The sequence below is a fragment of the Felis catus genome, unplaced genomic scaffold, assembly GCF_018350175.1.
Source record: "Felis catus isolate Fca126 unplaced genomic scaffold, F.catus_Fca126_mat1.0 Un_scaffold_52, whole genome shotgun sequence".
Lineage (NCBI taxonomy): Eukaryota > Metazoa > Chordata > Mammalia > Carnivora > Felidae > Felis > Felis catus.
The window spans coordinates 83,710-221,074 of record NW_025408539.1 but is presented as its reverse complement, the minus strand read 5'-3'; the positions used below and the strand labels follow the sequence as shown (position 1 = coordinate 221,074).

The window sequence follows — 137,365 nt, the reverse complement described above, 5'->3', positions numbered from 1 at the left end:
CTGGTTCGGGGTAGGTTTAAGGTTAGGTTTAGGTCACAGGAGGTTCCAGGCCGAACCCACAGCAGGGTACTGGTCTCCCCGAAGGGCTGAGTTGAGGGAACAAGGGACGGTGCCGGTCAGGATCCCTCTTTGGCTGCCACGGCCACACTAATGTTGTCCCTCCCGCGGTCGAGGAGGCCTCCGCAATCCTCTCGGGAGCTGCAGCCGGGCCTGGGAAACGACATGGTGAGCTTCCAGGTGCCTTGCCGAGTCAGCCTGCACCGCTTCTGGACCCCAGGCGCGTGATGCTGTCAGACGTTGGAATTGGGTCCCCATGAGGGGAGAGCCTTAGCTAGGGTTAGGGTTCGGGCCAGGGACGTCGGCCAGGGCCGAAGCGACTCCGGTCTCGTGATCTCCCTCGAGGGCTGAAGTGAGGGCCCATGCCAGAAGGCGGCTCAAATGCAGGATTAGGGATCGAGGCAGGCTTAGGTTTCGGGGGAGGGTCCCGGTTCGGGGTAGGGTTAGGGTTAGGGTTAGGTCCCAGGAGGTTCCAGGCGCCGAAACCCACAGCAGGGCAGTGGTCTCCCCGAAGGGCTGAGTTGAGGGCACAAGGGACGGTGCCGGTCAGGATCCCTCTTTGGCTGCCACGGCCACACATGTTGTTCCTCCCGCGGTCGAGGAGGCCTCCGCAATCCTCTCGGGAGCTGCAGCCGGGCCTGGGAAACGACATGGTGAGCTTCCAGGTGCCTTGCCGAGTCAGCCTGCACCGCTTCTGGACCCCAGGCGCGTGATGCTGTCAGACGTTGGAATTGGGTCCCCATGAGGGGAGAGCCTTAGCTAGGGTTAGGGTTCGGGCCAGGGACGTCGCCAGGGCCGAAGCGACTCCGGTCTCGTGATCTCCCTCGAGGGCTGAAGTGAGGGCCCATGCCAGAAGGCGGCTCAAATGCAGGATTAGGGATCGAGGCAGGCTTAGGTTTCGGGGGAGGGTCCCGGTTCGGGGTAGGGTTAGGGTTAGGGTTAGGTCCCAGGAGGTTCCAGGCGCCGAACCCACAGCAGGGCAGTGGTCTCCCCGAAGGGCTGAGTTGAGGGCACAAGGGACGGTGCCGGTCAGGATCCCTCTTTGGCTGCCACGGCCACACATGTTGTTCCTCCCGCGGTCGAGGAGGCCTCCGCAATCCTCTCGGGAGCTGCAGCCGGGCCTGGGAAACGACATGGTGAGCTTCCAGGTGCCTTGCCGAGTCAGCCTGCACCGCTTCTGGACCCCAGGCGCGTGATGCTGTCAGACGTTGGAATTGGGTCCCCATGAGGGGAGAGCCTTAGCTAGGGTTAGGGTTCGGGCCAGGGACGTCGCCAGGGCCGAAGCGACTCCGGTCTCGTGATCTCCCTCGAGGGCTGAAGTGAGGGCCCATGCCAGAAGGCGGCTCAAATGCAGGATTAGGGATCGAGGCAGGCTTAGGTTTCGGGGGAGGGTCCCGGTTCGGGGTAGGGTTAGGGTTAGGGTTAGGTCCCAGGAGGTTCCAGGCGCCGAACCCACAGCAGGGCAGTGGTCTCCCCGAAGGGCTGAGTTGAGGGCACAAGGGACGGTGCCGGTCAGGATCCCTCTTTGGCTGCCACGGCCACACATGTTTGTTCCTCCCGCGGTCGAGGAGGCCTCCGCAATCCTTTCGGGAGCTGCAGCCGGGCCTGGGAAACGACATGGTGAGCTTCCAGGTTCCTTGCCGAGTCAGCCTGCACCGCTTCTGGACCCCAGGCGCGTGATGCTGTCAGACGTTGGAATTGGGTCCCCATGAGGGGAGAGCCTTAGCTAGGGTTAGGGTTCGGGCCAGGGACGTCGCCAGGGCCGAAGCGACTCCGGTCTCGTGATCTCCCTCGAGGGCTGAAGTGAGGGCCCATGCCAGAAGGCGGCTCAAATGCAGGATTAGGGATCGAGGCAGGCTTAGGTTTCGGGGGAGGGTCCCGGTTCGGGGTAGGGTTAGGGTTAGGGTTAGGTCCCAGGAGGTTCCAGGCGCCGAACCCACAGCAGGGCAGTGGTCTCCCCGAAGGGCTGAGTTGAGGGCACAAGGGACGGTGCCGGGTCAGGATCCCTCTTTGGCTGCCACGGCCACACATGTTGTTCCTCCCGCGGTCGAGGAGGCCTCCGCAATCCTCTCGGGAGCTGCAGCCGGGCCTGGGAAACGACATGGTGAGCTTCCAGGTGCCTTGCCGAGTCAGCCTGCACCGCTTCTGGACCCCAGGCGCGTGATGCTGTCAGACGTTGGAATTGGGTCCCCATGAGGGGAGAGCCTTAGCTAGGGTTAGGGTTCGGGCCAGGGACGTCGCCAGGGCCGAAGCGACTCCGGTCTCGTGATCTCCCTCGAGGGCTGAAGTGAGGGCCCATGCCAGAAGGCGGCTCAAATGCAGGATTAGGGATCGAGGCAGGCTTAGGTTTCGGGGGAGGGTCCCGGTTCGGGGTAGGGTTAGGGTTAGGGTTAGGTCCCCGGAGGTTCCAGGCGCCGAACCCACAGCAGGGCAGTGGTCTCCCCGAAGGGCTGAGTTGAGGGCACAAGGGACGGTGCCGGTCAGGATCCCTCTTTGGCTGCCACGGCCACACATGTTGTTCCTCCCGCGGTCGAGGAGGCCTCCGCAATCCTCTCGGGAGCTGCAGCCGGGCCTGGGAAACGACATGGTGAGCTTCCAGGTGCCTTGCCGAGTCAGCCTGCACCGCTTCTGGACCCCAGGCGCGTGATGCTGTCAGAGGTTGGAATTGGGTCCCCATGAGGGGAGAGCCTTTAGCTAGGGGTTAGGGTTCGGGCCAGGGACGTCGCCAGGGCCGAAGCGACTCCGGTCTCGTGATCTCCCTCGAGAGGCTGAAGTGAGGGCCCATGCCAGAAGGCGGCTCAAATGCAGGATTAGGGATCGAGGCAGGCTTAGGTTTCGGGGGAGGGTCCCGGTTCGGGGTAGGGTTAGGGTTAGGGTTAGGTCCTCGGAGGTTCCAGGCGCCGAACCCACAGCAGGGCAGTGGTCTCCCCGAAGGGCTGAGTTGAGGGCACAAGGGACGGTGCCGGTCAGGATCCCTGTTTGGCTGCCACGGCCACACATGATGTTCCTCCCGCGGTCGAGGAGGCCTCCGGAATCCTCTCGGGAGCTGCACCCGGGCCTGGGAAACGACATGGTGAGCTTCCAGGTGCCTTGCCGAGTCAGCCTGCACCGCTTCTGGACCCCAGGCTCGTGATGCTGTCAGACGTTGGAATTGGGTCCCCATGAGGGGAGAGCCTTAGATAGGGTTAGGGTTCGGTCCAGGGACATCGCCCGGGCTGAAGCGACTCCGGTCTCGTGATGTCCCTCGAGGGCTGAAGCGAGGGCCCATGGAAGAAGGCGGCTCAAATGCAGGATTAGGGATCGAGGCAGGCTTAGGTTTCGGGGGAGGGTCCCGGTTCGGGGTAGGGTTAGGGTTAGGGTTAGGTTCCAGGAGGTTCCAGGCGCCGAACCCACAACAGGGCAGTGGTCTCCCCGAAGGGCTGAGTTGAGGGCACAAGGGAGGGTGCCGGTCAGGATCCCTCTTTGGCTGCCACGGCCACACATGTTGTTCCTCCCGCGGTCGAGGAGGCCTCCGGGATCCTCTCGGGAGCTGCAGCCGGGCCTGGGAAATGACATGGTGAGCTTCCATGTTCCTTGCCGAGTCAGCCTGCACCGCTTCTGGACCCCAGGCGCGTGATGCTGTCAGACGTTGGAATTGGGTCCCCATGAGGGGAGAGCCTTAGCTAGGGTTAGGGTGTGGACCAGGGACGTCGCCAGGGCCGAACAACTCCGGTCTCGTGATCTCCCTCGAGGGCTGAAGCGAGGGCCCATGCCAGTAGGCGGCTCAAATGCATGATTAGGGATCGAGGCAGGCCTAGGTTTCGGGGGAGGGTACCGGTTAGGGGTAGGGTTAGGGTTAAGGTTAGGTCCCAGGAGGTTCCAGGCGCCGAACCCACAGCAGGGCAGTGGTCTCTCCGAAAGGCTGAGTTGAAGGCACAAGGGACGGTGCCGGTCAGGATCCCTCTTTGGCTGCCACGGCCACACATGTTGTTCCTCCCGCGGTCGAGGAGGCCTCCAGAATCCTCTCGGGAGTTGCAGCCGGGCCTGGGAAACGACATGGTGAGCTTCCAGGTTCCTTGCCGAGTCAGCCTGCACCGCTTCTGGACCCCAGGCGCGTGATGTTTTCAGACGTTGGAATTGGGTCCCCCTGAGGGGAGAGCCTTAGGTAGGGTTACGGTTTGGTCCAGGGACGTCGCCAGGGCCGAAGCGACTCCGGTCTCGTGATCTCCCTCGAGGGCTGAAGTGAGGGCCCATGCCAGAAGGCGGCTCAAATGCAGGATTAGGGATCGAGGCAGGCTAAGGTTTCGGGGGAGGGTCCCGAGTCGGGGTAGGGTTAGGGTTAGGGTTAGGTCCCCGGAGGGTAAGGGTTAGGGTTAGGTCCCAGGAGGTTCCAGGCGCCGAACCCACAGCAGGGCAGTGGTCTCCCCGAAAGGCTGAGTTGAGGGCACAAGGGACGGTGCCGGTCAGGATCCCTCTTTGGCTGCCACGGCCACACATGTTGTTCCTCCCGCGGTCGAGGAGGCCTCCGAAATCCTCTCCCGAGCTGCAGCCGGGCCAAGGAAACGACATGGTGAGTTTCCAGGTTTCTTGCCGAGTCAGCCTGCACCGCTTCTGGACGCCAGGCGCGTGATGCTGTCAGACGTTGGAATTGGGTCCCCATGAGGGTAGTGCCTTAGCTAAGGTTGGGGTTCGGCCCAGGCACGTCGCCAGGGTCGAAGCGACTCTGGTCTCGTGATCTCCCTCGAGGGCTGAAGTGAGGGCCCATGCCAGAAGGCGGCTCAAATGCAGGATTAGGGATCGAGACAGGCTTAGGTTTCGGGGTGGGTCCGGTTCAAGGTAGGGTTAGGGTTAGGGTTAGGTCCCAGGAGGTTCCAGGCGCCGAACTCACAGCAGGGCAGTGGTGTCCCCGAAGGGCTGAGTTGACGGCATAAGGGACGGTGACGGCCAGGATCCCTCTTTGGCTGCCACGGCCACACATGTTGTTCCTCCCGCGGTCGAGGAGGCCTCCGGAATCCTCTCGGGAGCTGCAGCCGGGCCTGGGAAACGATAAGGTGAGCTTCCAGGTTCCTTGCCGAGTCAGCCTGCACCGTTTCTGGACCCCAGGCGCGTGATGTTTTCAGACGTTGGAATTGGGTCCCCATGAGGGGAGAGCCTTAGCTAGGGTTACGGTTTGGTCCAGGGACGTCGCCAGGGCCAGAGCGACTCCGGTCTCGTGATCTCCCTCGAGGGCTGAAGTGAGGGCCCATGCCAGAAGGCGGCTCAAATGCAGGATTAGGGATCGAGGCAGGCTAAGGTTTCGGGGGAGGGTCCCGGGTCGGGGTAGGGTTAGGGTTAGGGTTAGGTCCCCGGAGGTTCCAGGCGCCGAACTCACACCAGGGTTAGGGTTAGGGTTAGGGTTAGGGTTAGGTCCCAGGAGGTTCCAGGCGCCGAACCCACAGCAGGGCAGTGGTCTCCCCGAAGGGCTGAGTTGAGGGCACAAGCGACGGTGCCGGTCAGGATCCCTCTTTGGCTGCCACGGCCACACATGTTGTTCCTCCCGCGGTCGAGGAGGCCTCCGCAATCCTCTCGGGAGCTGCAGCCGGGCCTGGGAAACGACATGGTGAGCTTCCAGGTTCGTTGGCGAGTCACCCTGCCACGCTTCTGGACCCCAGGCTCGTGATGCTGGCAGAGGTTGGAATTGGGTCCCCATGAGGGGAGAGCCTTAGCTAGGGTTAGGGTTGGGGCCAGGGACGTCGCCAGGGCCGAAGCGACTCCGGTCTCGTGATGTCCCTCGAGGGCTGAAGTGAGGGCCCATGACAGAAGGCGGCACAAATGCAGGATTAGGGATCGAGGCAGGCTTAGGTTTTGGTGGAGGTTCCCGGATCGGGTAGGGTTAGGGTTAGGGTTAGGTCCCAGGAGGTTCCAGGTGCCGAACCCACAGCAGGGCAGTGGTCTCCCCGAAGGGCTGAGTTGAGGGCACAAGGGACGGTGCCGGTCAGGATCCCTCTTTGGCTGCCACGGCCACACATGTTGTTCCTCCCGCGGTTGAGGAGGCCTCCGGAATCCTCTCCCGAGCTGCAGCCGGCCAAGGAAACGACATGGTGAGCTTCCAGGTTTCTTGCTGAGTCAGCCTGCACCGCTTCTGGACCCCAGGCGCGTGATGTTTTCAGACGTTGGAATTGGGTCCCCATGAGGGGAGTGCCTTAGCTAGGGTTAGGGTGTGGACCAGGGACGTCGCCAGGGCCGAAGCGACTCTGGTCTCGTGATCTCCCTCGAGGGCTGAAGTGAGGGCCTAGGCCAGAAGGCGGCTCAAATGCAGGATTAGTGATCGAGGCAGGCTAGGGTTTCGGGGGAGGGTCCCGGTTCGGGGTAAGGTTAGGGTTAGGGTTAGGTCCCAGGAGGTTCCAGGCGCCGAACCCACAGCAGGGCAGTGGTCTCCCCGAAGGGCTGAGTTGAGGGCACAAGGGACGGTGCCGGTCAGGATCCCTCTTTGGCTGCCACGGCCACACATGTTGTTCCTCCCGCTGTCGAGGAGGCCTCCGGAATCCTCTCGGGAGCTGCAGCCGGGCCTGGGAAACGACATGGTGAAATTCCAGGTTCCTTGCCGAGTCTGCCTGCACCGGTTCTGGACCCCAGGCGCGTGATGCTGTCAGACGTTGGAAATGGGTCCCCATGAGGGGAGAACCTTAGCTAAGCTTAGGGTTCAGTCCAGGGATGTCGCCAGGGCCGAAGCGACTCCGGTCTCGTGATCTCCCTCGAGGGCTGAAGTGAGGGCCCATGCAGAAGGCGGCTCAAATGCAGGATTAGGGATCGAGGCAGGCTTAGGTTTCGGGGGAGGGTCCCGGTTCGGGGTAGGGTTAGGGTTATGGTTAGGTCCCAGGAGGTTCCAGGCGCCAAACCCACAGCAGGGCAGTGGTCTCCCCGAAGGGCTGAGTTGAGGGCACAAGGGACGGTGCCGGTCAGGATCCCTCTTTGGCTGCCACGGCCACACATGTTGTTCCTCCCACGGTCGAGGAGGCCTCCGGTAATCCTCTCGGGAGCTGCAGTCGGGCCTGGGAAACGACATGGTGAGCTTCCAGGTTCCTTGCCGAGTCAGCCTGCACCTCTTCTGGATCCCAGGCGCATGATGCTGGCAGAGGTTGGAATTAGGTCCCCATGATGGAGAGCCTTAGCTAGGGTTAGGGTTGGGGCCAGGGACGTCGCCAGGGCCGAATCGAATCCGGTCTCGTCATCTCCCTCGAGGACTTAAGTGAGGGCCCATGCCAGAAGGCAGCTCAAATGCAGGATTAGGGATCGAGGCAGGCTTAGGTTTTGGGGGAGGGTCCCGGATCGGGGTAGGGTTAGGGTTAGGGTTAGGTCCCAGGAGGTTCCAGGCGCCGAACCCACAGCAGGGCAGTGGTCTCCCCGAAGGGCTGAGTTGAGGGCTGAAGCCCCGGGAGAGGAGCCCCCGACGAGGAGGCGCCATGCGAGCAGCCCCTTGCAAGGTGGCCCCGGGTGAGCAGGCTTGGGCGAGGAGGCCACAGGCAAGCATCCCCGGGAGAGGAGGCCTGGGGCGAGCTGCTCCGGGTGAGGAGGCCCTTGGCGAGCAGCCCTGGGCGAGGAGGACCTGGGCGAGCCTCCCCGGGCTAGGAGGCATGGCACGAACAGTCTCAGGTCTGTAGGCCCCGGGCGAGCAGCCCCGTGCTAGGTGGCTCGGGTCGCGGTGCCCCGGGCGAGGAGGCCCGTGGAGAGCAGCCCTGGGTGAGGAGGCCCCGGGAGAGCAGTCACGGCTATGGAAGTCCCGGGAGAGGAGGACCCGGGCGAGCAGCCCTGGTCGAGGAGGCCCTGGGCGAGCAGCCCTGGGCCTGGAGGCCCAGAACGAGCAGCCCTGGGCGAAGAGGCCCTGGCGAGCAGCCCCGGGCCAGGAGGCCCCGGGCGAGCAGCCCCGGGCTAGCAGCCCCGCATCTGGAGGCCTCTGGCGAGCAGCCCCGGCGAGCAGCCCTGGGCCTGGAGGCCCCAGGAGAGCAGCCCCGGGCGAAGAGGCCCTGGCGAGCAGCCCCGGGCCAGGAGGCCCAGGGCGAGCAGCCCCGGGCTAGCAGCCCCGCATCTGGAGGCCTCTGGCGAGCAGCCCCGGGGGAGCAGCCTCGGGCCTGGAGGCCCCGGGCGAGCAGCCCCGGGCAAATAGGCCCCGGGCGAGCAGCCCCGGGACTGGAGGCCCCGGGCGAGCAGCCCCGAGCGAAGAGGCCCTTGCGAGCAGCTCCGGGCCTGGAAGCCCCGGGCGAATAGCCCCGGGCCAGGAGGCCCCGGGCAAGCAGCCCAGGGCCAGAAGGCCCCGGGCGAGCAGCCCCATGGCTGGAGGCCCCGGGCGAGCAGCCCCAGGCGAGGAGGCCCCGGGTGAGCAGTCACGGCCCTGGAACCCCCGGGCGAGGAGGACACGGGCGAGCAGCCCCAGTTGAGGAGGCCCCGGGCGAGCAGCCCTGGGCCTGGAGGCCCAGAGTGAGCAGCCCCGGGACTGGAGGCCCCAGCGTGCAGCCCCGCGCCTGGAGGCCCCGGGCTAGCAACCCCGGGTGAGGAGGCCCCGGGCGAGCAGGCCCCGGGCGAGGAGGCCCAGGTCGAGCTGCCCCAGGCCTGGAGGCCCCGGGCGATCACCCTCGGGCGAGAACGCCCCGGGCTAGCAACCCCGGGCCTGGAAGCCCAGGGCGAGCTGCCCCGGGCCTAGAGGCCCCGGGCGTGCAGCCCCGCGCCTGGAGGCCACGCGCGAGCAACCCCGGGCGAGGAGGCCCCGGGTGAGCAGGCCCCAGGCGAGGAGGCCCCGGGCAAGGGGGGCATTTCCCATTCTGTGTCTCCAAACCATCGGACCTTTCTAGGGAATCGCTCAGCTGAGACCCGGGTGTCTGGAGGCTGTTTCGGTTTCTGTGACCCCTTTCTCTAGGTACAGGGAGGGGCTTCAACTATGGTGAGCCATGGTAATGACACAGAACCTAGAGGCCGGGGGTTGTAGCAGGTGTTTTGTATTCTGGGTCTAGCATCCCTCTGTCCTAACCTGGAAATTTCAGAGCTGAGAGGAAGGGTTTGTTGGCTTTTTAGGATTCAGGCATATAATTCCTTGAGATTTTGTGCTCACTGCATAGCCCCTGGAGGGGCTGCTTGGCATTCTGTGTCTCCCACTTGTGCAACCTTCCCCGTACGTTTCACAGCTGAGACCCCATGGTATGGAGGCTGTGTGGGATACTCTGACCCGTTTCTCACAGGTAGAGGGAGAGGCTTCAGGCATGATGAGCCATTGTAAGAGACAGCCCCGTGCGAGGAGGCCCAGGGTGAGCAGCCCTGGGCCTAGAGGCCCCGGGTGAACAGCCCCGGGCGAGCAGCCCGGGGCCTGGAGGCCCCAGGCGAGCAGCCCCGGGCCTGGAGGCCCCGGTCGAGCAGCCCCGGGCCTGGAGGCCCCGGTCAAGCAGCCCCGGGCCTGGAGGCCTCTGGAGAGCAGCTCCGGGCAAGGAGGCCCCGGGCGAGCAGCCCCGGGCCAGGAGGCCCCGGACGAGCAGTCCCGGGCCTAGAGGCCCCGGACGAGCAGCCCCAGGCGAGGAGGCCCCGGTCGAGCAGCCCCAGGCGAGGAGGCCCCAGGTGAGCAGTCACGGCCCTGTAAGCCCCGGGCCAGGAGGACCCGGGCGAGCAGCCCCGGTTGAGGAGGCCCCGGGCCAGCTGTCCTGGGCCTGGGGGCCCTGGGCGATCAGCCTCAGGCGAGGAGGCCCCGGGCGAGCAGCCCCAGGCGAGGAGGCTTCGGGCGAGCAGCCCCGGTCCTGGAGGCCCTGGGCGAAAAACCCGGTCCTGGAGGCCCCAGGCGAGCAGCCCTGGGCGAGGAGGCCCGGGGCTAGCAGCCCCGGGCGAGGAGGCCCCGGGCGAGCGGGGCACTTCCCATTCTGTGTCTCCAAACCATCGGACCTTTCCAGGGTGTTTCTCTGCTGAGACCCTAGTGTCTGGAGGCTGTTTCGGGTTCTTTGACCCCTTTCTCTAGGTACAGGGAGGGGCTTCAACCATGGTGAGCCATGGTAATGACTCAGAACCTAGAGGCCGGGGGTCGTAGCAGGTGTTTGGGATTCTGTGTCCCCATCCCTCGGTCCTATCCCGGGAGTTTCTGAGCTGAGAGTAAGGGTTTGTTGGCTTCTTAGGATTCAGCCATATAATTCCGTGGGATTTTGTGCTCGCTGCATAGCCGCTGGAGGGGCTGCTTGGGATTCTGTGTCTCCCACTTCTCTAACCTTCCGCGTATGTTTCTCAGCTCATACCCCATGGTCTGGAGCCTGTGTGGGATACTCTGACCCGTTTCTCTCAGGTACAGGAAAAGGCTTCAGGCATGATGAGCCAATGTAAGGGACAGCCCCGGGTGAGGAGGCCCGGGGCGATCAGCCCCGGGCGAGGGGGCCCCGGGACGAGCAGCCCCGGGCGAGGAGGCCCCGGGGCGAGCAGCTCCGGGGGAGGTGGCCCGGGGCGAGCAGGCCCCGGCGAGGAGGCCCGGGGCGAGCAGCCCTGGGGTGAGGAGTCCCGGGGCGAGCCTGGGGGCCCGGGGCGAGCAGGGGCACTACCCATTCCAATCCCTCGGTACTTGCCCGGGAGTTTCTGAGCAGGGACCCCAGGGTCTGCCGGTGTTTGTGATTGTGTGACCCCATTCTCTCAGGTACAGGGAGCGGCCTCAGCCATGGAAAGGCATGGTAATTGACTCCTTGCCTCGAAGCCGGGTCTCACAGTAGCTGATTGGGATTGTGTGTCTGGCATCCATCTGACCTATCTCGGGAATTTCTGAGCTGAGACCACAGGGTTTTTTGTGTCTAGCTTATGTCTCCCTTGGGATTTTGTGCTCGCTGCACATCCCTGGATGGGCTGCTTGCGTTTCTGTGTCTCCCTGATTTCTGGGACCATTTCCGGGAGATTCTAAGCTGAGACCCCAGGTTCTGGAGGCTGTTTGGTATTCTGTGACACCTTTCTCTCAGGTACAGGGAGCGGCTTCAGCCATGGTGAGCCATGGTAATTGACTCAGGGCCTGGAGGCCGCAGCTCATAGCAGGTGTTTGGGATTCTGTGTCTGGCATTCCTCGGTCCTATCCCGGGAGTTTCGGACCTGAGACCACAAGGTTTGTTGGCTTTTAGGATTCAGGCATATGTCTCGCTTGGGATTTTGTGCTCACTGCACAGCCGCTGGAGGGTCTGCTTGGGATTCTGTGTCTCCCACTACTCGAACCTTTCCCGGAAGTTTCCTAGCTGAGACCCCATGGTCTGGAGGCTGCATTCAGGTACAGGGAGAGGCTTCAGGCATGATGAGCCATGGTAAGTGACAGCCCCGGACGAGGAGGCCCGAGGCGAGCAGCCCCTGGCGAGGAGGCCCGGAGAGGATCAGCCATGATGAGCCACGGTAAGTGACAGCCCCGGGGAGGAGGATGCTCAATTGCAGGGTTAGGGATCGAGGCAGGCTTAACTTTCGGTGGAGGGTCCTGGTTCGGGGTACGGTTAGTGTTAGGGTTAGGTCCCATGAGGCCCCCGGCACCGAACACACACCAGGGCAGTGGTCTCCCTGAAGGTCTGAGTTGAGGGCACAAGGGATGGTGCCGGCCAGGATCCGTCTTTGGCTGCCACGGCCACAAACTTCGATCGGCCCCTGGTCGAGGAGACCTCCGGAATCCTCTCGGGCAGGTGCAGCCGGGCGTGGGAAACGACATGGTGAGCTTCCAGTTTCCATGCCGAGTCAGCCTCCACCACTTCTGGACCCCAGGCGCGTGATGCTGTCAGGCCTTGGAATTGGGTCCCCATGGGGAGAGAGCCTTAGCTAGGGTTAGGTTCGGTCCAGGGACGTCGCCAGGGCTGTAGCGACTCCCGTCTTGTGATCTCTCTCGAGGGGTGAAGTGAGGGCCCATGCCAGAAGGCGGCTCAATTGCAGGGTTAGGGTTCGGGGCAGGCTTAGGTTTTGGTGGAGGGTCCCGGTTCGGGGTAGGGTTAGGGTTAGGGTTAGGTCCCAGGAGGTTCCAGGCACCGAACCCACAGCAGAGCAGTGGTCTCCCCGAAAGGCTGAGTTGAGGGCACAAGGGACGGTGCCGGTTAGGATCCGTCTTTGGCTGCCAAGGCCACAAACTTCAATCGGCCCCTGGTCGAGGAGTACTCCGCAATCCTCTCGGGCAGCTGAAGCCAGGAATGTGAAACATGATGGTGCGCTTCCATGTTCCATGCCGAGTCAGCCTGCAACGTTTCTGGATTCCATGCGTGTGGTGTTGTCAGACGTTGGAATTGGGTCCCCATGGGGAGAGAGCCTTAACTAGGGTTAGGAGTCAGTCCAGGGACGTCGCCAAGGAGGTGGCATAGAGGGATGGTTAAAATGGGTGATGGCGTATGGAGGGCACGAGTGTTGAGGATCCCTGGGTGTTGTATGTAAGTGAATGATGACTACATTCTTTACCTGAAGCTAACATTACACTGTATGTTAACCAACTGGAATTTAATTAAAAACTTTGAAAAATGAATACTAAAGAAATACATAAATACATTTAAACTAAACTAAATAAATACATGTTAAAAAGGAAAAAGGAAACTCATGTGATGATGTTAATAGACACAGAAAAAGCATTCTGAGAAAATTTGGTGTCCATTTGTGGTAAAAATCTCTAAAATTCTGTGCAGAAAGGTCAAATCTCAACATAACAAAGGCCACGTATGTGAAGCCCACAGCTAATGTCATACTCAGCAGTGAAATTGTGAAAGATTTTCCACTAAGATCAGGCACAAGACAAGGGTGCCCTAGATATGTGAAGGGGATTGGGTGATGCAGGCTTCTGGTTATGCAGTGAATGAATCACAGATAGAAGATATAGCATAGGGGACGTAGAGAATGGTACTGGAGTAGGGATGCATGGTGACAGATGATAGCTACACTTGTGTTAGCGTACCAGAATGTATACATTTGTGCAATGACTATGTTGTTCATCTGAAACTAATATAACGTAGTGTGTCAATATTCCCAAATAACATGTTTTTTTTTATTATTTTTTTCAACGTTTTTTATTTATTTTTGGGACAGAGAGAGACAAAGCATGAACGGGGGAGGGGCAGAGAGAGAGGAAGACACAGAATCGGACCAGGCTCCAGGCTCTGAGCCATCAGCCCAGAGCCCGACGCGGGGCTCGAACTCACGGACCGCGAGATCGTGACCTGGCTGAAGTCGGACGCTTAACCAACTGCGCCACCCAGGCGCCCCTAACATGTTTTTTTTTTAAACTAGATAAAGGGCTAAAATAAAAAGTTTAATGTACAAGAACCTGTTAATATCTAACCAAGAAATACAGTGAAGTTTTAAACTAGAAAGTCACCATATCAAATTCTGTATCATTCCGATACACTAACCCAATTATCTAAGAAGAAGTAAAGAAAACAGTCCCATTTACAATAGCATCAAAAACAATAAAAATTATAGCAATACTGTTAGCCAAGGAAATGAAAATCTCTCTACAGAAAACTATAAAACCTGTGTGCAGAAATGGAAGAAATTCAATTTGGGTGAAAGAAAGGGGAGAACACACAAGTCAGTGAAAAGCCATCCCATGTCCAACTTTCGGAGGAATTAATACAGATACAATGTCCATATTACCCAAAGCCATCTAGAGATTCAGTGCAATCTCTATCAAGACTCCGATGCAATATTTATGCAATTAGAAAATCATATCCTAAAATTTATTTGGAACCATAAAAAGACCCCATGTAGCCAACGCAAGAAAGAACAAAACAGGAGGCATCCCCCTTCTTGATTTCAAGCATCATTCTAACACAAAGAAATCAATTATGTCACTGGCATAAGCACACACACAAGACAATGGAACAGAAATTGAGAGCCCAAACTAAACCCATGCATCACAGTCACCTAGTATTCGACAAGGGAGTCAATCATACACAGTGGAGAAGAGTAGTCTTTTGAATAACTGGTACTGGGAACATTGGATATTCCCATGTATAAGAACAAAGTTTAGCACCGTATAATACACCACTCCCTAGAGAGTGAAAGGAAGAAATAGAGAGAAATGTGGTTAGAGAGAAACAGAGACAAAGAGGAAGTACAAGAAGGAAAGTAGAGACCTGGTCCGGGTATGTGGACACGGTTAGATGGGCCAGGGGAGAGGGGATGTAGGAAGTGGCTCTGAGTGCTGGGGCAGAAAGGGCTTCTATCATGGGCATCAGAGTTCCATGGCCCCAAGACTCCAACATCTCTGGGTCCAAGTTCTGCAGAGGCGATTGGAATTGAAAAGATGGGTAGCCCTCATTTCTTCTGGAATTGTGAGGTTCAGCCTCACGTTCTGTCATGGAGAGGGATGTCTTGAGGGAGAGTGTGCTGCTCTTTGGCAGGTAAACTCCATAGCCTGCTCTGTGGGGAGGTGTCCCAGGGCCATCTCCCTGACTGCCCCAGGCTCTGTTGGATTTCCCCCCTCCCCCATCAGCTGGCCTTCCTCAAGTTCTGAACCCAGGCATCAGGCATTGTGTTGCCCCCAGGTCATGCAGTCTGGACCTGGCAGAGGTGGACTAGTAATATTGGTAAAAAAAAAAAAAAAAAAAAAAAAAAATATATATATATATATATATATATATATATATATATATATATATTTGACAATAAGGTACACATCCTCCCTCTGGGACTAGCGGTGTGCATCCAAATCATAGGTTGCTATCCTCCTCTCCACAACCAATCTGAGGAATCCAGAAGGTAAGTGGACCCTTTCAAACACCGTAGTCTTCTCTTACATGAAATTCAAAAACATTTTCTTGACCCAGCTTTCTTTTAATTCTGAAGAGATGGCAATTAGTAATTGAAGGCATAATAGTCCTATAGGAAATTGACCTATATGACGGATGGACATTATTTCATCCATCCATATCCCTAAAGCACATTTCAGTGTAAATATTAGCCAAGGATACACACTGTAAATTCACAACTGATGTGTAGCTCCCTGTAAGTTGCATTCTGACGTTGTCACATATGTGTCATCAAAGATATTATTCGTGACTTTTCAGATAAGCTTTCAACACCAGGAAGGTGATGTTAGAGAATCTGGTATGAATGGAAATTCGCAGATTCTCAATGAGCAATGATTTTTCGTTTTTAATGTTTCTTTTTTTGAGAGAACCCGAGCTGGGGAGGGGGATAGAGTGGGAGACACCGAATATGAGGCAGGCTCGAGGCTCTGAGCTCTCAGGACAGAGCCTGATGTGGGGCTCAAACTCATGGACTGCCAAATCCTGACTTGACTCAAAGTCGGACGCTTAACCGACTAAGCCACCCAAACTCCCCAGGAAAGATAGTTTAGTGGCAAAGAAGAAGAAATTAAAGATAGTGTAAAGGATGTCTATTTTTAATTGAAATATTGTTCACACATTTGTTGTGTTAGTTTTAGGCATACATTGTAGTCATTCCATATGTCTCTACATGATGTACTCAACCACATGTGTAGCTATCCTGTGAAAGCATGCAACAATATTGTTACAGGATTGACTCCATTCCATTGGCTGTCCCTTGTATCCCTAGGACTCATTCACTCCATAGCTGGACGCCGGTAACTCTCTCTCTCAAAGGTGTCCATTCTTTATCTAACCTAAGTATTTTGGTGGTAAACAAAATAACGTCTTGTTCAGCATGTGTACATCGGTGGTCTATTTTTCTGTGAATATTGCTTAAAACATTACAAATGATGTCGTTACGTTAATAAATTCGGTTTCATTCTTCACTCACAAGAAAGAGAAGGAAAAGATTTTGTGTCCCAGGCCCTGTCACTAAAACTTTCCCAACGAGGAGAACAGGCTTAGTTGCCCAGAGCACCTTTGGTCTCTCAGCTGAGCAACCAGGGCCTTCAACATTGAAAGAATTCCCATGGTGGCCAGCAGAGAGAGCTCAAGCACCACAGACCCCCGAGGGGCGGGTTCCTCTGCTGGGCAGTGATAGCCAGCAGAGGGCGCACCATCTGCTTTTCTGACCCAGGGCACCTCAGAGCAGGAAGGGCTTTGCTTGCTCTCAGAGGACTCAGGCCTCTGCTGGTGCCTGAGTACAGAGAGCAGAGCTGCATTTCCAGCAGGTTCTGCCACCCGCCCCAGGGGAGACCTTGGGAGCTTAGCAGCAACTTGACATCTCCCGAGTCGCCAGAGAGAAGCTGCCTTGTTGTACTGAGTGCTGAGGAGGGGGCGCCGGGTGGCTTCCCTGGTCAAGCTGGTCGCTGAGCTGCACAGGCCTTTGCATTTTCTGGGCTGTTCCCGTGTGTCATTCCACCCCTTACCGGACAGTGTTTGATCAAGACGTATTTTACTAAAGGACTTGTGGATTGCGGGGTCCCACGACATCACCTCATAGATGCAGCCGATGGTTTGTTCCAGATCCAGGCTTGTTTCCGGGAAGTAACCCTAACAGAAATTCAGAAGCACGGGAGCTGCATTCAATTAGGACGTGGATCCATGAAATGTTCGTCTCACGACCTTCTAGAAGAAGGAGCTGGGACCCATGTTCCGAGTTCTGCTGGACCCAGAGACCAAGGTAAGGGCACAAACTGTCCCACACATCATACATGCTTTTTAAAAAATTCATGGTTATTTTTCCAACCTAGTAAAGTGATTGAACACTACCGAAAACCTGGTAGGTCAGTCTCAGTAACCTTATGTTATCTGTTAATTTAAATTCCACTGAGTGAAGACACAGTGTAATATTAGTTTCAGGTGTCCAATATAGAGCAACACTTCCACACGTCACCCGGTGCTCATCCCAGGTGCACTTCTTAATCCCCATCCGCTGTTTCACCCATTCCCTCACCTCGCTGTGGAACTCCTCAGTTTGTTTCCTAGTTAAGAGTCCGTTTGTCTCCTCCCCCCGCCCCTTTGTTTTGTTTTCTTGCCATGTGTTAGTGACATCATTGGGTATTTGTCTTTCTCCGACAGGCTTATTTCACCCAGCATAACATTCTCTCTCTCCATCCACCTCGTGGCAAATGGCAAGATTTCACGTTTTTACGGCTAAATCATATTACATTCCATAGACCACATCTCAATTTATTCATCAGTTGATGGGTGCTTGGATAGTTTCTGTCATTTGGCTTTTGTAGAAAATGCTGCTGTAAACATCACGGTGCATGTATCCCTTTGAAGATTTTGTATTCTTTGTGGAAACACCTTGTAGTGAAGTTGCTGGATTGTAAGGTACTTCTATTTCCAGTTTTGTTTTGTTTTTGACATCTCCATGTGGTTTTCCAGAGTGGCTGCACCAGTTTGCATTCCTACCCACAGTGCAAGAGGGTTATTCTTTCCCCACATCCTTGGCAACACCTGCTGTGTCATCCTTCATTGATTTTAGTCATTGTGACAGATGTGATGTGTTCTCTCATTGTACTTTCGAATTGTATGTCCCTGAAGATCAGTATTGTTGAGCATTTTTTCATGTGTCTCTTGGCCATGTATATGTCTTCCTTTGGGAAATGTCCACTCGTGTCTTCTGCCCATTTTTAATCAGACTTCTCATTTTTTGCGTGCTGTATAACTGTATATATTTTGGACACTAACCCTTTATCCGATGTCGTTTGCAAATATCATTCTGTTGATGTTTTCGTTTTGTTGATTATTTCCTTGGTGACGGAAGGTTTTAATTTTTATAAAGTCTCATTATTTTTGCTTGCGTTTCCCTTACCTCTAGAGATATATCTACAAAGACGTTTGCACAGGCAATGTCAAGTAAGATACTACCCGTGTTATCCTCTGGGATTTTTATGGTTTCAGGTTTCACATATAGTTCTTTGTCCATGTTGGATTTATTTTTGTGTATGTTGTAAGACAGTGGTCCGTTGTTTTTGTTTTGTTTTGCAGATTGCTGTCCAGTTTTTCCAAAACCATATGTTGAGGAGCCTTTTTTTAAATTTATGTATTTATTTTTGAGAGAGAGAGAGAGAGAGAGAGAGAGAGCGAGCATACAGAAGAGGGGCAGAGAGATATGGAGAGAGAGAATCCCATGCATGCTCTGCACTGCCCTGAGATCATGACCTGAGCTGAACCCACCATCACACGCTTTCTTGACTGGGCCACCCATGTGTCCCAAGACTATCTTTTTTTCCACTGGATGTTCTTTCCTGCTTGGTTGAGAATTAATTGACCATAGAGGTGTGAGTTTATTTCTGGGTGTCCATGCTATTGATCTATGCGTATGAGTTTGTTGTTGTTGTTATGTTTTGTTGTTGTTTTGTCAGTACTGTTCAGTACGGACATACTGATCATACTGTTCTGATCAGTATAGCTTTGTAATATAACCTAAAGTCTGGAATTGTGATGTCTCCAGCTTTGCTTTTCTTCTACAAGTTTGTGTTGGCTGTTTGGGGACTTTTGTCATTCCATACACATGTTGAGATTATTTGTTCTTGTTCTGTGACAAATGCTTTTGTGAGTGTGATATCCCTATCACACTTCATTTCATTATATGTGTAGATTGCTTTGAGGAGTGTAGACATTTTAACAGTATTTTGTGCTTCCCATCCATGAACATGAAATGTATGTCCATTTCTTTGTGTCCTCTTCCATTTATTTCATCAGTGTTTCATAGCGTTTAGAGTACAGGTCTTTCACCTCTTTGGTTAGGTTTATTCCTGGTTTCTTGTGGTATTTGTGAGCCTGTCAATGGGATTGATCCCTTACTTTCTCTCTGTCTTAATTCATGATTTGTGTTAGAAATTCAATACATCTATGTTCCTTGATTTCTGTAGAATGTGACCTGTCGAATTGATATATATCGATTCTAGCAATTTTTAAGGGAGCCTTTCAGTTTTTAATAGAACCTATCATGTCAGTTCCAAACAGCGAAAGTGCTACTTCTTCCTTGCCGATTTGGATGCCTCTTATTTCTTTTTGTTGTCTGAGTGCTGTGGTTAGGGTTTCCCGTACTATGTGGGATAACAGTGGTGAGAGGGGTCATTCCTAGTTTGTCCCTGACTTTGGAAGAAAAACTCTCAATTTTTACCCATTGAGGATGAGATAAGCTGTGGGTTTTTCATAGACGACCTTTATTATGTGCAGGTAGGTTGAGTCCCAATGTACTTTGCTGAGTGTTTTTATCATGAATGGATGTGACATTTTATCAAATAGTTTTCCTACTTCTGTTGAAAGCATCCTATTGTTCTTATCCTTTCTTCCATTACTGTGGTGCATCATGTTGATTGATATGTGAATGTGGAGCCACGCTTGCAGCCCAGGAATATATCCCACTTGATTATGGGAAATGATTCTATCAATGTATTGTGGACTTTAATTTGAAGGTATTTTAATGAGAATTTCGGCATACATAGTCATCAGGCTATTGCTCTGCAGTTTTATTTAAAATGTTTTAAACATCTTTTTAAATGCTTATTTCTTTCCTTAGATAGTGTACATAAAAGTGAGGGAGGGGCAGAGAGACAGGGAGAGAGAGAGTCCTGGCCACGCCCCACACTGTCATGGCAGGGCCCAACGTGGGACTCGAACCCACGTACCGCAAGATAATGTCCTAATCCAAAATTAAGAGTTGGACAGTAAACCGACCGACCCACACAGGCGCCGCTGCAGTTTTCGGTTTTAGTGGAGGCTTCATCTCGTTTTGGTATCAGGGTAATGATGGCCTCATACGATGAATTTGTAAGTTTTCCTTCTTTTTTAATTTTGTAATAATTCGAGGAGAATACATATTACCTCTTCCTTGAATGGATGGTAGAATTCATCAATGAAGCCATCTGGCCATGACCTCTTGTGTTGGGAGGAGATTTTTTTAATTACTAATGGGGTATCTTTCTGTTTTCAGATTTTAGGTATCTTCCTGTTTCAGTTTCGGTAGTGGGTGTGTTTCTAGGAATTTGTCCATTTTTCTCAGAGTGTCCAATTTGTTGCATGTAGTTGTTCATAATATTATCTTCTAATTGTATTTTTGTGGTGTTGACTGTCATTTCTCCTTTCTTATTTGTGATTTCATTTATTTGAGTCCTTTCTGTCTTCTTTGTGAAGAGTCTGCCTAGGAGGTTTTCAAGTTGATTACTGCTTTCAATGAACCAGCCCCTGGTTTCATTGATTTGGTCTAGTGTCTTTTTGGTTTCTATTTTCCTTGTTTCTGCCCTAAACTCTATTATTTCCTTCCTTCTGCTGCTCTTTTACTCATTCCCTTAGGTGTAAGTTAGGATTGTTTGAGATTTTTCTTGCTCTTTAAGGTAGGCTTGTATTGCTATATACTTCCATCATAGACTGCTTTTGCCGCATTCCAAAGGGTTTTACCAGTGTATTTTCATTTTCATTTGTTTCAGTGTATTTTCTCATTGATTTCCTGTTTGACCCATTCATTTAGTAGCATGTTACTTAACCTCCCTTTATTTGTGGCCTTCCCTCCCCCCCTCCGCCCTCTTTTTGTGGTTGACTTCAAGTTTCCTAGCTTTGTGGTTAGAAAAGATGCTTGGTCTGATCTCTGTCGTTGGGTACCTCTTGAGGCCTGATTTGTGACCTAGAATGTGATCAATTCTGGAGAACGCCCCAGGTATGCTTGAAAAGAATGTGTACTCTGTCATTTTAGTATGGAGTGTTCTGAATATACCTATTAAACCCTTCTGGTCCAGTGTGTCATTCAAAGCCATTGTTTCCTTGTTGACTTTCTGTTTATAGGTTCTGTCCATTGATGTGAGTGATGTGTTAAAGTCCTCTACTATCATCCTATTATTATAAATGAGTTCCTTTACGGTGTTGCTAAATGTTTTGTATACTTGGTGATCGCATGTTGGGTGCATCAAAATTTACAATCATTGGATCTTCTTGTTTGGCTGTCCCCTTTAGTATGAGATCGTGTCTGTCTTCATCTCTTGTTATAGCTGTATGTATGTATGTATGTATGTATGTATGTATGTATTTTAATTTAAGTCTTAGTTGACATACAGTGCATTCTCAGGTTTAGGAGTAGAATTCGGTGATTCATCCTTTACATACAACACCCAGTGCTCATCACAACAAGTGCTCTCCTTAACACTCGTCCTCCATCTAGCCCAGCGCTAACCCATCTCCCTCCATGAACTTTCACTTTTTTTTTCTCTAAATTAAGAGACTCATGTGGTTTGTTACCATGCTTCTCTTTTCCTGGCTCCTTCCTTAGTTTTCATGTGTTTTGTTTCTTAACTTCCACATGAGTGAAATCATATATGTGTCTTTCTCTGATTGACATATTTCACGTAGCATAATACATTCAATCGCCACCCACATCGTTGCAAATGGCAAGATTTCATTCTTCTTGAAGCTGAGTTATATTTCATTGTATATACGTATGTATGTATATATGAACATACACATATGTCCATATGCATATACATCGTATACATACACACACCACAAATTCTTTACACCTTCATCAGTTGATGGATACTTGGGCTTTCCCCATAGTTGGGCTACTGTTGATAATTCTGCTATAAATGTTGGGTGCATGCAATTTCACTGTTAGGTATTTACCCAAAGGGTACCAAAATAGAGTCTCGGTTTTAAAGTTTATTTTACCTGATATAAGTATGGCTACTGGCTTTCTTTTGACATTATTGGCATGATAAATATTTCTTCATTCCCTCACTTCAAATCTGCAGGAGACTTGGGGCGCCTGGGTGGCTCAGTCGGTTAAGGGGCCGACTTTGGCTCAGGTCATGATCTCGCAGTCCCTGAGGTCGAGCCCCGCGTCGGGCACTGTGCTGACAGCTCAGAGCCTGGAGCCTGTTTCAGATTCTGTGTCTCCCTCTCTCTGACCCTCCCCCGTTCATGCTTGGTCTCTCTCTGTCTCAAAAATAAATCAACATTAAAAAAATTTAAAAAAATAACAAATCTGCAGGAGACTTAAGTCCGAATAAGGCTTTGTAGGCAGCATCTAGATAGACATTGTTTTTTGTTTGCTTGTTTGTTTGTCTGTTCTGTCCATTCTGACGCCCTTTCCAATGTCTTTGGATTGGAGCATATAGTCCATTTATAGTCAGAGTGATTATTGATAGGTATATATTTAGTCCCATTCTACAAGTTGTTTTGTCATTGTTTCTTGATGTTTTCTCTGATCCTTTCATGTCTGTGACACTTTTAGTCTTTCCTTTCCACTCAAGAGCCCGATTTAAATATTCTTTTCTTTTGACTGGTGGTACATTTCTTTACTTATTTTTAATATTTCTTCCTTTTAAAATTGAAGCCCAAGTTAGTTACCTTATAGAGGAATACAGTTTCAGCAGTAGAATTTAGTGATCCATCAAGTACAAAATATACCCAATACTCATCCCAAGGTCCACCCCTAATGCCCATCACCCATTTAGCCCATACTCCTCTTCAGTAACCCTCCAGGAACCCTGAGATTCTTCCCTCTACTTAACAGCCTCTTATCATTTGACTCTGTCTCTGTGTGTATCTTATTTTGCTTTCCTTGCACTATGTTCATCAGTTTCATTAAATTCGACAGATGAGAGGATGTGTGTCGTTCTCTGACATATTTTGCTTAGCTTAAGAAAGTCCGGTTCCATCCCCGTTGTTGCAAAGAGCGAGATTTCATTCTTTTTGATCGCCAAGTAATAGTCCATTGTATGAATATACCATATCTTCTTTGTCCATTCATCTGTCAGTGGTCATTTGGGCTCTTTGCATAACTTAGCTATTGTTGAGAATGCTGCTATAAATATTGGAGTACACGTGCCACTTCGAGTCAGCGTTAGTGTATCTTTTGGATAAATACCTAGTAGTGCAATTGCTGGGTCCTAGTGTAGTTCTATTTTTTGTTTTTGTGACGAATCTCCATACTATTGTCCAGAATGGCTACACCACTTTGCATTCGCACCAGCATTGCAAAAGGGTTCCCTTTCCCTGCATCCTTGCCAACATCTGTCGTTTCCGGAGATGTTAATTTTAGCCATTCTGATAGGTGTGAGGGGATAGCTCATTGTGGGTTTGATTTGTATTTCAGTGATGACCAGTGAGATTGAGCATCTTTTCATGTGTGACCGATCTGGATGTCATCTTTCTTAAAGTGTCTCTTCATGTCTTTTGCCCATTTCTTCACTGGATTATTTGGTTTCTGGATATTGAGGGTGATCAGTTTTTTATAGAAGTTGGATACTAACCCCTTATCTGATATGTCACCTGCAAATATCTTCTCCCATTTCATTCAGTTGCCTTTTAGTTTGGCTGATTTTGTCCCCTGCTGTGCAGAAGCTTTTTATCTTTGGGACCCAATAGTTCATTGTGGTTTTTATTGCCCTTGCTTCTGGAGACATGACAAGCGAGAAGTTGCTGCGGCCAGGATCAAGGAGGTACATTGCCTGTTATCTCCTCTAGGATTTTGATTGTTCCTGACTTACATTTAGATAATTCATCCATTATGAGGTGTGTGTGTGTGTGTGTGTGTGTGTGTGTGTGTGTGGTTTAAGAACAGTGTCCAGGTTCATCATTCTCACTGTCCAGTATTCCGAGTACCATTTGCTGAAGAGACTCTGATTCCATTGGATATTCTTTCTGTGTTAACAAAGATTACTCACCATATGTTTGAGGGTATATTTCTGGGTTCCATATTCTGTTCCATTGACGTCTGTCATCGTTTCTCTGCCTGTACATACTATCTTGATGAATGCAGCTTTCTAATACACCATACATCCAAAATAGTCATGTTTCCACCTTTGTTTTCTTTTTCAACATGACCTTGGCATTTGGTATCTTTTCTGGATCCTTACACATTTTAGGGTTGTTTGTTCTAGCTCTGTGGAGAAAGCTCGTGTTATTGTGATAGGGATTGCATTGAGTGTGTCGACTGCTTTGGTAGTATTGACATCTTAACAATGTTTGTTCTTCTAATACGTGAGCATGGAATGTTTTCCATTTCTTTGGGTTTCTTCAATTTTTCTCATAGACGATTTATAGTTTGTTGCTTACATCCCCATTGGGAGAGAGTCTGAGCTAGGGTTAGGGTTCGGTCCAGGGACGTCGCTAGGGCCAAAGCGACTCCATTCTCGTGATCTCCCTCGAGGGCTGAAGTGAGGGCCCATGCCAGAAGGCGGCTCAAATGCAGGATTAGGGATCGAGATCGGCTTAGGTTTCGGTTGAGGTTTCCGGTTAGGGGTAGGGTTTGGGTTAGGACCCAGGAGGTTCCAGGCGCCGAACCCACAGCAGGGCAGTGGTCACCCGAAGGGCTGAGTTGAGGGCACAGGGGACGGTGCTGGTCAGGATCCCTCTTTGGCTGCCACGGCCACGCAAATGTTGGGCCACTGGTCGAGGAGGCCTCCGCAATCCTCTCAGACAACTGCAGCCGGGCCTGGGAAACGACATGGTGAGCTTCCAGGTGCCTTGCCGAGTCAGCCTGCACCGCTTCTGGACCCCAGGCGCGTGATGCTGTCAGACGTTGGAATTGGGTCCCCATGAGGAGAGAGCCTTAGCTAGGGTTAGGGTTCGGGCCAGGGACGTCGCCAGGGCCGAAGCGACTCCGGTCTCGTGATCTCCCTCGAGGGCTGAAGTGAGGGCCCATGCCAGAAGGCGGCTCAAATGCAGGATTAGGGATCGAGGCAGGCTTAGGTTTCGGGGGAGGGTCCCGGTTAAGGGTTAGGGTTAGGGTTAGGTCCCAGGAGGTTCCAGGCGCCGAACCCACAGCAGGGCAGTGGTCTCCCCGAAGGGCTGAGTTGAGGGCACAAGGGACGGTGCCGGTCAGGATCCCTCTTTGGCTGCCACGGCCACACATGTTGAGCGCCTCGGTCGAGGAGGCCTCCGCAATCCTCTCGGGAGCTGCAGCCGGGCCTGGGAAACGACATGGTGAGCTTCCAGGTGCCTTGCCGAGTCAGCCTGCACCGCTTCTGGACCCCAGGCGCGTGATGCTGTCAGACGTTGGAATTGGGTCCCCATGAGGGGAGAGCCTTAGCTAGGGTTAGGGTTCGGGCCAGGGACGTCGCCAGGGCCGAAGCGACTCCGGTCTCGTGATCTCCCTCGAGGGCTGAAGTGAGGGCCCATGCCAGAAGGCGGCTCAAATGCAGGATTAGGGATCGAGGCAGGCTTAGGTTTCGGGGGAGGGTCCCGGTTCGGGTAAGGGTTAGGGTTAGGGTTAGGTCCCAGGAGGTTCCAGGCGCCGAACCCACAGCAGGGCAGTGGTCTCCCCGAAGGGCTGAGTTGAGGGCACAAGGGACGGTGCCGGTCAGGATCCCTCTTTGGCTGCCACGGCCACACATGTTGTTCCTCCCGCGGTCGAGGAGGCCTCCGCAATCCTCTCGGGAGCTGCAGCCGGGCCTGGGAAACGACATGGTGAGCTTCCAGGTGCCTTGCCGAGTCAGCCTGCACCGCTTCTGGACCCCAGGCGCGTGATGCTGTCAGACGTTGGAATTGGGTCCCCATGAGGGGAGAGCCTTAGCTAGGGTTAGGGTTCGGGCCAGGGACGTCGCCAGGGCCGAAGCGACTCCGGTCTCGTGATCTCCCTCGAGGGCTGAAGTGAGGGCCCATGCCAGAAGGCGGCTCAAATGCAGGATTAGGGATCGAGGCAGGCTTAGGTTTCGGGGGAGGGTCCCGGTTCGGGGTAGGGTTAGGGTTAGGGTTAGGTCCCAGGAGGTTCCAGGCGCCGAACCCACAGCAGGGCAGTGGTCTCCCCGAAGGGCTGAGTTGAGGGCACAAGGGACGGTGCCGGTCAGGATCCCTCTTTGGCTGCCACGGCCACACATGTTGTTCCTCCCGCGGTCGAGGAGGCCTCCGCAATCCTCTCGGGAGCTGCAGCCGGGCCTGGGAAACGACATGGTGAGCTTCCAGGTGCCTTGCCGAGTCAGCCTGCACCGCTTCTGGACCCCAGGCGCGTGATGCTGTCAGACGTTGGAATTGGGTCCCCATGAGGGGAGAGCCTTAGCTAGGGTTAGGGTTCGGGCCAGGGACGTCGCCAGGGCCGAAGCGACTCCGGTCTCGTGATCTCCCTCGAGGGCTGAAGTGAGGGCCCATGCCAGAAGGCGGCTCAAATGCAGGATTAGGGATCGAGGCAGGCTTAGGTTTCGGGGGAGGGTCCCGGTTCGGGGTAGGGTTAGGGTTAGGGTTAGGTCCCAGGAGGTTCCAGGCGCCGAACCCACAGCAGGGCAGTGGTCTCCCCGAAGGGCTGAGTTGAGGGCACAAGGGACGGTGCCGGTCAGGATCCCTCTTTGGCTGCCACGGCCACACATGTTGTTCCTCCCGCGGTCGAGGAGGCCTCCGCAATCCTCTCGGGAGCTGCAGCCGGGCCTGGGAAACGACATGGTGAGCTTCCAGGTGCCTTGCCGAGTCAGCCTGCACCGCTTCTGGACCCCAGGCGCGTGATGCTGTCAGACGTTGGAATTGGGTCCCCATGAGGGGAGAGCCTTAGCTAGGGTTAGGGTTCGGGCCAGGGACGTCGCCAGGGCCGAAGCGACTCCGGTCTCGTGATCTCCCTCGAGGGCTGAAGTGAGGGCCCATGCCAGAAGGCGGCTCAAATGCAGGATTAGGGATCGAGGCAGGCTTAGGTTTCGGGGGAGGGTCCCGGTTCGGGGTAGGGTTAGGGTTAGGGTTAGGTCCCAGGAGGTTCCAGGCGCCGAACCCACAGCAGGGCAGTGGTCTCCCCGAAGGGCTGAGTTGAGGGCACAAGGGACGGTGCCGGTCAGGATCCCTCTTTGGCTGCCACGGCCACACATGTTGTTCCTCCCGCGGTCGAGGAGGCCTCCGCAATCCTCTCGGGAGCTGCAGCCGGGCCTGGGAAACGACATGGTGAGCTTCCAGGTGCCTTGCCGAGTCAGCCTGCACCGCTTCTGGACCCCAGGCGCGTGATGCTGTCAGACGTTGGAATTGGGTCCCCATGAGGGGAGAGCCTTAGCTAGGGTTAGGGTTCGGGCCAGGGACGTCGCCAGGGCCGAAGCGACTCCGGTCTCGTGATCTCCCTCGAGGGCTGAAGTGAGGGCCCATGCCAGAAGGCGGCTCAAATGCAGGATTAGGGATCGAGGCAGGCTTAGGTTTCGGGGGAGGGTCCCGGTTCGGGGTAGGGTTAGGGTTAGGGTTAGGTCCCAGGAGGTTCCAGGCGCCGAACCCACAGCAGGGCAGTGGTCTCCCCGAAGGGCTGAGTTGAGGGCACAAGGGACGGTGCCGGTCAGGATCCCTCTTTGGCTGCCACGGCCACACATGTTGTTCCTCCCGCGGTCGAGGAGGCCTCCGCAATCCTCTCGGGAGCTGCAGCCGGGCCTGGGAAACGACATGGTGAGCTTCCAGGTGCCTTGCCGAGTCAGCCTGCACCGCTTCTGGACCCCAGGCGCGTGATGCTGTCAGACGTTGGAATTGGGTCCCCATGAGGGGAGAGCCTTAGCTAGGGTTAGGGTTCGGGCCAGGGACGTCGCCAGGGCCGAAGCGACTCCGGTCTCGTGATCTCCCTCGAGGGCTGAAGTGAGGGCCCATGCCAGAAGGCGGCTCAAATGCAGGATTAGGGATCGAGGCAGGCTTAGGTTTCGGGGGAGGGTCCCGGTTCGGGGTAGGGTTAGGGTTAGGGTTAGGTCCCAGGAGGTTCCAGGCGCCGAACCCACAGCAGGGCAGTGGTCTCCCCGAAGGGCTGAGTTGAGGGCACAAGGGACGGTGCCGGTCAGGATCCCTCTTTGGCTGCCACGGCCACACATGTTGTTCCTCCCGCGGTCGAGGAGGCCTCCGCAATCCTCTCGGGAGCTGCAGCCGGGCCTGGGAAACGACATGGTGAGCTTCCAGGTGCCTTGCCGAGTCAGCCTGCACCGCTTCTGGACCCCAGGCGCGTGATGCTGTCAGACGTTGGAATTGGGTCCCCATGAGGGGAGAGCCTTAGCTAGGGTTAGGGTTCGGGCCAGGGACGTCGCCAGGGCCGAAGCGACTCCGGTCTCGTGATCTCCCTCGAGGGCTGAAGTGAGGGCCCATGCCAGAAGGCGGCTCAAATGCAGGATTAGGGATCGAGGCAGGCTTAGGTTTCGGGGGAGGGTCCCGGTTCGGGGTAGGGTTAGGGTTAGGGTTAGGTCCCAGGAGGTTCCAGGCGCCGAACCCACAGCAGGGCAGTGGTCTCCCCGAAGGGCTGAGTTGAGGGCACAAGGGACGGTGCCGGTCAGGATCCCTCTTTGGCTGCCACGGCCACACATGTTGTTCCTCCCGCGGTCGAGGAGGCCTCCGCAATCCTCTCGGGAGCTGCAGCCGGGCCTGGGAAACGACATGGTGAGCTTCCAGGTGCCTTGCCGAGTCAGCCTGCACCGCTTCTGGACCCCAGGCGCGTGATGCTGTCAGACGTTGGAATTGGGTCCCCATGAGGGGAGAGCCTTAGCTAGGGTTAGGGTTCGGGCCAGGGACGTCGCCAGGGCCGAAGCGACTCCGGTCTCGTGATCTCCCTCGAGGGCTGAAGTGAGGGCCCATGCCAGAAGGCGGCTCAAATGCAGGATTAGGGATCGAGGCAGGCTTAGGTTTCGGGGGAGGGTCCCGGTTCGGGGTAGGGTTAGGGTTAGGGTTAGGTCCCAGGAGGTTCCAGGCGCCGAACCCACAGCAGGGCAGTGGTCTCCCCGAAGGGCTGAGTTGAGGGCACAAGGGACGGTGCCGGTCAGGATCCCTCTTTGGCTGCCACGGCCACACATGTTGTTCCTCCCGCGGTCGAGGAGGCCTCCGCAATCCTCTCGGGAGCTGCAGCCGGGCCTGGGAAACGACATGGTGAGCTTCCAGGTGCCTTGCCGAGTCAGCCTGCACCGCTTCTGGACCCCAGGCGCGTGATGCTGTCAGACGTTGGAATTGGGTCCCCATGAGGGGAGAGCCTTAGCTAGGGTTAGGGTTCGGGCCAGGGACGTCGCCAGGGCCGAAGCGACTCCGGTCTCGTGATCTCCCTCGAGGGCTGAAGTGAGGGCCCATGCCAGAAGGCGGCTCAAATGCAGGATTAGGGATCGAGGCAGGCTTAGGTTTCGGGGGAGGGTCCCGGTTCGGGGTAGGGTTAGGGTTAGGGTTAGGTCCCAGGAGGTTCCAGGCGCCGAACCCACAGCAGGGCAGTGGTCTCCCCGAAGGGCTGAGTTGAGGGCACAAGGGACGGTGCCGGTCAGGATCCCTCTTTGGCTGCCACGGCCACACATGTTGTTCCTCCCGCGGTCGAGGAGGCCTCCGCAATCCTCTCGGGAGCTGCAGCCGGGCCTGGGAAACGACATGGTGAGCTTCCAGGTGCCTTGCCGAGTCAGCCTGCACCGCTTCTGGACCCCAGGCGCGTGATGCTGTCAGACGTTGGAATTGGGTCCCCATGAGGGGAGAGCCTTAGCTAGGGTTAGGGTTCGGGCCAGGGACGTCGCCAGGGCCGAAGCGACTCCGGTCTCGTGATCTCCCTCGAGGGCTGAAGTGAGGGCCCATGCCAGAAGGCGGCTCAAATGCAGGATTAGGGATCGAGGCAGGCTTAGGTTTCGGGGGAGGGTCCCGGTTCGGGGTAGGGTTAGGGTTAGGGTTAGGTCCCAGGAGGTTCCAGGCGCCGAACCCACAGCAGGGCAGTGGTCTCCCCGAAGGGCTGAGTTGAGGGCACAAGGGACGGTGCCGGTCAGGATCCCTCTTTGGCTGCCACGGCCACACATGTTGTTCCTCCCGCGGTCGAGGAGGCCTCCGCAATCCTCTCGGGAGCTGCAGCCGGGCCTGGGAAACGACATGGTGAGCTTCCAGGTGCCTTGCCGAGTCAGCCTGCACCGCTTCTGGACCCCAGGCGCGTGATGCTGTCAGACGTTGGAATTGGGTCCCCATGAGGGGAGAGCCTTAGCTAGGGTTAGGGTTCGGGCCAGGGACGTCGCCAGGGCCGAAGCGACTCCGGTCTCGTGATCTCCCTCGAGGGCTGAAGTGAGGGCCCATGCCAGAAGGCGGCTCAAATGCAGGATTAGGGATCGAGGCAGGCTTAGGTTTCGGGGGAGGGTCCCGGTTCGGGGTAGGGTTAGGGTTAGGGTTAGGTCCCAGGAGGTTCCAGGCGCCGAACCCACAGCAGGGCAGTGGTCTCCCCGAAGGGCTGAGTTGAGGGCACAAGGGACGGTGCCGGTCAGGATCCCTCTTTGGCTGCCACGGCCACACATGTTGTTCCTCCCGCGGTCGAGGAGGCCTCCGCAATCCTCTCGGGAGCTGCAGCCGGGCCTGGGAAACGACATGGTGAGCTTCCAGGTGCCTTGCCGAGTCAGCCTGCACCGCTTCTGGACCCCAGGCGCGTGATGCTGTCAGACGTTGGAATTGGGTCCCCATGAGGGGAGAGCCTTAGCTAGGGTTAGGGTTCGGGCCAGGGACGTCGCCAGGGCCGAAGCGACTCCGGTCTCGTGATCTCCCTCGAGGGCTGAAGTGAGGGCCCATGCCAGAAGGCGGCTCAAATGCAGGATTAGGGATCGAGGCAGGCTTAGGTTTCGGGGGAGGGTCCCGGTTCGGGGTAGGGTTAGGGTTAGGGTTAGGTCCCAGGAGGTTCCAGGCGCCGAACCCACAGCAGGGCAGTGGTCTCCCCGAAGGGCTGAGTTGAGGGCACAAGGGACGGTGCCGGTCAGGATCCCTCTTTGGCTGCCACGGCCACACATGTTGTTCCTCCCGCGGTCGAGGAGGCCTCCGCAATCCTCTCGGGAGCTGCAGCCGGGCCTGGGAAACGACATGGTGAGCTTCCAGGTGCCTTGCCGAGTCAGCCTGCACCGCTTCTGGACCCCAGGCGCGTGATGCTGTCAGACGTTGGAATTGGGTCCCCATGAGGGGAGAGCCTTAGCTAGGGTTAGGGTTCGGGCCAGGGACGTCGCCAGGGCCGAAGCGACTCCGGTCTCGTGATCTCCCTCGAGGGCTGAAGTGAGGGCCCATGCCAGAAGGCGGCTCAAATGCAGGATTAGGGATCGAGGCAGGCTTAGGTTTCGGGGGAGGGTCCCGGTTCGGGGTAGGGTTAGGGTTAGGGTTAGGTCCCAGGAGGTTCCAGGCGCCGAACCCACAGCAGGGCAGTGGTCTCCCCGAAGGGCTGAGTTGAGGGCACAAGGGACGGTGCCGGTCAGGATCCCTCTTTGGCTGCCACGGCCACACATGTTGTTCCTCCCGCGGTCGAGGAGGCCTCCGCAATCCTCTCGGGAGCTGCAGCCGGGCCTGGGAAACGACATGGTGAGCTTCCAGGTGCCTTGCCGAGTCAGCCTGCACCGCTTCTGGACCCCAGGCGCGTGATGCTGTCAGACGTTGGAATTGGGTCCCCATGAGGGGAGAGCCTTAGCTAGGGTTAGGGTTCGGGCCAGGGACGTCGCCAGGGCCGAAGCGACTCCGGTCTCGTGATCTCCCTCGAGGGCTGAAGTGAGGGCCCATGCCAGAAGGCGGCTCAAATGCAGGATTAGGGATCGAGGCAGGCTTAGGTTTCGGGGGAGGGTCCCGGTTCGGGGTAGGGTTAGGGTTAGGGTTAGGTCCCAGGAGGTTCCAGGCGCCGAACCCACAGCAGGGCAGTGGTCTCCCCGAAGGGCTGAGTTGAGGGCACAAGGGACGGTGCCGGTCAGGATCCCTCTTTGGCTGCCACGGCCACACATGTTGTTCCTCCCGCGGTCGAGGAGGCCTCCGCAATCCTCTCGGGAGCTGCAGCCGGGCCTGGGAAACGACATGGTGAGCTTCCAGGTGCCTTGCCGAGTCAGCCTGCACCGCTTCTGGACCCCAGGCGCGTGATGCTGTCAGACGTTGGAATTGGGTCCCCATGAGGGGAGAGCCTTAGCTAGGGTTAGGGTTCGGGCCAGGGACGTCGCCAGGGCCGAAGCGACTCCGGTCTCGTGATCTCCCTCGAGGGCTGAAGTGAGGGCCCATGCCAGAAGGCGGCTCAAATGCAGGATTAGGGATCGAGGCAGGCTTAGGTTTCGGGGGAGGGTCCCGGTTCGGGGTAGGGTTAGGGTTAGGGTTAGGTCCCAGGAGGTTCCAGGCGCCGAACCCACAGCAGGGCAGTGGTCTCCCCGAAGGGCTGAGTTGAGGGCACAAGGGACGGTGCCGGTCAGGATCCCTCTTTGGCTGCCACGGCCACACATGTTGTTCCTCCCGCGGTCGAGGAGGCCTCCGCAATCCTCTCGGGAGCTGCAGCCGGGCCTGGGAAACGACATGGTGAGCTTCCAGGTGCCTTGCCGAGTCAGCCTGCACCGCTTCTGGACCCCAGGCGCGTGATGCTGTCAGACGTTGGAATTGGGTCCCCATGAGGGGAGAGCCTTAGCTAGGGTTAGGGTTCGGGCCAGGGACGTCGCCAGGGCCGAAGCGACTCCGGTCTCGTGATCTCCCTCGAGGGCTGAAGTGAGGGCCCATGCCAGAAGGCGGCTCAAATGCAGGATTAGGGATCGAGGCAGGCTTAGGTTTCGGGGGAGGGTCCCGGTTCGGGGTAGGGTTAGGGTTAGGGTTAGGTCCCAGGAGGTTCCAGGCGCCGAACCCACAGCAGGGCAGTGGTCTCCCCGAAGGGCTGAGTTGAGGGCACAAGGGACGGTGCCGGTCAGGATCCCTCTTTGGCTGCCACGGCCACACATGTTGTTCCTCCCGCGGTCGAGGAGGCCTCCGCAATCCTCTCGGGAGCTGCAGCCGGGCCTGGGAAACGACATGGTGAGCTTCCAGGTGCCTTGCCGAGTCAGCCTGCACCGCTTCTGGACCCCAGGCGCGTGATGCTGTCAGACGTTGGAATTGGGTCCCCATGAGGGGAGAGCCTTAGCTAGGGTTAGGGTTCGGGCCAGGGACGTCGCCAGGGCCGAAGCGACTCCGGTCTCGTGATCTCCCTCGAGGGCTGAAGTGAGGGCCCATGCCAGAAGGCGGCTCAAATGCAGGATTAGGGATCGAGGCAGGCTTAGGTTTCGGGGGAGGGTCCCGGTTCGGGGTAGGGTTAGGGTTAGGGTTAGGTCCCAGGAGGTTCCAGGCGCCGAACCCACAGCAGGGCAGTGGTCTCCCCGAAGGGCTGAGTTGAGGGCACAAGGGACGGTGCCGGTCAGGATCCCTCTTTGGCTGCCACGGCCACACATGTTGTTCCTCCCGCGGTCGAGGAGGCCTCCGCAATCCTCTCGGGAGCTGCAGCCGGGCCTGGGAAACGACATGGTGAGCTTCCAGGTGCCTTGCCGAGTCAGCCTGCACCGCTTCTGGACCCCAGGCGCGTGATGCTGTCAGACGTTGGAATTGGGTCCCCATGAGGGGAGAGCCTTAGCTAGGGTTAGGGTTCGGGCCAGGGACGTCGCCAGGGCCGAAGCGACTCCGGTCTCGTGATCTCCCTCGAGGGCTGAAGTGAGGGCCCATGCCAGAAGGCGGCTCAAATGCAGGATTAGGGATCGAGGCAGGCTTAGGTTTCGGGGGAGGGTCCCGGTTCGGGGTAGGGTTAGGGTTAGGGTTAGGTCCCAGGAGGTTCCAGGCGCCGAACCCACAGCAGGGCAGTGGTCTCCCCGAAGGGCTGAGTTGAGGGCACAAGGGACGGTGCCGGTCAGGATCCCTCTTTGGCTGCCACGGCCACACATGTTGTTCCTCCCGCGGTCGAGGAGGCCTCCGCAATCCTCTCGGGAGCTGCAGCCGGGCCTGGGAAACGACATGGTGAGCTTCCAGGTGCCTTGCCGAGTCAGCCTGCACCGCTTCTGGACCCCAGGCGCGTGATGCTGTCAGACGTTGGAATTGGGTCCCCATGAGGGGAGAGCCTTAGCTAGGGTTAGGGTTCGGGCCAGGGACGTCGCCAGGGCCGAAGCGACTCCGGTCTCGTGATCTCCCTCGAGGGCTGAAGTGAGGGCCCATGCCAGAAGGCGGCTCAAATGCAGGATTAGGGATCGAGGCAGGCTTAGGTTTCGGGGGAGGGTCCCGGTTCGGGGTAGGGTTAGGGTTAGGGTTAGGTCCCAGGAGGTTCCAGGCGCCGAACCCACAGCAGGGCAGTGGTCTCCCCGAAGGGCTGAGTTGAGGGCACAAGGGACGGTGCCGGTCAGGATCCCTCTTTGGCTGCCACGGCCACACATGTTGTTCCTCCCGCGGTCGAGGAGGCCTCCGCAATCCTCTCGGGAGCTGCAGCCGGGCCTGGGAAACGACATGGTGAGCTTCCAGGTGCCTTGCCGAGTCAGCCTGCACCGCTTCTGGACCCCAGGCGCGTGATGCTGTCAGACGTTGGAATTGGGTCCCCATGAGGGGAGAGCCTTAGCTAGGGTTAGGGTTCGGGCCAGGGACGTCGCCAGGGCCGAAGCGACTCCGGTCTCGTGATCTCCCTCGAGGGCTGAAGTGAGGGCCCATGCCAGAAGGCGGCTCAAATGCAGGATTAGGGATCGAGGCAGGCTTAGGTTTCGGGGGAGGGTCCCGGTTCGGGGTAGGGTTAGGGTTAGGGTTAGGTCCCAGGAGGTTCCAGGCGCCGAACCCACAGCAGGGCAGTGGTCTCCCCGAAGGGCTGAGTTGAGGGCACAAGGGACGGTGCCGGTCAGGATCCCTCTTTGGCTGCCACGGCCACACATGTTGTTCCTCCCGCGGTCGAGGAGGCCTCCGCAATCCTCTCGGGAGCTGCAGCCGGGCCTGGGAAACGACATGGTGAGCTTCCAGGTGCCTTGCCGAGTCAGCCTGCACCGCTTCTGGACCCCAGGCGCGTGATGCTGTCAGACGTTGGAATTGGGTCCCCATGAGGGGAGAGCCTTAGCTAGGGTTAGGGTTCGGGCCAGGGACGTCGCCAGGGCCGAAGCGACTCCGGTCTCGTGATCTCCCTCGAGGGCTGAAGTGAGGGCCCATGCCAGAAGGCGGCTCAAATGCAGGATTAGGGATCGAGGCAGGCTTAGGTTTCGGGGGAGGGTCCCGGTTCGGGGTAGGGTTAGGGTTAGGGTTAGGTCCCAGGAGGTTCCAGGCGCCGAACCCACAGCAGGGCAGTGGTCTCCCCGAAGGGCTGAGTTGAGGGCACAAGGGACGGTGCCGGTCAGGATCCCTCTTTGGCTGCCACGGCCACACATGTTGTTCCTCCCGCGGTCGAGGAGGCCTCCGCAATCCTCTCGGGAGCTGCAGCCGGGCCTGGGAAACGACATGGTGAGCTTCCAGGTGCCTTGCCGAGTCAGCCTGCACCGCTTCTGGACCCCAGGCGCGTGATGCTGTCAGACGTTGGAATTGGGTCCCCATGAGGGGAGAGCCTTAGCTAGGGTTAGGGTTCGGGCCAGGGACGTCGCCAGGGCCGAAGCGACTCCGGTCTCGTGATCTCCCTCGAGGGCTGAAGTGAGGGCCCATGCCAGAAGGCGGCTCAAATGCAGGATTAGGGATCGAGGCAGGCTTAGGTTTCGGGGGAGGGTCCCGGTTCGGGGTAGGGTTAGGGTTAGGGTTAGGTCCCAGGAGGTTCCAGGCGCCGAACCCACAGCAGGGCAGTGGTCTCCCCGAAGGGCTGAGTTGAGGGCACAAGGGACGGTGCCGGTCAGGATCCCTCTTTGGCTGCCACGGCCACACATGTTGTTCCTCCCGCGGTCGAGGAGGCCTCCGCAATCCTCTCGGGAGCTGCAGCCGGGCCTGGGAAACGACATGGTGAGCTTCCAGGTGCCTTGCCGAGTCAGCCTGCACCGCTTCTGGACCCCAGGCGCGTGATGCTGTCAGACGTTGGAATTGGGTCCCCATGAGGGGAGAGCCTTAGCTAGGGTTAGGGTTCGGGCCAGGGACGTCGCCAGGGCCGAAGCGACTCCGGTCTCGTGATCTCCCTCGAGGGCTGAAGTGAGGGCCCATGCCAGAAGGCGGCTCAAATGCAGGATTAGGGATCGAGGCAGGCTTAGGTTTCGGGGGAGGGTCCCGGTTCGGGGTAGGGTTAGGGTTAGGGTTAGGTCCCCGGAGGGTAAGGGTTAGGGTTAGGTCCCAGGAGGTTCCAGGCGCCGAACCCACAGCAGGGCAGTGGTCTCCCCGAAGGGCTGAGTTGAGGGCACAAGGGACGGTGCCGGTCAGGATCCCTCTTTGGCTGCCACGGCCACACATGTTGTTCCTCCCGCGGTCGAGGAGGCCTCCGCAATCCTCTCGGGAGCTGCAGCCGGGCCTGGGAAACGACATGGTGAGCTTCCAGGTGCCTTGCCGAGTCAGCCTGCACCGCTTCTGGACCCCAGGCGCGTGATGCTGTCAGACGTTGGAATTGGGTCCCCATGAGGGGAGAGCCTTAGCTAGGGTTAGGGTTCGGGCCAGGGACGTCGCCAGGGCCGAAGCGACTCCGGTCTCGTGATCTCCCTCGAGGGCTGAAGTGAGGGCCCATGCCAGAAGGCGGCTCAAATGCAGGATTAGGGATCGAGGCAGGCTTAGGTTTCGGGGGAGGGTCCCGGTTCGGGGTAGGGTTAGGGTTAGGGTTAGGTCCCAGGAGGTTCCAGGCGCCGAACCCACAGCAGGGCAGTGGTCTCCCCGAAGGGCTGAGTTGAGGGCACAAGGGACGGTGCCGGTCAGGATCCCTCTTTGGCTGCCACGGCCACACATGTTGTTCCTCCCGCGGTCGAGGAGGCCTCCGCAATCCTCTCGGGAGCTGCAGCCGGGCCTGGGAAACGACATGGTGAGCTTCCAGGTGCCTTGCCGAGTCAGCCTGCACCGCTTCTGGACCCCAGGCGCGTGATGCTGTCAGACGTTGGAATTGGGTCCCCATGAGGGGAGAGCCTTAGCTAGGGTTAGGGTTCGGGCCAGGGACGTCGCCAGGGCCGAAGCGACTCCGGTCTCGTGATCTCCCTCGAGGGCTGAAGTGAGGGCCCATGCCAGAAGGCGGCTCAAATGCAGGATTAGGGATCGAGGCAGGCTTAGGTTTCGGGGGAGGGTCCCGGTTCGGGGTAGGGTTAGGGTTAGGGTTAGGTAGGGTTAGGGTTAGGTCCCAGGAGGTTCCAGGCGCCGAACCCACAGCAGGGCAGTGGTCTCCCCGAAGGGCTGAGTTGAGGGCACAAGGGACGGTGCCGGTCAGGATCCCTCTTTGGCTGCCACGGCCACACATGTTGTTCCTCCCGCGGTCGAGGAGGCCTCCGCAATCCTCTCGGGAGCTGCAGCCGGGCCTGGGAAACGACATGGTGAGCTTCCAGGTGCCTTGCCGAGTCAGCCTGCACCGCTTCTGGACCCCAGGCGCGTGATGCTGTCAGACGTTGGAATTGGGTCCCCATGAGGGGAGAGCCTTAGCTAGGGTTAGGGTTCGGGCCAGGGACGTCGCCAGGGCCGAAGCGACTCCGGTCTCGTGATCTCCCTCGAGGGCTGAAGTGAGGGCCCATGCCAGAAGGCGGCTCAAATGCAGGATTAGGGATCGAGGCAGGCTTAGGTTTCGGGGGAGGGTCCCGGTTCGGGGTAGGGTTAGGGTTAGGGTTAGGTCCCAGGAGGTTCCAGGCGCCGAACCCACAGCAGGGCAGTGGTCTCCCCGAAGGGCTGAGTTGAGGGCACAAGGGACGGTGCCGGTCAGGATCCCTCTTTGGCTGCCACGGCCACACATGTTGTTCCTCCCGCGGTCGAGGAGGCCTCCGCAATCCTCTCGGGAGCTGCAGCCGGGCCTGGGAAACGACATGGTGAGCTTCCAGGTGCCTTGCCGAGTCAGCCTGCACCGCTTCTGGACCCCAGGCGCGTGATGCTGTCAGACGTTGGAATTGGGTCCCCATGAGGGGAGAGCCTTAGCTAGGGTTAGGGTTCGGGCCAGGGACGTCGCCAGGGCCGAAGCGACTCCGGTCTCGTGATCTCCCTCGAGGGCTGAAGTGAGGGCCCATGCCAGAAGGCGGCTCAAATGCAGGATTAGGGATCGAGGCAGGCTTAGGTTTCGGGGGAGGGTCCCGGTTCGGGGTAGGGTTAGGGTTAGGGTTAGGTCCCAGGAGGTTCCAGGCGCCGAACCCACAGCAGGGCAGTGGTCTCCCCGAAGGGCTGAGTTGAGGGCACAAGGGACGGTGCCGGTCAGGATCCCTCTTTGGCTGCCACGGCCACACATGTTGTTCCTCCCGCGGTCGAGGAGGCCTCCGCAATCCTCTCGGGAGCTGCAGCCGGGCCTGGGAAACGACATGGTGAGCTTCCAGGTGCCTTGCCGAGTCAGCCTGCACCGCTTCTGGACCCCAGGCGCGTGATGCTGTCAGACGTTGGAATTGGGTCCCCATGAGGGGAGAGCCTTAGCTAGGGTTAGGGTTCGGGCCAGGGACGTCGCCAGGGCCGAAGCGACTCCGGTCTCGTGATCTCCCTCGAGGGCTGAAGTGAGGGCCCATGCCAGAAGGCGGCTCAAATGCAGGATTAGGGATCGAGGCAGGCTTAGGTTTCGGGGGAGGGTCCCGGTTCGGGGTAGGGTTAGGGTTAGGGTTAGGTCCCAGGAGGTTCCAGGCGCCGAACCCACAGCAGGGCAGTGGTCTCCCCGAAGGGCTGAGTTGAGGGCACAAGGGACGGTGCCGGTCAGGATCCCTCTTTGGCTGCCACGGCCACACATGTTGTTCCTCCCGCGGTCGAGGAGGCCTCCGCAATCCTCTCGGGAGCTGCAGCCGGGCCTGGGAAACGACATGGTGAGCTTCCAGGTGCCTTGCCGAGTCAGCCTGCACCGCTTCTGGACCCCAGGCGCGTGATGCTGTCAGACGTTGGAATTGGGTCCCCATGAGGGGAGAGCCTTAGCTAGGGTTAGGGTTCGGGCCAGGGACGTCGCCAGGGCCGAAGCGACTCCGGTCTCGTGATCTCCCTCGAGGGCTGAAGTGAGGGCCCATGCCAGAAGGCGGCTCAAATGCAGGATTAGGGATCGAGGCAGGCTTAGGTTTTGGGGGAGGGTCCCGGTTCGGGGTAGGGTTAGGGTTAGGGTTAGGTCCCAGGAGGTTCCAGGCGCCGAACCCACAGCAGGGCAGTGGTCTCCCCGAAGGGCTGAGTTGAGGGCTGAAGCCCCGGGAGAGGAGCCCCCGACGAGGAGGCGCCATGCGAGCAGCCCCTTGCAAGGTGGCCCCGGGTGAGCAGGCTTGGGCGAGGAGGCCACAGGCAAGCATCCCCGGGAGAGGAGGCCTGGGGCGAGCTGCTCCGGGTGAGGAGGCCCTTGGCGAGCAGCCCTGGGCGAGGAGGACCTGGGCGAGCCTCCCCGGGCTAGGAGGCATGGCACGAACAGTCTCAGGTCTGTAGGCCCCGGGCGAGCAGCCCCGTGCTAGGTGGCTCGGGTCGCGGTGCCCCGGGCGAGGAGGCCCGTGGAGAGCAGCCCTGGGTGAGGAGGCCCCGGGAGAGCAGTCACGGCTATGGAAGTCCCGGGAGAGGAGGACCCGGGCGAGCAGCCCTGGTCGAGGAGGCCCTGGGCGAGCAGCCCTGGGCCTGGAGGCCCAGAACGAGCAGCCCTGGGCGAAGAGGCCCTGGCGAGCAGCCCCGGGCCAGGAGGCCCCGGGCGAGCAGCCCCGGGCTAGCAGCCCCGCATCTGGAGGCCTCTGGCGAGCAGCCCCGGCGAGCAGCCCTGGGCCTGGAGGCCCCAGGAGAGCAGCCCCGGGCGAAGAGGCCCTGGCGAGCAGCCCCGGGCCAGGAGGCCCAGGGCGAGCAGCCCCGGGCTAGCAGCCCCGCATCTGGAGGCCTCTGGCGAGCAGCCCCGGGGGAGCAGCCTCGGGCCTGGAGGCCCCGGGCGAGCAGCCCCGGGCAAATAGGCCCCGGGCGAGCAGCCCCGGGACTGGAGGCCCCGGGCGAGCAGCCCCGAGCGAAGAGGCCCTTGCGAGCAGCTCCGGGCCTGGAAGCCCCGGGCGAATAGCCCCGGGCCAGGAGGCCCCGGGCAAGCAGCCCAGGGCCAGAAGGCCCCGGGCGAGCAGCCCCATGGCTGGAGGCCCCGGGCGAGCAGCCCCAGGCGAGGAGGCCCCGGGTGAGCAGTCACGGCCCTGGAACCCCCGGGCGAGGAGGACACGGGCGAGCAGCCCCAGTTGAGGAGGCCCCGGGCGAGCAGCCCTGGGCCTGGAGGCCCAGAGTGAGCAGCCCCGGGACTGGAGGCCCCAGCGTGCAGCCCCGCGCCTGGAGGCCCCGGGCTAGCAACCCCGGGTGAGGAGGCCCCGGGCGAGCAGGCCCCGGGCGAGGAGGCCCAGGTCGAGCTGCCCCAGGCCTGGAGGCCCCGGGCGATCACCCTCGGGCGAGAACGCCCCGGGCTAGCAACCCCGGGCCTGGAAGCCCAGGGCGAGCTGCCCCGGGCCTAGAGGCCCCGGGCGTGCAGCCCCGCGCCTGGAGGCCACGCGCGAGCAACCCCGGGCGAGGAGGCCCCGGGTGAGCAGGCCCCAGGCGAGGAGGCCCCGGGCAAGGGGGGCATTTCCCATTCTGTGTCTCCAAACCATCGGACCTTTCTAGGGAATCGCTCAGCTGAGACCCGGGTGTCTGGAGGCTGTTTCGGTTTCTGTGACCCCTTTCTCTAGGTACAGGGAGGGGCTTCAACTATGGTGAGCCATGGTAATGACACAGAACCTAGAGGCCGGGGGTTGTAGCAGGTGTTTTGTATTCTGGGTCTAGCATCCCTCTGTCCTAACCTGGAAATTTCAGAGCTGAGAGGAAGGGTTTGTTGGCTTTTTAGGATTCAGGCATATAATTCCTTGAGATTTTGTGCTCACTGCATAGCCCCTGGAGGGGCTGCTTGGCATTCTGTGTCTCCCACTTGTGCAACCTTCCCCGTACGTTTCACAGCTGAGACCCCATGGTATGGAGGCTGTGTGGGATACTCTGACCCGTTTCTCACAGGTAGAGGGAGAGGCTTCAGGCATGATGAGCCATTGTAAGAGACAGCCCCGTGCGAGGAGGCCCAGGGTGAGCAGCCCTGGGCCTAGAGGCCCCGGGTGAACAGCCCCGGGCGAGCAGCCCGGGGCCTGGAGGCCCCAGGCGAGCAGCCCCGGGCCTGGAGGCCCCGGTCGAGCAGCCCCGGGCCTGGAGGCCCCGGTCAAGCAGCCCCGGGCCTGGAGGCCTCTGGAGAGCAGCTCCGGGCAAGGAGGCCCCGGGCGAGCAGCCCCGGGCCAGGAGGCCCCGGACGAGCAGTCCCGGGCCTAGAGGCCCCGGACGAGCAGCCCCAGGCGAGGAGGCCCCGGTCGAGCAGCCCCAGGCGAGGAGGCCCCAGGTGAGCAGTCACGGCCCTGTAAGCCCCGGGCCAGGAGGACCCGGGCGAGCAGCCCCGGTTGAGGAGGCCCCGGGCCAGCTGTCCTGGGCCTGGGGGCCCTGGGCGATCAGCCTCAGGCGAGGAGGCCCCGGGCGAGCAGCCCCAGGCGAGGAGGCTTCGGGCGAGCAGCCCCGGTCCTGGAGGCCCTGGGCGAAAAACCCCGGTCCTGGAGGCCCCAGGCGAGCAGCCCTGGGCGAGGAGGCCCGGGGCTAGCAGCCCCGGGCGAGGAGGCCCCGGGCGAGCGGGGCACTTCCCATTCTGTGTCTCCAAACCATCGGACCTTTCCAGGGTGTTTCTCTGCTGAGACCCTAGTGTCTGGAGGCTGTTTCGGGTTCTTTGACCCCTTTCTCTAGGTACAGGGAGGGGCTTCAACCATGGTGAGCCATGGTAATGACTCAGAACCTAGAGGCCGGGGGTCGTAGCAGGTGTTTGGGATTCTGTGTCCCCATCCCTCGGTCCTATCCCGGGAGTTTCTGAGCTGAGAGTAAGGGTTTGTTGGCTTCTTAGGATTCAGCCATATAATTCCGTGGGATTTTGTGCTCGCTGCATAGCCGCTGGAGGGGCTGCTTGGGATTCTGTGTCTCCCACTTCTCTAACCTTCCGCGTATGTTTCTCAGCTCATACCCCATGGTCTGGAGCCTGTGTGGGATACTCTGACCCGTTTCTCTCAGGTACAGGAAAAGGCTTCAGGCATGATGAGCCAATGTAAGGGACAGCCCCGGGTGAGGAGGCCCGGGGCGATCAGCCCCGGGCGAGGGGGCCCCGGGACGAGCAGCCCCGGGCGAGGAGGCCCCGGGGCGAGCAGCTCCGGGGGAGGTGGCCCGGGGCGAGCAGGCCCCGGCGAGGAGGCCCGGGGCGAGCAGCCCTGGGGTGAGGAGTCCCGGGGCGAGCCTGGGGGCCCGGGGCGAGCAGGGGCACTACCCATTCCAATCCCTCGGTACTTGCCCGGGAGTTTCTGAGCAGGGACCCCAGGGTCTGCCGGTGTTTGTGATTGTGTGACCCCATTCTCTCAGGTACAGGGAGCGGCCTCAGCCATGGAAAGGCATGGTAATTGACTCCTTGCCTCGAAGCCGGGTCTCACAGTAGCTGATTGGGATTGTGTGTCTGGCATCCATCTGACCTATCTCGGGAATTTCTGAGCTGAGACCACAGGGTTTTTTGTGTCTAGCTTATGTCTCCCTTGGGATTTTGTGCTCGCTGCACATCCCTGGATGGGCTGCTTGCGTTTCTGTGTCTCCCTGATTTCTGGGACCATTTCCGGGAGATTCTAAGCTGAGACCCCAGGTTCTGGAGGCTGTTTGGTATTCTGTGACACCTTTCTCTCAGGTACAGGGAGCGGCTTCAGCCATGGTGAGCCATGGTAATTGACTCAGGGCCTGGAGGCCGCAGCTCATAGCAGGTGTTTGGGATTCTGTGTCTGGCATTCCTCGGTCCTATCCCGGGAGTTTCGGACCTGAGACCACAAGGTTTGTTGGCTTTTAGGATTCAGGCATATGTCTCGCTTGGGATTTTGTGCTCACTGCACAGCCGCTGGAGGGTCTGCTTGGGATTCTGTGTCTCCCACTACTCGAACCTTTCCCGGAAGTTTCCTAGCTGAGACCCCATGGTCTGGAGGCTGCATTCAGGTACAGGGAGAGGCTTCAGGCATGATGAGCCATGGTAAGTGACAGCCCCGGACGAGGAGGCCCGAGGCGAGCAGCCCCTGGCGAGGAGGCCCGGAGAGGATCAGCCATGATGAGCCACGGTAAGTGACAGCCCCGGGGAGGAGGATGCTCAATTGCAGGGTTAGGGATCGAGGCAGGCTTAACTTTCGGTGGAGGGTCCTGGTTCGGGGTACGGTTAGTGTTAGGGTTAGGTCCCATGAGGCCCCCGGCACCGAACACACACCAGGGCAGTGGTCTCCCTGAAGGTCTGAGTTGAGGGCACAAGGGATGGTGCCGGCCAGGATCCGTCTTTGGCTGCCACGGCCACAAACTTCGATCGGCCCCTGGTCGAGGAGACCTCCGGAATCCTCTCGGGCAGGTGCAGCCGGGCGTGGGAAACGACATGGTGAGCTTCCAGTTTCCATGCCGAGTCAGCCTCCACCACTTCTGGACCCCAGGCGCGTGATGCTGTCAGGCCTTGGAATTGGGTCCCCATGGGGAGAGAGCCTTAGCTAGGGTTAGGTTCGGTCCAGGGACGTCGCCAGGGCTGTAGCGACTCCCGTCTTGTGATCTCTCTCGAGGGGTGAAGTGAGGGCCCATGCCAGAAGGCGGCTCAATTGCAGGGTTAGGGTTCGGGGCAGGCTTAGGTTTTGGTGGAGGGTCCCGGTTCGGGGTAGGGTTAGGGTTAGGGTTAGGTCCCAGGAGGTTCCAGGCACCGAACCCACAGCAGAGCAGTGGTCTCCCCGAAAGGCTGAGTTGAGGGCACAAGGGACGGTGCCGGTTAGGATCCGTCTTTGGCTGCCAAGGCCACAAACTTCAATCGGCCCCTGGTCGAGGAGTACTCCGCAATCCTCTCGGGCAGCTGAAGCCAGGAATGTGAAACATGATGGTGCGCTTCCATGTTCCATGCCGAGTCAGCCTGCAACGTTTCTGGATTCCATGCGTGTGGTGTTGTCAGACGTTGGAATTGGGTCCCCATGGGGAGAGAGCCTTAACTAGGGTTAGGAGTCAGTCCAGGGACGTCGCCAAGGAGGTGGCATAGAGGGATGGTTAAAATGGGTGATGGCGTATGGAGGGCACGAGTGTTGAGGATCCCTGGGTGTTGTATGTAAGTGAATGATGACTACATTCTTTACCTGAAGCTAACATTACACTGTATGTTAACCAACTGGAATTTAATTAAAAACTTTGAAAAATGAATACTAAAGAAATACATAAATACATTTAAACTAAACTAAATAAATACATGTTAAAAAGGAAAAAGGAAACTCATGTGATGATGTTAATAGACACAGAAAAAGCATTCTGAGAAAATTTGGTGTCCATTTGTGGTAAAAATCTCTAAAATTCTGTGCAGAAAGGTCAAATCTCAACATAACAAAGGCCACGTATGTGAAGCCCACAGCTAATGTCATACTCAGCAGTGAAATTGTGAAAGATTTTCCACTAAGATCAGGCACAAGACAAGGGTGCCCTAGATATGTGAAGGGGATTGGGTGATGCAGGCTTCTGGTTATGCAGTGAATGAATCACAGATAGAAGATATAGCATAGGGGACGTAGAGAATGGTACTGGAGTAGGGATGCATGGTGACAGATGATAGCTACACTTGTGTTAGCGTACCAGAATGTATACATTTGTGCAATGACTATGTTGTTCATCTGAAACTAATATAACGTAGTGTGTCAATATTCCCAAATAACATGTTTTTTTTTATTATTTTTTTCAACGTTTTTTATTTATTTTTGGGACAGAGAGAGACAAAGCATGAACGGGGGAGGGGCAGAGAGAGAGGAAGACACAGAATCGGACCAGGCTCCAGGCTCTGAGCCATCAGCCCAGAGCCCGACGCGGGGCTCGAACTCACGGACCGCGAGATCGTGACCTGGCTGAAGTCGGACGCTTAACCAACTGCGCCACCCAGGCGCCCCTAACATGTTTTTTTTTTAAACTAGATAAAGGGCTAAAATAAAAAGTTTAATGTACAAGAACCTGTTAATATCTAACCAAGAAATACAGTGAAGTTTTAAACTAGAAAGTCACCATATCAAATTCTGTATCATTCCGATACACTAACCCAATTATCTAAGAAGAAGTAAAGAAAACAGTCCCATTTACAATAGCATCAAAAACAATAAAAATTATAGCAATACTGTTAGCCAAGGAAATGAAAATCTCTCTACAGAAAACTATAAAACCTGTGTGCAGAAATGGAAGAAATTCAATTTGGGTGAAAGAAAGGGGAGAACACACAAGTCAGTGAAAAGCCATCCCATGTCCAACTTTCGGAGGAATTAATACAGATACAATGTCCATATTACCCAAAGCCATCTAGAGATTCAGTGCAATCTCTATCAAGACTCCGATGCAATATTTATGCAATTAGAAAATCATATCCTAAAATTTATTTGGAACCATAAAAAGACCCCATGTAGCCAACGCAAGAAAGAACAAAACAGGAGGCATCCCCCTTCTTGATTTCAAGCATCATTCTAACACAAAGAAATCAATTATGTCACTGGCATAAGCACACACACAAGACAATGGAACAGAAATTGAGAGCCCAAACTAAACCCATGCATCACAGTCACCTAGTATTCGACAAGGGAGTCAATCATACACAGTGGAGAAGAGTAGTCTTTTGAATAACTGGTACTGGGAACATTGGATATTCCCATGTATAAGAACAAAGTTTAGCACCGTATAATACACCACTCCCTAGAGAGTGAAAGGAAGAAATAGAGAGAAATGTGGTTAGAGAGAAACAGAGACAAAGAGGAAGTACAAGAAGGAAAGTAGAGACCTGGTCCGGGTATGTGGACACGGTTAGATGGGCCAGGGGAGAGGGGATGTAGGAAGTGGCTCTGAGTGCTGGGGCAGAAAGGGCTTCTATCATGGGCATCAGAGTTCCATGGCCCCAAGACTCCAACATCTCTGGGTCCAAGTTCTGCAGAGGCGATTGGAATTGAAAAGATGGGTAGCCCTCATTTCTTCTGGAATTGTGAGGTTCAGCCTCACGTTCTGTCATGGAGAGGGATGTCTTGAGGGAGAGTGTGCTGCTCTTTGGCAGGTAAACTCCATAGCCTGCTCTGTGGGGAGGTGTCCCAGGGCCATCTCCCTGACTGCCCCAGGCTCTGTTGGATTTCCCCCCTCCCCCATCAGCTGGCCTTCCTCAAGTTCTGAACCCAGGCATCAGGCATTGTGTTGCCCCCAGGTCATGCAGTCTGGACCTGGCAGAGGTGGACTAGTAATATTGGTAAAAAAAAAAAAAAAAAAAAAAAAAAAATATATATATATATATATATATATATATATATATATATATATTTGACAATAAGGTACACATCCTCCCTCTGGGACTAGCGGTGTGCATCCAAATCATAGGTTGCTATCCTCCTCTCCACAACCAATCTGAGGAATCCAGAAGGTAAGTGGACCCTTTCAAACACCGTAGTCTTCTCTTACATGAAATTCAAAAACATTTTCTTGACCCAGCTTTCTTTTAATTCTGAAGAGATGGCAATTAGTAATTGAAGGCATAATAGTCCTATAGGAAATTGACCTATATGACGGATGGACATTATTTCATCCATCCATATCCCTAAAGCACATTTCAGTGTAAATATTAGCCAAGGATACACACTGTAAATTCACAACTGATGTGTAGCTCCCTGTAAGTTGCATTCTGACGTTGTCACATATGTGTCATCAAAGATATTATTCGTGACTTTTCAGATAAGCTTTCAACACCAGGAAGGTGATGTTAGAGAATCTGGTATGAATGGAAATTCGCAGATTCTCAATGAGCAATGATTTTTCGTTTTTAATGTTTCTTTTTTTGAGAGAACCCGAGCTGGGGAGGGGGATAGAGTGGGAGACACCGAATATGAGGCAGGCTCGAGGCTCTGAGCTCTCAGGACAGAGCCTGATGTGGGGCTCAAACTCATGGACTGCCAAATCCTGACTTGACTCAAAGTCGGACGCTTAACCGACTAAGCCACCCAAACTCCCCAGGAAAGATAGTTTAGTGGCAAAGAAGAAGAAATTAAAGATAGTGTAAAGGATGTCTATTTTTAATTGAAATATTGTTCACACATTTGTTGTGTTAGTTTTAGGCATACATTGTAGTCATTCCATATGTCTCTACATGATGTACTCAACCACATGTGTAGCTATCCTGTGAAAGCATGCAACAATATTGTTACAGGATTGACTCCATTCCATTGGCTGTCCCTTGTATCCCTAGGACTCATTCACTCCATAGCTGGACGCCGGTAACTCTCTCTCTCAAAGGTGTCCATTCTTTATCTAACCTAAGTATTTTGGTGGTAAACAAAATAACGTCTTGTTCAGCATGTGTACATCGGTGGTCTATTTTTCTGTGAATATTGCTTAAAACATTACAAATGATGTCGTTACGTTAATAAATTCGGTTTCATTCTTCACTCACAAGAAAGAGAAGGAAAAGATTTTGTGTCCCAGGCCCTGTCACTAAAACTTTCCCAACGAGGAGAACAGGCTTAGTTGCCCAGAGCACCTTTGGTCTCTCAGCTGAGCAACCAGGGCCTTCAACATTGAAAGAATTCCCATGGTGGCCAGCAGAGAGAGCTCAAGCACCACAGACCCCCGAGGGGCGGGTTCCTCTGCTGGGCAGTGATAGCCAGCAGAGGGCGCACCATCTGCTTTTCTGACCCAGGGCACCTCAGAGCAGGAAGGGCTTTGCTTGCTCTCAGAGGACTCAGGCCTCTGCTGGTGCCTGAGTACAGAGAGCAGAGCTGCATTTCCAGCAGGTTCTGCCACCCGCCCCAGGGGAGACCTTGGGAGCTTAGCAGCAACTTGACATCTCCCGAGTCGCCAGAGAGAAGCTGCCTTGTTGTACTGAGTGCTGAGGAGGGGGCGCCGGGTGGCTTCCCTGGTCAAGCTGGTCGCTGAGCTGCACAGGCCTTTGCATTTTCTGGGCTGTTCCCGTGTGTCATTCCACCCCTTACCGGACAGTGTTTGATCAAGACGTATTTTACTAAAGGACTTGTGGATTGCGGGGTCCCACGACATCACCTCATAGATGCAGCCGATGGTTTGTTCCAGATCCAGGCTTGTTTCCGGGAAGTAACCCTAACAGAAATTCAGAAGCACGGGAGCTGCATTCAATTAGGACGTGGATCCATGAAATGTTCGTCTCACGACCTTCTAGAAGAAGGAGCTGGGACCCATGTTCCGAGTTCTGCTGGACCCAGAGACCAAGGTAAGGGCACAAACTGTCCCACACATCATACATGCTTTTTAAAAAATTCATGGTTATTTTTCCAACCTAGTAAAGTGATTGAACACTACCGAAAACCTGGTAGGTCAGTCTCAGTAACCTTATGTTATCTGTTAATTTAAATTCCACTGAGTGAAGACACAGTGTAATATTAGTTTCAGGTGTCCAATATAGAGCAACACTTCCACACGTCACCCGGTGCTCATCCCAGGTGCACTTCTTAATCCCCATCCGCTGTTTCACCCATTCCCTCACCTCGCTGTGGAACTCCTCAGTTTGTTTCCTAGTTAAGAGTCCGTTTGTCTCCTCCCCCCGCCCCTTTGTTTTGTTTTCTTGCCATGTGTTAGTGACATCATTGGGTATTTGTCTTTCTCCGACAGGCTTATTTCACCCAGCATAACATTCTCTCTCTCCATCCACCTCGTGGCAAATGGCAAGATTTCACGTTTTTACGGCTAAATCATATTACATTCCATAGACCACATCTCAATTTATTCATCAGTTGATGGGTGCTTGGATAGTTTCTGTCATTTGGCTTTTGTAGAAAATGCTGCTGTAAACATCACGGTGCATGTATCCCTTTGAAGATTTTGTATTCTTTGTGGAAACACCTTGTAGTGAAGTTGCTGGATTGTAAGGTACTTCTATTTCCAGTTTTGTTTTGTTTTTGACATCTCCATGTGGTTTTCCAGAGTGGCTGCACCAGTTTGCATTCCTACCCACAGTGCAAGAGGGTTATTCTTTCCCCACATCCTTGGCAACACCTGCTGTGTCATCCTTCATTGATTTTAGTCATTGTGACAGATGTGATGTGTTCTCTCATTGTACTTTCGAATTGTATGTCCCTGAAGATCAGTATTGTTGAGCATTTTTTCATGTGTCTCTTGGCCATGTATATGTCTTCCTTTGGGAAATGTCCACTCGTGTCTTCTGCCCATTTTTAATCAGACTTCTCATTTTTTGCGTGCTGTATAACTGTATATATTTTGGACACTAACCCTTTATCCGATGTCGTTTGCAAATATCATTCTGTTGATGTTTTCGTTTTGTTGATTATTTCCTTGGTGACGGAAGGTTTTAATTTTTATAAAGTCTCATTATTTTTGCTTGCGTTTCCCTTACCTCTAGAGATATATCTACAAAGACGTTTGCACAGGCAATGTCAAGTAAGATACTACCCGTGTTATCCTCTGGGATTTTTATGGTTTCAGGTTTCACATATAGTTCTTTGTCCATGTTGGATTTATTTTTGTGTATGTTGTAAGACAGTGGTCCGTTGTTTTTGTTTTGTTTTGCAGATTGCTGTCCAGTTTTTCCAAAACCATATGTTGAGGAGCCTTTTTTTAAATTTATGTATTTATTTTTGAGAGAGAGAGAGAGAGAGAGAGAGAGAGCGAGCATACAGAAGAGGGGCAGAGAGATATGGAGAGAGAGAATCCCATGCATGCTCTGCACTGCCCTGAGATCATGACCTGAGCTGAACCCACCATCACACGCTTTCTTGACTGGGCCACCCATGTGTCCCAAGACTATCTTTTTTTCCACTGGATGTTCTTTCCTGCTTGGTTGAGAATTAATTGACCATAGAGGTGTGAGTTTATTTCTGGGTGTCCATGCTATTGATCTATGCGTATGAGTTTGTTGTTGTTGTTATGTTTTGTTGTTGTTTTGTCAGTACTGTTCAGTACGGACATACTGATCATACTGTTCTGATCAGTATAGCTTTGTAATATAACCTAAAGTCTGGAATTGTGATGTCTCCAGCTTTGCTTTTCTTCTACAAGTTTGTGTTGGCTGTTTGGGGACTTTTGTCATTCCATACACATGTTGAGATTATTTGTTCTTGTTCTGTGACAAATGCTTTTGTGAGTGTGATATCCCTATCACACTTCATTTCATTATATGTGTAGATTGCTTTGAGGAGTGTAGACATTTTAACAGTATTTTGTGCTTCCCATCCATGAACATGAAATGTATGTCCATTTCTTTGTGTCCTCTTCCATTTATTTCATCAGTGTTTCATAGCGTTTAGAGTACAGGTCTTTCACCTCTTTGGTTAGGTTTATTCCTGGTTTCTTGTGGTATTTGTGAGCCTGTCAATGGGATTGATCCCTTACTTTCTCTCTGTCTTAATTCATGATTTGTGTTAGAAATTCAATACATCTATGTTCCTTGATTTCTGTAGAATGTGACCTGTCGAATTGATATATATCGATTCTAGCAATTTTTAAGGGAGCCTTTCAGTTTTTAATAGAACCTATCATGTCAGTTCCAAACAGCGAAAGTGCTACTTCTTCCTTGCCGATTTGGATGCCTCTTATTTCTTTTTGTTGTCTGAGTGCTGTGGTTAGGGTTTCCCGTACTATGTGGGATAACAGTGGTGAGAGGGGTCATTCCTAGTTTGTCCCTGACTTTGGAAGAAAAACTCTCAATTTTTACCCATTGAGGATGAGATAAGCTGTGGGTTTTTCATAGACGACCTTTATTATGTGCAGGTAGGTTGAGTCCCAATGTACTTTGCTGAGTGTTTTTATCATGAATGGATGTGACATTTTATCAAATAGTTTTCCTACTTCTGTTGAAAGCATCCTATTGTTCTTATCCTTTCTTCCATTACTGTGGTGCATCATGTTGATTGATATGTGAATGTGGAGCCACGCTTGCAGCCCAGGAATATATCCCACTTGATTATGGGAAATGATTCTATCAATGTATTGTGGACTTTAATTTGAAGGTATTTTAATGAGAATTTCGGCATACATAGTCATCAGGCTATTGCTCTGCAGTTTTATTTAAAATGTTTTAAACATCTTTTTAAATGCTTATTTCTTTCCTTAGATAGTGTACATAAAAGTGAGGGAGGGGCAGAGAGACAGGGAGAGAGAGAGTCCTGGCCACGCCCCACACTGTCATGGCAGGGCCCAACGTGGGACTCGAACCCACGTACCGCAAGATAATGTCCTAATCCAAAATTAAGAGTTGGACAGTAAACCGACCGACCCACACAGGCGCCGCTGCAGTTTTCGGTTTTAGTGGAGGCTTCATCTCGTTTTGGTATCAGGGTAATGATGGCCTCATACGATGAATTTGTAAGTTTTCCTTCTTTTTTAATTTTGTAATAATTCGAGGAGAATACATATTACCTCTTCCTTGAATGGATGGTAGAATTCATCAATGAAGCCATCTGGCCATGACCTCTTGTGTTGGGAGGAGATTTTTTTAATTACTAATGGGGTATCTTTCTGTTTTCAGATTTTAGGTATCTTCCTGTTTCAGTTTCGGTAGTGGGTGTGTTTCTAGGAATTTGTCCATTTTTCTCAGAGTGTCCAATTTGTTGCATGTAGTTGTTCATAATATTATCTTCTAATTGTATTTTTGTGGTGTTGACTGTCATTTCTCCTTTCTTATTTGTGATTTCATTTATTTGAGTCCTTTCTGTCTTCTTTGTGAAGAGTCTGCCTAGGAGGTTTTCAAGTTGATTACTGCTTTCAATGAACCAGCCCCTGGTTTCATTGATTTGGTCTAGTGTCTTTTTGGTTTCTATTTTCCTTGTTTCTGCCCTAAACTCTATTATTTCCTTCCTTCTGCTGCTCTTTTACTCATTCCCTTAGGTGTAAGTTAGGATTGTTTGAGATTTTTCTTGCTCTTTAAGGTAGGCTTGTATTGCTATATACTTCCATCATAGACTGCTTTTGCCGCATTCCAAAGGGTTTTACCAGTGTATTTTCATTTTCATTTGTTTCAGTGTATTTTCTCATTGATTTCCTGTTTGACCCATTCATTTAGTAGCATGTTACTTAACCTCCCTTTATTTGTGGCCTTCCCTCCCCCCCTCCGCCCTCTTTTTGTGGTTGACTTCAAGTTTCCTAGCTTTGTGGTTAGAAAAGATGCTTGGTCTGATCTCTGTCGTTGGGTACCTCTTGAGGCCTGATTTGTGACCTAGAATGTGATCAATTCTGGAGAACGCCCCAGGTATGCTTGAAAAGAATGTGTACTCTGTCATTTTAGTATGGAGTGTTCTGAATATACCTATTAAACCCTTCTGGTCCAGTGTGTCATTCAAAGCCATTGTTTCCTTGTTGACTTTCTGTTTATAGGTTCTGTCCATTGATGTGAGTGATGTGTTAAAGTCCTCTACTATCATCCTATTATTATAAATGAGTTCCTTTACGGTGTTGCTAAATGTTTTGTATACTTGGTGATCGCATGTTGGGTGCATCAAAATTTACAATCATTGGATCTTCTTGTTTGGCTGTCCCCTTTAGTATGAGATCGTGTCTGTCTTCATCTCTTGTTATAGCTGTATGTATGTATGTATGTATGTATGTATGTATGTATTTTAATTTAAGTCTTAGTTGACATACAGTGCATTCTCAGGTTTAGGAGTAGAATTCGGTGATTCATCCTTTACATACAACACCCAGTGCTCATCACAACAAGTGCTCTCCTTAACACTCGTCCTCCATCTAGCCCAGCGCTAACCCATCTCCCTCCATGAACTTTCACTTTTTTTTTCTCTAAATTAAGAGACTCATGTGGTTTGTTACCATGCTTCTCTTTTCCTGGCTCCTTCCTTAGTTTTCATGTGTTTTGTTTCTTAACTTCCACATGAGTGAAATCATATATGTGTCTTTCTCTGATTGACATATTTCACGTAGCATAATACATTCAATCGCCACCCACATCGTTGCAAATGGCAAGATTTCATTCTTCTTGAAGCTGAGTTATATTTCATTGTATATACGTATGTATGTATATATGAACATACACATATGTCCATATGCATATACATCGTATACATACACACACCACAAATTCTTTACACCTTCATCAGTTGATGGATACTTGGGCTTTCCCCATAGTTGGGCTACTGTTGATAATTCTGCTATAAATGTTGGGTGCATGCAATTTCACTGTTAGGTATTTACCCAAAGGGTACCAAAATAGAGTCTCGGTTTTAAAGTTTATTTTACCTGATATAAGTATGGCTACTGGCTTTCTTTTGACATTATTGGCATGATAAATATTTCTTCATTCCCTCACTTCAAATCTGCAGGAGACTTGGGGCGCCTGGGTGGCTCAGTCGGTTAAGGGGCCGACTTTGGCTCAGGTCATGATCTCGCAGTCCCTGAGGTCGAGCCCCGCGTCGGGCACTGTGCTGACAGCTCAGAGCCTGGAGCCTGTTTCAGATTCTGTGTCTCCCTCTCTCTGACCCTCCCCCGTTCATGCTTGGTCTCTCTCTGTCTCAAAAATAAATCAACATTAAAAAAATTTAAAAAAATAACAAATCTGCAGGAGACTTAAGTCCGAATAAGGCTTTGTAGGCAGCATCTAGATAGACATTGTTTTTTGTTTGCTTGTTTGTTTGTCTGTTCTGTCCATTCTGACGCCCTTTCCAATGTCTTTGGATTGGAGCATATAGTCCATTTATAGTCAGAGTGATTATTGATAGGTATATATTTAGTCCCATTCTACAAGTTGTTTTGTCATTGTTTCTTGATGTTTTCTCTGATCCTTTCATGTCTGTGACACTTTTAGTCTTTCCTTTCCACTCAAGAGCCCGATTTAAATATTCTTTTCTTTTGACTGGTGGTACATTTCTTTACTTATTTTTAATATTTCTTCCTTTTAAAATTGAAGCCCAAGTTAGTTACCTTATAGAGGAATACAGTTTCAGCAGTAGAATTTAGTGATCCATCAAGTACAAAATATACCCAATACTCATCCCAAGGTCCACCCCTAATGCCCATCACCCATTTAGCCCATACTCCTCTTCAGTAACCCTCCAGGAACCCTGAGATTCTTCCCTCTACTTAACAGCCTCTTATCATTTGACTCTGTCTCTGTGTGTATCTTATTTTGCTTTCCTTGCACTATGTTCATCAGTTTCATTAAATTCGACAGATGAGAGGATGTGTGTCGTTCTCTGACATATTTTGCTTAGCTTAAGAAAGTCCGGTTCCATCCCCGTTGTTGCAAAGAGCGAGATTTCATTCTTTTTGATCGCCAAGTAATAGTCCATTGTATGAATATACCATATCTTCTTTGTCCATTCATCTGTCAGTGGTCATTTGGGCTCTTTGCATAACTTAGCTATTGTTGAGAATGCTGCTATAAATATTGGAGTACACGTGCCACTTCGAGTCAGCGTTAGTGTATCTTTTGGATAAATACCTAGTAGTGCAATTGCTGGGTCCTAGTGTAGTTCTATTTTTTGTTTTTGTGACGAATCTCCATACTATTGTCCAGAATGGCTACACCACTTTGCATTCGCACCAGCATTGCAAAAGGGTTCCCTTTCCCTGCATCCTTGCCAACATCTGTCGTTTCCGGAGATGTTAATTTTAGCCATTCTGATAGGTGTGAGGGGATAGCTCATTGTGGGTTTGATTTGTATTTCAGTGATGACCAGTGAGATTGAGCATCTTTTCATGTGTGACCGATCTGGATGTCATCTTTCTTAAAGTGTCTCTTCATGTCTTTTGCCCATTTCTTCACTGGATTATTTGGTTTCTGGATATTGAGGGTGATCAGTTTTTTATAGAAGTTGGATACTAACCCCTTATCTGATATGTCACCTGCAAATATCTTCTCCCATTTCATTCAGTTGCCTTTTAGTTTGGCTGATTTTGTCCCCTGCTGTGCAGAAGCTTTTTATCTTTGGGACCCAATAGTTCATTGTGGTTTTTATTGCCCTTGCTTCTGGAGACATGACAAGCGAGAAGTTGCTGCGGCCAGGATCAAGGAGGTACATTGCCTGTTATCTCCTCTAGGATTTTGATTGTTCCTGACTTACATTTAGATAATTCATCCATTATGAGGTGTGTGTGTGTGTGTGTGTGTGTGTGTGTGTGTGTGGTTTAAGAACAGTGTCCAGGTTCATCATTCTCACTGTCCAGTATTCCGAGTACCATTTGCTGAAGAGACTCTGATTCCATTGGATATTCTTTCTGTGTTAACAAAGATTACTCACCATATGTTTGAGGGTATATTTCTGGGTTCCATATTCTGTTCCATTGACGTCTGTCATCGTTTCTCTGCCTGTACATACTATCTTGATGAATGCAGCTTTCTAATACACCATACATCCAAAATAGTCATGTTTCCACCTTTGTTTTCTTTTTCAACATGACCTTGGCATTTGGTATCTTTTCTGGATCCTTACACATTTTAGGGTTGTTTGTTCTAGCTCTGTGGAGAAAGCTCGTGTTATTGTGATAGGGATTGCATTGAGTGTGTCGACTGCTTTGGTAGTATTGACATCTTAACAATGTTTGTTCTTCTAATACGTGAGCATGGAATGTTTTCCATTTCTTTGGGTTTCTTCAATTTTTCTCATAGACGATTTATAGTTTGTTGCTTACATCCCCATTGGGAGAGAGTCTGAGCTAGGGTTAGGGTTCGGTCCAGGACGTTGCTAGGGCCAAAGCAACTCCATTCTCGTGACCTCCTAGAGGAATGAAGTAAGGGACCAGGAGACAGCGGGGGTCAATTGTTTGATTAGGTTTCAAGATCGGGTTAGGATTCGGTTGAGGTTTCCGGTTAGGGGTAGGGTTTGGGTTAGGACCCAAGAGGCTCCAGGTACTGAACCCACAGCAGGGCAGTGGTCACCCGAATGGGCTAAGTTGAGGGCACAGGGGACAGGGCTGGTAAGGTTCAGTCTTTGGCTTCCTGGCCACGCAAATCTATGGGCCACTGGTCAGGTAGGCCTCGGGAATTCTCTCAGACAACTGCAGCCGGGCCTGCAGAATGACATTGTGAGGTTCCAGGCACCATGCCGAGGGACACTGCGCCACTTCTGAAACCCCAGGCGCGTGGTGTTGCCAGACTTTGGGATTGGGTCCACAAGGGGAGAGAGACTTAGCTACGGTTAGTGTTTGGACCAGATATGTAGCCAGGATCGAAGTGACTCCAGTCTCGAGATCTCCCTCGAGAGATGAAGTGAGGGCTCATGTGAAGGTGAGGTTAAAATGAAGCGATAGGGTTCAAGGCCGGCTTAGGATTCGGAGGAGGGTCCGGTTAAGGGTAGGGTTGGGGTTACGTCCCAGGAGGCCCCAAGTGCTGAAGCCAGAACACTTCAGTGGTATCCCGAAGGACTGAGTTCAGGGCACAAGGGAGAGTGCCGGGCAGGGTCAGACTCTGTTCTTCCAAGGCCACACAACTATATGAGCGCCTGGTCGGGGAAGACTCAGGAATCCTCTCTGGCAGCTGCAACAGGCATGGGAAACGATATGGTGAGCTTCCAGATACCATACCAAGTGACCATGCAACCCTTCAGGTCCCAAGGCGTATGGTGTTGTCAGACATAGGGATTGGGTCCCCACGGGGAGAGAGCCTTAGCTAGGATTAGGGTTTGGAACAGAGATGTCGCCAGGGCTGAAGTGACTCCAGTCTTGTGATCTCCCTCGAGGGATGAAGTGAGGGCCCATGCCAGAAGGCGGCTCAATAGCAGGGTTAGGCATCGAGGCAGGCTTAGGTGTCGGTGGAGGGTCTCGGATCAGGTAAGGGTTAGGGTTAGAGTAAGCTCCAAGGAGGTTCCAGGCGCCGAACACACAGGAAGGTCATGGTCTCCGTGAAAGGCTAAGTTGAGGGCACAAGGGACGATGCCGGTCAGGATCCCTCTTTGGCTGCCAAGGCCACACATGTCGATCTGACCCTGGTCGAAGAGGCCTCTGGAATCCTCTCGGGACTGCAGACGGGCCTGGAAAACGACAGGGTGAGCTTCCACGTTCCTTGACTAGTCAGCCTGCACCGCTTCTGGACCCCAGGCGCGTGATGCTGTCAGACCTTGGAATTGGGTCCCCATGAGGGGAGAGCCTTAGCTAGGGTTAGGGTTCGGTCCAGGGACGATGCCAGGGCCGAAACGACTTCGGTCTAGTGATCTCCCGCGAGGACTGAAGTGAGGGCCCATGCCAGAAGGCGGCTCAAATGCAGGATTAGGGATCGAGGCAGCTTAGGTTTCGGGGGAGGGTCCCGGTTCGGGGTAGGGTTAGGGTTAGGGTTAGGTCCAAGGAGGTTCCAGGCGCCGAACCCACAGCAGGGCAGTGGTCTCCCCGAAGGGCTGAGTTGAGGGCACAAGGGACGGTGCCGGTCAGGATCCCTCTTTGGCTGCCAGAGCCACACATGTTGTTCCTCCTGTGGTCGAGGAGGCCACCGGAATCCTCTCGGGAGCTGCAGCCGGGCCTGGGAAACGACATGGTGAGCTTCCACGTGCCTTGCCGAGTCAGCCTGCACCGCTTCTGGACCCCAGGCGCGTGATTCTGTCAGACGTTGGAATTGGGTCCCCATGAGGGGAGAGCCTTAGCTAGGGTTAGGGTTCGGACCAGGGACGTCGCCAGGGCCGAAGCGACTCCGGTCTCGTGATCTCCCTCGAGGGCTGAAGTGAGGGCCCATGCCAGAAGGCGGCTCAAATGCAGGATTACGGATCGAGGCAGGCTTAGGTTTCGGTGCAGGGTCTCGGTTCGGGGTAGGGTCAGGGTTAGGGTTAGGGTTAGGTCCCAGGAAGTTCCAGGCGCCGAACCCACAGCAGGGCATTGGTCTCCCCGAAGGGCTGAGTTGAGGGCACAAAGGACGGTGCCGGTCAGGATCCTTCTTTGGCTGCCAGGACCACACATTTTGTTCCTCCCGTGGTCGAGGAGGCCTCCGCAATCCACTCGGGAGCTGCAGCCGGGCCTGGGAAACGACATGGTGAGCTTCCAGGTGCCTTGCCGAGTCAGTCTGCAATGCTTCTGGACCCCAGGCGCGTGATGCTGTCAGACCTTGGAATTGGGTCCCCATGAGAGGAGAGCCTTAGCTAGGGTTAGGGTTCGGTACTGGGACGTCGCCAGGGCCGAAGCGACTCCGGTCTCGTGATCTCCCTCGAGGGCTGAAGTGAGGGCCCATGCCAGAAGGCGGCTCAAATGCAGGATTAGGGATCGAGGCAGGCTTAGGTTTCGGTGCAGGCTCCCGGTTCGGGGTAGGGTTAGGGTTAGGGTTAGGTCCCAGGAGGTTCCAGGCGCCGAACCCACAGCAGGGCAGTGGTCTCCCCGAAGGGCTGAGTTGAGGGCACAAGGGATCGAGCCGGTCAGGATCCCTCTTTGGCTGCCAAGGCCACACATGTTGTTCCACCCGTGGTCGAGGAGTCCTCCGCAATCCTCTCTGGAGCTGCAGCCGGGCCTGGGAAACGACATGGTGAGCTTCCAGGTTCCTTGCCGAGTCAGCCTGCACCGCTTCTGGACCCCAGGCGCGTGATGCTGTCAGACGTTGGAATTGGGTCCCCATGAGGGGAGAGCCTTAGCTAGCGTTAGGGTTCGGGCCAGGGACGTCGCCAGGGCCGAAGCGACACCGGTCTCGTGATCTCCCTCGAGGGCTGAAGTGAGGGCCCATGCCAGAAGGCGGCTCAAATGCAGGATTAGGGATCGAGGCAGGCTTAGGTTTCGGGGGAGGGTCCCGGTTCGGGGTAGGGTTAGGGTTAGGGTTAGGTCCCAGGAGGTTCCAGGCGCCGAACCCACAGCAGGGCAGTGGTCTCCCCGAAGGGCTGAGTTGAGGGCACAAGGGACGGTGCCGGTCAGGATCCCTCTTTGGCTGCCACGGCCACACATGTTGTTCCTCCCGTGGTCGAGGAGGTCTCCGGAATCCTCTCGGGAGCTGCAGCCGGGCCTGGGAAACGACATGGTGAGCTTCCAGGTTCCTTGCCGAGTCAGCCTGCACCGCTTCTGGACCCCAGGCGCGTGATGCTGTCAGACGTTGGAATTGGGTCCCCATGAGGGGAGAGCCTTAGCTAGGGTTAGGGTTCGGTCCAGGGACGTCGCCAGGGCCGAAGCGACTCCGGTCTCGTGATCTCCCTCGAGGGCTGAAGTGAGGGCCCATGCCAGAAGGCGGCTCAAATGCAGGATTAGGGATCGAGGCAGGCTTAGGTTTCGGGGGAGGGTCCCGGTTTGGGGTAGGGTTAGGGTTAGGGTTAGGTCCCAGGAGGTTCCAGGCGCCGAACCCACAGCAGGGCAGTGGTCTCCCTGAAGGGCTGAGTTGAGGGCACAAGGGACGGTGCCGGTCAGGATCCCTCTTTGGCTGCCACGGCCACACATGTTGTTCCTCCCGCGGTCGAGGAGGCCTCCGCAATCCCCTCGGGAGCTGCAGCCGGGCCTGGGAAACGACATGGTGAGCTTCCAGGTTCCTTGCCGAGTCAGCCTGCACCGCTTCTGGACCCCAGGCGCGTGATGCTGTCAGACGTTGGAATTGGGTCCCCATGAGGGGAGAGCCTTAGCTAGGGTTAGGGTTCGGGCCAGGGACGTCGCCAGGGCCGAAGCGACTCCGGTCTCGTGATCTCCCTCGAGGGCTGAAGTGAGGGCCCATGCCAGAAGGCGGCTCAAATGCAGGATTAGGGATCGAGGCAGGCTTAGGTTTCGGGGGAGGGTCCCGGTTCGGGGTAGGGTTAGGGTTAGGGTTAGGTCCCAGGAGGTTCCAGGCGCCGAAACCACAGCAGGGCAGTGGTCTCCCCGAAGGGCTGAGTTGAGGGCACAAGGGACGGTGCCGGTCAGGATCCCTCTTTGGCTGCCACGGCCACACATGTTGTTCCTCCCGCGGTCGAGGAGGCCTCCGCAATCCTCTCGGGAGCTGCAGCCGGGCCTGGGAAACGACATGGTGAGCTTCCAGGTGCCTTGCCGAGTCAGCCTGCACCGCTTCTGGACCCCAGGCGCGTGATGCTGTCAGACGTTGGAATTGGGTCCCCATGAGGGGAGAGCCTTAGCTAGGGTTAGGGTTCGGGCCAGGGACGTCGCCAGGGCCGAAGCGACTCCGGTCTCGTGATCTCCCTCGAGGGCTGAAGTGAGGGCCCATGCCAGAAGGCGGCTCAAATGCAGGATTAGGGATCGAGGCAGGCTTAGGTTTCGGGGGAGGGTCCCGGTTCGGGGTAGGGTTAGGGTTAGGGTTAGGTCCCAGGAGGTTCCAGGCGCCGAACCCACAGCAGGGCAGTGGTCTCCCCGAAGGGCTGAGTTGAGGGCACAAGGGACGGTGCCGGTCAGGATCCCTCTTTGGCTGCCACGGCCACACATGTTGTTCCTCCCGCGGTCGAGGAGGCCTCCGCAATCCTCTCGGGAGCTGCAGCCGGGCCTGGGAAACGACATGGTGAGCTTCCAGGTGCCTTGCCGAGTCAGCCTGCACCGCTTCTGGACCCCAGGCGCGTGATGCTGTCAGACGTTGGAATTGGGTCCCCATGAGGGGAGAGCCTTAGCTAGGGTTAGGGTTCGGGCCAGGGACGTCGCCAGGGCCGAAGCGACTCCGGTCTCGTGATCTCCCTCGAGGGCTGAAGTGAGGGCCCATGCCAGAAGGCGGCTCAAATGCAGGATTAGGGATCGAGGCAGGCTTAGGTTTCGGGGGAGGGTCCCGGTTCGGGGTAGGGTTAGGGTTAGGGTTAGGTCCCAGGAGGTTCCAGGCGCCGAACCCACAGCAGGGCAGTGGTCTCCCCGAAGGGCTGAGTTGAGGGCACAAGGGACGGTGCCGGTCAGGATCCCTCTTTGGCTGCCACGGCCACACATGTTGTTCCTCCCGCGGTCGAGGAGGCCTCCGCAATCCTCTCGGGAGCTGCAGCCGGGCCTGGGAAACGACATGGTGAGCTTCCAGGTGCCTTGCCGAGTCAGCCTGCACCGCTTCTGGACCCCAGGCGCGTGATGCTGTCAGACGTTGGAATTGGGTCCCCATGAGGGGAGAGCCTTAGCTAGGGTTAGGGTTCGGGCCAGGGACGTCGCCAGGGCCGAAGCGACTCCGGTCTCGTGATCTCCCTCGAGGGCTGAAGTGAGGGCCCATGCCAGAAGGCGGCTCAAATGCAGGATTAGGGATCGAGGCAGGCTTAGGTTTCGGGGGAGGGTCCCGGTTCGGGGTAGGGTTAGGGTTAGGGTTAGGTCCCAGGAGGTTCCAGGCGCCGAACCCACAGCAGGGCAGTGGTCTCCCCGAAGGGCTGAGTTGAGGGCACAAGGGACGGTGCCGGTCAGGATCCCTCTTTGGCTGCCACGGCCACACATGTTGTTCCTCCCGCGGTCGAGGAGGCCTCCGCAATCCTCTCGGGAGCTGCAGCCGGGCCTGGGAAACGACATGGTGAGCTTCCAGGTGCCTTGCCGAGTCAGCCTGCACCGCTTCTGGACCCCAGGCGCGTGATGCTGTCAGACGTTGGAATTGGGTCCCCATGAGGGGAGAGCCTTAGCTAGGGTTAGGGTTCGGGCCAGGGACGTCGCCAGGGCCGAAGCGACTCCGGTCTCGTGATCTCCCTCGAGGGCTGAAGTGAGGGCCCATGCCAGAAGGCGGCTCAAATGCAGGATTAGGGATCGAGGCAGGCTTAGGTTTCGGGGGAGGGTCCCGGTTCGGGGTAGGGTTAGGGTTAGGGTTAGGTCCCAGGAGGTTCCAGGCGCCGAACCCACAGCAGGGCAGTGGTCTCCCCGAAGGGCTGAGTTGAGGGCACAAGGGACGGTGCCGGTCAGGATCCCTCTTTGGCTGCCACGGCCACACATGTTGTTCCTCCCGCGGTCGAGGAGGCCTCCGCAATCCTCTCGGGAGCTGCAGCCGGGCCTGGGAAACGACATGGTGAGCTTCCAGGTGCCTTGCCGAGTCAGCCTGCACCGCTTCTGGACCCCAGGCGCGTGATGCTGTCAGACGTTGGAATTGGGTCCCCATGAGGGGAGAGCCTTAGCTAGGGTTAGGGTTCGGGCCAGGGACGTCGCCAGGGCCGAAGCGACTCCGGTCTCGTGATCTCCCTCGAGGGCTGAAGTGAGGGCCCATGCCAGAAGGCGGCTCAAATGCAGGATTAGGGATCGAGGCAGGCTTAGGTTTCGGGGGAGGGTTAGGGTTAGGGTTAGGTCCCAGGAGGTTCCAGGCGCCGAACCCACAGCAGGGCAGTGGTCTCCCCGAAGGGCTGAGTTGAGGGCACAAGGGACGGTGCCGGTCAGGATCCCTCTTTGGCTGCCACGGCCACACATGTTGTTCCTCCCGCGGTCGAGGAGGCCTCCGCAATCCTCTCGGGAGCTGCAGCCGGGCCTGGGAAACGACATGGTGAGCTTCCAGGTGCCTTGCCGAGTCAGCCTGCACCGCTTCTGGACCCCAGGCGCGTGATGCTGTCAGACGTTGGAATTGGGTCCCCATGAGGGGAGAGCCTTAGCTAGGGTTAGGGTTCGGGCCAGGGACGTCGCCAGGGCCGAAGCGACTCCGGTCTCGTGATCTCCCTCGAGGGCTGAAGTGAGGGCCCATGCCAGAAGGCGGCTCAAATGCAGGATTAGGGATCGAGGCAGGCTTAGGTTTCGGGGGAGGGTCCCGGTTCGGGGTAGGGTTAGGGTTAGGGTTAGGTCCCAGGAGGTTCCAGGCGCCGAACCCACAGCAGGGCAGTGGTCTCCCCGAAGGGCTGAGTTGAGGGCACAAGGGACGGTGCCGGTCAGGATCCCTCTTTGGCTGCCACGGCCACACATGTTGTTCCTCCCGCGGTCGAGGAGGCCTCCGCAATCCTCTCGGGAGCTGCAGCCGGGCCTGGGAAACGACATGGTGAGCTTCCAGGTGCCTTGCCGAGTCAGCCTGCACCGCTTCTGGACCCCAGGCGCGTGATGCTGTCAGACGTTGGAATTGGGTCCCCATGAGGGGAGAGCCTTAGCTAGGGTTAGGGTTCGGGCCAGGGACGTCGCCAGGGCCGAAGCGACTCCGGTCTCGTGATCTCCCTCGAGGGCTGAAGTGAGGGCCCATGCCAGAAGGCGGCTCAAATGCAGGATTAGGGATCGAGGCAGGCTTAGGTTTCGGGGGAGGGTCCCGGTTCGGGGTAGGGTTAGGGTTAGGGTTAGGTCCCAGGAGGTTCCAGGCGCCGAACCCACAGCAGGGCAGTGGTCTCCCCGAAGGGCTGAGTTGAGGGCACAAGGGACGGTGCCGGTCAGGATCCCTCTTTGGCTGCCACGGCCACACATGTTGTTCCTCCCGCGGTCGAGGAGGCCTCCGCAATCCTCTCGGGAGCTGCAGCCGGGCCTGGGAAACGACATGGTGAGCTTCCAGGTGCCTTGCCGAGTCAGCCTGCACCGCTTCTGGACCCCAGGCGCGTGATGCTGTCAGACGTTGGAATTGGGTCCCCATGAGGGGAGAGCCTTAGCTAGGGTTAGGGTTCGGGCCAGGGACGTCGCCAGGGCCGAAGCGACTCCGGTCTCGTGATCTCCCTCGAGGGCTGAAGTGAGGGCCCATGCCAGAAGGCGGCTCAAATGCAGGATTAGGGATCGAGGCAGGCTTAGGTTTCGGGGGAGGGTCCCGGTTCGGGGTAGGGTTAGGGTTAGGGTTAGGTCCCAGGAGGTTCCAGGCGCCGAACCCACAGCAGGGCAGTGGTCTCCCCGAAGGGCTGAGTTGAGGGCACAAGGGACGGTGCCGGTCAGGATCCCTCTTTGGCTGCCACGGCCACACATGTTGTTCCTCCCGCGGTCGAGGAGGCCTCCGCAATCCTCTCGGGAGCTGCAGCCGGGCCTGGGAAACGACATGGTGAGCTTCCAGGTGCCTTGCCGAGTCAGCCTGCACCGCTTCTGGACCCCAGGCGCGTGATGCTGTCAGACGTTGGAATTGGGTCCCCATGAGGGGAGAGCCTTAGCTAGGGTTAGGGTTCGGGCCAGGGACGTCGCCAGGGCCGAAGCGACTCCGGTCTCGTGATCTCCCTCGAGGGCTGAAGTGAGGGCCCATGCCAGAAGGCGGCTCAAATGCAGGATTAGGGATCGAGGCAGGCTTAGGTTTCGGGGGAGGGTCCCGGTTCGGGGTAGGGTTAGGGTTAGGGTTAGGTCCCAGGAGGTTCCAGGCGCCGAACCCACAGCAGGGCAGTGGTCTCCCCGAAGGGCTGAGTTGAGGGCACAAGGGACGGTGCCGGTCAGGATCCCTCTTTGGCTGCCACGGCCACACATGTTGTTCCTCCCGCGGTCGAGGAGGCCTCCGCAATCCTCTCGGGAGCTGCAGCCGGGCCTGGGAAACGACATGGTGAGCTTCCAGGTGCCTTGCCGAGTCAGCCTGCACCGCTTCTGGACCCCAGGCGCGTGATGCTGTCAGACGTTGGAATTGGGTCCCCATGAGGGGAGAGCCTTAGCTAGGGTTAGGGTTCGGGCCAGGGACGTCGCCAGGGCCGAAGCGACTCCGGTCTCGTGATCTCCCTCGAGGGCTGAAGTGAGGGCCCATGCCAGAAGGCGGCTCAAATGCAGGATTAGGGATCGAGGCAGGCTTAGGTTTCGGGGGAGGGTTAGGGTTAGGGTTAGGTCCCAGGAGGTTCCAGGCGCCGAACCCACAGCAGGGCAGTGGTCTCCCCGAAGGGCTGAGTTGAGGGCACAAGGGACGGTGCCGGTCAGGATCCCTCTTTGGCTGCCACGGCCACACATGTTGTTCCTCCCGCGGTCGAGGAGGCCTCCGCAATCCTCTCGGGAGCTGCAGCCGGGCCTGGGAAACGACATGGTGAGCTTCCAGGTGCCTTGCCGAGTCAGCCTGCACCGCTTCTGGACCCCAGGCGCGTGATGCTGTCAGACGTTGGAATTGGGTCCCCATGAGGGGAGAGCCTTAGCTAGGGTTAGGGTTCGGGCCAGGGACGTCGCCAGGGCCGAAGCGACTCCGGTCTCGTGATCTCCCTCGAGGGCTGAAGTGAGGGCCCATGCCAGAAGGCGGCTCAAATGCAGGATTAGGGATCGAGGCAGGCTTAGGTTTCGGGGGAGGGTCCCGGTTCGGGGTAGGGTTAGGGTTAGGGTTAGGTCCCAGGAGGTTCCAGGCGCCGAACCCACAGCAGGGCAGTGGTCTCCCCGAAGGGCTGAGTTGAGGGCACAAGGGACGGTGCCGGTCAGGATCCCTCTTTGGCTGCCACGGCCACACATGTTGTTCCTCCCGCGGTCGAGGAGGCCTCCGCAATCCTCTCGGGAGCTGCAGCCGGGCCTGGGAAACGACATGGTGAGCTTCCAGGTGCCTTGCCGAGTCAGCCTGCACCGCTTCTGGACCCCAGGCGCGTGATGCTGTCAGACGTTGGAATTGGGTCCCCATGAGGGGAGAGCCTTAGCTAGGGTTAGGGTTCGGGCCAGGGACGTCGCCAGGGCCGAAGCGACTCCGGTCTCGTGATCTCCCTCGAGGGCTGAAGTGAGGGCCCATGCCAGAAGGCGGCTCAAATGCAGGATTAGGGATCGAGGCAGGCTTAGGTTTCGGGGGAGGGTCCCGGTTCGGGGTAGGGTTAGGGTTAGGGTTAGGTCCCAGGAGGTTCCAGGCGCCGAACCCACAGCAGGGCAGTGGTCTCCCCGAAGGGCTGAGTTGAGGGCACAAGGGACGGTGCCGGTCAGGATCCCTCTTTGGCTGCCACGGCCACACATGTTGTTCCTCCCGCGGTCGAGGAGGCCTCCGCAATCCTCTCGGGAGCTGCAGCCGGGCCTGGGAAACGACATGGTGAGCTTCCAGGTGCCTTGCCGAGTCAGCCTGCACCGCTTCTGGACCCCAGGCGCGTGATGCTGTCAGACGTTGGAATTGGGTCCCCATGAGGGGAGAGCCTTAGCTAGGGTTAGGGTTCGGGCCAGGGACGTCGCCAGGGCCGAAGCGACTCCGGTCTCGTGATCTCCCTCGAGGGCTGAAGTGAGGGCCCATGCCAGAAGGCGGCTCAAATGCAGGATTAGGGATCGAGGCAGGCTTAGGTTTCGGGGGAGGGTTAGGGTTAGGGTTAGGTCCCAGGAGGTTCCAGGCGCCGAACCCACAGCAGGGCAGTGGTCTCCCCGAAGGGCTGAGTTGAGGGCACAAGGGACGGTGCCGGTCAGGATCCCTCTTTGGCTGCCACGGCCACACATGTTGTTCCTCCCGCGGTCGAGGAGGCCTCCGCAATCCTCTCGGGAGCTGCAGCCGGGCCTGGGAAACGACATGGTGAGCTTCCAGGTGCCTTGCCGAGTCAGCCTGCACCGCTTCTGGACCCCAGGCGCGTGATGCTGTCAGACGTTGGAATTGGGTCCCCATGAGGGGAGAGCCTTAGCTAGGGTTAGGGTTCGGGCCAGGGACGTCGCCAGGGCCGAAGCGACTCCGGTCTCGTGATCTCCCTCGAGGGCTGAAGTGAGGGCCCATGCCAGAAGGCGGCTCAAATGCAGGATTAGGGATCGAGGCAGGCTTAGGTTTCGGGGGAGGGTCCCGGTTCGGGGTAGGGTTAGGGTTAGGGTTAGGTCCCAGGAGGTTCCAGGCGCCGAACCCACAGCAGGGCAGTGGTCTCCCCGAAGGGCTGAGTTGAGGGCACAAGGGACGGTGCCGGTCAGGATCCCTCTTTGGCTGCCACGGCCACACATGTTGTTCCTCCCGCGGTCGAGGAGGCCTCCGCAATCCTCTCGGGAGCTGCAGCCGGGCCTGGGAAACGACATGGTGAGCTTCCAGGTGCCTTGCCGAGTCAGCCTGCACCGCTTCTGGACCCCAGGCGCGTGATGCTGTCAGACGTTGGAATTGGGTCCCCATGAGGGGAGAGCCTTAGCTAGGGTTAGGGTTCGGGCCAGGGACGTCGCCAGGGCCGAAGCGACTCCGGTCTCGTGATCTCCCTCGAGGGCTGAAGTGAGGGCCCATGCCAGAAGGCGGCTCAAATGCAGGATTAGGGATCGAGGCAGGCTTAGGTTTCGGGGGAGGGTCCCGGTTCGGGGTAGGGTTAGGGTTAGGGTTAGGTCCCAGGAGGTTCCAGGCGCCGAACCCACAGCAGGGCAGTGGTCTCCCCGAAGGGCTGAGTTGAGGGCACAAGGGACGGTGCCGGTCAGGATCCCTCTTTGGCTGCCACGGCCACACATGTTGTTCCTCCCGCGGTCGAGGAGGCCTCCGCAATCCTCTCGGGAGCTGCAGCCGGGCCTGGGAAACGACATGGTGAGCTTCCAGGTGCCTTGCCGAGTCAGCCTGCACCGCTTCTGGACCCCAGGCGCGTGATGCTGTCAGACGTTGGAATTGGGTCCCCATGAGGGGAGAGCCTTAGCTAGGGTTAGGGTTCGGGCCAGGGACGTCGCCAGGGCCGAAGCGACTCCGGTCTCGTGATCTCCCTCGAGGGCTGAAGTGAGGGCCCATGCCAGAAGGCGGCTCAAATGCAGGATTAGGGATCGAGGCAGGCTTAGGTTTCGGGGGAGGGTGGGGTAGGGTTAGGGTTAGGGTTAGGTCCCAGGAGGTTCCAGGCGCCGAACCCACAGCAGGGCAGTGGTCTCCCCGAAGGGCTGAGTTGAGGGCACAAGGGACGGTGCCGGTCAGGATCCCTCTTTGGCTGCCACGGCCACACATGTTGTTCCTCCCGCGGTCGAGGAGGCCTCCGCAATCCTCTCGGGAGCTGCAGCCGGGCCTGGGAAACGACATGGTGAGCTTCCAGGTGCCTTGCCGAGTCAGCCTGCACCGCTTCTGGACCCCAGGCGCGTGATGCTGTCAGACGTTGGAATTGGGTCCCCATGAGGGGAGAGCCTTAGCTAGGGTTAGGGTTCGGGCCAGGGACGTCGCCAGGGCCGAAGCGACTCCGGTCTCGTGATCTCCCTCGAGGGCTGAAGTGAGGGCCCATGCCAGAAGGCGGCTCAAATGCAGGATTAGGGATCGAGGCAGGCTTAGGTTTCGGGGGAGGGTCCCGGTTCGGGGTAGGGTTAGGGTTAGGGTTAGGTCCCAGGAGGTTCCAGGCGCCGAACCCACAGCAGGGCAGTGGTCTCCCCGAAGGGCTGAGTTGAGGGCACAAGGGACGGTGCCGGTCAGGATCCCTCTTTGGCTGCCACGGCCACACATGTTGTTCCTCCCGCGGTCGAGGAGGCCTCCGCAATCCTCTCGGGAGCTGCAGCCGGGCCTGGGAAACGACATGGTGAGCTTCCAGGTGCCTTGCCGAGTCAGCCTGCACCGCTTCTGGACCCCAGGCGCGTGATGCTGTCAGACGTTGGAATTGGGTCCCCATGAGGGGAGAGCCTTAGCTAGGGTTAGGGTTCGGGCCAGGGACGTCGCCAGGGCCGAAGCGACTCCGGTCTCGTGATCTCCCTCGAGGGCTGAAGTGAGGGCCCATGCCAGAAGGCGGCTCAAATGCAGGATTAGGGATCGAGGCAGGCTTAGGTTTCTTCGGGGTAGGGTTAGGGTTAGGGTTAGGTCCCAGGAGGTTCCAGGCGCCGAACCCACAGCAGGGCAGTGGTCTCCCCGAAGGGCTGAGTTGAGGGCACAAGGGACGGTGCCGGTCAGGATCCCTCTTTGGCTGCCACGGCCACACATGTTGTTCCTCCCGCGGTCGAGGAGGCCTCCGCAATCCTCTCGGGAGCTGCAGCCGGGCCTGGGAAACGACATGGTGAGCTTCCAGGTTCCTTGCCGAGTCAGCCTGCACCGCTTCTGGACCCCAGGCGCGTGATGCTGTCAGACGTTGGAATTGGGTCCCCATGAGGGGAGAGCCTTAGCTAGGGTTAGGGTTCGGGCCAGGGACGTCGCCAGGGCCGAAGCGACTCCGGTCTCGTGATCTCCCTCGAGGGCTGAAGTGAGGGCCCATGCCAGAAGGCGGCTCAAATGCAGGATTAGGGATCGAGGCAGGCTTAGGTTTCGGGGGAGGGTCCCGGTTCGGGGTAGGGTTAGGGTTAGGGTTAGGTCCCAGGAGGTTCCAGGCGCCGAACCCACAGCAGGGCAGTGGTCTCCCCGAAGGGCTGAGTTGAGGGCACAAGGGACGGTGCCGGTCAGGATCCCTCTTTGGCTGCCACGGCCACACATGTTGTTCCTCCCGCGGTCGAGGAGGCCTCCGCAATCCTCTCGGGAGCTGCAGCCGGGCCTGGGAAACGACATGGTGAGCTTCCAGGTGCCTTGCCGAGTCAGCCTGCACCGCTTCTGGACCCCAGGCGCGTGATGCTGTCAGACGTTGGAATTGGGTCCCCATGAGGGGAGAGCCTTAGCTAGGGTTAGGGTTCGGGCCAGGGACGTCGCCAGGGCCGAAGCGACTCCGGTCTCGTGATCTCCCTCGAGGGCTGAAGTGAGGGCCCATGCCAGAAGGCGGCTCAAATGCAGGATTAGGGATCGAGGCAGGCTTAGGTTTCGGGGGAGGGTCCCGGTTCGGGGTAGGGTTAGGGTTAGGGTTAGGTCCCAGGAGGTTCCAGGCGCCGAACCCACAGCAGGGCAGTGGTCTCCCCGAAGGGCTGAGTTGAGGGCACAAGGGACGGTGCCGGTCAGGATCCCTCTTTGGCTGCCACGGCCACACATGTTGTTCCTCCCGCGGTCGAGGAGGCCTCCGCAATCCTCTCGGGAGCTGCAGCCGGGCCTGGGAAACGACATGGTGAGCTTCCAGGTGCCTTGCCGAGTCAGCCTGCACCGCTTCTGGACCCCAGGCGCGTGATGCTGTCAGACGTTGGAATTGGGTCCCCATGAGGGGAGAGCCTTAGCTAGGGTTAGGGTTCGGGCCAGGGACGTCGCCAGGGCCGAAGCGACTCCGGTCTCGTGATCTCCCTCGAGGGCTGAAGTGAGGGCCCATGCCAGAAGGCGGCTCAAATGCAGGATTAGGGATCGAGGCAGGCTTAGGTTTCGGGGGAGGGTCCCGGTTCGGGGTAGGGTTAGGGTTAGGGTTAGGTCCCAGGAGGTTCCAGGCGCCGAACCCACAGCAGGGCAGTGGTCTCCCCGAAGGGCTGAGTTGAGGGCACAAGGGACGGTGCCGGTCAGGATCCCTCTTTGGCTGCCACGGCCACACATGTTGTTCCTCCCGCGGTCGAGGAGGCCTCCGCAATCCTCTCGGGAGCTGCAGCCGGGCCTGGGAAACGACATGGTGAGCTTCCAGGTGCCTTGCCGAGTCAGCCTGCACCGCTTCTGGACCCCAGGCGCGTGATGCTGTCAGACGTTGGAATTGGGTCCCCATGAGGGGAGAGCCTTAGCTAGGGTTAGGGTTCGGGCCAGGGACGTCGCCAGGGCCGAAGCGACTCCGGTCTCGTGATCTCCCTCGAGGGCTGAAGTGAGGGCCCATGCCAGAAGGCGGCTCAAATGCAGGATTAGGGATCGAGGCAGGCTTAGGTTTCGGGGGAGGGTCCCGGTTCGGGGTAGGGTTAGGGTTAGGGTTAGGTCCCAGGAGGTTCCAGGCGCCGAACCCACAGCAGGGCAGTGGTCTCCCGAAGGGCTGAGTTGAGGGCACAAGGGACGGTGCCGGTCAGGATCCCTCTTTGGCTGCCACGGCCACACATGTTGTTCCTCCCGCGGTCGAGGAGGCCTCCGCAATCCTCTCGGGAGCTGCAGCCGGGCCTGGGAAACGACATGGTGAGCTTCCAGGTGCCTTGCCGAGTCAGCCTGCACCGCTTCTGGACCCCAGGCGCGTGATGCTGTCAGACGTTGGAATTGGGTCCCCATGAGGGGAGAGCCTTAGCTAGGGTTAGGGTTCGGGCCAGGGACGTCGCCAGGGCCGAAGCGACTCCGGTCTCGTGATCTCCCTCGAGGGCTGAAGTGAGGGCCCATGCCAGAAGGCGGCTCAAATGCAGGATTAGGGATCGAGGCAGGCTTAGGTTTCGGGGGAGGGTCCCGGTTCGGGGTAGGGTTAGGGTTAGGGTTAGGTCCCAGGAGGTTCCAGGCGCCGAACCCACAGCAGGGCAGTGGTCTCCCCGAAGGGCTGAGTTGAGGGCACAAGGGACGGTGCCGGTCAGGATCCCTCTTTGGCTGCCACGGCCACACATGTTGTTCCTCCCGCGGTCGAGGAGGCCTCCGCAATCCTCTCGGGAGCTGCAGCCGGGCCTGGGAAACGACATGGTGAGCTTCCAGGTGCCTTGCCGAGTCAGCCTGCACCGCTTCTGGACCCCAGGCGCGTGATGCTGTCAGACGTTGGAATTGGGTCCCCATGAGGGGAGAGCCTTAGCTAGGGTTAGGGTTCGGGCCAGGGACGTCGCCAGGGCCGAAGCGACTCCGGTCTCGTGATCTCCCTCGAGGGCTGAAGTGAGGGCCCATGCCAGAAGGCGGCTCAAATGCAGGATTAGGGATCGAGGCAGGCTTAGGTTTCGGGGGAGGGTCCCGGTTCGGGGTAGGGTTAGGGTTAGGGTTAGGTCCCAGGAGGTTCCAGGCGCCGAACCCACAGCAGGGCAGTGGTCTCCCCGAAGGGCTGAGTTGAGGGCACAAGGGACGGTGCCGGTCAGGATCCCTCTTTGGCTGCCACGGCCACACATGTTGTTCCTCCCGCGGTCGAGGAGGCCTCCGCAATCCTCTCGGGAGCTGCAGCCGGGCCTGGGAAACGACATGGTGAGCTTCCAGGTGCCTTGCCGAGTCAGCCTGCACCGCTTCTGGACCCCAGGCGCGTGATGCTGTCAGACGTTGGAATTGGGTCCCCATGAGGGGAGAGCCTTAGCTAGGGTTAGGGTTCGGGCCAGGGACGTCGCCAGGGCCGAAGCGACTCCGGTCTCGTGATCTCCCTCGAGGGCTGAAGTGAGGGCCCATGCCAGAAGGCGGCTCAAATGCAGGATTAGGGATCGAGGCAGGCTTAGGTTTCGGGGGAGGGTCCCGGTTCGGGGTAGGGTTAGGGTTAGGGTTAGGTCCCAGGAGGTTCCAGGCGCCGAACCCACAGCAGGGCAGTGGTCTCCCCGAAGGGCTGAGTTGAGGGCACAAGGGACGGTGCCGGTCAGGATCCCTCTTTGGCTGCCACGGCCACACATGTTGTTCCTCCCGCGGTCGAGGAGGCCTCCGCAATCCTCTCGGGAGCTGCAGCCGGGCCTGGGAAACGACATGGTGAGCTTCCAGGTGCCTTGCCGAGTCAGCCTGCACCGCTTCTGGACCCCAGGCGCGTGATGCTGTCAGACGTTGGAATTGGGTCCCCATGAGGGGAGAGCCTTAGCTAGGGTTAGGGTTCGGGCCAGGGACGTCGCCAGGGCCGAAGCGACTCCGGTCTCGTGATCTCCCTCGAGGGCTGAAGTGAGGGCCCATGCCAGAAGGCGGCTCAAATGCAGGATTAGGGATCGAGGCAGGCTTAGGTTTCGGGGGAGGGTCCCGGTTCGGGGTAGGGTTAGGGTTAGGGTTAGGTCCCAGGAGGTTCCAGGCGCCGAACCCACAGCAGGGCAGTGGTCTCCCCGAAGGGCTGAGTTGAGGGCACAAGGGACGGTGCCGGTCAGGATCCCTCTTTGGCTGCCACGGCCACACATGTTGTTCCTCCCGCGGTCGAGGAGGCCTCCGCAATCCTCTCGGGAGCTGCAGCCGGGCCTGGGAAACGACATGGTGAGCTTCCAGGTGCCTTGCCGAGTCAGCCTGCACCGCTTCTGGACCCCAGGCGCGTGATGCTGTCAGACGTTGGAATTGGGTCCCCATGAGGGGAGAGCCTTAGCTAGGGTTAGGGTTCGGGCCAGGGACGTCGCCAGGGCCGAAGCGACTCCGGTCTCGTGATCTCCCTCGAGGGCTGAAGTGAGGGCCCATGCCAGAAGGCGGCTCAAATGCAGGATTAGGGATCGAGGCAGGCTTAGGTTTCGGGGGAGGGTCCCGGTTCGGGGTATAGGGTTAGGGTTAGGGTTAGGTCCCAGGAGGTTCCAGGCGCCGAACCCACAGCAGGGCAGTGGTCTCCCCGAAGGGCTGAGTTGAGGGCACAAGGGACGGTGCCGGTCAGGATCCCTCTTTGGCTGCCACGGCCACACATGTTGTTCCTCCCGCGGTCGAGGAGGCCTCCGCAATCCTCTCGGGAGCTGCAGCCGGGCCTGGGAAACGACATGGTGAGCTTCCAGGTGCCTTGCCGAGTCAGCCTGCACCGCTTCTGGACCCCAGGCGCGTGATGCTGTCAGACGTTGGAATTGGGTCCCCATGAGGGGAGAGCCTTAGCTAGGGTTAGGGTTCGGGCCAGGGACGTCGCCAGGGCCGAAGCGACTCCGGTCTCGTGATCTCCCTCGAGGGCTGAAGTGAGGGCCCATGCCAGAAGGCGGCTCAAATGCAGGATTAGGGATCGAGGCAGGCTTAGGTTTCGGGGGAGGGTCCCGGTTCGGGGTAGGGTTAGGGTTAGGGTTAGGTCCCAGGAGGTTCCAGGCGCCGAACCCACAGCAGGGCAGTGGTCTCCCCGAAGGGCTGAGTTGAGGGCACAAGGGACGGTGCCGGTCAGGATCCCTCTTTGGCTGCCACGGCCACACATGTTGTTCCTCCCGCGGTCGAGGAGGCCTCCGCAATCCTCTCGGGAGCTGCAGCCGGGCCTGGGAAACGACATGGTGAGCTTCCAGGTGCCTTGCCGAGTCAGCCTGCACCGCTTCTGGACCCCAGGCGCGTGATGCTGTCAGACGTTGGAATTGGGTCCCCATGAGGGGAGAGCCTTAGCTAGGGTTAGGGTTCGGGCCAGGGACGTCGCCAGGGCCGAAGCGACTCCGGTCTCGTGATCTCCCTCGAGGGCTGAAGTGAGGGCCCATGCCAGAAGGCGGCTCAAATGCAGGATTAGGGATCGAGGCAGGCTTAGGTTTCGGGGGAGGGTCCCGGTTCGGGGTAGGGTTAGGGTTAGGGTTAGGTCCCAGGAGGTTCCAGGCGCCGAACCCACAGCAGGGCAGTGGTCTCCCCGAAGGGCTGAGTTGAGGGCACAAGGGACGGTGCCGGTCAGGATCCCTCTTTGGCTGCCACGGCCACACATGTTGTTCCTCCCGCGGTCGAGGAGGCCTCCGCAATCCTCTCGGGAGCTGCAGCCGGGCCTGGGAAACGACATGGTGAGCTTCCAGGTGCCTTGCCGAGTCAGCCTGCACCGCTTCTGGACCCCAGGCGCGTGATGCTGTCAGACGTTGGAATTGGGTCCCCATGAGGGGAGAGCCTTAGCTAGGGTTAGGGTTCGGGCCAGGGACGTCGCCAGGGCCGAAGCGACTCCGGTCTCGTGATCTCCCTCGAGGGCTGAAGTGAGGGCCCATGCCAGAAGGCGGCTCAAATGCAGGATTAGGGATCGAGGCAGGCTTAGGTTTCGGGGGAGGGTCCCGGTTCGGGGTAGGGTTAGGGTTAGGGTTAGGTCCCAGGAGGTTCCAGGCGCCGAACCCACAGCAGGGCAGTGGTCTCCCCGAAGGGCTGAGTTGAGGGCACAAGGGACGGTGCCGGTCAGGATCCCTCTTTGGCTGCCACGGCCACACATGTTGTTCCTCCCGCGGTCGAGGAGGCCTCCGCAATCCTCTCGGGAGCTGCAGCCGGGCCTGGGAAACGACATGGTGAGCTTCCAGGTGCCTTGCCGAGTCAGCCTGCACCGCTTCTGGACCCCAGGCGCGTGATGCTGTCAGACGTTGGAATTGGGTCCCCATGAGGGGAGAGCCTTAGCTAGGGTTAGGGTTCGGGCCAGGGACGTCGCCAGGGCCGAAGCGACTCCGGTCTCGTGATCTCCCTCGAGGGCTGAAGTGAGGGCCCATGCCAGAAGGCGGCTCAAATGCAGGATTAGGGATCGAGGCAGGCTTAGGTTTCGGGGGAGGGTCCCGGTTCGGGGTAGGGTTAGGGTTAGGGTTAGGTCCCAGGAGGTTCCAGGCGCCGAACCCACAGCAGGGCAGTGGTCTCCCCGAAGGGCTGAGTTGAGGGCACAAGGGACGGTGCCGGTCAGGATCCCTCTTTGGCTGCCACGGCCACACATGTTGTTCCTCCCGCGGTCGAGGAGGCCTCCGCAATCCTCTCGGGAGCTGCAGCCGGGCCTGGGAAACGACATGGTGAGCTTCCAGGTGCCTTGCCGAGTCAGCCTGCACCGCTTCTGGACCCCAGGCGCGTGATGCTGTCAGACGTTGGAATTGGGTCCCCATGAGGGGAGAGCCTTAGCTAGGGTTAGGGTTCGGGCCAGGGACGTCGCCAGGGCCGAAGCGACTCCGGTCTCGTGATCTCCCTCGAGGGCTGAAGTGAGGGCCCATGCCAGAAGGCGGCTCAAATGCAGGATTAGGGATCGAGGCAGGCTTAGGTTTCGGGGGAGGGTCCCGGTTCGGGGTAGGGTTAGGGTTAGGGTTAGGTCCCAGGAGGTTCCAGGCGCCGAACCCACAGCAGGGCAGTGGTCTCCCCGAAGGGCTGAGTTGAGGGCACAAGGGACGGTGCCGGTCAGGATCCCTCTTTGGCTGCCACGGCCACACATGTTGTTCCTCCCGCGGTCGAGGAGGCCTCCGCAATCCTCTCGGGAGCTGCAGCCGGGCCTGGGAAACGACATGGTGAGCTTCCAGGTGCCTTGCCGAGTCAGCCTGCACCGCTTCTGGACCCCAGGCGCGTGATGCTGTCAGACGTTGGAATTGGGTCCCCATGAGGGGAGAGCCTTAGCTAGGGTTAGGGTTCGGGCCAGGGACGTCGCCAGGGCCGAAGCGACTCCGGTCTCGTGATCTCCCTCGAGGGCTGAAGTGAGGGCCCATGCCAGAAGGCGGCTCAAATGCAGGATTAGGGATCGAGGCAGGCTTAGGTTTCGGGGGAGGGTCCCGGTTCGGGGTAGGGTTAGGGTTAGGGTTAGGTCCCAGGAGGTTCCAGGCGCCGAACCCACAGCAGGGCAGTGGTCTCCCCGAAGGGCTGAGTTGAGGGCACAAGGGACGGTGCCGGTCAGGATCCCTCTTTGGCTGCCACGGCCACACATGTTGTTCCTCCCGCGGTCGAGGAGGCCTCCGCAATCCTCTCGGGAGCTGCAGCCGGGCCTGGGAAACGACATGGTGAGCTTCCAGGTGCCTTGCCGAGTCAGCCTGCACCGCTTCTGGACCCCAGGCGCGTGATGCTGTCAGACGTTGGAATTGGGTCCCCATGAGGGGAGAGCCTTAGCTAGGGTTAGGGTTCGGGCCAGGGACGTCGCCAGGGCCGAAGCGACTCCGGTCTCGTGATCTCCCTCGAGGGCTGAAGTGAGGGCCCATGCCAGAAGGCGGCTCAAATGCAGGATTAGGGATCGAGGCAGGCTTAGGTTTCGGGGGAGGGTCCCGGTTCGGGGTAGGGTTAGGGTTAGGGTTAGGGTTAGGTCCCAGGAGGTTCCAGGCGCCGAACCCACAGCAGGGCAGTGGTCTCCCCGAAGGGCTGAGTTGAGGGCACAAGGGACGGTGCCGGTCAGGATCCCTCTTTGGCTGCCACGGCCACACATGTTGTTCCTCCCGCGGTCGAGGAGGCCTCCGCAATCCTCTCGGGAGCTGCAGCCGGGCCTGGGAAACGACATGGTGAGCTTCCAGGTGCCTTGCCGAGTCAGCCTGCACCGCTTCTGGACCCCAGGCGCGTGATGCTGTCAGACGTTGGAATTGGGTCCCCATGAGGGGAGAGCCTTAGCTAGGGTTAGGGTTCGGGCCAGGGACGTCGCCAGGGCCGAAGCGACTCCGGTCTCGTGATCTCCCTCGAGGGCTGAAGTGAGGGCCCATGCCAGAAGGCGGCTCAAATGCAGGATTAGGGATCGAGGCAGGCTTAGGTTTCGGGGGAGGGTCCCGGTTCGGGGTAGGGTTAGGGTTAGGGTTAGGTCCCAGGAGGTTCCAGGCGCCGAACCCACAGCAGGGCAGTGGTCTCCCCGAAGGGCTGAGTTGAGGGCACAAGGGACGGTGCCGGTCAGGATCCCTCTTTGGCTGCCACGGCCACACATGTTGTTCCTCCCGCGGTCGAGGAGGCCTCCGCAATCCTCTCGGGAGCTGCAGCCGGGCCTGGGAAACGACATGGTGAGCTTCCAGGTGCCTTGCCGAGTCAGCCTGCACCGCTTCTGGACCCCAGGCGCGTGATGCTGTCAGACGTTGGAATTGGGTCCCCATGAGGGGAGAGCCTTAGCTAGGGTTAGGGTTCGGGCCAGGGACGTCGCCAGGGCCGAAGCGACTCCGGTCTCGTGATCTCCCTCGAGGGCTGAAGTGAGGGCCCATGCCAGAAGGCGGCTCAAATGCAGGATTAGGGATCGAGGCAGGCTTAGGTTTCGGGGGAGGGTCCCGGTTCGGGGTAGGGTTAGGGTTAGGGTTAGGTCCCAGGAGGTTCCAGGCGCCGAACCCACAGCAGGGCAGTGGTCTCCCCGAAGGGCTGAGTTGAGGGCACAAGGGACGGTGCCGGTCAGGATCCCTCTTTGGCTGCCACGGCCACACATGTTGTTCCTCCCGCGGTCGAGGAGGCCTCCGCAATCCTCTCGGGAGCTGCAGCCGGGCCTGGGAAACGACATGGTGAGCTTCCAGGTGCCTTGCCGAGTCAGCCTGCACCGCTTCTGGACCCCAGGCGCGTGATGCTGTCAGACGTTGGAATTGGGTCCCCATGAGGGGAGAGCCTTAGCTAGGGTTAGGGTTCGGGCCAGGGACGTCGCCAGGGCCGAAGCGACTCCGGTCTCGTGATCTCCCTCGAGGGCTGAAGTGAGGGCCCATGCCAGAAGGCGGCTCAAATGCAGGATTAGGGATCGAGGCAGGCTTAGGTTTCGGGGGAGGGTCCCGGTTCGGGGTAGGGTTAGGGTTAGGGTTAGGTCCCAGGAGGTTCCAGGCGCCGAACCCACAGCAGGGCAGTGGTCTCCCCGAAGGGCTGAGTTGAGGGCACAAGGGACGGTGCCGGTCAGGATCCCTCTTTGGCTGCCACGGCCACACATGTTGTTCCTCCCGCGGTCGAGGAGGCCTCCGCAATCCTCTCGGGAGCTGCAGCCGGGCCTGGGAAACGACATGGTGAGCTTCCAGGTGCCTTGCCGAGTCAGCCTGCACCGCTTCTGGACCCCAGGCGCGTGATGCTGTCAGACGTTGGAATTGGGTCCCCATGAGGGGAGAGCCTTAGCTAGGGTTAGGGTTCGGGCCAGGGACGTCGCCAGGGCCGAAGCGACTCCGGTCTCGTGATCTCCCTCGAGGGCTGAAGTGAGGGCCCATGCCAGAAGGCGGCTCAAATGCAGGATTAGGGATCGAGGCAGGCTTAGGTTTCGGGGGAGGGTCCCGGTTCGGGGTAGGGTTAGGGTTAGGGTTAGGTCCCAGGAGGTTCCAGGCGCCGAACCCACAGCAGGGCAGTGGTCTCCCCGAAGGGCTGAGTTGAGGGCACAAGGGACGGTGCCGGTCAGGATCCCTCTTTGGCTGCCACGGCCACACATGTTGTTCCTCCCGCGGTCGAGGAGGCCTCCGCAATCCTCTCGGGAGCTGCAGCCGGGCCTGGGAAACGACATGGTGAGCTTCCAGGTGCCTTGCCGAGTCAGCCTGCACCGCTTCTGGACCCCAGGCGCGTGATGCTGTCAGACGTTGGAATTGGGTCCCCATGAGGGGAGAGCCTTAGCTAGGGTTAGGGTTCGGGCCAGGGACGTCGCCAGGGCCGAAGCGACTCCGGTCTCGTGATCTCCCTCGAGGGCTGAAGTGAGGGCCCATGCCAGAAGGCGGCTCAAATGCAGGATTAGGGATCGAGGCAGGCTTAGGTTTCGGGGGAGGGTCCCGGTTCGGGGTAGGGTTAGGGTTAGGGTTAGGTCCCAGGAGGTTCCAGGCGCCGAACCCACAGCAGGGCAGTGGTCTCCCCGAAGGGCTGAGTTGAGGGCACAAGGGACGGTGCCGGTCAGGATCCCTCTTTGGCTGCCACGGCCACACATGTTGTTCCTCCCGCGGTCGAGGAGGCCTCCGCAATCCTCTCGGGAGCTGCAGCCGGGCCTGGGAAACGACATGGTGAGCTTCCAGGTGCCTTGCCGAGTCAGCCTGCACCGCTTCTGGACCCCAGGCGCGTGATGCTGTCAGACGTTGGAATTGGGTCCCCATGAGGGGAGAGCCTTAGCTAGGGTTAGGGTTCGGGCCAGGGACGTCGCCAGGGCCGAAGCGACTCCGGTCTCGTGATCTCCCTCGAGGGCTGAAGTGAGGGCCCATGCCAGAAGGCGGCTCAAATGCAGGATTAGGGATCGAGGCAGGCTTAGGTTTCGGGGGAGGGTCCCGGTTCGGGGTAGGGTTAGGGTTAGGGTTAGGTCCCAGGAGGTTCCAGGCGCCGAACCCACAGCAGGGCAGTGGTCTCCCCGAAGGGCTGAGTTGAGGGCACAAGGGACGGTGCCGGTCAGGATCCCTCTTTGGCTGCCACGGCCACACATGTTGTTCCTCCCGCGGTCGAGGAGGCCTCCGCAATCCTCTCGGGAGCTGCAGCCGGGCCTGGGAAACGACATGGTGAGCTTCCAGGTGCCTTGCCGAGTCAGCCTGCACCGCTTCTGGACCCCAGGCGCGTGATGCTGTCAGACGTTGGAATTGGGTCCCCATGAGGGGAGAGCCTTAGCTAGGGTTAGGGTTCGGGCCAGGGACGTCGCCAGGGCCGAAGCGACTCCGGTCTCGTGATCTCCCTCGAGGGCTGAAGTGAGGGCCCATGCCAGAAGGCGGCTCAAATGCAGGATTAGGGATCGAGGCAGGCTTAGGTTTCGGGGGAGGGTCCCGGTTCGGGGTAGGGTTAGGGTTAGGGTTAGGTCCCAGGAGGTTCCAGGCGCCGAACCCACAGCAGGGCAGTGGTCTCCCCGAAGGGCTGAGTTGAGGGCACAAGGGACGGTGCCGGTCAGGATCCCTCTTTGGCTGCCACGGCCACACATGTTGTTCCTCCCGCGGTCGAGGAGGCCTCCGCAATCCTCTCGGGAGCTGCAGCCGGGCCTGGGAAACGACATGGTGAGCTTCCAGGTGCCTTGCCGAGTCAGCCTGCACCGCTTCTGGACCCCAGGCGCGTGATGCTGTCAGACGTTGGAATTGGGTCCCCATGAGGGGAGAGCCTTAGCTAGGGTTAGGGTTCGGGCCAGGGACGTCGCCAGGGCCGAAGCGACTCCGGTCTCGTGATCTCCCTCGAGGGCTGAAGTGAGGGCCCATGCCAGAAGGCGGCTCAAATGCAGGATTAGGGATCGAGGCAGGCTTAGGTTTCGGGGGAGGGTCCCGGTTCGGGGTAGGGTTAGGGTTAGGGTTAGGTCCCAGGAGGTTCCAGGCGCCGAACCCACAGCAGGGCAGTGGTCTCCCCGAAGGGCTGAGTTGAGGGCACAAGGGACGGTGCCGGTCAGGATCCCTCTTTGGCTGCCACGGCCACACATGTTGTTCCTCCCGCGGTCGAGGAGGCCTCCGCAATCCTCTCGGGAGCTGCAGCCGGGCCTGGGAAACGACATGGTGAGCTTCCAGGTGCCTTGCCGAGTCAGCCTGCACCGCTTCTGGACCCCAGGCGCGTGATGCTGTCAGACGTTGGAATTGGGTCCCCATGAGGGGAGAGCCTTAGCTAGGGTTAGGGTTCGGGCCAGGGACGTCGCCAGGGCCGAAGCGACTCCGGTCTCGTGATCTCCCTCGAGGGCTGAAGTGAGGGCCCATGCCAGAAGGCGGCTCAAATGCAGGATTAGGGATCGAGGCAGGCTTAGGTTTCGGGGGAGGGTCCCGGTTCGGGGTAGGGTTAGGGTTAGGGTTAGGTCCCAGGAGGTTCCAGGCGCCGAACCCACAGCAGGGCAGTGGTCTCCCCGAAGGGCTGAGTTGAGGGCACAAGGGACGGTGCCGGTCAGGATCCCTCTTTGGCTGCCACGGCCACACATGTTGTTCCTCCCGCGGTCGAGGAGGCCTCCGCAATCCTCTCGGGAGCTGCAGCCGGGCCTGGGAAACGACATGGTGAGCTTCCAGGTGCCTTGCCGAGTCAGCCTGCACCGCTTCTGGACCCCAGGCGCGTGATGCTGTCAGACGTTGGAATTGGGTCCCCATGAGGGGAGAGCCTTAGCTAGGGTTAGGGTTCGGGCCAGGGACGTCGCCAGGGCCGAAGCGACTCCGGTCTCGTGATCTCCCTCGAGGGCTGAAGTGAGGGCCCATGCCAGAAGGCGGCTCAAATGCAGGATTAGGGATCGAGGCAGGCTTAGGTTTCGGGGGAGGGTCCCGGTTCGGGGTAGGGTTAGGGTTAGGGTTAGGTCCCAGGAGGTTCCAGGCGCCGAACCCACAGCAGGGCAGTGGTCTCCCCGAAGGGCTGAGTTGAGGGCACAAGGGACGGTGCCGGTCAGGATCCCTCTTTGGCTGCCACGGCCACACATGTTGTTCCTCCCGCGGTCGAGGAGGCCTCCGCAATCCTCTCGGGAGCTGCAGCCGGGCCTGGGAAACGACATGGTGAGCTTCCAGGTGCCTTGCCGAGTCAGCCTGCACCGCTTCTGGACCCCAGGCGCGTGATGCTGTCAGACGTTGGAATTGGGTCCCCATGAGGGGAGAGCCTTAGCTAGGGTTAGGGTTCGGGCCAGGGACGTCGCCAGGGCCGAAGCGACTCCGGTCTCGTGATCTCCCTCGAGGGCTGAAGTGAGGGCCCATGCCAGAAGGCGGCTCAAATGCAGGATTAGGGATCGAGGCAGGCTTAGGTTTCGGGGGAGGGTCCCGGTTCGGGGTAGGGTTAGGGTTAGGGTTAGGTCCCAGGAGGTTCCAGGCGCCGAACCCACAGCAGGGCAGTGGTCTCCCCGAAGGGCTGAGTTGAGGGCACAAGGGACGGTGCCGGTCAGGATCCCTCTTTGGCTGCCACGGCCACACATGTTGTTCCTCCCGCGGTCGAGGAGGCCTCCGCAATCCTCTCGGGAGCTGCAGCCGGGCCTGGGAAACGACATGGTGAGCTTCCAGGTGCCTTGCCGAGTCAGCCTGCACCGCTTCTGGACCCCAGGCGCGTGATGCTGTCAGACGTTGGAATTGGGTCCCCATGAGGGGAGAGCCTTAGCTAGGGTTAGGGTTCGGGCCAGGGACGTCGCCAGGGCCGAAGCGACTCCGGTCTCGTGATCTCCCTCGAGGGCTGAAGTGAGGGCCCATGCCAGAAGGCGGCTCAAATGCAGGATTAGGGATCGAGGCAGGCTTAGGTTTCGGGGGAGGGTCCCGGTTCGGGGTAGGGTTAGGGTTAGGGTTAGGTCCCAGGAGGTTCCAGGCGCCGAACCCACAGCAGGGCAGTGGTCTCCCCGAAGGGCTGAGTTGAGGGCACAAGGGACGGTGCCGGTCAGGATCCCTCTTTGGCTGCCACGGCCACACATGTTGTTCCTCCCGCGGTCGAGGAGGCCTCCGCAATCCTCTCGGGAGCTGCAGCCGGGCCTGGGAAACGACATGGTGAGCTTCCAGGTGCCTTGCCGAGTCAGCCTGCACCGCTTCTGGACCCCAGGCGCGTGATGCTGTCAGACGTTGGAATTGGGTCCCCATGAGGGGAGAGCCTTAGCTAGGGTTAGGGTTCGGGCCAGGGACGTCGCCAGGGCCGAAGCGACTCCGGTCTCGTGATCTCCCTCGAGGGCTGAAGTGAGGGCCCATGCCAGAAGGCGGCTCAAATGCAGGATTAGGGATCGAGGCAGGCTTAGGTTTCGGGGGAGGGTCCCGGTTCGGGGTAGGGTTAGGGTTAGGGTTAGGTCCCAGGAGGTTCCAGGCGCCGAACCCACAGCAGGGCAGTGGTCTCCCCGAAGGGCTGAGTTGAGGGCACAAGGGACGGTGCCGGTCAGGATCCCTCTTTGGCTGCCACGGCCACACATGTTGTTCCTCCCGCGGTCGAGGAGGCCTCCGCAATCCTCTCGGGAGCTGCAGCCGGGCCTGGGAAACGACATGGTGAGCTTCCAGGTGCCTTGCCGAGTCAGCCTGCACCGCTTCTGGACCCCAGGCGCGTGATGCTGTCAGACGTTGGAATTGGGTCCCCATGAGGGGAGAGCCTTAGCTAGGGTTAGGGTTCGGGCCAGGGACGTCGCCAGGGCCGAAGCGACTCCGGTCTCGTGATCTCCCTCGAGGGCTGAAGTGAGGGCCCATGCCAGAAGGCGGCTCAAATGCAGGATTAGGGATCGAGGCAGGCTTAGGTTTCGGGGGAGGGTCCCGGTTCGGGGTAGGGTTAGGGTTAGGGTTAGGTCCCAGGAGGTTCCAGGCGCCGAACCCACAGCAGGGCAGTGGTCTCCCCGAAGGGCTGAGTTGAGGGCACAAGGGACGGTGCCGGTCAGGATCCCTCTTTGGCTGCCACGGCCACACATGTTGTTCCTCCCGCGGTCGAGGAGGCCTCCGCAATCCTCTCGGGAGCTGCAGCCGGGCCTGGGAAACGACATGGTGAGCTTCCAGGTGCCTTGCCGAGTCAGCCTGCACCGCTTCTGGACCCCAGGCGCGTGATGCTGTCAGACGTTGGAATTGGGTCCCCATGAGGGGAGAGCCTTAGCTAGGGTTAGGGTTCGGGCCAGGGACGTCGCCAGGGCCGAAGCGACTCCGGTCTCGTGATCTCCCTCGAGGGCTGAAGTGAGGGCCCATGCCAGAAGGCGGCTCAAATGCAGGATTAGGGATCGAGGCAGGCTTAGGTTTCGGGGGAGGGTCCCGGTTCGGGGTAGGGTTAGGGTTAGGGTTAGGTCCCAGGAGGTTCCAGGCGCCGAACCCACAGCAGGGCAGTGGTCTCCCCGAAGGGCTGAGTTGAGGGCACAAGGGACGGTGCCGGTCAGGATCCCTCTTTGGCTTGGACCACGGCCACACATGATTTTCCTCTCCCGCTGTCGAGGAGGCCTCCGCAATCCTCTCCGGGAGCTGCAGCCGGGCCTGGGAAACGACATGGTGAGCTTCCAGGTGCCTTGCCGAGTCAGCCTGCACCGCTTCCGGGCCCCCAGGCGCGTGATGCTGTCAGACGTTGGAATTGGGTCCCCATGAGGGAGAGAGCCTTAGCTAGGGTTAGGGTTCGGGCCAGGGACGTCGCCAGGGCCGAAGCGACTCCGGTCTCGCGTGATCTCCCTCGAGGGCTGAAGTGAGGGCCCATGCCAGAAGGCGGTCTCAAATGCAGGATTAGGGATCGAGGCCCGAGCTTAGGTTTCGGGGAAGGGTCCCGGTTCGGGGTAGGGTTAGGGTTAGGGTTAGGTCCCAGGAGGTTCCAGGCGCCGAACCCACCAGCAGGGCAGTGGTCTCCCCGAAGGGCTGAGTTGAGGGGCACAAGGGACGTGTGCCGGTCAGGATCCCTCTTTGGCTGCCACGGCCACACATGTTGTTCCTCCCGCGGTCGAGAGAGGCCTCCGCAATCCTCTCGGGAGCTGCAGCCGGGCCTGGGAAACGACATGGTGAGCTTCCAGGTGCCTTGGCCGAGTCAGCCTGCACCCGCTTCTGGACCCCAGGCGCGTGATGCTGTCAGACGTTGGAATTGGGTCCTCCTGGGAGAGAGCCTTAGCTAGGGTTAGGGTTCGGTCCAGGGACGTCACCAGGGCCGAAGCGACTACAGTCTCGTGATCTCCCTCGAGGGATGAAGTGAGGGCCCATGCCAGAAGGCGGCTCAATTGCAGGGTTAGGGATAGAGGCAGGCTTAGGTTTCGGTGCAGGGTCCCGGTTCGGGGTAGGGTTAGGGTTAGGTTTAGGTCCCAGGAGGTTCCAGGCGCCGAACCCACAGCAGGGCAGTGGTCTCCCCGAAGGGCTGAGTTGAGGGCACAAGGGACGGTGCCGGTCAGGATCCCTCTTTGGCTGCCAAGGCCACACATGTCGATCGGCCCCTGGTCGAGGAGGCCTCCGCAATCCTCTCGGGAGCTGCAGCCGGGCCTGGGAAACGACATGGTGAGCTTCCAGGTTCCTTGCCGAGTCAGCCTGCACCGCTTCTGGACCCCAGGCGCGTGATGCTGTCAGACGTTGGAATTGGGTCCCCATGAGGGGAGAGCCTTAGCTAGGGTTAGGGTTCGGGCCAGGGACGTCGCCAGGGCCGAAGCGACATCCGGTCTCGTGATCTCCCTCGAGGGCTGAAGTGAGGGCCCATGCCAGAAGGCGGCTCAAATGCAGGATTAGGGATCGAGGCAGGCTTAGGTTTCGGGGGAGGGTCCCGGTTCGGGGTAGGGTTAGGGTTAGGGTTAGGTCCCAGGAGGTTCCAGGCGCCGAACCCACAGCAGGGCCAGTGGTCTCCCCGAAGGGCTGAGTTGAGGGCACAAGGGACGGTGCCGGTCAGGATCCCTCTTTGGCTGCCACGGCCACACATGTTGTTCCTCCCGCGGTCGAGGAGGCCTCCGCAATCCTCTCGGGAGCTGCAGCCGGGCCTGGGAAACGACATGGTGAGCTTCCAGGTTCCTTGCCGAGTCAGCCTGCACCGCTTCTGGACCCCAGGCGCGTGATGCTGTCAGACGTTGGAATTGGGTCCCCATGAGGGGAGAGCCTTAGCTAGGGTTAGGGTTCGGGCCAGGGACGTCGCCAGGGCCGAAGCGACTCCGGTCTCGTGATCTCCCTCGAGGGCTGAAGTGAGGGCCCATGCCAGAAGGCGGCTCAAATGCAGGATTAGGGATCGAGGCAGGCTTAGGTTTCGGGGGAGGGTCCCGGTTCGGGGTAGGGTTAGGGTTAGGGTTAGGTCCCAGGAGGTTCCAGGCGCCGAACCCACAGCAGGGCAGTGGTCTCCCCGAAGGGCTGAGTTGAGGGCACAAGGGACGGTGCCGGTCAGGATCCCTCTTTGGCTGCCACGGCCACACATGTTGTTCCTCCCGCGGTCGAGGAGGCCTCCGCAATCCTCTCGGGAGCTGCAGCCGGGCCTGGGAAACGACATGGTGAGCTTCCAGGTTCCTTGCCGAGTCAGCCTGCACCGCTTCTGGACCCCAGGCGCGTGATGCTGTCAGACGTTGGAATTGGGTCCCCATGAGGGGAGAGCCTTAGCTAGGGTTAGGGTTCGGTCCAGGGACGTCGCCAGGGCCGAAGCGACTCCGGTCTCGTGATCTCCCTCGAGGGCTGAAGTGAGGGCCCATGCCAGAAGGCGGCTCAAATGCAGGATTAGGGATCGAGGCAGGCTTAGGTTTCGGGGGAGGGTCCCGGTTCGGGGTAGGGTTAGGGTTAGGGTTAGGTCCCAGGAGGTTCCAGGCGCCGAACCCACAGCAGGGCAGTGGTCTCCCCGAAGGGCTGAGTTGAGGGCACAAGGGACGGTGCCGGTCAGGATCCCTCTTTGGCTGCCACGGCCACACATGTTGTTCCTCCCGCGGTCGAGGAGGCCTCCGGAATCCTCTCGGGAGCTGCAGCCGGGCCTGGGAAACGACATGGTGAGCTTCCAGGTTCCTTGCCGAGTCAGCCTGCACCGCTTCTGGACCCCAGGCGCGTGATGCTGTCAGACGTTGGAATTGGGTCCCCATGAGGGGAGAGCCTTAGCTAGGGTTAGGGTTCGGTCCAGGGACGTCGCCAGGGCCGAAGCGACTCCGGTCTCGTGATCTCCCTCGAGGGCTGAAGTGAGGGCCCATGCCAGAAGGCGGCTCAAATGCAGGATTAGGGATCGAGGCAGGCTTAGGTTTCGGGGGAGGGTCCCGGTTCGGGGTAGGGTTAGGGTTAGGGTTAGGTCCCAGGAGGTTCCAGGCGCCGAACCCACAGCAGGGCAGTGGTCTCCCCGAAGGGCTGAGTTGAGGGCACAAGGGACGGTGCCGGTCAGGATCCCTCTTTGGCTGCCACGGCCACACATGTTGTTCCTCCCGCGGTCGAGGAGGCCTCCGGAATCCTCTCGGGAGCTGCAGCCGGGCCTGGGAAACGACATGGTGAGCTTCCAGGTTCCTTGCCGAGTCAGCCTGCACCGCTTCTGGACCCCAGGCGCGTGATGCTGTCAGACGTTGGAATTGGGTCCCCATGAGGGGAGAGCCTTAGCTAGGGTTAGGGTTCGGTCCAGGGACGTCGCCAGGGCCGAAGCGACTCCGGTCTCGTGATCTCCCTCGAGGGCTGAAGTGAGGGCCCATGCCAGAAGGCGGCTCAAATGCAGGATTAGGGATCGAGGCAGGCTTAGGTTTCGGGGGAGGGTCCCGGTTCGGGGTAGGGTTAGGGTTAGGGTTAGGTCCCAGGAGGTTCCAGGCGCCGAACCCACAGCAGGGCAGTGGTCTCCCCGAAGGACTGAGTTGAGGGCACAAGGGACGGTGCCGGTCAGGATCCCTCTTTGGCTGCCACGGCCACACATGTTGTTCCTCCCGCGGTCGAGGAGGCCTCCGCAATCCTCTCGGGAGCTGCAGCCGGGCCTGGGAAACGACATGGTGAGCTTCCAGGTTCCTTGCCGAGTCAGCCTGCACCGCTTCTGGACCCCAGGCGCGTGATGCTGTCAGACGTTGGAATTGGGTCCCCATGAGGGGAGAGCCTTAGCTAGGGTTAGGGTTCGGTCCAGGGACGTCGCCAGGGCCGAAGCGACTCCGGTCTCGTGATCTCCCTCGAGGGCTGAAGTGAGGGCCCATGCCAGAAGGCGGCTCAAATGCAGGATTAGGGATCGAGGCAGGCTTAGGTTTCGGGGGAGGGTCCCGGTTCGGGGTAGGGTTAGGGTTAGGGTTAGGTCCCAGGAGGTTCCAGGCGCCGAACCCACAGCAGGGCAGTGGTCTCCCCGAAGGGCTGAGTTGAGGGCACAAGGGACGGTGCCGGTCAGGATCCCTCTTTGGCTGCCACGGCCACACATGTTGTTCCTCCCGTGGTCGAGGAGGCCTCCGCAATCCTCTCGGGAGCTGCAGCCGGGCCTGGGAAACGACATGGTGAGCTTCCAGGTTCCTTGCCGAGTCAGCCTGCACCGCTTCTGGACCCCAGGCGCGTGATGCTGTCAGACGTTGGAATTGGGTCCCCATGAGGGGAGAGCCTTAGCTAGGGTTAGGGTTCGGTCCAGGGACGTCGCCAGGGCCGAAGCGACTCCGGTCTCGTGATCTCCCTCGAGGGCTGAAGTGAGGGCCCATGCCAGAAGGCGGCTCAAATGCAGGATTAGGGATCGAGGCAGGCTTAGGTTTCCGAGGAGGGTCCCGGTTTGGGGTAGGGTTAGGGTTAGGGTTAGGTCCCAGGAGGTTCCAGGCGCCGAACCCACAGCAGGGCAGTGGTCTTCGCGAAGGGCTGAGTTGAGGGCACAAGGGACGGTGCCGGTCAGGATCCCTCTTTGGCTGCCACGGCCACACATGTTGTTCCTCCCGCGGTGGAGGAGACCTCCGGAATCCTCTCGGGAGCTGCAGCCGGGCCTGGGAAACGACATGGTGAGCTTCCAGGTTCCTTGCCGAGTCAGCCTGCACCGCTTCTGGACCCCAGGCGCGTGATGCTGTCAGACGTTGGAATTGGGTCCCCATGAGGGGAGAGCCTTAGCTAGGGTTAGGGTTCGGTCCAGGGACGTCGCCAGGGCCGAATCGACTCCGGTCTCGTGATCTCCCTCGAGGGCTGAAGTGAGGGCCCATGCCAGAAGGCGGCTCAAATGCAGGATTAGGGATCGAGGCAGGCTTAGGTTTCGGGGGAGGGTCCCCGTTCGGGGTAGGGTTAGGGTTAGGGTTAGGTCCCAGGAGGTTCCAGGCGCCGAACCCACAGCAGGGCAGTGGTCTCCCCGAAGGGCTGAGTTGAGGGCACAAGGGACGGTGCCGGTCAGGATCCCTCTTTGGCTGCCAGGACCACACATGTTGTTCCTCCCGCGGTCGAGGAGGCCTCCGGAATCCTCTCGGGAGCTGCAGCCGGGCCTGGGAAACGACATGGTGAGCTTCCAGGTTCCTTGCCGAGTCAGCCTGCACCACTTCTGGACCCCAGGCGCGTGATGCTGTCAGACGTTGGAATTGGGTCCCCATGAGGGGAGAGCCTTAGCTAGGGTTAGGGTTCGGTCCAGGGACGTCGCCAGGGCCGAAGCGACTCCGGCCTCGTGATCTCCCTCGAGGGCTGAAGTGAGGGCCCATGCCAGAAGGCGGCTCAAATGCAGGATTAGGGATCGTGGCAGGCTTAGGTTTCGCGGGAGGGTCCCGGTTCGGGGTAGGGTTAGGGTTAGGGTTAGGTCCCAGGAGGTTCCAGGCGCCGAACCCACAGCACAGCAGTGGTCTCCCCGAAGGGCTGAGTTGAGGGCACAAGGGACGGTGCCTGTCAGGATTCCTCTTTGGCTGCCAAGACCACACATGTTCTTCCTCCCGTGGTCGAGGAGGCCTCCGGAATCCTCTCGGGAGCTGCACCCGTGCCTGGGAAACGAGATGGTGAGCTTCCAGGTTCCTTGCCGAGTCAGTCTGTACCGCTTCTGGACCCCAGGCGCGTTATGCTGTCAGAAGTTTAAATTGGGTCCCCATGAGGAGAGAGCTTTAGCTAGGGTTAGGGTTCGATTCAGGGACGTGGCCAGGGCCGAAGCGACTCTGGTCTCGTGATCTCCGTCGAGGGCTGAAGTGCGGGCCCGTGCCCGAAGGCGGTTTCAATGCAATTTTGGGATCGAGGCAGGCTTAGGTTTCGGTGGAGGGTCCCGGTTCAGTGTAGGGTTAGGGTTAGTATTAGGTCCCAGGAGGTTCCAGGCGCCGAACCCACAGGAGGTCAGTGGTCTCCCCGAACAGCTGCGTTGAGGGTAAATAGGATGGTGCCGTTCAGGGTCCCTTTTTGGCTGCCAAGGCCACACATTTTGTTCCACCCGCGATCGAGGAGGCCTCCGGAATCCTTTCGGGCACCTGCACAGGTCCTGGGAAACGACATGCTGAGCTTCCAGGTTCCATACCAAGTCAGCCTGCCCTGCTTCTGGACCCCAGTCGTGTGGTGTTTTCGGACGTTGGAATTGGGTCCCCATGGGGAGAGAGCCTTAGCTAGGGTTAGGGTTGGGTCCAAGGACGTCACCAGGGCCGAAGCGACTCTGGTCTCCTGACGTCCCTCGAGGGATGAAGTGAGAGCCCATGCCAGAAGGCAGCTCCATTGCAGGGTTAGGGATCGAGGCAAGCTTAGGTTTCGGTGGAGGCTCTAGGTTTGGGATAGGTTTAGGGTTAGGGCTAGCTCCCAGGAGGATCCAGGTGCCGAACCCACGGCAGGGCAGTGGTCTCTGCGAAGGCCTGAGTTGAGGGCACAAGGGACGGTGCCGGTCAGGATCCGTCTTCGCTGCCAAGGCCACACACGTCGATCGGGCCTTGATCGAGGAGCCTCCGGAATCCTGTCGGGCAGCTTCAGCCAACCTGGGAAATGACATGGTGAGCTTCCAGGTTACATGCCAAGTCAGCCTGGACTGCTTCTGGACCCCAGGCGCGTGGTGTTGTTAGACGTTGATATTGGGTCCCCATGGGGAGAGGGCCTTACCTAGGGTAGGTTTCAGTCCATGGACGTCGCTAGGGAGGCGGCGTAGGGGGATGGGTTAAATTGGTGTTGGGCTATCAGGGCCCTCGTAGTGAGGATCACTGGGTGTTGTATTTAAGTGATGGGTGACTACATTCTTTACCTGAAGCTAACATTACACTCTATGTTAACCAACGGGAATTTAAATAACTTGATAAAATGAGTTCTATAGAAATACATAAGTACAGTTAAACTAAACTAAATAAATACATGTTAAAAAGGAAAAGGAAAACTCATGTGATGATGTCAATAGACACAGAAAAAGCGTTCTGAGAAAATTTGGTATCAATTTGTGGTAAAAATCTCTTTAAAATTCTGTGTAGAAAGGTCAAATGTCAACATAACAAAGGGCATGTATGTGAAGCCCACAGCTAATGTCATACTCAGGAGTGAAATTTTGAAACATTTTCCGCTAAGATTAGGCACAAGGCAAGGATGCCCTAGATATGTGAAGGGGATTGGGTGATGCAGGCTTCTGGTTATGCAATGAATGAATCACAGATAGAAGATATAGCATAGGGCACATAGAGAATGGTACTGGAGTAGGGATGCATGATGACAGATGATAGCTACACCTGTGTTAGCGTAGCAGAATGTATACATTTGTCCAATGACTATGTTGTTCATATGAAACTAATGTAACGTAGAGTGTCAGCTATTCCCAAATAACATGTTTTTTTTTAAACTAGGTAAAGGACTGAAATAAAAAGTTTAATGTAAAAGAACCTGTTAATATCTAATCAAGAAATACAGTGAAGTTCCAAACTAGAAAGTCACCGTATCAAATTCTGTATCATTCCTATACACTAACCCAATTATCTAACAAGAAGTAAAGAAAACAATCCCATTTACAATAGCATCAAAAACAATAAAAATTATAGCAATACATTTAGCCAAGGAAATGAAAATCTCTCTACAGAAAACTATAAAACCTGTGTGCAGGAATGGAAGAAATTCAATTTGGGTGAAAGAAAGGGGAGAACACACAAGTCAGTGAAAAGCCATCCCGTGTCCAACTTTCGGAGGAATTAATACAGATACAATGTCCATATTACCCAAAGCCATCTAGAGATTCAGTGCAATCTCTACCAAGACTCTGATGCAATTTTTATGCAATTAGAAAATCATATCCTAAAATTTATTTGGAACCACAAAAAGACCCCATGTAGCCAACGCAAGAAAGAACAAAACAGGAGGCACCCCCCTTCTTGATTTCAAGCGTCATTCTAACACAAAGAAATCAATTATGTCACTGGCATAAGGACACACACAAGAAAATGGAACAGAAATTGAGAGCCCAAACTAAACCCATGCATCACCGTCACCTAGTATTCGACATGGAGTCAATAATACACAGTGGAGAAGAATAGTCTTTTGAATAACTGGTGCTGGGAAAAGTGGATATTCACAAGTATAAGAACAAAGTTTAGCACCGTATAATACACCACTCCCTAGAGAGTGAAAGAAGAAATAGAGAGAGATGTGGTTAGAGAGAAACAGAGACAAAGAGGAAGTACAAGAAGGAAAGTAGAGACCTGGTCTGGTATGTGGACACGGTTAGATGGGCCAGGGGAGAGGGGATGTAGGAAGTGGCTCTGAGTGCTGGGGCAGAAAGGGCTTCTATCATGAGCATCAGAGTCCCATGGCCCCAAGACTCCAACATCCCTGGGTCCAAGTTCTGCAGAGGCCATTGGAATTGAAAAGATGGGTCGCCCTCATTTCTTGTGGAATTGTGAGGTTCAGCCTCACGTTCTGTCATGGAGAGGGATGTCTTGAGGGAGAGTATGCTGCTCTTTGGCAGGTAAACTCCATAGCCTGCCCTGTGGGGAGGTGTCCCAGGGCCATCTCCCTCACTGCCCCAGGCTCTGTTGGATTTCCCCCCTCCCCCACCAGCTGGCCTTCCTCAAGTTCTGAACCCAGGCCTCAGGCATTGTGTTGCCCCCAGGTCCTGCAGTCTGGACCTGGCAGAGGTGGACTAGTAATATTGGTAAAAAAAAAAAAAAAAAAAAAAAAAATATATATATATATATATATATATATATATATATATATATATATATATATATTTGACAATAAGGTACACATCCTCCCTCTGGGACTAGCGGTGTGCATCCAAATCATAGGTTGCTATCCTCCTCTCCACAACCAATCTGAGGAATCCAGAAGGTAGGTGGACCCTTTCAAACACCCTAGTCTTCTCTTACATGAAATTCAAAGACATTTTCTTGACCCAGCTTTCTTTTAATTCTGAAGAGATGGCAATTAGTCATTGAAGGCATAATAGTCCTATAGGAAATTGACCTATATGACGGATGGACATTATTTCATCCATCCGTATCCCTAAAGCACATTTCATTGGAAATATTAGCCAAGGGTACACACTGTAAATTCACAACAGATGTGTAGCTCCCTGTAAGTTGCATTCTGACGTTGTCACATATGTGTCATCAAAGATATTATTCGTGACTTTTCAGATAAGCTTTCAACACCAAGAAGGTGATGGTAGAGTATCTGGTATGAATGGAAATTCGCAGATTCTCAGTGAGGAATGATTTTTCATTTTTAATGTTTCTTTTTTTGAGAGAACCCGAGCTGGGGAGGGAGATAGAGTGGGAGACACCGAATATGAGGCAGGCTCGAGGCTCTGAGCTCTCAGGACAGAGCCTGATGCGGGGCTCAAACTCATGGACTGCCACATCCTGACTTGACTCAAAGTCGGACGCTTAACCGACTAAGCCACCCAAGCGCCCCAGGAAAGATAGTTTAGTGGCAAAGAAGAAGAAATTAAAGATAGTGTAAAGGATGTCTATTTTTAATTGAAATATTGTTCACACATTGGTTGTGTTAGTTTTAGGCATACATTGTAGTCATTCCATATGTCTCTACATTATGTTGTACTCAACCACAAGTGTAGCTATCCTGTGAAAGCATGCAACCATATTGTTACAGGATTGACTCCATTCCATTGGCTGTCCCTTGTATCCCTAGGACTCATTCACTCCATAGCTGGACGCCGGTATCTCTCTCTCTCAAAGGTGTCCATTCTTTATCTAACCTAAGTATTTTGGTGGTAAACAAAATTACCTCTTGTTCAGCATGTGTAAATCGGTGGTCTATTTTTCTGTGAATATTGCTTAAAACATTACAAATGATGTCGTTACGTTAATAAATTCGGTTTCATTCTTCACTCACAAGAAAGAGAAGGAAAAGATTTTGGGTCCCAGGCCCTGTCACTAAAACCTTCCCAACGAGGAGAACAGGCTTAGTTGCCCAGAGCACCTTCGGTCTCTCAGCTGAGCAACCAGGGCCTTCAACATTGAAAGAATTCCCATGGTGGCCAGCAGAGAGAGCTCAAGCACCACAGACCCCCGAGGGGCGGGTTCCTCTGCTGGGCAGTGATAGCCAGCAGAGGGCGCACCATCTGCTTTTCTGACCCAGGGCACCTCAGAGCAGGAAGGGCTTTGATTGCTCTCAGAGGACTCAGGCCTCTTCTGGTGCCTGAGTACAGAGAGCAGAGCTGCATTTCCAGCAGGTTCTGCCACCCGCCCCAGGGGAGACCTTGGGAGCTTAGCAGCAACTTGGCATCTCCTGAGTCGCCAGAGAGAAGCTGCCTTGTTGTACTGAGTGCTGAGGAGGGGGCGCCGGGTGGCTTCCCTGGTCAAGCTGGTCGCTGAGCTGCACAGGCCTTTGCATTTTCTGGGCTGTTCCCGTGTCACCCCTTCCCGGACAGTGTTTGAACAAGACGTATTTTACTAAAGGACTTGTGGATTGCGGGGTCCCACGACATCACCTCATAGATGCAGTCGATGGTTTGTTCCAGATCCAGGCTTGTTTCCGGGAAGGAACCCTAACAGAAATTCAGAAGCACGGGAGCTGCATTCAATTAGGACGTGGATCCATGAAATGCTCGTCTCACGACCTTCTAGAAGAAGGAGCTGGGACCCATGTTCCGAGTCCTGCTGGACCCAGAGACCAAGGTAAGGGCTCAAACTGTTCCACACATCATACATGCTTTTTAAAAAATTTCATGGTTATTTTTCCAACCTAGTGAAGTGATTGAACACTACCGAAAACCCGGTAGGTAAGTGTCATTAACCTTATGTTATCTTTTAATTTAAATTCCACTGAGTGAAGGCACAATGTAATATTAGTTTCAGGTGTCCAATATAGAGCAACACTTCCACACGTCACCCGGTGCTCATCCCAGGTGCACTTCTTAACCCCATCTGCTGTTTCACCCATTCCCTCACCTCGCTGTGGAACTCCTCAGTTTGTTTCCTAGTTAAGAGTCCGTTTGTCTCCTCCCCCCGCCCCTTTGTTTTGTTTTCTTGCCATGTGTTAGTGAAATCATTGGGTATTTGACTTTCTCCAACAGGCTTATTTCACCCAGCATAACACTCTCTCTCCATCCACCTCGTGGCAAATGGCAAGATTTCACGTTTTTACGGCTAAATCATATTACATTCCATAGACCACATCTCAATTTATTCATCAGTTGATGGGTGCTTGGATAGTTTCTGTCATTTGGCTTTTGTAGAAAATGCTGCTGTAAACATCACAGTGCAGGTATCCCTTTGAAGACTTTGTATTCTTTGTGGAAATACCTTGTAGTGAAGTTGCTGGATTGTAAGGTACTTCTATTTCCAGTTTTGTTTTGTTTTTGACATCTCCATGTGGTTTTCCAGAGTGGCTGCACCAGTTTGCATTCCTACCCACAGTGCAGGAGGGTTATTCTTTCCCCACATCCTTGGCAACACCTGCTGTGTCATCCTTCATTGATTTTAGTCATTGTGACAGATGTGATGTGTTCTCTCATTGTACTTTCGAATTGTATCTCCCTGAAGATCAGTATTGTTGAGCATTTTTTCATGTGTCTCTTGGCCATGTATATGTCTTCCTTCGGGAAATGTCCGCTCGTGTCTTCTGCCCATTTTTAATCAGATTTCTCATTTTTTGCGTGCTGTATAACTGTATATATTTTGGACACTAACCCTTTATCCGATGTCGTTTGCAAATATCATTCTGTTGATGTTTTCGTTTTGTTGATTATTTCCTTGGTGACGGAAGGTTTTAATTTTTATAAAGTCTCATTATTTTTGCTTGCGTTTCCCTTACCTCTAGAGATATATCTACAAAGACGTTTGCACAGGCAATGTCAAGTAAGATACTACCCGTGTTATCCTCTGGGATTTTTATGGTTTCAGGTTTCACATATAGGTCTTTGTCCATGTTGGATTTATTTTTGTGTATGTTGTAAGACAGTGGTCTGTTGTTTTTGTTTTGTTTTGCAGATTGCTGTCCAGTTTTTCCAAAACCATATGTTGAGGAGCCTTTTTTTAAATTTATGTATTTATTTTTGAGAGAGAGAGAGAGAGAGAGAGAGAGAGCGAGCATGCAGAAGAGGGGCAGAGAGACATGGAGAGGGAGAATCCCACGCATGCTCTGCACTGCCCTGAGATCATGACCTGAGCTGAACCCACCATCACACGCTTTCGTGACTGGGCCACCCATGTGTCCCAAGACTATCTTTTTTTTCCATTGTATGTTCTTTCCTGCTTTGTTGAGATTTAATTGATCATAGAGGTGTGAGTTTATTTCTGGGTGTCCATGCTATTGATCTATGCATATGAGTTTGTTGTTGTTGTTATGTTTTGTTGTTGTTTTGTCAGTACTGTTCAGGACGGACATACTGATCATACTGTCCTGATCAGTATAGCTTTGTAATATAACCTAAAGTCTGGAATTGTGATGTCTCCAGCTTTGCTTTTCTTCTACAAGTTTGTGTTGGCTGTTTGGGGACTTTTGTCATTCCATACACATTGTGAGATTATTTGTTCTTGTTCTGTGACAAATGTTTTTGTGAGTGTGATATCCCTATCACACTTCATTTCATTATATGTGTAGATTGCTTTGAGGAGTGTAGACATTTTAACAGTATTTTGTGCTTCCCATCCATGAACATGAAACGTATGTCCATTTCTTTGTGTCCTCTTCCATTTATTTCATCAGTGTTGCATAGCCTTTAGAGTACAGGTCTTTCACCTCTTTGGTTAGGTGTATTCCTGGTTTCTTGTGGTGTTTGTGAGCCTGTCAATGGGATTGATCCCTTACTTTCTCTCTGTGTTAATTCATGATTTGTGTTAGAAATTCAATACATCTATGTTCCTTGATTTCTGTAGATTGTGACCTGTCAAATTCATATATCGATTCTAGCAATTTTTAAGGGAACCTTTCATGTTTTTTATAGAACCTAACATGTCAGTTCCAAACAGTGAAAGTGCTACTTCTTCCTTGCCGATTTGGATGCCTCTTATTTCTTTTTGTTGTCTGAGTGTTGTGGTTAGGGTTTCCCGTACTATGTGGGATAACAGTGGTGAGAGGGGTCATTCCTATCTTGTCCCTGACTTTGGAAGAAAAACTTTCAATTTTTACCCATTGAGGATGAGATGAGCTGTGGGTTTTTCATAGACGACCTTTATTATGTGCAGGTAGGTTGAGTCTCAATGTACTTTGCTGAGGGTTTTTATCATGAATGGATGTGATATTTTATCAAATAGTTTTCCTGCATCTGTTGATAGCATCGTATTGTTCTTATCCTTTCTTCTATTACTGTGGTGCATCACGTTGATTGATATGTGAATGTGGAACCACGCTTACAGCCCAGGAATATATCCCACTTGATTATGGTAAATGATTCTATCAATGTATTGTTGGCTTTAATTTGAAAGTATTTTAATGAGAATGTCGGCATACATAGTCATCAGGCTATTGCTCTGCAGTTTTATTTAAAATTTTTTAAACATCTTTTTAAATGCTTATTTCTTTCCTTAGATAGAGTACATAAAAGTGAGGGAGGGGCAGAGAGACAGGGAGAGAGAGAGTCCTGGCCATGCCCCACACTGTCATGGCAGGGCCCAACGTGGGACTCGAACCCACGTACCGCAAGATAATGTCCTAATCCAAAATTAAGAGTTGGACAGTAAACCGACCGACCCACACAGGCGCCGCTGCAGTTTTCGGTTTTAGTGGAGGCTTCATCTCGTTTTGGTATCAGGGTAATGATGGCCTCATACGATGAATTTGTAAGTTTTCCTTCTTTTTTTTATTTTTTGTAATAATTCGAGGAGAATACATATTACCTCTTCCTTGAATGGATGGTAGAATTCATCAATGAAGCCATCTGGCCATGAACTCTTGTGTTGGGGGGAGATTTTTTTTAATTACTGATGGGGTATCTGACTGTTTTCAGATTTTAGGTATCTTCCTGTTTCAGTTTTGGTAGTGTGTGTGTTTCTAGGAATGTGTCCATTTTTCTCAGAGTGTCCAATTTGTTGCATATAGTTGTTCATAATATTATCTTCTAATTGTATTTTTGTGGTGTTGACTGTCATTTCTCCTTTCTTATTTGTGATTTCATTTATTTGGGTCCTTTCTGTCTTCTTTGTGAAGAGTCTGCCTAGGAGGTTTTCAAGTTGATTACTGCTTTCAATGAACCAGCCCCTGCTTTCATTGATTTGGTCTAGTGTCTTTTTGGTTTCTATATTCCTTATTTCTGCCCTAAACTCTATTATTTCCTTCCTTCTGCTGCTCTTTTTCTCATTCCTTCAGGTGTAAGTTAGGATTCTTTGAGAGTTTTCTTGCTCTTTAAGGTAGGCTTGTATTGCTATATACTTCCATCATAGACTGCTTTTGCCGCATTCCAAAGGGTTTTACCAGTGTATTTTCATTTTCATTTGTTTCACTGTATTTTCTCATTGATTTCCTGTTTGACCCATTCATTTAGTAGCATGTTACTTAACCTCCCTTTATTTGTGGCCTTCCCGCCACCCCCCCCCCCGCCCTCTTTTTGTGGTTGACTTCAAGTTTCCTAGCTTTGTAGTTAGAAAAGATGCTTGGTCTGTTCTCTGTCGTTGGGTACCTCTTGAGGCCTGATTTGTGACCTAGAATGTGATCAGTTCTGGAGAACGCCCCAGGTATGCTTGAAAAGAATGTGTACTCTGCCATTTTAGTATGGAGTGTTGTGAATATAGCTGTTAAACCCTTCTGGTCCAGTGTGTCATTCAAAGCCATTGTTTCCTTGTTGACTTTCTGTTTATAGGTTCTGTCCATTGATGTGAGTGATGTGTTAAAGTCCTCTACTATCATCATATTATTATAAATGAATTCCTTTACGGTTATTGCTAAATGTTTTGTATACTTGGTGATCGCATGTTGGGTACATCGAAATTTACAATCATTGGATCTTCTTGTTTGGCTGTCCCCTTTAGTATGAGATCGTGTCTGTCTTCATCTCTTGTTATTGCTGTATGTATGTATGTATGTATGTATGTATGTATGTATGTTTTTATGTATTTTAATTTAAGTCTTAGTTGACATACAGTGCATTCTCGGATTTAGGAGTAGAATTCGGTGATTCATCCTTTACATACAACACCCAGTGCTCATCACAACAAGTGCTCTCCTTAATACTCATCCTCCATCTAGCCCAGCGCTGACCCATCTCCCTCCATCAACTTTCACTTTTTTTTCCTCTAACATTAAGAGACTCATGTGGTTTGTTACCACGCTTCTCTTTTCCTGGCTCCTTCCTTAGTTTTCATGTGTTTTGTTTCTTAACTTCCACATGAGTGAAATCATATATGTGTCTTTCTCTGATTGGCCTATTTCACGTAGCATAGTACATTCGAGCTCCATCCACATCGTTGCAAATGGCAAGATTTCATTCTTCTTGAAGCTGAGTTATATTTCATTGTATATACGTATGTATGTATATATGAACATACACATATGTCCATATGCATATACATACGTATACATACACACACCACAACTTCTTTACACCTTCATCAGTTGATGGATACTTGGGCTTTCTCCATAGTTGGGCTACTGTTGATAATTCTGCTATAAATATTGGGTGCATGCAATGTCACTATTAGGTATTTACCCAAAGGGTACCAAAATAGAGTCTCGGTTTTAAAGTTTATTTTGCCTGATTTAAGTATGGCTACTGGCTTTCTTTTGACATTATTGGCATGATAAATATTTCTTCATTCCCTCACTTCAAATCTGCAGGAGACTTGGGGCGCCTGGGTGGCTCAGTCGGTTAAGGGGCCGACTTCGGCTTAGGTCATGATCTCGCGGTCCGTGAGGTCGAGCCCCGCGTCGGGCTCTGTGCTGACAGCTCAGAGCCTGTAGCCTGTTTCCGATTCTGTGTCTCCCTCTCTCTGACCGTCCCCCGTTCATGCTCGGTCTCTCTCTGTCTCAAAAATAAGTAAACATTAAAAAAAATTAAAAAAAAAATAACAAATCTGCAGGAGACTTAAGTCCAAATAAGGCTTTGTAGGCAGCATCTAGATAGACATTGCTTTTTGTTTGCTTGTTTGTTTGTTTGTTTTGTCCATTCTGACGCCCTATCCAATGTCTTTGGATTGGAGCATTTAGTCCATTTATAGTCAGAGTGATTATTGCTAGGTATACATTTAGTCCCATTCTACTAGTTGTTTTGTCATTGTTTCTTGATGTTTTCTCTGATCCTTTCTTGTCTGTAACACTTTTAGTCTTTGCTTTCCACTCAAGAGCCCGATTTAAATATTCTTTTCTTTTGACAGGTGGTACATTTCTTTACTTATTTTTAATATTTCTTCTTTTTAAAATTTAAGCCCAAGTTAGTTACCTTATAGAGGAATACAGTTTCAGCAGTAGAATTTAGTGATCCATCAAGTACAAAATATACCCAATACTCATCCCAAGGTCCACCCCTAATGCCCATAACCCATTTAGCCCATACCCCTATTCAGTAACCCTCCAGGAACCCTGAGGTTCTTCCCTCTATTTAACAGTCTCTTATCATTTGACTCCCTCTCTGTGTGTATCTTATTTTTGCTTTCCTTGCACTATGTTCATCACTTTTATTAAATTCGACAGATGAGAGAAATCATAGGATGTGTGTCGTTCTCTGTCATATTTTGCTTAGCTTAAGAAAGTCCGGTTCCATCCACGTTGTTGCAAAGAGCGAGATTTCATTCTTTTTGGTCGCCGAGTAATAGTCCATTGTATGCATATGCCATATCTTCTTTATCCATTCATCTGTCAGTGGTCATTTGGGCTCTTTGCATAACTTAGCTATTGTTGATAATGCTGCTATAACTATTGGAGTACACGTGCCACTTTGAGTCAGCGTTAGTGTATCTTTTGGATAAATACGTAGTAGTGCAATTGCTGGGTCCTAGTGTAGTTCTATTTTTTGTTTTTGTGACGAATCTCCATACTATTGTCCAGAATGGCTACACCACTTTGCATTCCCACCAGCATTGCAAAAGGGTTCCCTTTCCCTGCATCCTTGCCAACATCTGTCGTTTCCGGGGATGTTAATTTTAGCCATTCTGATAGGTGTGCGGGGATATCTCATTGTGGGTTTGATTTGTATTTCAGTGATGACCAGTGAGATTGAGCATCTTTTCATGTGTGACCGATATGGATGTCATCTTTCTTAAAGTGTCTCTTCATGTCTTTTGCCCATTTCTTCACTGGATTATTTGGTTTCTGGGTGTTGAGTGTGATCAGTTTTTTATAGATTTTGGATACTAACCCTTTATCTGATATGTCACCTGCAAATATCTTCTCCCATTTCATTCAGTTGCCTTTTAGTTTGGCTGATTTTGTCCCCTGCTGTGCAGAAGCTTTTTATCTTCAGGACCCAATAGTTCATTGTGGTTTTTATTGCCCTTGCTTCTGGAGACATGACAAGCGAGAAGTTGCTGCAGCCAGGATCAAGGAGGTACATTGCCTGTTATCTCCTCTAGGATTTTGATGGTTCCTGACTTACATTTAGATAATTCATCCATTATGAGGTGTGTGTGTGTGTGTGTGTGTGTGTGTGTGTGTGTGTGTGTCGTTTAAGGACAGTGTCCAGGTTCATCATTCTCACTGTCCAGTATTCCGAGTACCATTTGCTGAAGAGACTCTGATTCCATTGGATATTCTTTCTGTGTTAACAAAGATTACTCACCATATGTTTGAGGGTATATTTCTGGGTTCCATATTCTGTTCCATTGACGTCTGTCTCCGTTTCTGTGCCTGTACATACTGTCTTGATGAATGCAGCTTTCTAATACACCATAAATCCAAAATAGTCATGTTTCCACCTTTGTTTTCTTTTTCAACATGACTTTGGCTTTTGGTATCTTTTCTGGATCCTTACACATTTTAGGGTTGTTCGTTCTAGCTCTGTGGAGAAAGCTCGTGTTTTTTGATAGGGATTGCATTGAGTGTGTCGACTGCTTTGGTAGTATTGACATCTTAGCAATGTTTGTTCTTCTAATACGTGAGCATGGAATGATTTCCATTTCTTTGGGTTTCTTCAATTTTTCTCATAGACGATTTATAGTTTGTTGCTTACATCCCCATTGGGAAAGAGTCTGAGCTAGGGTTAGGGTTTGGTCCAGGACGTTGCCAGGGCCAAAGCAACTCCAGTCTCGTGATCTCCCTAGAGGAATGAAGTAAGGGACCAGGAGACAGCGGGGGTCAATTGTTTGATTAGGTTTCAAGATTGGGTTAGGATTCGGTTGAGGTTTCCGGTTAGGGGTAGGGATTAGGTTAGGACCCAAGAGGCTCCAGGTACTGAACCCACAGCAGGGCAGTGGTCACCCGAATGGGCTAAGTTGAGGGCACAGGGGACAGGGCCGGTAAGGTTCAGTCTTTGGCTTCCTGGCCACGCAAATCTATGGGCCACTGGTCGGGTAGGCCTCAGGAATTCTCTCAGACAACTGCAGCCGGGCCTGCAGAATGACATTGTGAGGTTCCAGGCACCATGCCAAGGGACACTGCGCCGCTTCTGGAACCCCAGGCGCGTGGTGTTGCCAGACCTTGGGATTGGGTCCACAAGGGGAGAGAGACTTAGCTACGGTTAGCGTTTGGACCAGGGACGTAGCCAGGATCGAAGTGACTCCAGTCTCGAGATGTCCCTCGAGAGATGAAGTGAGGGCTCATGTGAAGGTGAGGTTAAAATGAAGGGATAGGGTTCAAGGCTGGCTTAGGATTCGGAGGAGGGTCCGGTTAAGGGTAGGGTTGGGGTTACGTCCCAGGAGGCCCCAAGTGCTGAAGCCAGAACACTTCAGCGGTCTCCCCGAAGGACTGAGGTCAGGGCACAAGGGAGAGTGCCGGGCAGGGTCAGACTCTGTTCTTCCAAGGCCACACAACTCTATGAGCGCCTGGTCGGGGAAGACTCAGGAATCTTCTCTGGCAGCTGCAACAGGCATGGGAAACGATATGGTGAGCTTCCAGATACCATACCAAGTGACCATGCAACCGTTCAGGTCCCAAAGCGTATGGTGTTGTCAGACGTAGGGATTGGGTCCCCACGGGGAGAGAGCCTTAGCTAGGATTAGGGTTTGGTCCAGGGACGTCACCAGGGCCGAAGGCACACTGAGCCCGAAATCTCTCTCAAGGCCTGAAATGAGGGCCCATGCGATGGGGCGGCTCAAGTAGAGGGTTAAGATTTGAGGATGGCTGATATGGTTAGGATTTGAGGATGGCTGAGATTTGAGGATGGCTGAGAGGGTTAGGATTTGAGGATGGCTGTAGAAACCTACAGAGGGTAGGTTTAGGCTGAAGTTTAGATCCCAGGAGCTCCAGACAATGAACCCACAGAAATATAGTGGTCTCCCTGAAGGGCTAGGTTGAGGACACGAGGGAGGGTGCCCGTCAGGATCAGTCTTGGTCTGCCAAGGCAACACACCTGATTGGGCCCCTGATCGAGGAAACCTCCAGAATCCACTCGGGCAACTGGCGCCGGGACTGGGAAAGGACATGGTGAGCTTCCAGGTTCTTTGCCGAGTCAGCTTACACTGCTTCTGGACCACAGGCGCGTGATGCTGTCAGACCTTGGAATTGGGTCCCCATGAGGAGAGAGCCTTAGCTAGGGTTAGGGTTCGGTCCAGGGACGTCGCCAGGGCCGAAGCGACTCTGTCTCGTGATCTCCCTCGAGGGCTGAAGTGAGGGCCCATGCCAGAAGGCGGCTCAAATGCAGGATTAGGGATCGAAGCAGGCTTAGGTTTCGGGGGAGGGTCCCGGATCGGGGTAGGGTTAGGGTTAGGGTTAGGTCCCAGGAGGTTCCAGGCGCCGAGCCCAAAGTAGTGCAGTGGTCTCCCTGAAGGGCTGAGTTGAGGGCACAAGGGACGGTGCCGGTCAGGATCCCTCTTTGGCTGCCACGGCCACACCTGTTTTTCCTCCCGCGGTCGAGGAGGCCTCCGGAATCCTCTCCCGAGCTGCAGCCGGCCCTGGCAAACGACATGGTGAGCTTCCAGGTTCCTTGCGGAGTCATCCTGCACCGCTTCTAGACCCCAGGCGCGTGATGCTGTCAGACGTTGGAATTGGGTCCCCATGAGGGGAGAGCCTTAGCTAGGGTTAGGGTTCGGTCCAGGGACGTCGCCAGGGCCGAAGCGACTCCGGTCTCGTGATTTCCCTCGAGGGCTGACGTGAGGGCCATGCCAGAAGGTGGCTCAAATGCAGGGTTAGGCTTCGAGGCAGGCATAGGTTTCGGTGTAGGGTCCATGTCCGGGGTATGGTTAGGGTTAGGTACCAGGAGGCTCCAGGCGCCGAACCCACAGCAGGGCAGTGGTCTCCCTGAAGGGCTGAGGTGAGGGCACAAGGGACTGTGCCTTTCCGGATCTGTTTTTGGCTGCCAAGTCCAGACACTTCGATTGGCCCCTCCTGGAGGAGGCCTCCGGAATCCTCTCGCGCCGTTGCAGCCGGGCCTGGGAAACGACATGGTGAGCTTCCAGGTTCCTTGCCGAGTCAGCCTGTACCGCTTCTGGACCCCAGGCGAGTGATGCTGTCAGACCTTGGAATTGGGTCCCCAAGAGGAGAGAGCCTTAGCTAGGGTTAGGGTTCGGTCCAGGGACGTTGCCAGGGCCGAAGCGACTCCGGTCTCGTGATCTCCCTCGTGGGCTGAGGTCAGGGCCCATGTATGAAGGCGGCTCAAGTGCAAGGTTAGGTTTTGAGCCAGGGTTAGGTTTTGGTAGAGGGTCCCGGTTAGTTGTCCTGTTAGGGTTAGGGTAAGGTCCCTGGAAGCTCCTGGCGCCAAACCCACAGCAGGGGAGTGGTCTCCACGAAGGGCTGATTTGAGGACAAAAGCAATGGTGACGGTCAGGATCAGTCTTTTGCTGCCAAGGCCACACACGTCGATGGGCCCCTGGTCGAGGAAGCCTCTGGAATCCTCTCGGGCAGCTGCAGCCTGGCCTGTGAAACGACATGCTGAGCTTCCAGGTTCCATGCTGAGTGAAGCTGCACTGCTTCTGTACCCCAGGAACGTGGTGTTGTCAGACGGTGGAATTGGGTCCCCATGGGGAGCGTCCCTTACCTTGGGTTAGGGTCCTGTCCATGGACGTCGCCTTGACCTAAGCGACTATGGTCACGTGGTCTCCTTCGAGGGCTCAAATGAGTGTCCATGCAACAAGGTGGCTCAAGTACAGGGTCGGTTTTGCGGCAGGGTTTGGTTTGGGTGGATGGTCCCGGTTTAGGGGTTAGGTTACGGTTAGGGTAAGGTCCCAGGAGGCTCCAGGCGTTGAACCCACAGCAGGGCAGTGATCTCCTGCAGGGATGAGTTGAGGGCACAAGGGACGGTGACGGTCAGGATCAGTATTTGGCTTCCATGGCCACACACGTCAATGGGCCCCTGGTCGAGGAGGCATCTGAAACCTCTGAGGCAGCTGCAGCCCAGCCTGGAAAATGACACGGTAGGCTTCCAGGTCCCAAGCCGGGTGTGCCGCACCTCTTTTGGACCCCAGGCACGTGGTCTTGTCAGACGGTGGAATTGGGTTCCCATGGGCAGAGTGCCTGAGCTAGGGTGAGGGTTTGGTCCAGGGACGTCGCCAGGGCTGAAGCGACTCTGGTCTCGTGATCTCCCTCCAGGGCTGAAGTGAGGGCCCATGGGACAAGGCCGCTCAAGTACAGTGTTAGTTTTCGAGGCAGCCTTATGTTTTGGTGAAGGGTCCCGGTTAGGGGTACGGTTAGGATTAGGGTTAGGACAGAAGAGGCTCCAGACGCCAAACCCACAGCAGGGCATGGTCTCCCCGCAGGGCTGAGATGAGGGCAGATGGGACGCCGGTCAGGATGGCCACACACGTCGATGTGCCCCTCATCGAGGAGGGCTCTGGAATCCTCTCAAGCAGCTTCAGCCCGACATGGGAAATGACTAGCTGAGCGTCCAGGTTCCATGCCGAGTGAGCCTGCACCGCTTGTGCACCCCAGGGGCGTGGTGTTGTCAGATGGTGTAATTGGGTCCCCATGGGGAGAGAGCCTTAGCTAGGGTTAGGTTCGGTCCTGGGACGTTGCAAGGGCCAAAGCGAATCCGGTCTCATGATCTCCCTCGAGGCCTGAACTGAGGGCCCATGCGACAAGGCAGCTCAAGTGCAGGGGTAGGTTTCCAGGCAGGCTTAGGTTTTGGTGGAGGGTCCCGGTTCGGGCTAGGTTTAGGGTTAGCGTTAGGTCCCAGAGGTCTCCAGGCGCTGAACTGACAGCAGGGCAGTGGTCTCCCCGAAGGGCTGAGTTGAGGGCACAAGGGACGGTGCCGGTCAGGATCCCTCTTTGGCTGCCAACACCACACACGTCGATCGGGCCCCTGGTCGAGGAGGCCTCCGGGATCCTCTCCGGCAGATGCAGCCTGGCCTGTGAAACGGCATGGTGCGCCTCTGGGTTCAATGCCATGTGAGACTGTACCGCTTCTGGATCCCAGGCGCGTGCTGCTGTCAGACGTTGGAATTGGGTCCCCATGGGGAGAGAGCCTTAGCTAGGGTTAGGGTTCGGTCCAGGGACGTTGCCAGGGCCGAAGCGACTCCGGTCTCGTGATCTCCCTCGAGGGCTGAAGTGAGGGCCCATGCGACAAGGCGGCTCAATTGCAGGGTTAGGGTTCGAGGCAGGCTTAGGTTTCGGTGGAGGGTCCCGTTAGGGGTACGGTTAGGGTTAGGGTTAGGTCCCAGGAGGCTCCAGGCGCCGAACCCACAGCAGGGCAGTGGTCTCCCCGAAGGGCTGAGTTGAGGGCAAAAGGGATGGTGCCGGTCAGGATCCGTCTTTGTCTGCAAGGCCACACACGTGATTGGGCCCCTGGTCGAGGAGGCCTCCGGAATCCTCTCGGGCAGCTGCAGCCGGGCCTGGGAAACGACATGGTGAGCTTCCAGATTCCATGCCGAGTCAGCCTGCACTGCTAACGGACCCCAGGCGCGTGGTGTTGTCAGACGTTGTCAGACGAATTGGGTCCCCATGGGGAGAGAGCCTTAGCTAGGGTTAGGGTTCGGTCCAGGGACGTCACCAGGGCTGAAGCGACTCCAGTCTCGTGACCCTCCCTCGAGGGATGAAGTGAGGGCCCATGCCAGATGGCGGCTCAATTGCAGGGTTAGGGTTAGAGGCAGGCTTAGTTTTCGGTGCAGGGTCCCGGTTCGGGGTAGGGTTAGGGTTAGGGTTAGGTCCCAATAGGCTCCAGGCGCCGAACCCACAGCAGGGCATAGGTCTCCCCAAAGGGCTGATTTGAGGGCACAAGGGACAGTGCCCGTCATGATCCGACTTTGGCTGCCAAGGCCACACACGTCGATCGGCCCCTGGTCGAGGAGGCCTCAGGAATCCTCTCGGGCAATGCAGCCACGCCTGGGAAACGACATGGTGAATTTCCAGGTTCCTTTCGAGTCAGCCTGCACCGCTTCTGGATCCCAGGCGCGTGGTTTTGTCAGAATTGGAATTGGGTCCCCATGGGGAGAGAGCCTTAGCTAGGGTTAGGGTTTGGCCCAGGGACGTCGGCAGGGCCAAGGCGACTCCATTCTCGTGATCTCCCTCGAGGGCTGAAGTGAGGGCCCATGCCAGAAGGCGGCTCAAATCCAGGGTTAGGGTTCGAGGCAGGCTTAGGTTTCAGTGGAGGGTCCCGTTTCGGGGTAGGGTTAGGGTTAGGGTTAGGTCCCAGGAGGCTCCAGCGCCGAACCCACAGCAGGGCACCCACTGGTCTCTCTGAAGGGCTGAGTTGAGGGCCCAACGGACGGTGCCGGTAATGATCCGACTTTGGCTGCCACGGCCACACACGTCCATCGGCCCCTGGTCGAGGAGGCCTCTTGAATCCTCTCGGGCAGCTGCAGCCGGGCCGGGGAAACTACATGGTGAGCTTCCAGGTTCCAAGCCGAGTCAGCCTGCACCACATCTGGACCCCAGGCCCGTGGTGTTGTCAGACGATGGAATTGGGTCCCCATGGGGAGAGAGCCTTAGCTAGGGTTAGGGTTCCGACCAGGGACGTCGCCAGGGCCGAAGCGACTCTGGTCTCGTGATCTCCCTCGAGGGCTGAAGTGAGGGCCCATGCCAGAAGGCGGCTCAATTGCAGGGTTAGGGTTCGAGGCAGGCTTAGGTTTTGGTGGAGGGTCCCGGTTCGGGGTAGGGTTAGGGTTAGGGTTAGGTCCCAGGAGGCTCCAGGCGCCGAACCCACAGCAGGGCAGTGGTCTCCCCGAAGGGCTGAGTTGAGGGCACAAGGGACGGTGCCGGTCAGGATCCCTCTTTGGCTGCCAAAGCCACACACGTCGATTGGCCCCTGGTCGAGGAGGCCTCCGGAATCCTCTCGGGCAGCTGCAGCCAGGCCTGGGAAACGACATGGTGAGCTTCCAGGTTCCATGCCGAGTCAGCCTGCACCGCTTCTGGACCCCAGGCGCGTGGTGTTGTCAGACGTTGGAATTGGGTCCCCATGGGGAGAGAGCCTTAGCTAGGGTTAGGGTTTGGACCAGGGACGTCGCCAGGGCCGAAGCGACTCCAGTCTCGTGATCTCCCTCGAGGGCTGAAGTGAGGGCCCATGCGACAAGGCGGCTCAATTGCAGGATTAGGGTTCGAGGCAGGCTTAGGTTTCGGTGGAGTGTCCCGTTTCGGGGTAGGGTTAGGGTTAGGGTTAGGTCCCAGGAGGCTCCAGGCGCCGAACCCACAGCAGGGCAGTGGTCTCCCCGAAGGGCTGAGTTGAGGGCACAAGGGACGGTGCCCGTCAGGATCCGTCTTTGTCTGCAAGGCCACACATGTCCATCGGCCCCGGTTGTGGAGGCCTCCGGAATCCTCTCGGGCAGCTGCAGCCAGGCCTGGGAAACGACATGGTGAGCTTCCAGGTTCCATGCCGAGTCAGCCTGCACCGCTTCTGGACCCCAGGCGCGTGGTGTTGTCAGACGTTGGAATTGGGTCCCCATGGGGAGAGAGCCTTAGCTAGGGTTAGGGTTCGGTCCAGGGACATCGCCAGGGCCAAAGCGACTCTGGCCTCATGATCTCCCTCGAGGGCTGAAGTGAGGGCCCATGCCAGGAGGCGGCTCAATATCAGGGTTAGGGTTCGAGGCAGGCTTAGGTTTCGGTGGAGGGTCCCGGTTCGGGGTAGGGTTAGGGTTAGGGTTAGGTCCCAGGAGGCTCCAGGCGCCGAACCCACAGCAGGGCAGTGGTCTCCCCGAAGGGCTCAGTTGAGGGCACAAGGGACGGTGCCGGTCAGGATCCGTCTTTGGCTGCCAAGGCCACACACGTCAATCGGCCCCTGGTTGAGGAGGCCTCCGGAATCCTCTCGGGCAGCTGCAGCCAGGCCTTGAAAACGGCATGGTGAGCTCCCAGGTTCCATGCGAGTCAGCCTGCACCGCTTCTGGACGCCAGGCACGTGGGGTTGTCAGACGTTGGAATTGGGTCCCCATGGGGAGAGAGCCTTAGCTAGGGTTAGGGTTCGGTCCAGGTACGTCACCAGGGCCGAAGCGACTCCCGTCTCGTGATCTCCCTCGAGGGCTGAAGTGAGGGCCCATGCCAGATGGCGGCTCAATTGCAGGGTTAGGGTTCGAGGCAGGCTTAGGTTTCGGTGGAGGGTCCCGGTTCGGGTAGGGTTAGGGTTAGGGTTAGGTCCCAGGAGGCTCCAGGCGCCAAACCCACAGCAGGGCAGTGGTCTCCCCGAAGGGCTGCATTGAGGGCCCAAGGGACGGTGCCGGTCAGGATCCGTCTTTGGCTGCCAAGGCCACACACGTCGATCGGCCCCTGGTCGAGGAGGCCTCCGGAATCCTCTCGGGCAGCTGCAGCCGGGCCTGGGAAACGACATGGTGAGCTTCCAGGTTCCATGCCGAGTCAGCCTGCACCGCTTATGGACCCCAGGCGCGCGGTGATGTCAGACGATAGAATTGGGTCCCCATGGGGAGAGAGCCTTAGCTAGGGTTAGGGTTCGGTCCAGGGACGTCGCCAGGGCCGAAGCGACTCTGGTCTTCTGATATCCCTCGAGGGCTGAAGTGAGGGCCATGCCAGAAGGTGGCTCAATTGCAGGGTTAGGGTTCGAGGCAGGCTTAGGTTTCGGTGGAGGGTCCCGGTTCGGGGTAGGGTTAGGGTTAGGGTTAGGTCCCAGGAGGCTCCAGGCGCCGAACCCACAGCAGGGCAGTGGTCTCCCTGAAGGGCTGAGTTGAGGGCACAAGGGACGGTGCCGGTCAGGATCCGTTTTTGGCTGCCAAGTCCACACACGTTTGGCCCCTCCTGGAGGAGGCCTCCGGAATCCTCTCGCGGCAGCTGCAGCCGGGCCTGGGAAACGACATGGTGAGCTTCCAGGTTCCTTGCCGAGTCAGCCTGCACCGCTTCTGGACCCCAGGCGCGTGATGCTGTCAGACGTTGGAATTGGGTCCCCATGGGGAGAGAGCCTTAGCTAGGGTTAGGGTTCGGTCCAGGGACGTCGCCAGGGCCGAAGCGACTCCGGTCTCGTGATCTCCCTCGAGGGCTGAAGTGAGGGCCCATGCCAGAAGGCGGCTCAAGTGCAGGGTTAGGTTTCGAGGCAGGCTTAGGTTTCGGTGGAGGGTCCCGGTTTGGGGTATGGTTAGGGTGGTTCAAGGAGGTTCCATGCGAGCAGCCCCTGGCGCGGAATACCCGGGCGAGTAGCCCCGGGCTAGGATGCCCCAGGCGAGCATCCCCTGGCGAGGAGGCTTCGGGTGAGCAGCCCCTGGCCTGGGGTCCCCGGGCGAGCAGCCCCCAGCCTGGAGGCCCCGGGCGAGCAGCCCCGGGCCTGGAAGCCCCGGGATAGCAGCCCCGGGCGAGGAGGCCCGGGGCTAGCAGCCTGGGGCGAGGGAAGCCCTGGTCGAGCAGCCCTAGGCGAGGAAGCCCTGGTAGAGCAGCCCCGGGCCAGGAGGCCCCGGGCGAGCAGCCCCGGGCCAGGAGGCCCCGGGCAAGCATCCACGGGCCTGGAGGCCCCGGGCGAGCATCCCCGGGCCAGGAGGCCCCGAGCAAGCATCCATGGGCCTGGAGGCCCCGGGCGAGCTCTCCCGGGCCTGGAGGCCCCGGGTGAGCAGCCCAGAGAGGGCAGGCCTCGCGCGAGCAGGCCTCTGGCGAGGAAGCCCCCGGCGAGCAGCCCCAGTCCAGGAGGCCCCGGGCGAGCAGCCACGTGCCTGGAGGCTCCGGGCGAGTAGCCCCGGGCGAGGATGCCCCGGGCGAGCAGCCCCTGGCGAGGAGGCCCCGGGCGATCAGCCCCGGGCCTGGAGGCCCCGGGCGAGCAGCCCCGGGCCTGGAGTCCCCGGGCGAGCATCCCCGGGCCAGGAGGCTCCGTGCGAGCAGCCCCGGGCGAAGAGGCCTAGGGTGAGCAGCCCTGGCGAGGAGACCCGGGGCGAGCAGCCCCGGGCGACGAGGCCCCGGACAAGCAGCCCCGGTCGAGGAGGCCCCGGGCCAGCAGCCCCGGGTTAGGAGTCCTCGGGCGAGCAGGCCCCAGGCGAGCAGCCCTGGGCCTGGTGGCCCTGGGCGATCATCACCGGGCCTGGAGGCCCCGGGCGAGAAGCCCCAGGCCTGGAGGCCCGGGTCGAGCAGCCCCGTCCTGGAGGCCCAGGGCGAGTGGGGCACTTCCCATTCTGTGTCTTCAATCCTTCGGACCTTTCCAGGGAGTTTCTCAGCTGAGACCCTAGTGTCTGGAGGATGTTTCGGGTTGTGACCCCTTTCTCTCAGGTACCGGGAGGGGCTTCTGCCATGGTGAGCCAGGGTAATAACTCAGGGCCTACAGGCCGGGGGTCGTAGCAGGTGTTTGCGATTCTGGGTCTCGCATCCCTCGGTCCTAACTTGGGAGTTTCTGAGCTGAGAGGAAGGGTTTATTGCCTTTTTAGAATTCAGGCATATATTTCCTTGGGATTTTGTGCTCCCTGCATAGCCCCTGCAGGGGCTGCTTGCAATTCTATGTCTCCCACTTCTCCAACCTTCCCCGTACATTTCACAGCTGAGACCCCATGGTCTGGAGGCTGTATGGGATACTCTGACCCGTTTCTCTCAGGTGCAGGGAGGGGCTTCAGGCATGATGAGCCATGCTAAGAGACACCCCTGGGCGAGGAGACCGGGGTGAGCAGTCCCGGGCCTGGAGGCGCCGGGCGAGCAGCCCAGGCGAGGAGGCCCCGGGCAAGCAGCCCCTGGCCTGGAGACCCGGGTGAGCATCCCCGGGCCAGGAGGCCCCGGGCGAGCAGCCCCGGGCGAGGAGGCCTCTGGCGAGCAGGCCCCGGGCGAGCAGCCCCGGGCCTGGGGGCCTTGGGCGATCATCACCGGGCCCGGAGGTCCCGGGCGAGCATCCCCAGGCCCAGAGGCCCCGGGCGAGCAGCCCCGGGCCTGGAGGCTCCGGGCGAGCAGCCCCGGGTCTGGAGGCCCGGGGCGAGCGGGGCACTTCCCATTCTTTGTCTCCAATCCATCGGACCTTTCCAGGGGGTTTCTCAGCTGAGACACTAGTGTCTGGAGGATGTTTCGCGTTCTGTGACCCCTTTCTCTCAGGAACGGGGAGGGGCTTCAGCCACGGTGAGCCATGGTAATGACTCAGGGCCTGGAGACCGGGGGTCGTAGCAGGTGTTTGGGATTCTGGGTATCCCATACCTCCGTCCTAACCCGGGAGTTTCTGAGCTGAGAGGAAGGGTTATTTGGCTTTTTAGGATTCAGGCATATATTTTTTGGGGATTTTGTGCTCACTGCATAGCCCCTGGGGGGCTGCTTGGAATTCTCTGTCTCCCACTTCTCCAACCTTCCCCGTACGTTTCACAGCTGAGACCCCTGGTCTGGAGGCTGTGTGTGATACTCTGACCTGTTTCTCTCAGGCACAGGGAGAGGCTTCAGGCATGATGAGCCATGGTAAGAGACAGCCCCGGCAAGGAGGCCCGGTGCCAGCTGCCCCGGGCGAGGAGGTCCGGGCGAGCACCCCGGCCCTTGAGGCCCTGGGCGAGGAGGCCCCAGGCGAGCAGACCCCGGGCGAGGAGGCCCAGGGCAAGCAGGCCCCGGGCGAGCAGCCCAGGGCCTGAGGCCCCGGGCAAGCAGCCCCGGGCGAGGAGGCCCCGGGCGAGCAGCCCCGGGCCTGGAGGCCCCGGGCGAGCAGCCCTGGGCGAGGTGGCGCTGGACGCACAGCCCCTGGCGAGGAGGCCCAAGGCAAGCAGCCCCGGGCCTGGAGGCCCCTTGCGAGCAGCCCCGGGCCTGGTCGTCCCGGGCGAGAAGCCCCGGGCGTGGGGCCCCGGGCGTGAAGCCCCAGATCTGGAGGCCCCAGACGAGAATCCCCGGGCCTAGAGGCCCCGGACGAGCAGCCCCGGGCCTGGAAGCCCCGGGCAAGCAGCCCCGGGCCTGGGGCCCCGGGCGTGAAGCCCCGGATCTGGAAGCCCCACGCGAGCAGCCCCAGGCCTGGAGGCCCAGGGCAGCAGCCCCGGGCGAGGAGGCCCCAGGGGAGGAGCCGCGGACGAGGAGGCCCTAGGCAAGCAGGCCCCGGGCGAGCAGCCCAGGCCTGGAGGCCCCGGGCGAGCAGCCCCGGGCCTGGTGGCCCTGGGTGAGCAGCACCGGGTCTGCAGGCCCAGGGCGAGCCAGGCACGTCCCTTTCTGTGTCTCCATTCCATCGGACCTTTACAGGGAGTTTCTCAGCTGAGACCCTAGTGTCTGGAGGCTGTTTCAGGTTCTGTGACCCCTTTCTCTCAGGTACGGGGAGAGGCTTCAGCCATGGTGAGCCATGGTAATGAGTCAGGGCCTGGAGGCCGTTGGTCGTAGCAGGTGTTTGGGATTCTGGGTCTCGCATCCCTAGGTCCTAACCCGGGTGGTTCTGAGCTGAGATGAAGGGTTTGCTGGCTTCCTAGGATTCAGGCATATATTTCCTTGGGATTTTGTGCTCGCTGCATAGCCCCTGGAGGGGCTGCTTGGAATTCTGTGTCTCCCACTTCTCCAACCTTCCCCGTACGTTTCACAGATGACACCCCATGGTCTGGAGGGAGGCTGTGTGGGATACTCTGACCCATTTCTCTCAGGTACAGGGAGAGGCTTCAGGCATGATGAGCCATGATAAGAGACAGCCCCAGGCGAGGAGGCCTGGGGCCAGCAGCCCCGGGCGACGAGGCCCAGGGCGAGGAGCCCCGGGCGAGGAGGCCCCCAGCGAGCATCCCTGGGCGAGGAGGCCCGGGGCGAGCGGGGCACTTCCTATTTTGTGTCTCCAATCCATCGGACCTTTCCGGGGAGTTTCTCAGCTGAGACCCTAGTGTATGGAGTCTGTTTCAGGTTCTGTGACCCCTTTCTCTCAGGTAAAGGGAGCGGCTTCAGCTAAGGTGAGCCATCATAATAACTCAGGGCCTCAGGCCGGGGTTCCTAGCATGTGTTTGGGATTCTGGGTCTCGCATCCCTCGGTCCTAACCCTGGAGTTTCTGAGCTGAGGGGAAGGGTTTGTTGGCTTTTTAGGATTCAGGCCTATGTTTCCTTGGGATTTTGAGTTCGCTGCATAGCCCCTGGAGGAGCTGCTTGGGATTCTGTGTCTCCCACTGCTCCAACCTTCCCCGTAAGTTTCTCAGCTGAGACCCCATGGTCTGGAGGCAGTGTGGGATTCCCTGACCCGTTTCTCTCAGGTACAGGGGAAGGCAACAGGCATGATGAGGCATGGTATGAGACAGCCTCGGGCAAGGAGGCCCGGGGCTAGCAGGGCACTTCCTATTCTCTGTCTCCAATCCATCGGACCTTTCCGAGGAGTTTCTCAGCTGAGACCCCAGTGTCTGGAGGCTGTTTCGTGTTCTCTGACCCCTTTCTCTCAGTTACAGGGAGCGGCTTCAGCCGTCTTGAGCCATGGTAATGACTCAGACCTGGAGGCCGGGGGTTGTAGCAGGTGTTTGGGATTCTGGGTCTCGCATCCCTCAGTCCTAACCCAGGAGTTTCTGAGGTGAGAGGAAGTGTTTGTTGGCTTTTTAGGATTCAGGCATATGTTTCCTTGGGATTTTGTGCTCGCTGCATAACTTCTGGAGGGGCTGCTTGGGATTCTGTGTCTCCCACTTCTCCAATCTTCCCCCTAAGTTTCTCAGCTGAGACCCCATGGTGTGGAGGCTGTGTGGGATACTCTGACCCATTTCTCTCAGGTACAGAGAGTGGCTTCAGCCATGGTGAGCCATGGTAATGACTCAGGGCCTGGAGGCCCGGGCTCGTAGCAGGTGTTTGGGATTCTGTGTCTCCCATCTCTCGGTCCTATCCCGGGAGTTTCTGAGCTGAGAGGAAGGGTTTGTTGGCTTTTTAGGATTCAGGCATATGTCTCTTTGGGATTTTGTGCTCGCTGCATAGCCGCTGGAGGGGCTGCTTGGGATTATTTGTCTCCCACTTCTCTAACCTTCCGCGTATGTTTCTCAGCTCATACCCCATGGTCTGGAGCCTGTGTGGGATACTCTGACCCGTTTCTCTCAGGTACAGGGAGAGGCTTCAGGCATGATGAGCCATGGTAAGAGACAGCCCTGGGCGAGGAGGCCCGGGGCGAGAAGCCTGGGGCGAGGGGGCCCCTGGATGGGCAGCCCCGGGAGAGGAGGCCCCAGGGTGAGCAGCCTCGGGCGAGGAGGCCCGGGGCGAGCAGCCCCGGGCGAAGAGCCCATGGGCGAGCAGCCCCGGGGCGAGGAGTCCCGGGGCGAGCCTGGAGGCCCGGGGCGAGCAGGGGCACTACCCATTCTGTGTCTCCAATCCCTCGGAACTTGCCCGGGAGTTTCTGAGCAGGGACCCCAGGGTCTGCCGGTGTTTGTGATTGTGTGACCCCATTCTCTCAGGTACAGGGAGCGGCCTCAGCCATGGAAAGTCATGGTAATTGACTCCCGGCCTCGAAGCCGGATCTCACAGTAGCTGATTGGGATTGTGTGTCTGGCATCCATCTGACCTATCTCGGGAATTTATGAGCTGAGACCACAGGGTTTTTTTGTGTCTAGCTTATGTCTCCCTTGGGATTTTGTGCTCGCTGCACATCCCTGGATGGGCTGCTTGTGTTTCTGTGTCTCTCTTATTTCTGGGATCATTTCCGGGACATTCTAAGCTGAGACCCCAGGTTCTGGAGGCTGTTTGGTATTCGGTGACCCCTTTCTCTCAGGTACAGGGAGAGGCTTCAGCCATGGTGAGCCATGGTAATTGACTCAGGGCCTGGAGGCTGCAGCTCATAGCAGGTGTTTGGGATTCTGTGTCTGGCATTCCTCGGTCCTAACCCGGGACTTTCGGACCTGAGACCACAAGGTTTGTTGGCTTTTAGCATTCAGGCATATGTCTCGCTTGGGATTTTGTGCTCACTGCACAGCCGCTGGAGTGTCTGCTTGGGATTCTGTGTCTCCCACTACTCGAACCTTTCCCGGAAGTTTCCTAGCTGAGACCCCATGGTCTAGAGGCTGCATTCAGGTACAGGGAGAGGCTTCAGGCATGATGAGCCATGGTAAGTGACAGCCTGGATGAGGAGGCCGGAGGCGAGCAGCCCCTGGCGAGGAGGCCCGGAGAGGATCAGCCATGATGAGCCATGGTAAGTGACAGCCCCGGGCGAGGAGGATGCTCAATTGCAGGGTCAGGGATCGAGGCAGGCTTCTTTCGGTGTAGGGTCCCGGTTCGGGGTAAGGATAGTGTTAGGGTTAGGTCCCACGAGGCTCCCACGACCCAACACATACCAGGGCAGTGGTCTCCCCGAAGGGCTGAGTTGAGGGCAAAAGGGACGGTGCTGGCCAGGATCCGTCTTTGGCTGCCACGGCCACAAACTTCGATCGGCCCCTGGTCGAGGAGACCTTTGGAATCCTCTCGGCAGGTGCAGCTGGGCCTGGGAAACGACATGGTGAGCTTCCAGTTTCCATGCCGAGTCAGCCTGCACCGCTTATGGACCCCAGGCACGTGGTGTTGTCAGACGTTGGAATTGGGTCCCCATGGGGAGAGAGTCTTAGCTATGGTTAGGGTTCGAACCAGGGACGTCGCCAGGGCCGAAGTGACTCTGGTCTCATGATCTCCCTCGAGGGCTGAAGTGAGGGCCCATGCCAGAAGTCAGCTCAATTGCAGGGTTAGGGATCGAGGCAGGCTTAGGTTTCAGTGGAGGTTCCCGGTTTGGGATAGGGGTAGGTTTAGGGTTATGTCCCAGGAGGCTCCAGGCGCCGAACCCACAGCAGGGCAGTGGTCTCCCCGAAGGGCTGAGTAGAGGGCACAAGGGACGGTGCCGTTCAGGATCCCTCTTTGGCTGCCAAAGCCACACACGTCGATAAGCCCCTGGTCGAGGAGGCCTCTGGAATCCTCTAGGGCAGCTGCAGCGGGTCTGGGAAAGGACATGGTGAGCTTCCAGGTTTCATGCTGAATCAGCCTGCACTGCTTCTGGAACCCAGTTGCGTGGTGTTGTCAGACGTTGGAATTGGGTCCTCATGGGGAGAGAGCCTTAGCTATGGTTAGGGTTCGAACCAGGGATGTCGCCAGGGCCGAAGTGACTCCAGTCTCGTGATCTCCCTGGAGGGCTGAAGTGAGGGCCCATGCCAGAAGGCGGCTCAAATGCAGGATTAGGGATCGAGGGAGGCTTAGGTTTCGGGGGAGGGTCCCGGTTCGGGGTAGGGTTAGGGTTAGGGTTAGGTCCCAGGAGGCTCCAGGCGCTGAACCCACAGCAGGGCAGTGGTCTCCCCGAAAGGCTGAGTTGAGGGCACATGGGACAGTGCCGGTCAGGATCCGTCTTTGGCTGCCAAGGCCACAAACTTCGATCGGCCCCTGGTCGAGGAGGCCTCCGGAATCCTTTCCCGCTGCTGCAGCCAGGCCTGGGAAACGACATGGTGAGCTTCCAGGTTCCATGCCGAATCAGCTTGAGCTGCTTCTGGACCCCAGGCCCGTGGTGTTGTCAGACGTTGGAATTGGGGCCCCATGGGGACTGAGCCTTAGCTCTGTTAGAGTTCGGTCCACGGACATAGCCTGTGCCGAAGCGACTCCAGTCTTGTGATCTCCCTCGAGGGCTGAAGTGGGCCCATGCCAGAAGGCAGCTCAATTACAGGGTTAGGTATCGAGGCAGGCTTAGGTTTTGGTGTAGGGTCCCGGTTCCGCGTAGGGTTAGGTTTAGGGTTAGGTCCCCGCAGGCTCCAGGCGCCGAACCCTCAGCAGGGCAGTGGTCTCCCCAAAGGGCTGAACTGAGGGCACAAGGGATGGTTCCGTGCAGGATCTGTCTTTGGCTGCCTTGGCCACAGACGACGATTTGCCCTTGGTCGAGGAGTCCTCCAGAATCCTCTTAGTAGCTGCAGCCGGGCCTGGGAAATGACATGGTGAGCTTCCAGGTTCCATGCCGAGTCAGCCTGCACTGCTTATGGACCCCAGGCGCGTGTTGTTGTCAGACGTTGGAATTGGGTCCCCATGGGGGAGATCCTTAGCTTGTTTAGGGTTCGGTCCAGGGACGTCGCCATGGAGGTGGCATAGAGGGATGGGTTAAATGGGTGATGGGCTATGGAGGGCACTAGTAGTGAGGATCACTGGGTGTTGTATGTAAGTGATGGATGACTACATTCTTTACCTGAAGCTAACATTACACTGCATGTTAACCAACTGGAATTTAAATAAAAACTTGAAAAAATGAGTACTAAAAAAAACACATAAATGCGTTTAAACTAAACTAAATAAATACATGTTAAAAAGGAAAACTGAAACTCATGTGATGATGTCAATAGACACAGAAAAAGCGTTCTGAGATTATTTGGTATCCATTTGTGGTAAAAATCTCTTTAAAATTCTGTGTATAAGGGTCCGATCTCAACATAACAAAGGCCATGTATGTGAAGCCAACAGCTAATGTCATACTCAGTAGTGAAATTGTGAAAGATTTTCCGCTAAGATCAGGCACAAGACAAGGATGCCCTAGATATGTGAAGGGGATTGGATGATGCAGGCTTCTGGTTATGCAATGAATGAATCACAGATAGAAGATATAGCATAGGGCACATAGAGAATGGTACTGGAGTAGGGATGCATGGTGACAGATGATAGCTACACCTGTGTTAGCGTAGCAGAATGTATACATTTGCCAATGACTATGTTTTTCATATGAAACTAATGTAACGTAGTGTGTCAGCTATTCCCAAATAACATGTTGTTTTTTTTTTAACTAGGTAAAGGACTGAAATAAAAAGTTTAATGTAAAAGAACCTGTTAATATCTAATCAAGAAATGCAGTGAAGTTCCAAACTATAAAGTCACCATATCAAATTGTGTTTCATTCCTATACACTAACCCAATTATCTGAGAAGAAGTAAAGAAAACAATCCCATTTACAATAGCATCAAAAACAATAAAAATTATAGCAATACCGTTAGCCAAGGAAATGAAAATCTCTCTACAGAAAACTATAAAACCTGTGTGCAGAAATGGAAGAAATTCAATTTGGGTGAAAGAAAGGGGAGAACACACAAGTCAGTGAAAAGCCATCCCATGTCCAACTTTCGGAGGAATTAATACAGATACAATGTCCATATTACCCAAAGCCATCTAGAGATTCAGTGCAATCTCTATCAAGACTCCGATGCAATATTTATGCAATTAGAAAATCATATCCTAAAATTTATTTGGAACCACAAAAAGACCCCAAGTATCCAACGCAAGAAAGAACAAAACAGGAGGCATCTCCCTTCTTGATTTCAAGCGTCATTCTAACACAAAGAAATCAATTATGTCACTGGCATAAGCACACACACAAGACAATGGAACAGAAATTGAGAGCCCAAACTAAACCCATGCATCACAGTCACCTAGTATTCGACAAGGGAGTCAATAATACACAGTGGAGAAGAGTAGTCTTTTGAATAACTGGTACTGGGAAAATTGGATATTCCCATGTATAAGAATAAAGTTTAGCACCGTATAATACACCACGCCCTAGAGAGTGAAAGGAAGAAATAGAGATGTGGTTAGAGAGAAACAGAGACAAAGAGGAAGTACAAGAAGGAAAGTAGAGACCTGGTCCGGTATGTGGACACGGTTAGATGGGCCAGGGGAGAGGGGATGTAGGAAGTGGCTCTGAGTGCTGGGGCAGAAAGGGCTTCTATCATGAGCATCAGAGTCCCATGGCCCCAAGACTCCAACATCCCTGGGTCCAAGTTCTGCAGAGGCCACTGGAATTGAAAAGATGGGTAGCCCTCATTTCTTCCGGAATTGTGGGGTTCAGCCTCACGTTGTGTCATGGAGAGGGATGTCTTGAGGGAGAGTGTGCTGCTCTTTGGCAGCTAAACTCCATAGCCTGCCCTGTGGGCAGGTGTCCCAGGGCCATCTCCCTCACTGCCCCAGGCTGTGTTGGATTTCCCCCCTCCCCCACCAGCTGGCCTTCCTCAAGTTCTGAACCCAGGCATCGGGCATTGTGTTGCCCCCAGGTCCTGCAGTCTGGACCTGGCAGAGGTGGACTAGTAATATTGGTAAAAAAAAAAAAAATATATATATATATATATATTTATATTTATTTATATATATATTTATATTTTATATATATATTATATATATATATATTTTATATATATATATATACATATATATATATATATATATATATATATATATATATATTTGACAATAAGGTACACATCCTCCCTCTGGGACTAGCGGTGTGCATCCAAATCATAGGTTGCTATCCTCCTCTCCACAACCAATCTGAGGAATCCAGAAGGTAGGTGGACCCTTTCAAACACCCTAGTCTTCTCTTACATGAAATTCAAAGACATTTTCTTGACCCAGCTTTCTTTTAATTCTGAAGAGATGGCAATTAGTAATTGAAGGCATAATAGTCCAATAGGAAATTGACCTATATGACGGATGGACATTATTTCATCCATCCGTATCCCTAAAGCACATTTCTTTGGAAATATTAGCCAAGCATACACACTGTAAATTCACAACAGATGTGTAGCTCCCTGTAAGTTGCATTCTGACGTTGTCACATATGTGTCATCAAAGATATTAGTCGTGACTTTTCAGATAAGCTTTCAACACCAAGAAGGTGATGTTAGAGAATCTGGTATGAATGGAAATTCGCAGCTTCTCAATGAGGAATGATTTTTCATTTTTAATGTTTCTTTTTTTGAGAGAACCCGAGCTGGGGAGGGGGATAGAGTGGGAGACACCGAATATGAGGCCGGCTCGAGGCTCTGAGCTCTCAGGACAGAGCCTGATGCGGGGCTCAAACTCATGGACTGCCAAATCCTGACTTGACTCAAAGTCGGACGCTTAACCGACTAAGCCACCCAAGCGCCCCAGGAAGGATAGTTTAGTGGCAAAGAAGAAGTAATTAAAGATAGTGTAAAGGATGTCTATTTTTATTTTTATTTTTATTTTTTATTTTTTTAAATTTTTTTTCAACGTTTATTTATTTTTGGGACAGAGAGAAACAGAGCATGAACGGGGGAGGGGCAGAGAGAGAGGGAGACACAGAATCGGAATCAGGCTCCAGGCTCTCAGCCATCAGCCCAGAGCCTGACGCGGGGCTCGAACTCCCGGACAGTGAGATCGTGACCTGGCTGAAGTCAGACGCTTAACCGACTGCACCACCCAGGTGCCCCAAGGATGTCTATTTTTAATTGAAATATTGTTCACACATTTGTTGTGTTAGTTTTAGGCATACATTGTAGTCATTCCATATGTCTCTACATTATGTTGTACTCAACCACAAATGTAGCTATCCTGTGAAAGCATGCAACAATATTGTTACAGGATTGACTCCATTCCATTGGCTGTCCCTTATATCCATAGCTGGACGCCGGTATCTCTCTCTCTCAAAGGTGTCCATTCTTTATCTAACCTAAGTATTTTGGTGCTAAACAAAATTACCTCTAGTTCAGCATGTGTAAATAGGTGTCTATTTTTCTGTGAATATTGCTTAAATCATTACAAATGATGTCATTATGTTAATAAATTCGGTTTCATTCTTCACTCACAAGAAAGAGAAGGAAAAGATTTTGGGTCCCAGGCCCTGTCACTAAAACCTTCCCAACGAGGAGAACAGGCTTAGTTGCCCAGAGCACCTTCGGTCTCTCAGCTGAGCAACCAGGGCCTTCAACATTGAAGGAATTCCCATGGTGGCCAGCAGAGAGAACTCAAGTACCATAGACCCCCGAGGGGCGGGTTCCTCTGCTAGGCAGTGATAGCCAGCAGAGGGCGCACCATCTGTTTATCTGACCCAGGGCACCTCAGGGCAGGAAGGGCTTAGACTGCTCTCAGAGGACTCAGGCCTCTGCTGATGCCTCAGTACAGAGAGCAGAGCTGCATTTCCAGCAGGTTCTGCCACCCGCCCCAGGGGAGACCTTGGGAGCTGAGCAGCAACTTGGCATCTCCTGAGTCGCCAGAGAGAAGCTGCCTTGTTGTACTGAGTGCTGAGGAGGGGGCTCCGGGTGGCTTCCCTGGTCAAGCTGGTCGCTGAGCTGCACAGGCCTTTGCATTTTCTGGGCTGTTCCCGCGTGTCATTCCACCCCTTCCCGGACAGTGTTTGAACAAGACGTATTTTACTAAAGGACTTGTGGATTGTGGGGTCCCACGACATCACCTCATAGATGCAGTCGATGGTTTGTTCCAGATCCAGGCTTGTTCCAAACAGCGAAAGTGCTACTTCTTCCTTGCCGATTTGGATGCCTCTTATTTCTTTTTGTTGTCTGAGTGCTGTGGTTAGGGTTTCCCGTACTATGTGGGATAACAGTGGTGAGAGGGGTCATTCCTAGCTTGTCCCTGACTTTGGAAGAAAAACTCTCAATTTTTACGTATTGAGGATGAGATGAGCTGTGGGTTTTTCCTAGACGACCTTTATTATGTGCAGGTAGGTTGAGTCTCAATGTACTTTGCTGAGGGTTTTTATCATGAATGGATGTGACATTTTATCAAATAGTTTTCCTGCGTCTGTTGAAAGCATCCTATTGTTCTTCTCCTTTCTTCTATTACTGTGGTGCATCATGTTGATTGATATGTGAATGTGGAACCACGCTTGCAGCCCAGGAATATATCCCACTTGATTATGGTAAATTTTTCTATCAATGTATTGTTGACTTTAATTTGAAGGTTTTTTTAATGAGAATGTCGGCATACATAGTCATCAGGCTATTGCTCTGCAGTTTTATTTAAAAATTTTTAAACATCTTTTTAAATGCTTATTTCTTTCCTTAGATAGAGTACATAAAAGTGAGGGAGGGGCAGAGACACAGGGAGAGAGAGAGTCCTGTCCATGCCCCACACTGTCATGGCAGGGCCCAATGTAGGACTCAAACCCACGTACCACAAGATAATGTCCTAATCCAAAATTAAGAGTTGGACAGTAAACCGACCGACCCACACAGGCGCCGCTGCAGTTTTCCTTTTTAGTGGAGGCTTCATCTCGTTTTGGTATCAGGGTAATGATGGCCTCATACGAAGAATTTGTAAGTATTCCTTCTTTTTTTATTTTTTGTAATAATTCGAGGAGAATACCTATTACCTCTTCCTTGAATGGATGGTAGAATTCATCAACGAAGCCATCTGGCCATCAACTCTTGTGTTAGGGGGAGATTTTTTTAATTACTGATGGGGTATCTTTCTGTTTTCAGATTTTAGGTATCTTCCTGTTTCAGTTTTGGTAGTGTGTGTGTTTCTAGGAATTTGTCCATTTTTCTCAGAGTGTCCAATTTGTTGCATATAGTTGTTCATAATATTATCTTCTAATTGTATTTTTGTGGTGTTGACTGTCATTTCTCCTTTCTTATTTGTGATTTCATTTATTTGGGTCCTTTCTGTCTTCTTTGTGAAGAGTCTGCCTAGGAGGTTTTCAAGTTGATTACTGCTTTCAATGATCCAGCCCCTGGTTTCATTGATTTGGTCTAGTGTCTTTTTGGTTTCTATATTCCTTATTTCTGCCCTAAACTCTATTATTTCCTTCCTTCTTCTGCTCTTTTTCTCATTCCTTTAGGTGTAAGTTAGGATTCTTTGAGAGTTTTCTGCTCCTTAAGGTAGGCTTGTATTGCTATATACTTCCATCATAGACTGCTTTTGCCGCATTCCAAAGGGTTTTACCAGTGTATTTTCATTTTCATTTGGTTCACTGTATTTTCTCATTGATTTCCTGTTTGACCCATTCATTTAGTAGCATGTTACTTAACCTCCCTTTATTTGTGGCCTTTCCGCCCTCCCCGCCCCTGCCCTCTTTTTGTGGTTGACTTCAAGTTTCCTAGCTTTGTGGTTAGAAAAGATGCTTGGTCTGATCTCTGTCGTTGGGTACCTCTTGAGGCCTGATTTGTGACCTAGAATGTGATCAATTCTGGGGAACACCCCAGGTATGCTTGAAAACAATGTGTACTCTGCCTTTTTAGTATGGAGTGTGCTGAATATATCTGTTAAACCCTTCTGGTCCAGTGTGTCATTCAAAGCCATTGTTTCCTTGTTGACGTTCTGTTTATAGGTTCTGTCCATTGATGTGAGTGATGTGTTAAAGTCCTCTACTATCATCATATTATTATAAATGAGTTCCTTTACGGTTGTTGCTAAATGTTTTGTATACTTGGTGATCGCATGTTGGGTGCATCGAAATTTACAATCATTGGATCTTCTTGTTTGGCTGTCCCCTTTAGTATGAGATCGTGTCTGTCTTCATCTCTTGTTATAGCTTTATGTATGTATGTATGTATGTATTTTAATTTAAGTCTTAGTTGACATACAGTGCATTCTCGGGTTTAGGAGTAGAATTCGGTGATTCATCCTTTACATACAACACCCAGTGCTCATCACCACAAGTGCTCTCCTTAATACTCGTCCTCCATCTAGCCCAGCGCTGACCCATCTCCCTCCATCAACTTTCACTTTTTTTTTCTCTAACATTAAGAGACTCATGTGGTTTGTTACCACGCTTCTTTTTTCCTGGCTCCTTCCTTAGTTTTCATGTGTTTTGTTTCTTAACTTCCACATGAGTGAAATCATATATGTGTCTTTCTCGGATTGATGTATTTCACGTAGCATAATACATTCGAGCTCCATCCACATCGTTGCAAATGGCAAGATTTCATTCTTCTTGAAGCTGAGTTATATTTCATTGTATATACGTATGTATGTATATATGAACATACACATATGTCCATATGCATATACATACGTATATATACACACACACACCACAACTTCTTTACACCTTCATCAGTTGATGGATACTTGGGCTTTCTCCATAGTTGGGCTACTGTTGATAATTCTGCCATAAATATCGGGTGCATGCAATGTCACTATTAGGTATTTACCCAAAGGGTACCAAAATAGAGTCTCGGTTTTAACGTTTATTTTGCCTGATATAAGTATTGGTACTGGCTTTCTTTTGACATTATTGGCATGATAAATATTTCTTCATTCCCTCACTTCAAATCTGCAGGAGACTTGGGGCGCCTGGGTGGCTCAGTCAGTTAAGGGGCCGACTTTGGCTCAGGTCATGATCTCGCAGTCCCTGAGGTCGAGCCCCGCGTCAGGCTCTGTGATGACAGCTCAGAGCCTGGAGCCTGTTTCAGATTCTGTGTCTCCCTCTCGCTGACCCTCCCCCGTCATGCTCTGTCTATCTCTGTCTCAAAAATAAGTAAACATTAAAAAAGAAATTAAAAAAAAATAAAAAATCTGCAGGAGACTTAAGTCCAAATAAGGCTTTGTAGGCAGCATCTAGATAGACATTGTTTTTTGTTTGCTTGTTTGTTTGTTTGTTTGTTTTGTCCATTCTGACGCCCTATCCAATGTCTTTGGATTGGAGCATTTAGTCCATTTATAGTCAGAGTGATTATTGCTACGTATATATTTAGTCCCATTCTACTAGTTGTTTTCTCATTGTTTCTTGATGTTTTCTCTGATCCTTTCTTGTCTGTAACACTTTTAGTCTTTCCTTTCCACTCAAGAGCCCGATTTAAATGTTCTTTTCTTTTGACTGGTGGTACATTTCTTTACTTATTTTTAATATTTCTTCTTTTTAAAATTTAAGCCCAAGTTAATTACCTTATAGAGGAATACAGTTTCAGCAGAATTTAGTGATCCATCAAGTACAAAATATACCCAATACTCATCCCAAGGTCCACCCCTAATGCCCATCACCCATTTAGCCCATACCCCTATTCAGTAACCCTCCAGGAACCCTGAGATTCTTCCCTCTATTTAACAGTCTCTTATCATTTGACTCCCTCTCTGTGTGAATCTTATTTTTGCTTTCCTTGCACTATGTTCATCAGTTTCATTAAATTCGACAGATGAGAGAAATCATAGGATGTGTGTCGTTCTCTGACATATTTTGCTTAGCTTAAGAAAGTCCGGTTCCATCCCCGTTGTTGCAAAGAGTGAGATTTCATTCTTTTTGGTCGCCGAGTAATAGTCCATTGTATGAATATACCATATCTTCTTTATCCATTCATCTGTCAGTGGTCATTTGGGCTCTTTGCATAACTTAGCTATTGTTGAGAATGCTGCTATAAATATTGGAGTACACGTGCCACTTTGAGTCAGCGTTAGTGCATCTTTTGGATAATTACCTAGTAGTGCAATTGCTGGGTCCTAGTGTAGTTCAATTATTTTTTTTTTTGTGACGAATCTCCATACTATTGTCCAGAATGGCTACACCACTTTGCATTCCCACCAGCATTGCAAAAGGGTTCCCTTTCCCTGCATCCTTGCCAATATCTGTCGTTTCCGGAGATGCTAATTTTAGCCATTCTGATAGGTGTAAGGGGATATCTCATTGTGGGTTTGATTTGTATTTCAGTGATGACCAGTGAGATTGAGCATCTTTTCATGTGTGGCCGATCTGGATGTCATCTTTCTTAAGGTGTCTCCTCATGTCTTTTGCCCATTTCTTCACTGGATTGTTTGGTTTCTGGGTGTTGAGTGTGATAATTGTTTATAGATTTTCGATACTAACCCTTTATCTGATATGTCACCTGCAAATATCTTCTCCCATTTCATTCAGTTGCCTTTTAGTTTGGCTGATTTTGTCCCCTGCTGTGCAGAAGCTTTTTATCTTCAGGACCCAATAGTTCATTGTGGTTTTTATTGCCCTTGCTTCTGGAGACCTGACAAGCGAGAAGTTGCTGCGGCCAGGATCAAGGAGGTACATTGCCTGTTATGTCCTCTAGGATTTTGATGGTTCCTGACTTACATTTAGAAACTTCATCCATTTTGAGGTGTGTGTGTGTGTGTGTGTGTGTGTGTGTGTGTGTGTCGTTTAAGAACAGTGTCCAGGTTCATCATTCTCACTGTCCAGTATTCCTAGTACCATTTGCTGAAGAGACTCTGATTCCATTGGATATTCTTTCTGTGTTAACAAAGATTACTCACCATATGTTTGAGGGTATATTTCTGGGTTCCATATTCTGTTCCATTGACGTCTGTCTCCGTTTCTGTGCCTGTACATACTGTCTTGATGAATGCAGCTTTCTAATACACCATACATCCAAAATAGTCATGTTTCCACCTTTGTTTTCTTTTTCAACATGACTTTGGCTTTTGGTATCTTTTCTGGATCCTTACACATTTTAGGGTTGTTTGTTCTAGCTCTGTGGAGAAAGCTCGTGTTATTTTGATAGGGATTGCATTGAGTGTGTCGATTGCTTTGGTAGTATTGACATCTTAGCAATGTTTGTTCTTCTAATACGTGAGCATGGAATGTTTTCCATTTCTTTGGGTTTCTTCAAGTTTTCTCACAGACGATTTATAGTTGGTTGCTTACATCCCCATTGGGAGAGAGTCTGAGCTAGGATTAGGGTTCGGTCCAGGACGTTGCCAGGGCCAAAGCAACTCCAGTCTCGTGATCTCCCTAGAGGAATGAAGTAAGGGACCAGGAGACAGCGGGGGTCAAGTGTTGGATTAGGTTTCAAGATCGGGTTAGGATTCGGTTGAGGTTTCCGGTTAGGGGTAGGGTTTGGGTTAGAACCCAAGAGACTCCAGGTACTGAATCCACAGCAGGGCAGCGGTCACCCGAATGGGCTACGTTGAGGGCACAGGGGAGAGGGCCGGTAAGGTTCAGTCTTTGGCTTCCTGACCAAACAAATCTATGGGCCACTGGTCGGGTAGGCGTCAGGAATTCTCTCAGACAACTGCAGCCGGGCCGGCAGAGTGACATTGTGAGGTTCCAGGCACCATGCCGAGGGACACTGCCCCGCTTCTGGAACCCCACGTGCGTGGTGTTGCCAGACCTAGGGATTGGGTCCCCAAGGGGAGAGAGACTTAGCTACGGTTAGTGTTTGCACCAGGGACGTAGCCAGGATCGAAGTGACTCCAGTCTCGAGATCTCCCTCGAGAGATGAAGTGAGGACTCATGTGAAGGTGAGGTTAAAATGAAGGGATAGGGTTCAAGGCCAGCTTAGGATTCGGAGGAGGGTCCGGTTAAGGAAAGGTTTGGGGTTACGTCCCAGGAGGCCCCAGGTGCTGAAGCCAGAACACTTCAGCGGTCTCCCCAAAGGACTGAGTTCAGGGCACAAGGGAGAGTGCCAGACAGGATCAGACTCTGTTCTTCCAAGGCCACACAACTCTATGAGCGCCTGGTCAGGGAAGACTCAGGAATCCTCTCTGGCAGCTGCAAGAGGCATGGAAAACGTATGGTGAGCTTCCAGATGCCATACCAAGTGACCATGCAACCCTTCTGGACCCAAGGCGTATGGTGTTGTCAGACGTAGGGATTGGGTCCCCACGGGGAGAGAGCCTTAGCTAGGATTAGGGTTTGGTCCAGGGACGTCACCAGGGCCGAAGGCACATTGAGCCAGAAATCTCTCTCAAGGCCTGAAATGAGGGCCCATGCAATGGGGCTGCTCAAGTAGAGGGTTAGGTTTCGAGGATTGCTGAGATTCCGGTGGAGGGTTTTGACACAGGGTAGGTTTAGGGTGAAGTTTAGATCCCAGGAGGCTCCAGACGATGAACCCACAGAAAGACAGTGGTCTCCCTGAAGGAGTAGGTTGAGGACACAAGGGAGGATACCGGTCAGGATCCGTCTTGGCCCGCCAAGGCCACACACGTGATTGGGCCCTGGTCAAGGAGGCCTGCAGAATCCTCTCGGACAGCTGCAGCCGTGCCTGTGAAACGACATGGTGAGCTTCCAGGTTCCATGCCGAGTCAGCCTGCACCGCTTCTGTACCACAGGCGCGTGGTGTTGTCAGATGTTGGAATTGGGTCCCGATGGGGAGAGAGCCATAGCTAGGGTTAGGGTTCGGGCCACGGATGTCGCCAGGGCTGACTCGACTCTCTGCTCGTGATCTCCCTCGAGGGCTGAAGTGAGGGCCCATGCCACAAGCGGCACAAGTGCAGGGTTAGGGTTCGAGGCAGGCTGAGGTTTCAGTGGAGGGTCCCGGTTCAGGATAGGGTTAGATTAGGTTTAGGTCCCAGGAGGCTCCAGGCGCGGAACCCACAGCAGGGCAGTGGTCTCCCCGAAGGACTAAGTGGCGTGCAAAAGGGATGGTGCCGGTCAGGATCCGTCTTTGTCTGCAAGGCCACACACGTGATTGGGCTCCTGGTTGAGGAGGCCTCCGGAATCCTCTCAGGCAGCTGCAGCCGGGCCTGGGAAACGACGTGGTGAGCTTCCAGCTTCCATGCCGAGTCAGCCTGCACTGCTAACGGACCCCAGGCGCGTTGTGTTGTCAGACGTTGGAATTGGGTACTCCTGTGGAGAGAGCCTTAGCTAGGGTTAGGGTTCGGTCCAAGGATGTCACCAGGGCCGAAGCGACTCCAGTCTCGTGACCCTCCCTCGAGGGATGAAGTGAGGGCCCATGCCAGATGGTGGCTCAATTAGAGGGTTAGGGTTAGAGGCAGGCTTAGTTTTCGGTGCAGGGTCCCGGTTCGGGGTAGGGTTAGGGTTAGGGTTAGGTCCCAATAGGCTCTAGGCGCCGACACACAGCAGGGCATAGGTCTCCCGAAAGGGTTGATTTGAGGGCACAAGGGACGGTGCCCGTCATGATCCGACTTTGGCTGCCAAGGCCACACACGTCGATCGGCCCCTGGGCGAGGAGGCCTCAGGAATCCTCTCGGGCAATGCAGCCACGCCTTGGAAACGGCATGGTGAGTTTCCAGGTTCCATTCGAGTCAGCCTGCACCGCTTCTGGATCCCAGGTGCGTGGTGTTGTCAGAATTGGAATTGGGTCCCCATGGGGAGAGTGCCTTAGCTAGGGTTGGGTTTGGCCCAGGAACGTCGGCAGGGCCAACGCGCCTCCGTTCTCGTGATCTCCCTCGAGTGCTGAAGTGAGGGCCCATGCCAGAAGGCGGCTCAACTCCGGGGTTAGGGTTCGAGGCAGGCTTAGGTTTCAGTGGAGGGTCCCGTTTCGGGGTAGGGTTAGGGTTGGGTCCCAGGAGGCTCCAGCGCCAAACCCACAGCAGGGCACTGGTCTCTCTGAAGGGCTGAGTTGAGGGCCCAAGGGACGGTGCCGGTAATAATCCGACTTTGGCTGCCAAGGCCACACACGTCCATCGGCCCCTGGTCGAGGAGGCCTCTGGAATCCTCTCGGTCAGCTGCAGCTGGTCCGGGGAAACTACATGGTGAGCTTCTAGGTTCCAAGCCGAGTCAACCTGCACCATATCTGGACCCCAGGCCCGTGGTGTTGTCAGACGATGGAATGGGTCCCCATGGGCAGAGAGCCTTAGCTAGGGTTAGGGTTCCGACCAGGGAAGTCGCCAGGGCCAACGCGACTCTGGTCTTGTGATTTCCCTCGAGCGCTGAAGTGAGCTTCCATGTCAGAAGGTGGCTCAATTGCAGGGTTTGGGTTCGAGGCAGGCTTAGGTTTCGGTGGAGTGTCCATGTTCGGGGTAGGGTTAGGGTGAGTTCCCTGGAGGCTCCAGACGGCAAACCCACTTCAGGGCAGTGGTCTCCCCGAAGGGCTGAGTTGAGGGCACAAGGGACAGTGCCGGTCAGGATTCGATTTTCGCTACCAAAGCCACACACGTCGATTGGCCCCTGGCCGAGGAGGCCTCCGGAATCCTCTCGGGCAGCTGCAGCCAGGCCTGGGAAACGACATGATGAGCTTTAGGTTGCATGCGGAGTCAACCTGCACCGCTTCTGTACTCCAGGCGTGTGGTGTTGTCAGACATTGGAATTGGGTCCCCATGGGGAGAGAGCCTTAGTTAGGGTTAGGGTTTGGACCAGGGACATTGGCAGGGCCGACAGAACTCCAGTCTCGTGATTTCCCTCAAGGGCTGAAGTGAGGGCCCATGCGACAAGGCGGCTCAATTGCAGGATTAGGGTTCGAAGCAGGCTTTCGTTTTCCTGGAGTGTCCCGTTTCTTGGTAGGGTTAGAGTTAGGGTTTGGTCCCAGGAGGCTCCAGGTGCCGAACCCAGGGCAGGGCGGTGGTATCCCCTAAGGGCTGAGTTCAGGACACAAGGGACGCTGCCCGTCAGGATCTGTCTTTGTCTGCAAGGCCGCACATGTCCATCGGCCCCTGGTTGTGGAGGCCTCCGGAATCCTCTCGGGCAAGTGCGGCCAGGCCTGGGACATGCCATGGTGAGCTTCCAGGTTCCATCCTGAGTCATCCTGCACCTCTTCTGGACCCCAGGCGCGTAGTGTTGTCAGACGTTGGAATTGGGTCCCCGTGGGGAGAGAGCCTTAGCTAGGGTTAGGGTTCGGTCCATGGACATCGCCAGGGCCGAAGCGACTCTGGCCTCATGATCTCCCTCGAGGGTTGAAGTGAGGGCCCTTGCGAGGAGGCAGCTCAATATCAGCGTTAGGGTTCAAGGCAATCTTAGGTTTTGGTGGAGGGTCCCAGATCACGGAAGGGTTAGGGTTATGGTTAGCTCCCTTGAGGATCCAGGCGCCAAACCCACAGCAGGGCAGTGTTCTCCCCGAAGGGCTCAGTTGAGGGCACAAGGTACGGTGCCGGTCAAGTTTCGTCTTTGTCTGCCAAGGCCACACAGGTCAATCGACCTCTGGTTGAGGAGACCTCCGGAATACTCTCGGGCAGCTGTAGCAGGGCCTTGAAAACGGCATGGTGAGCTTCCAGGTTCCATGCGAGTCAGCCTGCACCGCTTATGGACGCCAGGCACGTGGGGTTGTCAGACGTTGGAATTGGGTCCCCATGTGTAGAGAGCCTTAGCAAGGGTCAGGGTTTAGTCCAGGTACGTCTCCAGGGCCGAATCGTCTCCAGTCTCGTGTTCTCCCTCGATGGCTGAAGTGAGGGTCCATTCCAGATGGCGGCTCAATTGCAGGGTTAGGGTTCGAGGCAGGCTTAGGTTTCGTTGGAGGTTCCTGGGTCGGGTAGGGTTTGGCTTAGGGTTAGGTCCCAGGAGGCTCCAGGCGCCAAACACACAGCAGGGCAGTGGTCTCCCTGAAGGGCTGCATTTAGGGCCCAAGGGATGGTGCCGGTCAGGATCCGTCTTTGGGTGCCAAGGCCACACACGTCGATCGGCCCCTGGTCAAGGAGGCCTCCGGATTCCTCTCGGGCAGCTGCAGTCGGGCCTGGGAAACGACATGCTGAGCTGCCAGGTTCCATGCCGAGTCAGCCTGCACCGCTTATGGACCCCAGGCGCGTGGTGATGTCAGACGATAGAATTGGGTCCCCATGGGGAGAGAGCCTTAGCTAGGTTTAGGGTTCGGTCCGGAGAGGTCGCCAGGGCCGAAATGACTCTGGTCTTGTGATATCCCACGATGGCTGACGTGAGGGCCATGCCAGAAGGTAGCTCAAATACAGGGTTAGGCTTCGAGGCAGGCACAGGTTTCGGTGGAGGGTCCTTGTCCGGGGTATGGTTAGGGTTAGGTACCAGGAGGCTCTAGGCACCAAACCCACAGCAGGGCAGTGGTCTCCCTGAAGGGTTGAGTTGAGGGCACAAGGGACTGTGCCGTTCCGGATCTGTTTTTGGCTGCCAAGTCCAGACACTTCGATTGGCCCCTCCTGGAGGAGGCCTCTGGAATCCTCTCACGGAGTTGCAGCCGGGCCTGGGAAACGACATGGTGAGCTTCCAGGTTCCTTGCCGAGTCAGCCTGCACTGCTTCTGGACCCCAGGCGAGTGATGCTGTCAGACCTTGGAATGGGGTTCCCAAGAGGAGAGAGCCTTAGCTAGGGTTAGGGTTCGGTCCAGGGACGTCGCCAGGGCCGAAGCGACTCCGGTCTCGTGATCTCCCTCGTGGGCTGAGGTCAGGGTCCATGTATGAAGGCGGCTCAAGTGCAAGGTTAGGTTTTGAGCCAGGGTTAGGTTTTGGTAGAGGGTCCCGGTTAGTTGTCCTGTTAGGGTTAGGGTAAGGTCCCTGGAAGCTCCTGGCGCCAAACCCACAGCAGGGGAGTGGTCTCCACGAAGGGCTGATTTGAGGACAAAAGCAATGGTGACGGTCAGGATCAGTCTTTTGCTGCCAAGGCCACACACGTCGATGGGCCCCTGGTCGAGGAAGCCTCGGGAATCCTCTCGGGCAGCTGCAGCCTGGCCTGTGAAACGACATGCTGAGCTTCCAGGTTCCATGCTGAGTGAAGCTGCACCGCTTCTGTACCCCAGGCACGTGGTGTTGTCAGACGGTGGAATTGGGTCCCCATGGCGAGCGTCCCTTACCTTGGGTTAATGTTCTGTCCATGGACGTCGCCTTGCCCTAAGCGACTATGGTCACGTGGTCTCCTTTGAGGGCTCAAATGAGTGTCCATGCAACAAGGTGGCTCAAGTACAGCGTAGGTTTTGCAGCAGGGTTTGGTTTGGGTGGATGGTCCCGGTTAGGGGTTAGGTTACGGTTAGGGTAAGGTCCCAGGAGGCTCCAGGCGCTGAACCCACAGCAGGGAAGTGATCTCCTGCAGGGATGAGTTGAGGGCACAAGGGATGGTGACGGTCAGGATCAGTATTTGGCTTCCATGGCCACACACGTCAATGGGCCCCTGGTCGAGGAGGCATCTGAAACCTCTGAGGCAGCTGCAGCCCAGCCTGGAAAATGACATGGTAGGCTTCCAGGTTCGAAGCCGGGTGTGCCGCACCTCTTTTGGACCCCAGGCACGTGGTCTTGTCAGACGGTGGAATTGGGTTCCCATGGGCAGAGTGCCTGAGCTTGGGTGAGGTTTTGGTCCAGGGACGTCGCCAGGGCTGAAGCGACTCTGGTCTCGTGATCTCCCTCCAGGGCTGAAGTGAGGGCCCATGGGACAAGGCCGCACAAGTACAGTGTTAGTTTTCGAGGCAGCCTTATGTTTTGGTGGAGGGTCCCAGTTAGGGTTATGGTTAGGATTAGGGTTAGGACAGAAGAGGCTCCAGACGCCAACCCACAGCAGGGCATGGTCTCCCCGCAGGGCTGAGATGAGGGCAGATGGGACGGCCACACACGTCGATGTGCCCCTCATCCAGGAGGGCTCTGGAATCCTCTCAAGCAGCTTCAGCCCGCCATGGGAAATGACTAGCTGAGCGTCCAGGTTCCATGCCGAGTGAGCCTGCACCGCTTCTGCACCCCGGGTGCGTGGTGTTGTCAGATGGTATAATTGGGTCCACATGGGGAGAGAGCCTTAGCTAGGGTTAGGTTCGGTCCTGGACGTTGCAAGGGCCAAAGCGAATCCGGTCTCATGATCTCCCATGAGGCCTGAAGTGAGGGCCCATGCGACAAGGCGGCTCAAGTGCAGGGTTAGGTTTCCAAGCAGGCTTAGGTTTTGGTGGAGAGTCCCGGTTCGGGCTAGGTTTAGGGTTAGCGTTAGGCCCCAGAGGTCTCCAGGCGCTGAACTGACAGCAGGGCACTGGTCTCCCCGAAGGGCTGAGTGGAGGGCACAAGGGACGGTGCCGGTCAGGATCCCTTTGGCTGCCAACGCCACACACGTCGATCGGGCCCCTGGTCGAGGAGGCCTCCGGGATCCTCTCCGGCAGATGCAGCCTGGCCTGTGAAACGGTATGGTGCGCTTCTGGGTTCAATGCCGTGTGACACTGTACCGCTTCTGGATCCCAGGCGCGTGCTGCTGTCAGACGTTGGAATTGGGTCCCCATGGGGAGAGAGCCTTAGCTAGGGTTACGGTTCAGTCCAGGGACGTCGCCAGGGCCGAAGCGACTCCGGTCTCGTGACCTCCCTCGAGGGCTGAAGTGAGGGCCCATGCGACAAGGTGGCTCAATTGCAGGGTTAGGGTTCGAGGCAGGCTCAGGTTTCGGTGGATGGTTCCGTTAGGGGTACGGTTAGGGGTAGGGTTAGGTCCCAGGAGGCTCCAGGCGCCGAACCCACAGCAGGGCACTAGTCTCCCCGAGGGCTGAGTTGAGCGCACAACGGACGGTGACGTTCAGGATCCGTCTTTGGCTGCCATGTCCACACACGTCGATGGGCTTCTGGTCGAGGGGGCCTCTGAATCCTTTCTGGAAGCTGCCACCCATCCTGGGAAACGACATGTTGAGCGTCCAGGTTCCATGCAGTTTGAACCTGCTCTGCTACTGTACCCCAGGCAAGTGGTGTTGTCAGATGGAAGAATTGGGTCCCCAGGAGAGATAGTCTTAGGTAAGGTTAGGATACGGTTCAGGGACGTCACCAGGGCTGATGCGACTCAGGTCTCGTGATCTCCCTCCAGGGCTGAATTGAGGGACGATGGGACAAGGCGGCTCAAGTGCAGTGTTAGGATCCAGGCAGTCTTAGGTTTCGGTGGAGGGTCCCGGTTCGGTCTAGGATTAGGGTTAGGGTTAGGTCCCAGGAGTCTCCAGGCTCCGAACCCACAGAAGGGCATTGGTCTCCCCGAAGGGCATAATTGAGGTCACAAGGGATGGTGCCAATCAGTTCAGTCTTTATCTGCCAAGGCCCCACACGTCGATGGGCCCATGGTCGAGGAGGCTTCCGGAATCCTCTGGGGCAGCTGCAGCCCGGCCTGGGTAATGACATGCTGCGCTTCCACGTTCCATGCCATGTGAGCCTGCACTGCTTCTGGACCCGAGACGCGTGGTTTGTTCAGAGGTTGGAATTGGATCCCCATGGGGAGAGAGCCTTAGCTAGGATTAGGGTTCGGTCCAGGGACGTCTCCAGCGCCGAAGCGACTCAGGTCTCGTGGTCTCCCTCCAGGGCTGACGTGAAAGCCCCTGCGAGAAGGCGGCTGAAGTGCAGGGTTAGGGTTCAAAGCAGCTTTACGTTTTGTTGGAGGCTCCCTGTTAAGGGTCATGTTAGGGTTAGGGTTAGGTCCCAAGAGGCTCCAGGCGCCGAACCCACAGCAGGGCTGTGGTCTCCCCGAAGGGCTGAGTTGAGGGCACAAGCGAGTTTGCCGGTCAGGTTCAGTCATTGCCTGTCACGGCCACACACGTCGATGGACTCCTAGTCGAGGAGGCCTCCGGAATCCTCTCGGGCAGCTGCAGCCGGGCCTTGGAAAAGATATGGTGAGCTTCCAGGTTCCATGCTGAGTGAGCCTGCACCTCTTGTGTACCCTAGGCCCATGGTGTTTTTAGACTCTGGTATTGGGTCCACATGGGGAGAGTGCCTTAGCTAGGTTTAGGGTTCGGTCCAGGGATATCGCCAGTGCTGAAAGCACTCCGTTCTCGTGACCTACCTCGAGTGCTGAAGTGAGGGCCCATGCGACCAGGCGACACAAGTGTAGGGTTAGGGTTCGAGGAACGCTTAGGTTTCATTGGAGGTTCCCGGATCGAGGTAGTTTTAGGGTTAGGGATATGTCCCAGCAGGTTCCAGGCGCCAAACCCACAGCAGGGCAGTGGTCTCCCCGAAGGGCTGAGTTAAGGGCACAAGTGAGGGTGCCGGTCAGATTCAGTCTTTGGGTGACAAGGCCACACACATCGCCAGGCCCTGGTCGGGGAGGCCTCCAGAATCATCTCGGGCAGCTTCAGCCGAGCCTGGGAAACGACATGGTGAACCTCCAGATTCCATGCCGAGTCTGCACCGCTTGTGTACCCCAGGCGCGTGGTGTTGTCAGACGTTGGTATTGGGTCCCCATGGGGAGAGATCCTCAGCTAGGGTTAGGGTTCAGGCCAGGGACTTCGCCAGCCCAAAGGGACTACGCTCTTGTTATGTCCCTTGAGGGCTGAAGTGAGGGCCCATGCGACGGGGCATCTAAAGTTTAGGGTTCGGTTACAAGTTAGTTTTCGGTAGAGGCAACCGGTTTGAGGTAGTGTTAGGGTTAGGGTTAGTTTTCAGGAGGCTCCAAGCGCCGAACCCATAGCAGTCTAGTGGTCTCCCTGAAGGGCTGAGTTGAGGGCACACGGGAGACTACTGGTCAGGATCAGTCTTTGGCTGCCAAGGCCACACATGTCGATGGGCCCCTTGTTGGGGAGGCCTCAGGAATCCTCTCGGGCAGCTGCAGCCGGGCCCGGGAAACGAAATGGACAGCTTCCAGGTTCCATGCCCAGTTAGCCTGTACCGCTTGTGGACCCCAGCCACTTGGTGTTGTCACATTTTGGTATTGGGTCCCCATAAGGAGGGTGCCTTAGCTAGGGTTAGGTTTCTTTCCAGGGACATCACCAGGGTCGAAGCGACTCCGGTCTCATATTCTTCCTCGAGGCCTGAAGTGAGGGCCCATGCAACGGGGCGGCTCAAGTGTAGGGTTAGGGATCGAGGCCCGCTTAGTTTTCAGAGCAGGGTCCTGGTTTTGGGTAAGGTTAGGTTTAGGTCCCAGGAGACTCCAGGCGCTGAACCCACAGTAGGGCAGTGGTCTCCCCAAAGGGCTGAGTTGAGCACACAAGGGAGCGTGCAGGTCAGTATCAGTCTTTGGCTGCCAAGGCCACACACGTCGATTGGCCCCTGGTCGAGGAGGCCTCCGGAATCCTCTGGGTCACCTGCAGCCCGGCTTGGGAAACGACATGCTGAGCTTCCAGGTTCCATGCCTTGTGAGCCTGCACCGCTTCTGGACCCCAGGCACGTGGTGTTGTCAGACGTTGGAATTGGGTCCCCATGGGGAGAGTGCCTTAGCTAGGGTTAGGTTTCGGTCCAGGGATGTCGCCGGGGCCGAAGCGACTCAGGTCTTGTGATCTCCCTCGAGGGCTGAAGTGAGGGCCTATGACACGGGGTTGCTCAAGTGTAGGGTAGGGTTCTAGGCCCCCTTTAGTTTCGTTGGAGGGTCCCCTTTTGTGGTGGGGTTAGGGTCTGAGATGAGGGTACAGGGAGGGTGCCAATCAAGACCAGTCTTTGGCTTCCTATTTCACACAAATCTATGGCCCCCTGTAGGGTAAGCCTCAGGAATCCTCTCGGGCAGCTGCAGTCGGGCCTGGGAAATGACATGGTGAGGTTCCACATTCCTTTCCGAGTGACCCTTTACTGCTTCTGGACCCCAGCCACGTGGTGTTGTCAGAGGTTTATGGTTCGGTCCAGGGAAGTCGACAGGGTCGAAGTGACATCAGTGTTTTGAATTCCATGGAAGGCTGAAATGAGGGCACATGCTCCAACATGGATCTGTTGTAAAGTGAGTGTGATATAGGGTTAGGTGTAGGGTGAGTGTTCTAGTTAGGGTTACCATTAGGTTTAGGGTTAGCTCCCTGGAGGCTCTGGGTTGTTACCCCAGAGCATAGCAGGTGTATCTCCAAAGGGCTGAGTGGAGTCACAAGGGTGTGTTCCGGTCAAGATTATTCTATTGGTTCTGAGGCTAGACATATGTATGTGCCACCCTTACTGTAGGCTTCAGGAATCCTCCCGTGCAGCTGCCGTCTTGCTTTGGAAATGACATGGTGATATTCCATGTTCCATGTCGAGTATTTCTTCATCAATTCTGGAACCCATGTGCATGCTGTTATTAGAAAATATACAAATGTGTATTTTCTGATGGAATGATATCTCCCTTGATGTCTTTGCGGTGTTAAAGTACCCTTCTATGATTGTATGAGTATCAATTCT

At 55.6% G+C, this 137,365-nt stretch overlaps 1 long non-coding RNA gene across 1 annotated transcript; it reads left to right on the top strand.

The window, feature by feature from the left end:
- The first annotated feature begins 16,003 nt into the window (after positions 1–16,003).
- LOC123383712 lies at positions 16,004–94,065 on the top strand. The gene is made up of 4 exons (XR_006593682.1): positions 16,004–16,539; positions 47,661–47,817; positions 93,310–93,466; positions 93,865–94,065. It is a non-coding gene; the product is annotated as an uncharacterized LOC123383712 (long non-coding RNA).
- Positions 94,066–137,365: the final 43,300 nt, after the last annotated feature.